At 31.0% G+C, this 143,206-nt stretch overlaps 18 protein-coding genes across 19 annotated transcripts; 11 read left to right on the top strand and 7 right to left on the bottom strand.

Moving 5' to 3' along the window:
- Positions 1 to 1,210: 1,210 nt before the first annotated feature.
- Positions 1,211 to 3,480, bottom strand: LOC137828688 (UDP-glycosyltransferase 84B2). The gene is made up of 2 exons (XM_068635368.2): positions 1,853 to 3,480; positions 1,211 to 1,519 (listed from the first exon to the last, which is right to left on the bottom strand). The coding sequence occupies exon 1, from the start codon at positions 3,301 to 3,303 to the stop codon at positions 1,879 to 1,881; it is 1,425 nt and encodes a 474-aa protein (XP_068491469.1). The 5' UTR covers positions 3,304 to 3,480; the 3' UTR covers positions 1,211 to 1,519; positions 1,853 to 1,878.
- Positions 3,481 to 12,527: 9,047 nt separating this feature from the next.
- Positions 12,528 to 13,105, bottom strand: LOC150025732 (uncharacterized). The gene has a single exon (XM_090305388.1). It carries the CDS (start codon positions 13,013 to 13,015, stop codon positions 12,755 to 12,757), a length of 261 nt encoding a protein of 86 aa, XP_090161514.1. The 5' UTR covers positions 13,016 to 13,105; the 3' UTR covers positions 12,528 to 12,754.
- A 14,526-nt stretch (positions 13,106 to 27,631) lies between these two features.
- Positions 27,632 to 29,535, top strand: LOC137827691 (cinnamyl alcohol dehydrogenase 1). Its single transcript, XM_068633954.2, has 5 exons — positions 27,632 to 27,839; positions 27,932 to 28,045; positions 28,150 to 28,377; positions 28,522 to 28,961; positions 29,081 to 29,535. Exons 1-5 carry the CDS (start codon positions 27,751 to 27,753, stop codon positions 29,281 to 29,283), a joined length of 1,074 nt encoding a protein of 357 aa, XP_068490055.1. The 5' UTR covers positions 27,632 to 27,750; the 3' UTR covers positions 29,284 to 29,535.
- Positions 29,536 to 36,537: 7,002 nt separating this feature from the next.
- On the bottom strand, positions 36,538 to 42,894 carry LOC137828173 (UNC-50 family protein). Its single transcript, XM_068634634.2, has 10 exons — positions 42,493 to 42,894; positions 42,202 to 42,269; positions 41,921 to 41,946; positions 39,723 to 39,813; positions 39,299 to 39,394; positions 39,135 to 39,203; positions 38,873 to 38,931; positions 38,653 to 38,775; positions 36,948 to 37,019; positions 36,538 to 36,870 (listed from the first exon to the last, which is right to left on the bottom strand). The coding sequence occupies exons 1-10, from the start codon at positions 42,589 to 42,591 to the stop codon at positions 36,806 to 36,808; spliced, it is 768 nt and encodes a 255-aa protein (XP_068490735.1). The 5' UTR covers positions 42,592 to 42,894; the 3' UTR covers positions 36,538 to 36,805.
- A 1,186-nt stretch (positions 42,895 to 44,080) lies between these two features.
- On the top strand, positions 44,081 to 46,688 carry LOC137830642 (PRKR-interacting protein). Its single transcript, XM_068638101.2, has 2 exons — positions 44,081 to 44,577; positions 46,262 to 46,688. The coding sequence occupies exons 1-2, from the start codon at positions 44,338 to 44,340 to the stop codon at positions 46,535 to 46,537; spliced, it is 516 nt and encodes a 171-aa protein (XP_068494202.1). The 5' UTR covers positions 44,081 to 44,337; the 3' UTR covers positions 46,538 to 46,688.
- A 743-nt stretch (positions 46,689 to 47,431) lies between these two features.
- Positions 47,432 to 50,544, top strand: LOC137828510 (Reticulon family protein). Of its 2 annotated transcripts, XR_016523506.1 has the most exons (7): positions 47,432 to 47,681; positions 47,814 to 47,994; positions 48,302 to 48,443; positions 48,553 to 48,622; positions 48,725 to 48,901; positions 49,693 to 49,844; positions 50,184 to 50,544. XR_016523506.1 is itself a non-coding variant. In XM_068635115.2 (6 exons), the coding sequence occupies exons 1-5, from the start codon at positions 47,630 to 47,632 to the stop codon at positions 48,892 to 48,894; spliced, it is 615 nt and encodes a 204-aa protein (XP_068491216.2). In that variant the 5' UTR covers positions 47,432 to 47,629; the 3' UTR covers positions 48,895 to 48,901; positions 49,693 to 50,141. The 2 variants fall into 2 exon arrangements, 1 of the variants encoding a protein (XP_068491216.2); XM_068635115.2 differs by lacking the exon at positions 50,184 to 50,544 and having other exon boundaries at positions 49,693 to 50,141.
- A 2,933-nt stretch (positions 50,545 to 53,477) lies between these two features.
- Positions 53,478 to 55,222, top strand: LOC137829567 (SPX domain-containing protein 2). The gene is made up of 3 exons (XM_068636395.2): positions 53,478 to 53,781; positions 54,041 to 54,167; positions 54,419 to 55,222. Exons 1-3 carry the CDS (start codon positions 53,539 to 53,541, stop codon positions 54,802 to 54,804), a joined length of 756 nt encoding a protein of 251 aa, XP_068492496.1. The 5' UTR covers positions 53,478 to 53,538; the 3' UTR covers positions 54,805 to 55,222.
- Positions 55,223 to 56,884: 1,662 nt separating this feature from the next.
- Positions 56,885 to 59,473, bottom strand: TIC21 (translocon at inner membrane of chloroplasts 21). Its single transcript, XM_068638102.1, has 4 exons — positions 59,110 to 59,473; positions 58,766 to 59,023; positions 58,397 to 58,600; positions 56,885 to 57,497 (listed from the first exon to the last, which is right to left on the bottom strand). The coding sequence occupies exons 1-4, from the start codon at positions 59,383 to 59,385 to the stop codon at positions 57,384 to 57,386; spliced, it is 852 nt and encodes a 283-aa protein (XP_068494203.1). The 5' UTR covers positions 59,386 to 59,473; the 3' UTR covers positions 56,885 to 57,383.
- A 6,763-nt stretch (positions 59,474 to 66,236) lies between these two features.
- On the top strand, positions 66,237 to 69,633 carry LOC137827970 (Leucine-rich repeat protein kinase family protein). The gene is made up of 2 exons (XM_068634356.2): positions 66,237 to 68,623; positions 68,810 to 69,633. Exons 1-2 carry the CDS (start codon positions 66,934 to 66,936, stop codon positions 69,475 to 69,477), a joined length of 2,358 nt encoding a protein of 785 aa, XP_068490457.2. The 5' UTR covers positions 66,237 to 66,933; the 3' UTR covers positions 69,478 to 69,633.
- A 4,745-nt stretch (positions 69,634 to 74,378) lies between these two features.
- On the top strand, positions 74,379 to 75,662 carry LOC150025733 (carbohydrate esterase, putative (DUF303)). The gene is made up of 2 exons (XM_090304917.1): positions 74,379 to 75,116; positions 75,231 to 75,662. Exons 1-2 carry the CDS (start codon positions 74,565 to 74,567, stop codon positions 75,450 to 75,452), a joined length of 774 nt encoding a protein of 257 aa, XP_090161043.1. The 5' UTR covers positions 74,379 to 74,564; the 3' UTR covers positions 75,453 to 75,662.
- Positions 75,663 to 80,843: 5,181 nt separating this feature from the next.
- On the top strand, positions 80,844 to 83,918 carry LOC137828042 (D-3-phosphoglycerate dehydrogenase 1, chloroplastic). Its single transcript, XM_068634446.2, has 5 exons — positions 80,844 to 81,551; positions 81,929 to 82,305; positions 82,421 to 82,531; positions 82,615 to 82,710; positions 83,099 to 83,918. Exons 1-5 carry the CDS (start codon positions 81,020 to 81,022, stop codon positions 83,768 to 83,770), a joined length of 1,788 nt encoding a protein of 595 aa, XP_068490547.2. The 5' UTR covers positions 80,844 to 81,019; the 3' UTR covers positions 83,771 to 83,918.
- A 4,412-nt stretch (positions 83,919 to 88,330) lies between these two features.
- LOC137827618 (methylthioribose kinase) lies at positions 88,331 to 92,006 on the top strand. The gene is made up of 6 exons (XM_068633826.2): positions 88,331 to 88,641; positions 88,780 to 89,089; positions 89,597 to 89,771; positions 89,870 to 90,071; positions 90,798 to 91,012; positions 91,686 to 92,006. Exons 1-6 carry the CDS (start codon positions 88,456 to 88,458, stop codon positions 91,849 to 91,851), a joined length of 1,254 nt encoding a protein of 417 aa, XP_068489927.2. The 5' UTR covers positions 88,331 to 88,455; the 3' UTR covers positions 91,852 to 92,006.
- Positions 92,007 to 93,922: 1,916 nt separating this feature from the next.
- LOC137827619 (methylthioribose kinase) lies at positions 93,923 to 97,980 on the top strand. Its single transcript, XM_068633827.2, has 6 exons — positions 93,923 to 94,526; positions 94,665 to 94,974; positions 95,486 to 95,660; positions 95,749 to 95,950; positions 96,833 to 97,047; positions 97,657 to 97,980. The coding sequence occupies exons 1-6, from the start codon at positions 94,341 to 94,343 to the stop codon at positions 97,820 to 97,822; spliced, it is 1,254 nt and encodes a 417-aa protein (XP_068489928.1). The 5' UTR covers positions 93,923 to 94,340; the 3' UTR covers positions 97,823 to 97,980.
- A 4,833-nt stretch (positions 97,981 to 102,813) lies between these two features.
- Positions 102,814 to 103,895, bottom strand: LOC137828650 (uncharacterized). Its single transcript, XM_068635307.2, has one exon. The coding sequence runs from the start codon at positions 103,695 to 103,697 to the stop codon at positions 103,032 to 103,034; it is 666 nt and encodes a 221-aa protein (XP_068491408.1). The 5' UTR covers positions 103,698 to 103,895; the 3' UTR covers positions 102,814 to 103,031.
- Positions 103,896 to 106,582: 2,687 nt separating this feature from the next.
- Positions 106,583 to 107,476, bottom strand: LOC137828651 (uncharacterized). The gene has a single exon (XM_068635309.2). The coding sequence runs from the start codon at positions 107,395 to 107,397 to the stop codon at positions 106,720 to 106,722; it is 678 nt and encodes a 225-aa protein (XP_068491410.2). The 5' UTR covers positions 107,398 to 107,476; the 3' UTR covers positions 106,583 to 106,719.
- A 13,422-nt stretch (positions 107,477 to 120,898) lies between these two features.
- On the bottom strand, positions 120,899 to 122,907 carry LOC137828949 (basic helix-loop-helix (bHLH) DNA-binding superfamily protein). Its single transcript, XM_068635719.2, is given in 6 exon segments — positions 120,899 to 121,081; positions 121,084 to 121,228; positions 121,691 to 121,810; positions 121,908 to 121,970; positions 122,170 to 122,289; positions 122,399 to 122,907. Coding segments are annotated over 6 exon segments (855 nt in total). The 5' UTR covers positions 122,765 to 122,907; the 3' UTR covers positions 120,899 to 121,040.
- A 4,516-nt stretch (positions 122,908 to 127,423) lies between these two features.
- LOC137827815 (uncharacterized) lies at positions 127,424 to 129,480 on the top strand. The gene has a single exon (XM_068634155.2). The coding sequence runs from the start codon at positions 127,726 to 127,728 to the stop codon at positions 129,298 to 129,300; it is 1,575 nt and encodes a 524-aa protein (XP_068490256.1). The 5' UTR covers positions 127,424 to 127,725; the 3' UTR covers positions 129,301 to 129,480.
- Positions 129,481 to 134,189: 4,709 nt separating this feature from the next.
- FUC95A (1,2-alpha-L-fucosidase) lies at positions 134,190 to 140,613 on the top strand. Its single transcript, XM_068634229.2, has 10 exons — positions 134,190 to 134,428; positions 135,273 to 135,418; positions 135,731 to 136,620; positions 136,808 to 136,940; positions 137,148 to 137,306; positions 138,007 to 138,231; positions 138,304 to 138,405; positions 138,566 to 138,701; positions 139,390 to 139,585; positions 140,106 to 140,613. Exons 1-10 carry the CDS (start codon positions 134,209 to 134,211, stop codon positions 140,422 to 140,424), a joined length of 2,526 nt encoding a protein of 841 aa, XP_068490330.2. The 5' UTR covers positions 134,190 to 134,208; the 3' UTR covers positions 140,425 to 140,613.
- Positions 140,614 to 143,206: the final 2,593 nt, after the last annotated feature.

Consider the following 143,206-nt stretch of genomic DNA (forward strand, 5'->3'; position numbering starts at 1 on the left):
TGAAAACCTGAATATTTAATGTTATACATAAATAAAAATAATAAATTATTTAAAAATCTTAAATAAATAAAAATTTAAAATATTTAACGTCCTACCATCACTCTCATCTCAACCATTGGATGAGATCCCTCTCGATCATGATCTCGTCAATTGGAACCCAAAACACCTCATCATTAATGCGCGTCACACATTCAACGCTGCCAACATCACGTCAGACGTAAGCCCAACCGTCATGACAATCTTGGACAAAGATTCTTCATATTAAATATCCCTGAGCCTAAATGCACTTCTAAAAATGACCCAACTCCCTAATTTGGTCCAATAAGAAGGACACATGACAATCATATAAATATGCACAAATTTCAATAATCAGATACATTACATAGTGTTGAAGATACTAAGTGTCGAATAGTAAATTATTTCTTGAGTATCAGAGTGTCTTTTGTAAGTAACATTTAAATTTAAACTTAACAGAAATCGAGAGGTAAAAGAAGGAAAGGAGAATAAAAAGTTCATTTGGAGATGAATGAAGAGTTGACTTACTGAAGTGTTCTCTTCATTTTAACCCTGTATGAGAACTTCTTTTAATTAAATTATTTTATATTATTAAAATGAGATTGTTGAGATGGAGGTGCAAACTATAGTTTTTTAACAAAACTAAGATTTTTTTTTAAGATAGTGTAATTTCTTTACGAATTTTTTAAAATGAGTAATTTTTTTTCGAAAATAGGTAAATTGTAAATGCAAAGTACGCTTTTAAAAAAAACGTATATGTGATATCCCATTTGCATTTTTTTAATTTTATAATATATAATAATGTGTAAAATTAAAAAAAAATCTAAATATAAAATTCTTATATTTCATATACAATTTTTTAGTTAAAATCGTATATGAAATATACATTTTTTATTTTTTAATATATCATAAAAATATTAATAAATTAGATAAGTTTAATTTATTATTTGTAATTGTTTATATATATAATTAAAGAAAAGTATGTTTTATAAAATATCTTTTTAATTGAATAGGGTTTTTGATTTTTTTATTATATTAAATTAAAGAATGATTGAATTTTTAGAAGATATTTTTTTATTCTATATAATTAAAAATTAAATATATCTTTTTGGTTTTTAATACATTAAAATTATTTTAAATTCTTAATAGACCCTAAATAACTCATACAACATTAACGGAAAAGTTAAAAAAAAAATATATAAAAAAAACATTGATCTTAAGGAAAAATACACAAACATGATAATTTAATTTAAAAATTACATAATTTAACAACTTAAACTTAAATATGAACAAACTATCTATAAGATCATCTCTTCAAAGATATTCGTTATCTCACGTCTAAACGAGGATAAGATATCATTATCATTGTTTTCTTTCTCGTTATCGTGAGATGAAATATTGAATCCTATTGAAGACATTTTTGTCTGATGACAATGCATGATAGAAATTGGATGAAATGCGAATAATGGTGTAAATACTGTTGAAGTACCAAATATCTGCAATTCTGCAATGGACGCGAAGAAACAATATTATATATTATAAAATTTAACAATTTAAAAAATGTTATATATATATATATATATATGATTTTTTTTAAGTTTAAACATGACTGACTATTTTAGTATTCAAAAATAGAATTGGGGATTTACTCATTTTTAGAAGATAAAAATATTACCATTTTAAACAATTCTTAAAAGTGTTATGATATTTTCACACTGTATTCCATCTTCCATTTATAATAAAATATTAATATTGAGTTGTAGGATGCAATGTAAAATAACATTTTTGTTTTTAAAAATATTAGCCTACCTTAAAGAAAAACAAAAATGACAGATACCTCGGTTGCAGAGTCTTCTCCAAGATCTAACCATCTAATTTCCCAGAAATAATTTCATCCACAAACGACTGGATATTTCGGTCCGACGAGCCACCGTGAGCCACCGCTTCTCTGGCGGCCCGTTTCAGCTCCGACGGGTTTCTCTTTAACTCCTCCGCCGCAAAAACCTGTTCAAAAGCCCGTTCCACTTCCTCCGTCGCCACAAACCCATCACTCCCCGGCGTAAGCCGAACCCCCACACGAAACACATCGGAAATCAGTTTGGCGTTTGTGGGTTGGTCGGTCCACTGAGGCCAAGCAATCATGGGCGTGCCTGTGGTTATGGCTTCCAACATGGAGTTCCACCCACAGTGCGTTAAGAAACAAGCTATCGCAGGGTGACTCAAGACCTTGGTTTGCGGGCACCATGGGACCACCATTCCTTGTTCTTTGCTCTCTTCAACAAACCCTTCTGGCAGCGGAACCGGTTCCTCTCCTTCTTTATTCTTAATCACCCAAAGAAAAGGTTTGTTGCTGTTCTTCAAAGCTTTGGCTATGCTCTCCAGTTGCTTAGCGGTAAACACAATGAGGCTCCCAAAGGAGACGTATATAACCGAAGAAGGAGGTTGGTGGGTGAGCCACTCCATGCACGAGTCCTGTGGTTTCCACATTTCGATTCCCACATCTTCGTTTTCGTCTTCGCCCAGTAAGGAAGGAGGGACTAGTGGACCAACCGTTGTTATGGGGCATAACTCACCCATGGAATCTATTACTTCTTTCTCCAACTCATAGAAAGAGTTTGCGAGTACCCACTTGAGCTTTTTCATGTGTTGGAGCATCTCCGCCAGCACCTTGGGCATGCTTCCAAAAGGGTTTGATGGGAGAACAAAAGAAGGAAGGTCTTGGGGCTGTAGCAATGGAAGACCGGGTAAGTTGACACTCATGGAAGGGTTTTCGAGAGTGGGGAATTCGTTTAAGCTGTTGTAGAAACGGTAGTATATGGCGTAGAGAGCGCAGGGTTGGATCCACAGACATGCACAAGGGATGTTGTAGCTGGCAGCTACATCTGCAACCCATGGCACAAATGGGTTGTTGATGATGCAAGCGAGTTTTTTGGAAGTGTTAAGGAAGTGGTTTTTTATGATGTTGGAGACGTTAACGGGTCCGAATTTTCCGATGAGTTCCATGTACGTGTCGTAGGTGTCCTTGTTTGGGGATTTTCCAAAGCCATCGGAGAAGAAAATGATTTGGATTCCGTTTGTGGTGATGGAAGTGGGGACGGTGTCGGCGGCGTGTGCGGTGGAGGATTTGAAGATGCGGTGGTAAACTAATTCTGTGGTGGCAAGCGTGACGTGGAGACCTCGGGCTAGTAGGGTTTTGCCTAGCCTGAGCAAAGGGTTGATGTGACCTTGGGCTGATAAAGAGACCATAAGAATGTGAAGGTGTTCCTGGGTTTTGTCTGTGGAAGCCATGGATTGACAGTGACCTTAGCGAGAACGGTGTTGGTGGAGTAAATGAGAGACGTTGAAAGACAACTGCAATAAGTGCCATCTATAATGCCTGACTACCGTACATATCGGATTCCATATCCGTCACAATTAGTTTCCCATGTGTTTTATATGATGTGTGGGGTATAATATTTTGGAAAAAGTTTCTTTAACATCATTAACTAAAAATATATATTTGATAAATATTTATATTAATATAATAATATTATGAATTAAAAAATAAAATAAAAATAAATAAAATATTAATTTATTGAGATGTGAAATATATGTCTCTTCGTCATGAAAATAATGCATATCTTCTTAAGCTTGCTTGGAATTTTGCTTATAGCAACATGCCTTGGTCTTTGCTCTTGAAAGGGAGGGTTCTTAAATCAAAATATGAGTTTAGAATGGTTTATAAATCCTCATCTCTTTGATCTGATATTAAGCGATTTTATTTTACTATACTTTATTATACTTTTTGGACTATTGATACCTGTTCTTTTATTCATTTATGGAATGATAAATGGTGTTTTACTATGACTTTTTTTCTTCGAACCAGGAGTTCCCTGTGATTGGGGTAAATTCATTTGGTATTCATCTATTCCGCCTTCCAAAACTCTAGTACTTTGGAAAGTTTTTCATGGACGACTTCCTAGAGATCAACATATTATGAATAAAGGTTGGCATATATGTTCTATGTGTACGCTTTCTGAAAAGTATGATGAATCTATTCAACATTTATTTTTTGAATCTTCTAATGCTTTGCATATTTGAAGTTAAGTTTGAGAGTTCTTTCTTACTTCTCATTTCTCTAATAAGGATGATCTTCTTTCTTTTATTAAGAGTGATGGTAGTCATTTAGTTAAATTGATTAAGCTTTGTTGTGGTAACTTTTTCTATTTAGATGATATGGCATATGAAGAATTATGCTAGATTTTTCAGGATAAGATTATGGTTTCTAGGACTATTTCGGTATTTAAAGATTTAACTTGTCTAGTGGAAAATCGTCTAAAACTTTGAAGAATGATATATTGGATTTCAACGTGATTAAGTTTTTTGATATTAATACTCGTAGTGGTAAAGTTCTTCGTTATCTTCCTGTTAGATGAGAGTTTCCTTCACCAAGGTTAAAATTAACACAGATGGGGTTGTTAGGGATATCCTGATCTTACTACATGTAGAGGTATTTTTCGTGGGAGTTATGGAAAAATTTATTGGTGTTTTCTCTATGTTTCTTGATGTTCATACTGGAGTTATAAATGCTATGAAGGAAACTCAAAAGATGGAGCTTACTAATATTTGACTTGAATGTAATTATGACTTGATTAGTATTGTGTTTACTTCTAGTACTAACTCAACTGTAAGAAATAAGCAGCTCATAAAATAAGTTTGTAACTACTTATAGAGTATAAAATATCTTTATTTTTAATGAATGTGTGATATTCAACATGTTTCCTTCTAGAATCTGTTGGGAGTAGAGAAAAGTAGGAGTTTGAATCAAACACCATTAGGGAGAGAGTGACAAGGCGTTCACATATTAAGCATTAGAAGAACAAAATTGTTCAAACTGAAATTGAGTGAAAGTGATGAAATATTCAAAAGGATATGAACCTGTTTCACGTTAAGGATGGAGGCTAATGCAGATGCAGTGTATAATGTATACCTTTTGCAGTAACATGAACCACTTCATTAGACAAGCCACCGGTTTGGTGGATAAGCAATCTGCATGTTGCAGGAAGGAAAGTTCACGAATTGTATCTTTCAGAGTACACTAATGGAAAAAGTATTTTGCATTCGTGGCCATTCATCAATATATGGTGCCTCATTACAACTTAGAGTAGTTCTAATCTTGTGAAGGAAAATGGAGCTAAGTTAACACATTCTGTTCAAAATAACATTTTTTTTTTCTAGTTGTAGGTTGCTTTCAAAACTACTATTTCTGGTGGAGTCAACTTTTCCATTTTCCATCCATTTTCTTTTGTCTAGCACAGCAGCCAAAAAAGATAGCCTCAACATACTTACCATAATGGCCAAAGTATAAAAGTGGTGAAAGTTACACAAAAAAGGAAAATAATACTTTTACAAACTTAAGTAAAATACACTAATCTTATAACCCAATATAATAATAATCAAGATTTTAAATTCAAAACTAAAATAAATATTATTATTTTTTGATTTTTTTTTTGAAGAAAACAATATTATAACATAACACCAATAAATCTTAAATATTTAATATACGAAAGTGAAAATAACTATTTTAACACTACCACTACAACAAAATTAGTTTTAATTGCTAATTAGATATCAATTTAGAAACTATTTAATAATAGTAGAAACTAATTTAGAAATCATTTTTTTTTTCTAAAATAGTCTCTAATTTAGTTACTATTGCAACTAATTATTTTGATCTTTAAAAATTAGTTTTTATTTATTATTTTTTTTATAAGCTTTAAGATAATAAGTATAAGAATTTTGTTTTCTATATATTGTTGTTTCTTATACTCATCCTTTTTAATGGATAACAAACTCACACTTAGAATTTTAATAATTATAATTTTTAAATGATGGTATATTATTTGATGTTCAACAAACAAAACTATAGCTTTCTTGTTGGAAAAACTTTGACACTCACCCAAAATATTTACACCCATTTAACAATTATTTCAACTATAATAATATATATTGATATTTTAAGTTAAAAAAAATAAAAGCTTTGGTTTCAGTTCATTTTATTATAGAATATTAATTAAATTTATGTGTTGAACAAATTAAATGATAATTCCAACAATAAATATAGTTAAGTACTAGTTCTTTGCTACAAGTCTCATTTAAAATAAAAATACGTTTTCTATTTCTTATATACTTTAAAAACATCCAAAATTATTTATATCAGGAATTCATAAATACTTTTCATTTTTAGTTTTTTGTAAATTTGAAATAAATAATATTATATTTTAAATATAAAATCAAATCAGAAAAAATAATATGTCTAAATAAAGTTACAAAATAAAATATTGATATAAATAAAATTAATTTTAAAGAAATAAATTCAAATAAATTACATCACAGTATAAATTTAATGAAAAATATTCTTTTTTAAAATAAATTTAGTTTTATAAATCTAAATAAAAAAATAAATTTATAAAATTAAATTATAAATAAAAGAGTAATTATAATCACCCATCCTCGTTAAAAGAAAATTTACGGTTATTGACAATCAATAAAAGTGATTATTCGACACGACTACTACAATAATATAAAAGTGAAATTAAACAACACACAACTTCTAATAATTAAAACCAATATTACCAACAAGATTAAACTTTAAAAAAACGACAGTCTAGCTAATAATGTAATTACATACAAGTAATGTTAACATAGATAAATTCAAATGTGTTTAATGTATATCTCATCTCTTCTATTTTTTTCCCCTCTAATAGCATGTATAAAATTAAAATAAAACAGCACAATTAGTTACCAATCAATTTGTATATTTAATTAAGAGCATCTTATTATTTAATTTAATTTAAACATTCACTAAAGTTGATACTCTTTATTGTTAACTATCCTCGTTATTTATTTCAACTCCGTTCATTTTTCATCTTTTTTCTGAAAATGTTTAGAGAAAAATTATTAAAAGTATATATAAAAAGTAAACTTAAATAATTTTGTGACTTGTAAGTTTTTGAAGCAACCCTACCTCGCAAATATAAACGAAATTTAAGTATTATATATCAATGATATTTTAAATTAGATAACATAAATACTATTCAAATATTAATTTTTAACAACCAGTATAAAAATATTAAATCCTGAATTTATAACTAAAACATTAATGATTTTGATTAAAACAATTTATTACATCCATATTATATTTTTGGTATACATATTTTTGTTGTTGATCTTGACTATATTTTAAAATTAAAAAAAAAAATCTATAGTAATATATAATAGGATTCTTATTTCATATTTTTAATTTTTTTTTCATAAATACATTTTAAAAGTATCAAAAACATAAATATAAATTACTCATGTGTTAAAAGTTATTATATACTATAAGTCATTTATCACTATTCTTTATTTCCTTAAAAAATATAGACACACAGAATGCCTCTTTCTCATTAATAATAATAATAATAAAAAGAAGATTTTCTGTTATATTAAAAGTTATTGTATTTCTTATAGCTATTTGTTTATATAGGAATTTTTGAAAAATAAATATGCATATAGATAAATCACATCACAGTTAATAAAAAGTATATTATAAAAAAATACATTAGTTACTATAAGATTGATGGACTGGTTTGTGTCCTTGATTTTTACTTCTCATATTCAGTGTGTTTTGTTGCTACCATTATTTAGTGTGTTTTGTTGCTACCATTATTTGTTATTGGTCTTCACAGATTCATGTAAGTTGGAAAAATTAAAATTATTATACAGTAGTTATTGCTCTTGTTGAGTTATTATTTTATTGTGTTGAATTTTCCATCAATATACAGTCAAATTTTATTTATTTTTAATTGAAATTCGTGTTGGATTTTGATGCTCAAATTTTATACTCGAATTTTGCTTTTATTTTTCTTTTCTGGCTTATTGGTTCTTGAATAATACTCCAAATTTCTGATGGAATTTTGAAGCTTGAATTTCGCACTCCCTTCTTGTTATTTGAATATTACTATGCGATTTTGATGTTGGAATTTTATGCTTTGTGAAGCAAAAAGTGTTGGATTAAACGATAAACACTTTATTCTTCACAAGTTATAAATCCAGAGGAGGATTAGTTGAGAAAAAAAGTGTTATAGTTTTCTCTTCAATGTGTTAATTGGGAAGTGAAAAGTGTGAAAAGAATAGTCAACAACATTACCTTTTAACGTAAGTATTCGAGTGGAGTTTACATGTGTTGCTCCAAACATTCTCAAACTGTCTCCTCCAGCAGTTGTTATCTAGTAATTCAATATTTTATACCTCTTTTCCCATTCTCTAAAAAAGTGCTACTACATATATATAGCTATTTAATTAAAAAAATCTCACATCAATTAAAAATAAAATAAAAATATTTTAAAATGATTATAAATATCATTTTCTAAGATTAATTTATTACCTGAATCATTTAAAACGTATTATGATGAAAGTCAGCAATTTCAAAATATATGTTTTATGAATGAGTTGTAATCGGACTATGTATAGATAAAAAAAAATGAAGGAAACATATTGATAAAAATAAATGAATAAATTGAAAGAATTTAAAAGAAATACAAATACGAACTATAATGAAACTTTAATATTATAGATAGATAAATCACAGAGAACTTTCATTAATTAATTGTGTGTATATGTGTATATATATATATATATATATATGATCTGATGAGTATCACATATAACAATGACAAAGGAATTCCCTATGTAATTTATAAAGAAAAAGCAGGGACAGTGACAAGGACAGAAAATCATTAGCCACATAAGAGCCAAATACTTCAAATCACACATAAAAACGAAAAGTGTTAGCTGAGATGATGGAAGTTTCTTAGTTTATGAAGCTCTAATTATTAATTATTGTTAGGTTTAGAGTGGGAAGGTAGTGCCTCTTTATGCCCTGGTCCATCGGGGCTTGGACCACTGTTGTCCATTACAATAAGTTTCCGAACCATCTTCTTCTCTCCATCTCCCACATTCAAGCTTCTCAGAACTGTGTTTGACAACTCCACAATGCTTCTCCTTGCTTCTTCATCAGCATCTGCATGCACCACTAGAGTGTTAAGTGGTCGTGCCGTCGCATGTTGGATGTTCAGCCACACCACGATAACAATGAAGGCTAAGGATTGGAGTTTTCCAGCCATGACAGGGAGCTAGATGCAGCAGCAAATGAATGGAATTATTAATCTTTGAAGGTGAATATGATTTTGTTAGTTTTGTTGTGAATAGAGTACCATAGTGCACTTCTTTTTATAGTGTTTCTTCCAATGCACTGTTCACTGATAACATAGTATCATGATGTCCATAAACTATAGTGCCTGACATGACATCTTGCATTACCCTAATATTTCCCCTCCTAGTTTTGAACTCCATAAGAAACGAAGGAGCAAGTAAACTTTTGAACGAATACTTGTAGAAAAATAAAATTAATTAAGTTTTGTTTCATATTTAAAATCAACTTCTCTATATATTTATGTTATATGATACTTTTTATAAATTAATATAAGTAAATTAATCTTAATTTATATTAGAAAGGGAGATTAATCAATTCTAAGGTCAAATTTGTACTCACTTATATATTATATATTATGAATTGACTTTATCTCTCATTGATTGCACCTTCTTACATCGAGATTGTATCGAGATTGTATCGAGATTGTAGTGTGAATGACATAATAGACCTAACAAACTCATGTTATAATAGACTCTGAATGACTTGATGCTATATTGAGAACTGAATTTTAAGTTTCACTTAAACTTACAAAACTGATTTGTAAAACGATATTTTTAACCTTATACCCACTTATATAATATGGATTAATCTTTTCTCTAATCAATTTGAGATGTTCAATAACTTACTGGAAAAATTTTAATTTATTTTGTTTTGTGGATAACAAAACGTATACGAATGGACTTGATTTGTTAGCATAGTTTATGATTGCAGCTTCACTGACAAAGGAGATGAAGTATAGTTTCAAGAAACAACCAAGTTATAATAGGAAATGTAAGGAAAATGTTAGTTCTAGTATCCCAGATTTGGAAAAAAAGTTAATTTTGGAATTACACAGTGGCATTGGAGGGCAATGACTTGTGGAGGAGGAACAAAACTTGTTGAAATGCAAGTAAAATGGACAAACAACGTCTACATTCATGCATGTAAGTCATGATGATGGAGGAGGAGGAATAATGCACTTAACACCTTTTAATTCCAGTAACATGAACTACCTCCTTTTTCTTTTTCTATTATGACCATATAAACCACTACTTTTGGTCCATCACCACCCTCAAACAATTTTTGTATCAATATTTGTTTAACTTATATCTACATGAATTTTAATTTATATATTAGATCATTTTCTTCTCCCCATAAAAAGTAGTAGTGGGGAATTTATGAACTCTATTCGTTGTATCTTCTTTTTACTTTCATATGCTTTGACTACCAATTTCCAACTTCTTCAAACCTTTGGAATTTACGTAGTTTATGGTTCCTTTTGGGTTTAGGTCAACTACAAGTACAACACGCAAGTTCATCCATGAAATTGAGTTTCAGGGGAAACATCTTGTTTTGCTTTCAAGGAAGAGAGTAAATTCCAAACCATTTGATTTTGTCTATAAATCTTTTGTCCTTTTATGCAAATGGAAGTAACCTCACACTTTCTTCTTTTCCCTTTCTTTTGTAACAATTCCATTCAACTTTACTGCATTCATCGTACCTTAAATTCAAACCTTACTCCATTTGCAATTTTGGAGTGCACGTATAAAACACTATTTCCTTCTGTTTTCTTCATTTATTTTGGATTTTGAAGGAAACATAACATTCACCCCCATTCTTAGGGTAACTTAAACCTAGGAAGAAGAAGAAAAACTGATAAACATAATAAGTGATGTAACGAACAAACATGATAAGAATGGAATAAAAAAACAAAAATATACTTTTAACAACCTGTTAGTGACATAACAGTTTTAAATAAATATATATATATATATATATAATTAAAAGTAAAATTATAATTAAATTATTTGAAAAATTATTAAAATAATAATATTAAGAGTTGTATAATGAGAGTAAAAAAAGAGAGTGAATTATGTATTTTTCATACTCCATAAAAAAATATCATCATGCATTCTATTTTTAAATTGAAATAATGTAGTGGAAAGAGAAAAAAAATATACAAAAACATAATGGATAATGTAAAAGGAGTAAAAAGATAAGAAAAAAATAAGATTAAAAAAATATTAGAAGCTGAGTATTTGTTTATAGTAAACCGGTTTTAAATGGGTTGACGTTTTATAACGTATATATTTTTAACCATAATATTAATACGAATTATTTTATAATTTTGACTAAATATATATTAAATTCAGATGCTCACTAATTGAATAACACTGGCTAAGAGTTATGCATGTTTTTCTCCATGCAAAAAGAATCAGACAAAATAATTATAACCCATTTGATGAAGACAGAGAGACAATGGCCCATTAAATATTGGATCGTCAGCACTGGCTCACTAGGTATGTCGCAGGAGAGATAATTACTCTTTGTACCCCTCAATTTGAACCTGCACACCCACATCTCTTGAAAAGACGATTTTACCTTTCTTTAAAATGATTTCTGGATTATCAAATCTTTTCCATAAGAAACCTTCTCTTATTCAAAAATACATTTTTGAAAAGACTTTCTGAAAGGGATTTTGAGAATAAACTTTTAAGGACATATATAGTATCTTTTAAAATACGGTTAAAAACAATTTAATTTTAATATATTTCTTATAATTTGGGAAGCTTGTTTTTAAATAATTTCTTTTTTTAAGTACTGTATGAGTTATTGTTGGAGATCTCATATTAACTAGAGGTTAAAATTTTTTTTAAGTCTAACTCAATCTCGTCAAATCGACTTATAAGATAAGGTTTGCACCTACTTATATATTATGAAATGTCTTAATTTCTAGTCGACGTGAAATCTTCAACCATAACAGTGGTAGGGTGCAGTGGGAGAGGAAGAGACAGGGCAATTTGATAATTTCTTACAAGTGTAGGGTGCAGGAAGTAATTCTTGGCAGGAGAATATTGTTGTCTGTCTTAACCCGTGTCCTGACATTTGTTACCGTGAATTTAAATTTTCTAAGTTTTGTGTGGGATTTGTTCACCTAACTTTGACCTACTTTGTTTTCATTTCTTCTTATAACCCCTCTGCTTTGTAGGAGAACCCGTACATTTTTATCAATTTCAATGCTATTATAAGATCCACATTTTTATAATTTAATTTTAAAACTAATTTAATTATACAATTAATTTTTTTATATTTTAAAATCTACGAAGTTATATATACTCTTATTGAACACATCATTATGTTTTGATGGAGTCTTTTTATTAAATTATGATATCAAATGTAAAATCAAGACTAAAATTCTTGCATTATAAAGATATAAATCGTAAGACAAATGTTAATAAGACTATTCATGATTCCAGTTCTTTTACTCGAAGTTAATATTAGTCAAAGAAACAGAACTCAGAAGTTTCTATTGGAAATGAAAATGATTATTACTGTAACAAACTAAAAACAAAAGGGTTTAATAGAGGGTTAAAGAATCATTAACTAAATATGTCTCTCACTCTAATCAAGATGGGTGATTACAGAAGCATTGACATTGAATCATTGTGCAGCTAATGTTAGATGCAAAACTTGTAGAGTAGGACAAAGAATTAGCACTTAATGAGAGTTGTTGTTGGTGATGTGCTAGTGTCCTTGACCTGGACTAGGACCAGAATTTTTCATCCCTCCAACATTTTCAAGCTTGTTAAGTCTGTGTCCAATACCAGGACTTGGACCAGAGCTCTTCAATGTTCTGAAGACTCCCTTCACCTCTCTGACAGCACCATCTTTCCTTGGTGGATAAATAGGCAGTGGTCGGGATTCTGATACATGAAGCAAAGAGGTACAGAAGAAAGCAAGAAGAACAAGAATGAGGAAGGAAACAGACTTGATTCTTGTGTTCATGTTGAATGAAGTTGAAGGTTTATTTGGTGATATGGTATGATATGATATGATACTCTTAAAAGGGTATCTTAATTTTGATTTGTATTGCTAAAGTGGGAGCATGGAAGGTCCTATATTTATAGGGAAAGAATGTCTGCTATATATGGATATGAATGTGGAGTTCACAATTTAAAACCATGTGAAACTACAGAAATAGTGAGGTGGTGCCGCCAGATGTAGTTCAATCATACCTTCTCCTTAAGGTAGGTTCATTTCAAAGATAGATGGTAGCAAAAAAAAGAAGGTTTGGCCAATTGAAAATGATGTTTGATCAGAGGTTGAAATTTTTACTAATAATTCATATTTATTTTTATTTTTTATTTTTATCGGCAATAAACAATAAATAAATATGAATCATTTTAGGGATAATTCAACCCTTATACAAGAACTCACCTATAATCTTCATCACAAAACTTACTTCAAAGTCTGCCAAAACAGAACTCTCCTAGTTAACCTAGAGGAAGACATCTAAGAGAAACAATCAAACAGCTTGAATGAATACGTCATGAGATCATCCTCATACAAACCAACGGATCTATGCATCAATCAGAAAATGAAAAATTCGCAAACTGTGACTTATATGTAATCTATGACCAAGCCTTTAATTGAACCAAAGCAAAAGTTTTCAGAACATCCACTACTTCCCGTTAAAAATAATCATGTTTCTATGCTTTCAAACCTCGTTGATTACTGCGATCCAAACAATACTCCAAACCTCATTTACCAAATCAGACGCATTGTTCAATCTAAACTAGAAAAAATTTAACAATGATTTAGGGTTAACCCAGAGAATTCATATGCATAACTCAATGTTTGTATGTAGAAATAGTTTTTTTTCTTCATGGGCCTATTTTACAGTAGTGTAACACTTTGAAGTATATGTACATCTTAATTTTCTTATAAAAGAAAGTGACAAGCACAAAGTTCATTTAGAGGAAAAGGGTGAGCAGAAAATGGTTAAATTCATGTAGTTGATGCAAGCAACCCAATTGACCTAGAAATCAAAGGAAGAAGCCATCGGGTCTAGGTGTTCTGTATGCAAGTGACGCTTGACAGATCACAACTTTCAATGATTCAAATTTGGAAATCACTCCAACGTTTATCTTCCTTTTTGTTGTCAGCAACAGTATTGTTATTGTTTTCGTGGAAGATCACACTCCCAATTACTTTCCCTTAATATAAAGCAGTAGAACAATAAGTCAAATAATTTCCAAATTCATCTTTTGCCATAAAAAAAATGTGTATTTGCCAATTCAGAACACTCCCATGCATCGTTTCTCCCCCACACAATCATATTTTCGGAATTTAATCATTCTACAACAGTCTATTTATATTTGATAATTGAGTGATTGAGTTTCGTCAAAAGAAGAATTTAGAGATTAAAGGTGAAAGAATTGCAGAACGTTGAAATAGGTGTGGAAAATGGTACATTTTTTCAGCTACACTTTAAGGAAATGTTCCAACTTGGAAACAAACGTTGTTAATAGAATTTTTGTACATACAAAAAGTGGAGCATTTTCTTAATGAAACACCACACAGATCAACCCAACAAAAATGTGGTAATCAAATAAATGCTACCATAAAAAAAATCTAGACATTTGAATTTTTAACCAGCCTAAAAAACATTAGACAGATCAAAGAGCTATTTATTTTAAAATCAGAAAAAACTGACTCTCAATATTTAAAGAAAATTATTTAAATTAACTTACACCACGTTTCTTTCAGTTTTTTTATTGCTAGATTTGTTAATTGATAAGATTTAGCAAAGATGGTTTTAAGTATCTTATAAGTTTCTAGACACACTGTTCCAATAATATTGTTTAAACCGTTTACTTTTAACTTATATATACATTATACTCTCTTTTTTCAACCTATCAATATTTATTAATTTTTCATCAAACCAATATTTATTAAAAATATGACATCTAGTTAAATGCATGTTAATTGATTTTATTTTAAATTTCATTGAGAATATTTTCAAATATAATATACGGATAATGATAAATGCATAATATATGTATAATTGAAATAATTTATGAAAAAAAAATTAAAATTAATTATCACCTTACAGTATATATTATCAATAAAATAAAAATTTAAATTTATGGATAAAATGTTGGAAAAATCAGAATTAGTGGATGTATATACAAAAGACACTTGCGAATAATAAACCAATAATATAAAATAGAGTAAATAAAATAATAATATCGAAAAAAAATTTAATGTGAGAAGGCTTATCATAGATAGTTGATAATTACTCTTGATCACATTTACAAGAAAGAGAATTACAACTTCAAAAAAACTTTTAATAATTACTAATATTCATTGGTAGGTCTTCAAGTAAATTTAAAAGAAATTTTCATCATAAAATAAAATAAAAGAGAATAATATGCTTAAAAACCCTGGGTGGCCACTCTCATGGGCAAGTGTGGACAGGTGCAGAACAGTTTATTTCACCAACTTTCAATTCAAATCGGAAAATATACTGTTACAAAATAGTTGAAGAGGCTGTAGAATGAAATTCACCACATTCACCAAATAAAATATCATTTTCTTAATGTTTTAAGAACAAAATTATACTGTTTGTAACTTTTCATAAACTGTAATTATTAAAAAAATAAGCTTAAATTTAACTCATTTTTCAAAATTGACACGTAATTTAAATGTAATTATTTATATACTATAAACTGTTCAAAAACTAGAGAGATGCCAATATTTGGTCACATTTTTACCTACAAAACAGGAATGCTGCCCTTTCAACATTTTGCTTTGTTTGGAAGTTGATGTTAGGATTTCCGTGCAGTACAGGTCTAGTTTTAGTTTAATGATAATGTCTTCGGAAAACCTTTGAAAAAAACTTGCCACTCTGTTTTAGCACAAACTTATTAGCTCAAAAGAAACTTAAGTAAGAGAAAAAAATTTAAGAGAATGAAATTAAGAAAAAAAAAAAAAAAGAGTCTCTGCACTTCTCACCTAAAACAACATGCAAAAGCTTAGAAAAACAGGTTAATTTGACAAATGTCTACATTGTTTTTATATTGTTCAAGTTATACACAAGAATAATGGATGAGATGGAAAAATGAAAGTAAAACAGTATAATGGATTGTGCATAATAACCCACGTAATCAATAAAAAAATTTAAAATATTAGTTACATAATGGATGATATTTGTTAGATTTGAATAAATGTTGATTGAATTGAAAAATTATAGCATTTATTCCATGTCGTACCTTATTACCCACCTAATTGACAATATTATCTAAATGATTGATACCATGAATGTCGCATTATTATTTACAAGACAGCTATGACATTTATTACCTTATGTCAACAATAATTAAGAGCAACTAGTAAAAAATATAATGTACAACATCTAAATTATATCTTTCTTTTTTCATAATAGAAAGAAATTGTTAGTCAACACCACTTTTATTGAATTTGGTGAGTGAAAGTAATTGATATTTTTTTGTTTTTTAGTAAAGATTTGGAATATTTTGTAAAAAATGAAGTTATAACGTTAAAGATACGACATCGATTAAAGATTTATATTTCAATGTATATTAAACATGAATTTCACCTCGTTATATATAATGTTTTATAAAGTATATGATTTGGTTTACATATAAATAAAAACGTGTCAGCAAACTCGTTCTTAGCACACAAAGTTGTCCCGTGAATTCCATGTCACTGGTTTTCAATGTGTTGATAAGCCAACCAATAACAATAAGCACCATTTTCACCTCCAAAGTGCATACTTCCCTAACTCAAACTACTCTCTGTGCCGCCATCTCCACTTACACAAATATCAATGTCACATTTCATCTTCTTATCACTACAACTTAGTTTCGAACTCAAACAAATTCTGGTACATAACTAAATCAGGTAAATGGACATTCCTTCTCATCATTTTTTCCTCATGAAGTGACACTTCTATTCTTGCTTCCAAGTTTCATCCATCACTAAAGTTAAGACTAAAAAGTAAACTTGTTCTTTCACTTTCAACAGTAAAATCGAAACTCAATATGGCAGATGAATTGGGGGATTAGAGAAAGTCTGCAACTTACACTACATTACTCCAAAACAAACCAAATTTGATCCAACGTTTATCAGTTGTCCCAGAATAGCTTTCAAAGAAAAGTTGTTCCCAGCCATGTGTTCCTATAAATAGTGTAAGAATCAAGATTTTGATGATTAAATTAATGTTATATAAATATCTTTTGTAGTTATATAAACTGAGAGCGCAAAAAGTATTTTTATTGGGATTACACTTATTGATTGATCTATTGGTGATTTTCTGATTACTTCAAGTCTTTTTCTTCAAATGTTAATGCTCTGTCGGTCGGAAGTCGGAGATTATCTGCAAAAGATACTCCGACGCTCAAGTAAGTGTTCTGGTTTAAGAATGTATTCTAATTAAATGAAAAAAAAACGTATCTTACTCCTCTCCAGAAGGCTCTATTTATAGTATTGGTTTATGGATCTGACTCTGATGATCCGTATATCAGTTATTATTTGACATGCATCGTGATCCTCTATTATCAGGGACGTGCATCTTTTAATTAATATGTTTTAACTGGTTTGTCGGAAATATTCCCATATATTTCGGGATGTACCTTAAAATGCTACTTGTAACTGTTGTTACTTATCGCATTTCTTGTTCTTTGACTCAGGCAGTCGATCATCAAAACGGAGACGTATTCGTCCAGTACTAATCATTACATCTTTCAAGAAAGAAATTTCATGAGGGTTTACCATGAAACCAATTTGAAAGCTAATCTTGACCAGTGGGTGTGTAGATTAGACAGGTAGGAAAAACATATGTCAAGACTCTCGTTTCTGTAACGTGAGGAAGAAGTTAATGCAAACTTTCAGTTAAAAGTTTACAGCACAAGACGCACTATTGAAGCCTGGTTGAACCACACATTCTTAGCTACCTGGTTAAATTTCATACGCTCTATAGATTGTCAAAGTCTAGCACATTCTATCTGATGCTGAAAGCCTTGGATATAATATGCTCAAAAACCCTCACATCTATAGACCTAACTGGCCAAACTAAGCTAGAATTCAGAAAATTTCATGTGCATGAAATTGATCAGTGTTAAGATAACAGTTTGAGTTCCAACATGGCAACATGTCATTTTCAAACCCAAAAGTGGTCATTCTTTGGTAAATCATCCAACTTGTTCAACACCCGGAAGCACACTTTTTTTCTCCTTTCTCCAGTCAATCTCCTCCTATAAAAGGGATTCTCATAGGCCCTCACAAACCAATCTACACATCCTTGGACGATTCAAAATAATATGCAGTGGTCTCTTTAATGGATAGGAAAATGAAGCTTTTCTATGTTACTGCTCTTCTACTTTTATTCCTTCACCTTCAGTTGCTTTCTTGCATTACAGCTCGGCCACTTGAGGTTAGGAAGTTAGATAACACTGCTCAGAAAACCATGGCAATGCTGCATTCAGGGCCAAGCCATGGTGGAAAAGGCCATAAATCTGAGACTCAGCATGCCCCAATTCCAAGACAGCTTAAACAATCTGTTTCAAGTCCTGGCGTTGGACACTAACTAATCCACACCTGATGCTAATCCTTAGCCATTTGGCTTCTTCACTTGGAGTATATACCCTTACTAATAACATGTAAGAAAAATAGCAAGTAGTTTCCTTCCTTTTTCTTGAGATATGATGTTGTATACCTGATATGGAATTTTATGGTAGAATTAATGTTATGGTATTTGGTTTAGTAAAACTCTTTTGAATGTCCTCAGAAAATCAGAGTAAACCATTGAAGTTGACTAGCTCATTAGAAAAGCACAGCTCAGATAATGGACCTACATTATATGCTATATCATGATTTTTTTTTTACCAGCAAAGCAAGGAGTTATATATTATTATTAGGTGCTGGAGTTTACCTTAATTCCAAAAACATCACACATTAAGACTTGGTAAACCTTACCGATTCTATGTCGTGGCATTCCTCATTTTTACAAAATTACTTTTATACCTCTGCTAGATCCAATCTCTCCCCCTACATATATATATATATATATATATATATATATATATATATTATAATTAGGGTTCAAAGGATCTTAAAATATCTTGGTAATTAGTATCGACCAACTCTCATAAGAAAAATATGTTAAAGTTAAAATATATTAACATAAATTAACAGTAAAAAAATTAAGTAATACAAATCTTAATTATGTTATGTATCTTAATCTCGACTCAATATTAAAATGGTATATCAAAACCATATAAACTCACACAACAATCAAAACAAACAAGATACATAATTATTATAACATTTATTACATTCATGAACTAAACACTTAAACGTCGAAATCTTTTGTAGGTGTACTCCTGATTGAGAGTTGTTTAGAGTAGTATTTGGATTGTAGTAGTTAATGAAATCTGGAAGCTCATGAATAAGTATATTTTTCAAGGTGGAGTGATAGACCATTCAAAAATGTTCACCTTGGTTCTGCTTGTTTTATTTATTCTAAGTGGTGTATTGATCATATGGCTTGTATGTTGTCAATTAAGTGAGATTATGCAAAGTTTATCTCTTTGATGATGGTGTTTTTTACTTTAAAGATATAAAGATTAGGTAGGCTGGAAGGGATTTTGTGAAAATGTTGTGTTATGAATATGTATAAGGGTTGAACCACCCATTAAGTAGTTCATATTAATTTATTTTTTTATTGTCGATAAAAAAAAACTCCTTATTGAGAGCCGAACCACAAACTCTAGAACAGGAATCTAGAAAAAAACTAACTCCCTTCACTGTTTTACTTGTAAAAATTTCCATAACACCTTCACCAATTCTGCTTATTTTTCCATATGTCTATATCAATATCCGAAATTAAATAACCCCAAAAATTTGTAATATATACTTTATTTTACATTAATTTTTTAAAAAGAAAAGGACATTCTTGAAGTTAGTCTCATTGATGGTTTTCATTATCTTTGACAACCCCAATATTAATATTCTAGCTCGGCCCCTGCAAAACGTAGAAAAATTAAACTAAGCTGCAAGCTTTTTCATTTTTTGGTTACAAAACTGTAAGATTTTCTTTTGAGTTATAAAACTGCAACTTTTCTTTTTAGTTACCAAACTGCCTTCATCTGATAAAAAAATATCACATCACCTTTAGCTTAACATGCTTTAATTATAATTGTTACATGTATTTATGAATTAATTATTATTATAGCTGCATTTGCAAGCTTGTTAGCACAAATTCTAACACATTTATCAGAGAAGTAACAGAGGAAATATATTGGCAAAAATATGTTGTCTTCACACAAAAAAATGCACTGCGTTGCTTCACACTCTCTTTATGAGTGTGAACTACGTTTTTTTTCTCTACGGATGATCACAATTTGGCAAAGCAAGATATGCCAACGGATTGGCCCGCCAGTTACCATAATGGCAAATGCTCACCGCACCCAACATAATTTCAAAAATTTCGAAAATATCTTTTATTCTGGAAATAAAAATCTGGAATTGAAAATAATGCATTCCAGAAAAATAAATCCGGAAGATATTTTTGTGTTTCGGATGTAAAAATCCAGAAAAAGAAAATCAAAATCCCATTTTGGATAAAAAAATCTGGAACTGAAAATAATACATTTCAGAAAAATTTATCGTGTTCCGGAAAAGAGAGTCCGGAATGTAATTTTATATGTACCCCATTTTTTTAAGGATATTTTTGAGTTTTTTCCTGTAATTGGGTGCAGTGATATGGTGCAGGAAGAAATTGCCTACCATAATTTAAGAGTTGAGTTGGTATTTACGGATTACCCACTAGTTACCAGAATTTAAGATTTGAGTTCTACCCTCAAATATTTTAAAAAATATTAAAATTATTTATTTTAAATTTTACAATTTAAAATACAATTTTTTATTGAAATTCTATAATTCAGAATATAAAATTTACATTTTGAATTGTAAAATTCAAAATTTATATTTTTAATCGTATTCAAAATACAAATTTGCATTTCTAATTTTTAATTGTTGACTATTTCAAACAATTTCTCTAATTTCAAATTTTAAAATTCATAATACATTAAATTCATTAATTTGTATTCTGGATTGTGAAATCCAAAATACAATTTTTTTTCTACTTCGATGGTGAAGATGAGAGTTATTGAATAACGAAGATAAAATTATTATTTCGTTTCTTCTATAGAAATGCAAGATGAAAGCATAAAATAAAATAAAAAATTATCTTTAGATTTTTACTAAATTTGTTGGATACACCTTACCTAACCTAGCTATCCAAAGATGAGAGAATAGTTCATATGCAAAGATGAAATAATATTATAATTTAAATGGTTAATATTATAAATTAAATTTTAATTATTAATAAAGATAAAATAGTTTATCAAGTAAAGTGATAGAAATAATAATTTATTTAATTATATGTTTTAATTAATCAATTAAAAATTAAAAAACTATTTACATAATTAAGTGTTTTTAAATGCAATGTTAACTATTTACATATATATATATATATATATATATATATATATATATAAATTTAAAAAGTGACTGTTTACATCGTTAACCACTGAGCAATGGGTGGGTCAAGATTTCCAGTCATTTTACCTCCTTAGCTGAATTTTCTTTTTGAAAAACATAAAAATCTTACCATTAAAGTAGGATTGCTTTTAATGGAGTTTACATTTAATCGTAAAAAAATACTATAAATATATTTCCCTTGTTATTTAGTTTATTCTCTTTCTTTTCTAAACCAACAACGGAGACAGAAAAATTGAATTTTTAGAAGTCAACTTTTATTAGTTTCCTTTCACTTTCTTTTTAATGTTATGCTTAGTATAATAGGTTTCTCATAAAGTAAACTATTATTGGAACTAATTTTGAAAATAAAATAATATATATATATATAAAAAGTAATCTGAATCTCATATTTACATTATAATAACAAGTTTTTTTTAAAAAAAGAAAATATTAGGACTAAGATTACAAATTGACAAAATAATAAAACAAATTATATATGAAATTCAAGACTTATCAACTACGTTTTATGTTTGATTTTCATCGTTCTTATCAATGTTAAAAGAAGATTTTTTTTTTCAAACCATGAATAATAATAAGGGTGGAGAAAAAAAATCCAAATTATAAAATCCAATCCATTATTATCAAAATCCAATCCATTTAAGTGAATTTATCTCAAATTCAAATCCATATTTTTGGATTTTAAATTCAATCCATTTAATTGGATATGGATTAGATATGGATTGGATACATTTTTGGATTATCCAAATTGTATTTTGGGTTGGATTTTGACTTGACCTGATCCAGGTTGAGGCAAGACAATTCAGACCCAGGTTGAGCAAAGTCGACCCAAGTCCACGTCGAGCTGAGTCGTCCGGGCCCAAGTCGAATTAAGTCGGTATGGACCAAAGTCAAGCCAAGTCATTTCGGACCAAAGTCGAGCCGAGTCATTTCGGGCTAATGTCGAGCCGAGCAGACTCGGGAAAAAGTCAAGCCAAGCAAAGCCGGGTCGATGTCGAGTCATCCGGACCCAGACCGATGTCAAGTCGCCTGGGCCGATATCGAGCCGAGCGGGTCCGGACTGATGCACGAGGTGTTGAATTTGAATTTAGATTGGATTTTTTTGAATTTGAATTTAGATTGGATTTTGAAAAATCCATGCACACCCCTAATAATAACTATGGTTTAAGCTTAATTCACTTGGTCAATATCAAAACCTTAAGAGCATCTTTGCTAAAAAAGAACGGCATGATACCTTCTCACATTGATCTAAATAAATACAGTCACACACTCTTTCCTTTCCTGCATATGCTACCTCCTCATCATCTTCAGCACTCAACTTTATCAACGTTTTCAGAATTAAATGATACCTTGATTTTTAGCCATTTTTGTTGAAAGTTTTGGCATTGAGTTTTCATTCCAAACGCAAATATAACAAAGTAAAAAATAAGCACAGTTTTCTAAGAAATGAACACGCATCCAACTCATATATAAAAATAGGTCCCTTTTTTTATATAAATTGGAATCATTCAAATCCAACTTAAAAACAATTTAATACAAAGGTTATTTAAAGCTGGGTAATTTTACTTACAAAGTTTAAATTGAAGTAAAAGACGTGATAATATTCAAACACTGTTGTTGTTTATGTCGTTAAAAAAAATAGATTTTGAAGGAGAAAAAATAATAATAAAATATTTGAAGTAGAATTTCCCTTATTTTAAAGCAAAAGGAATGATGATTAGTTATGATCGTAAGTGGGTGAGATATGGTGTGGTGGGCCTGAAACAGGTACACCATACACTCCAATTATGTCGTTACGTTGCAATGGCCCACCATTGCCTCATGTTCCATACGCATTCTCGTAATTGTTATTACATATTTTTCCTATTTTCAATTATGAGTAATTTTAATTTCACTTTTATGTTAAAAAAGTATCGTAAAGTTCGTTTATAGAATACTTAAAATTCTCATTTCTCAGTTTTAATTATTTTAAATTTTTGCATCCAAGTCTTTTTTTTTTTATCTCAAATACTAATATTTTATTTTTTTATATTACACTACAAATTAATATAAAATGAGAAAATTATTATACTAGTAAGCACAACTGTTATTTTGATTATATATTTTTAAAAATTAGAAGAAGACTTGCACAACTAAACCAATCCCTTAGAATTTGGAATGTTAGATTGTACTACTAATTTTTATTTATTTTTAAGTTACAAATACGATTATTTTGGAGAAGAATTTTTAAACTATAAATTGAAAACATGAGTTTCGTGAAGCTATTTATACAACTGTGTATGAAGTGTACTTCAAAAAGAAGACTTTCTTTCTTTTATTGAAGTCGGCTTGTAAAGACGTTTTTTAACTTTTTAAAGTTTTTCAATTAAAGTCGTGATCGCAAAGTATTGTTTTTTAATTTTTTTTATGGTTTAATTTTTAAATATACCGAGTTTACTTTAGAGAATAAATAAAAATGAAATTAAAAAATAATAATAATAATAAAACAAATTTATCTTAATTTTTTTCTTCTAATATTGTCCAAAGAATTCATAAAACTAAGTCATGACAACAAAGTTGACTTTACATGATCTACCATTCAGAAATAAATTGAAGAAACACATATATACACATCAATAGTTAAAGCATTAAAAAAAGAGTGGGATTTGCAGGCATGATTTTAATAAAAAAATATATAATTAAAAAATGTTTCTGGAAACATAATTTCATTAAAACTCATCTTACTTCAATAAACAACTAAAAAAATCAAATAAAAGAAATTCAAAAAAATCTTCAAAGTACAACTTTAATATAATTTTAAAATAAAATTGACAATTTCTAATATATAAAAATGGTTAAATCAAAAAATCAAAATCATACTTACAAACATGACCATTTTATTTAAAAATCATTTTTAAGTACGATTAACGTAATTTTCATAAAAATTAACAAAAATTGTATTACTATAAATTTCTTATAAAATGATCTCATAAACTCTTAGTATTTTTTAGTTTACAAAATAGTTAAACTACTCATTACGACATGATTTATTATTTCTTAAGAAGTGGATAGGTCGAGAGTGTTCAAATGGTTGATAAAAAAATTACATTTAATAAAAATATTTCTTTAAGTTTATATATATACTTTTTTTTATTATTTATTTTATTTTTAGTTTTTATGACTTTTAAAAAGATAAAAATAAAATAAACGAACAAAAACATATCAATTATTAATAAAAATATCACAAAATTTATTTTAACTATCAATATTATCAGTATAATAAAAATATCAACAATTATAAATAATAATTATTATTTAATAATAAAAATAAGTACAATAGTTTCTAACATACTAAAAATGTATTGTTAAAAAAAATATACAGATGATGATGAGCCGAGAAAATGTACCTTGGAGATAGAATTTACATTTTTCGTTATCAGGTTTGCAAATATCGAGGAATATTTTACAACAAAAGCACCTTAGGCATGACGCAATTCAGCAACACCTATTCACGTAGTTTTCTGCTTGTAAAAAGTTATCAAACAAATGATTAATTTATTTAAATTTGATAAAAAAAACTATTAAAAAATGTTATTTAACCAAATGTACATGAAATAATTTCATTAAAATAAATAAATTAATTAAAACGTCAAATTGTTTCAATGAAGTAAAAAAAATGAAAATATAATAAATTTGTAAATTGTTAATAATTTTTTATTTTAATATATTTTTTACATAATTAATTATATAAGTTAAACATTGCTAAAATATTTTAAAAAATGATTAATTATAAATAAATAATTAAATTTACTAGAAAAAAATAAAATCTATATTTTTCATACATTTGACTTTAGAGTTTGATGTTTTTTTAACTATCTTAGTAATATAAAGAAGAAAAATATACATAAATTATTTTTATAATTAAATTATAAAAAATATGTTTTTTAACTATACAAGAATATTTCATAAAAGCAACTCATAAAAACTTGTATAATACATATTTGCGTGGTTGAATGTATTGTTTATTTTAAATTTGTGGAGATTACATTACTATATCAATTTTATAAACTTATTAGAAAATTAATATTAAAATTGTTAGAGTAAATATGAATTCTTAACTGAAATCAAATAAAACTATATAAATTAAAAAAATTATTGTTATGAATTAATTATTATAATATTATTTATTAAAACAAATTATTCAAGTAAAACAATGTTACATTATTTATTTCAATTCAAAAATATTAAATCACTTTATTTACTTTTAAACCATGTACTTGGATTTTTTAAGCCCTAGAGAGTTATAACGTTAGACGATAAAAATAGAGACAAAATAAAGCAAAACATAAATAAGCTGAATATTTAATTATCTAGTAAGCTAAAAACAGGTAAATAAATAGAAAAATACATTTAAAAATTATATAATTTAAATTATTTAATAAAAAAGTATAACAAGTTTTACTATTTTTTTTCTCTGTGCATCAAACATATTTAATAGGTGATATTTATGGGTTGCTTTTCTTTGAAGTAATTTTTTCATTAGAGTAGTCTTACATAACACTTTAAAGTTGTTTTGAAGCAACTCTTTTATTCATCTTATGTGACACTCTAAAGTTACTTAAAATTTCTCTGTTTTTTTTTTTATATTAAGTAATTTAAAGCAACTCAAGTTTAAGAATAACCATTATTCCACTTGATGGAATAATAATTATTTTAATGCAATAATGAAATTTAAATTAGAAAATATAATATTGCGAGTTATTTGAAATTAATTAAAGTTTTTTCTAATGAAATAAAATTTATTATATTAATAATAAAGTCTAAACTAAAAAATAGAACGGTTAGTTTTTTAAATTTTGTTTTATTGAAATAAAATAGTATAAACTACTAAATAATAATTCCATATATAGAAAATACAAATCATATTTTCTAATTTATAAAAAAAACTCGTATTGATATTGAAGATGATCATTATATCTTTTATCGAGACAACCTATTTCTATATTATACATCAAACCAAAAACTTTATTTGCTGCAAGAAAGAAAGAAATTGTCTCGGTAAAATTTATTTAAAAAAATTGATTTTCAATAAAGCCGTCACTTATTATAATTTTTAACATATTTCGACAAAGTTATTTAAGAATGAAAATTCTATTATTTTAAAGCAAGTTGAAAGTTATATTTTTTTTTATAAAACGCATATATGATAAAAGAATTCAAAAAATAACAAAAAAAAACCCATGTTTATTTTTATTTATATAAAAAACACTCTGCTGTAATATTTTTCTTAAGCACAAAGAAATACATTCATTGTACCAGCCAATTGCGTAGAAATTAAAACAAAAAAAAAGGAAAAAGAAAGAATACGTATAAGGACAAATTTATATGAATCATAGATAGATCATATGCATTTAATACCTTATATCTGAAATAAGATTATTATGTATCACAGAAATAAACAAATATTTTTCAAAAATGTATATTACTATTAATAATTTAAATAAAATATTAATAAGAGAGAGTTTTATAAGACTTTTGTATTAAAATAAAATTTATAAAAATATCTTAAAAATAATATATACAATAAAACTTAAAAAAAAAGAGAAAATTATGCTCTTTAAAATAACATATTAAAATAGTGAAAAATGTTTTCTTAACATTAGTTAAATAGTTTATGTCTGTTGGTGTCAGATTGAAAGGAAAACAGTGAATTGTAACCTAATTGAAAGAATGAAAGGTGATAAAAATATGTATGACTAATTTTACTATTTGAAATTGAGAGTAATTTGCTCAAACTCTTATGTATTGAACTCTTATATATTGAAGTGATATCTTATATATTAATATTCAGCTTGATTTAAAAAAAAAAATAGTTTATCTCTGTGCTCTTATCTTAATAACTTTGTACAGAATTATATCTTATCTAATTTGATTGAATATTATGATAAAGTGATAAAAAAATTGTCACCTCCAGCCACCTACCGCAGAATGGTCCCACAATCCATGGTGATTGCTGAGTTGTTGGCTACGCCACCTTTATATGCACACTTCTTCCCAAAGTAACTCACCAACAAACTCCATTTCCCACTCTTACATCTTCTTTTCATTCCTTCACCACACTATCATTTGTTTTTCAGTGTTAAAACCCTTTTGAAGAACAAAAGTTAGAACAAAAGATGGGTAGCCTTGAAGAGGAAAGAACAACTGTAGGATGGGCAGCAAGAGACCCTTCAGGGATTCTCTCTCCATACACTTACAATCTAAGGTCATCTTAACTTCCATCTGTTTTTATTATTACACTTCATTTAGTACTTATAATAGTGTTTCTAATTTCATCATTGTTGTTGTTGTTTGCAGAAACAATGGTCCTGATGATGTTTACATCAAAGTTCACTACTGTGGAATTTGCCATTCTGATCTCCACCAGATTAAAAACGATCTTGGCATGTCCAATTATCCCATGGTCCCAGGGTACTTACGTGCACTGTTAACAATCCTGCTAATCATGGTTGTTCTGTGTGTTGTGTTTTTTTGTTTGATATCCGTGTTGTGTTTTTTTGGGTGTTTTGTTCCAGACACGAAGTGGTTGGTGAGGTACTGGAGGTGGGGTCAAATGTTGGCAGGTTCAGAGTTGGTGAAATAGTTGGAGTGGGACTCCTCGTAGGTTGCTGCAAAAACTGCAGGCCGTGCCAGACAGACATTGAGCAGTACTGCAGCAAGAAAATTTGGTCTTACAATGATGTTTACATCGATGGAAAGCCCACTCAAGGTGGCTTTGCAGAAACCATGGTCGTCGAGCAAAAGTAATTTATGAATTGCTGTTTAAAGTTTGAACTTTTTAAGAGTTTGATCTGCAATCTTAGTCTTGGGTATGACCCTTTTAAATTTGTATTACAAAGATTAACATGATGAAGTTAATTTGATTGTTGTGCATTTTTGGGTGTTAGGTTTGTGGTGAAAATTCCAGAGGGTTTGGCGGCGGAGCAAGCTGCGCCATTGCTGTGTGCGGGGGTGACTGTGTACAGTCCACTGGCACATTTTGGGCTGAAAGAGAGAGGGCTGAGGGGTGGAATATTGGGGCTTGGAGGAGTGGGACACATGGGAGTGAAGATAGCAAAGGCATTTGGCCACCATGTGACTGTGATAAGTTCTTCTGATAAGAAAAAACAGGAGGCACTTGAACACGTTGGAGCTGACCAATATCTTGTTAGCTCTGATGAGTCTGCTATGCAGGAAGCTGCTGATTCACTTGACTACATCATCGACACTGTGCCTGTTGGCCACCCTCTTGAGCCTTATCTCTCCTTGCTCAAACTTGATGGCAAGTTGATCTTGATGGGAGTCATCAACACCCCTCTGCAATTTGTTAGCCCCATGGTAATGCTAGGTAATCACGCCACCTCTTTCTTGGTTTTGGAGTCACTTTTTTTTCAAATTTTAGTGAAGAACTCATTAATACGTTTTCTTGATTTTGCAATGTTGGTGATGTGTGGTGGTGTGGTGCAGGGAGGAAATCGATAACAGGAAGTTTCATTGGGAGCGTGAAGGAGACAGAGGAGATGTTGGAGTTCTGGAAAGAGAAGGGACTGAGCTCTATGATTGAAGTGGTGAAGATGGATTACGTGAACAAGGCTTTGGAAAGGTTGGAGAATAACGATGTAAGATACAGGTTTGTTGTGGATGTTAAAGGGAGCAAATTTGAACAGTGAAAGCATCATGAAGAGTCTGGACAGTTAATTAACTGAACTAAAGTTGCCTTTGTTTATTAAGAAGAGTGCTCTGTTTTCTCTGTTTTGGCTTCATGCCTTTCATTAGATACTTTACATGAAATTCTTGTGGAAAGCAAAAGATTCTCCACCTCCTACTACCACTACTACTACTTTGGGTTTTGTTGTGTTAAAATATTGATTCGTTGGTCAATAAAAAAAGAAGAAAAAAGTGGATATGAGTGGGTTACCAAATCTAAGTTGCTTCACCTTTACCTAATTTTTGAGAGAGACATTATCATCTTGCGTCACACATACGTCTCTCAAATATCATCTTATCTTCACATTTTTTCTCTCATGGAAAATGATAGTTTTAATAACCTTTGGAATTTTATAATTTTTTATTTAATAGATTTAGAAATAAATATATAATAAAAAATAAACTTATAATTAAACGATATAAAATATATTGAAATAATAATATTAGAAGTTGAAATATAGTTATATAAAAGTTAGGATTTTCAATGTATTATTATCCTTTTCTAATCTTCTTTGTGTTTTTGCGGTTCTCTGCTCTCTTATGTTGTTGTTGATGGAGGGAAAATCTATACATATAAAATCTATAGATATATGTATTTTTGTGATGATTTCAAACTTGAAGTTTCCTCTTCACCATATAGGAATACTTTGAAGTAAATTCCTAAACATAACTACAAAATAATGTTATATGTAAGTTTTGTCAATTAATAAATAAATTATAAATAAACTACTAAAATATATTATTTTAAAATATTTTAGACTTGACTACAATTTTTCTAATGTGCAGTGTTGGTTTCTTTATTTTAGAAGGGAAATAGTGAGTTTTTTTTATATATTTTAAAGCATTTGTAATTTTGATTATGTTTTGTTTTGCTTTCATTATATTCATTTACCGTGTCATGGTTTAATTAACAAAAATCTAAGCAATACAAGAAGTACATATACAAAACATAAAATTATATCAAAATTTGCATATTTTTTAAAATAGAAAATCAAATATCTCTATTTCAAAAATTAAAACTATAAGTTATATAAAATAAATAAAACAAAAATATATTTAAGTGAATACGTCATTAAAATAAAATAGATAATATTTAGTGTCATTTTACTCTGTGTCATGTCATGACACGTTTTTCTGACTTAATATTTAATGTCTTTTTTAGACAATTTAAAGATCGATGTTACATATTCAAAATGGATTATATATTATGTATCTTTCCTATTTTACGCATTTTAAATAAGTTATGTCATTATACATAATATTTTTTTTATTATACTCTAAATAGTTCTTCCCTTCAGTATCTTCTTTATTAATTTTATACATTATTAATAAATATCACCATTGCACAAGTTTTACTTTTTATTCTATAAATATATATTTTTTATTATATAAACATTTTTTGTTTATAGGACCATTAACATGTCATGCGGGTTGTAGTATATATATCTATATATGAAAAAGTTACATATACCATAACACTTTTTTTTTTTGGAGAAACTCTCAATATTTGGATTCTACGTAATGGTTGTCTCTATTATATTTTTTTCCCTTTTAAGAATTTGCCATATGAATGATTATCAACAACATCCACTTATAAATATTACCTTCTTTGGTTACCAAAACCACCAATGGTTGTGGAATAAAAAGGTGGATTTGTTTAATAAATAAATAGAAAATAGAAAAATTAAAATGTATGCTTGAGAAGGTGAAAATAAAAGAAGAGAGAAAGGGAAAAAGGTTAAAAAGTAAATAAAAAACAACAATCATATTGTCGAGATATTGAAAAGTAAACATCGTCATCTTGACTTTTTTTTTTACATTATTTTTCAATATTCGTAGAAGGTTAATCAATTTAAATATTATTAATAAATAATGGATAATAAATAATTTTTGAAGTTATGATTTGAGTCTTTATACACTAGTAACCTAATCCTTTTGAGTCCAAATTCATCACTATAAATAGATAAACACGACAAGAATAAAACATAATAAAATTCTAATTATTCACTTATATAAGTACTCAATCCTATATTTGGACTCGCATTGACTTAAACGTCAAAGTATAATTGTAGGTACCTTTTTTTTAAAGACCGAGTAATCAAGGAACAAAGATAACATTGATCGAAAGTCTAAGAGACCAAGATATTGAAGATCAAAAGAGTAAACAACTAAATAATCACATTCTCGATCAAGGTTGACTTCATCGAGAATCCCTGCTGAGAATGGCTAAACAATCACATTCTCGGTCAAGGTCAATTTTGCCGAGATTCCTTCTTGACAATGGCCAAATAATCATGCATTCTTGATAGATTGAGAATTCCCAAACATTCACGCATTCTCAGCCATGGTTAATCATACCAAGTGATTTCCTGTCATAATAAAATGGTATCGAAACATTTCCAAACGAAATTTACATTATATCTTAATCAAGAACGTCCAAACTTTCAAATATTTTCAACAAAGAGTCAATTAATCAATTTACGCATCAAGCCAACAATTAGACAACAACAATAAATAAACGAACATGAAATAAAATGTGGAAGAATGCGAACAAAACTTAGAAAACTCAATATTCAATCATATAAGTCGATATAATGTCGACACTGATACAAACCTCCATTCTAGTCAAAAAGTAAAAACGGTTTCGTTTAGTACAAAAAAAACAACATTGAGATTGATAATCTTCAAGAATAGTCAGTCTTGTCAGTCACATCTTTGGCTCCGAGAATAGTGGAACGTGTCAATTCCTCCTGGGCATCTAGAATGTCTTCCATTGGGATCAATTATCCTTTGTAAAAATCTTTCCCGACATCAAAATTTCTCTCATCTAGAGGAATGTTGTAAAAGTGTGCAGCTTGTTGTAAAGCCTTCGAGACCTTTCGCATGACACTCTTGCTCGAGTTTGGTGGGCCAGTGTGACTATTGCCTATGACAACATGTCGGTAGGATGACTAAAGAAAATGGATTTTTCTTTTCAACCAAGTCATCATAAGCACACCTCGACCTACATAATCTAGACTCTTCGCCTTATAACTTGAGTTTGGGGGTCAGTATACTATCAAGATGTCCGGAAACTCACATCATTTTTGGTCTCGGACTCACGACACCCACAGAAGGTTAATCAACCGTCAATTATTCAAATAAGATTAATAAGGGATGAATAGTAAACAACCCCTATAATCATGATTAGAAGCACTTTGGTCGATATGCCCGTAGTTTAATCCTCCCCCAATCTATCACTATAAATTGATAAGCACTTCAAGTACAAAGGATAAAAAACTTCTAACTCTTCACTTATATAAGTACCTAATCCTATACTCAAATTCGTTATTCGTCGAAGTATAATTGCAACTCTTACCTTGAAAACAAAATAACCAAGAAACTGAAACATCATTAACAAAAAAATCAAAAGACCAAAATATTGAATATAAAAAGAAGAAGACAATATTAAAAATTAAAAAAAAGACGTTGAGTATAAAGAATATCCGATTTTGCAGTAACAACTAAATGAAAAATAACATTGTTTTAAACTTTAAAAATGATAGGAAAAAAAAATATTTGAAAAAGTCTTCTATTAGAAAAACGAAACAAGTACATGAACAACTTTATCCGCAACTAATCAAACACATTTTCTTTCTTTATTGAAAAGTTGCTTCCTCTACAAACGTACAACGCTTCATTAAGGAAAATTGTTTTGTTAACGTTAATTGCTTCTTGCAAACATCATTCCTTTTTCCTATCTTGTCTTAAAACATTAAATTATAAAGTAATATGGAAAATTGGTGTATTGCAGATATTCATGGTTAAGAGTTGTTCATATGTAAAATAAGCAAAACTAAATTATGTATCGATGCCAATCCTTTTGAAAGTTGTGGCAATCACAAGTTATATTATATCATGTCTTTTATAATATATTGGATTCTTAGTTATTTTTATTATTAATGTTAAGGAGGATAAAACAAGTGAGATTGATCTGATTTATCATTTATTCATAAAAAATAAGGCATGATGGGCTGTTACGGGGTGGCAACGCGGACAAATCCGCTCTACATAGGCTCATCCGGTATTTAGTTCGTAAAATGTGAGTTATGTTGATTGGTTCCACATAAAGAATGTGGATTTATTTCACTGGTCCGTTCCGCATAAGAGGTAATCTGCGGGTCCGTGGGTAGTTTGTATAAGAAAAATATTTTTTTTCAAAAATTAAAATTTTATTAATTATAAAAAAATTATTTTATTACTGAAAAATTAATTTTTTTTCTTCAATTCATTCAATTAAGATAAAAATATAAATTCAACTATGAGAGTTGTTAGAAGACTTATTAAAAATAATTAAAGTTTTGTTTTGTATGTAACGAGTATCTTATCAAAGTTTTGTTACAAAATATTTGAATGAAGATGACTAATTTTTTAACTATTCTATTGAAATATCTTCTTTATATTATTTTTTATTAACAAATTTTAAATATAAGACTTTACTTAAAATTAAATTCAATGTCACTCTTACTACTAACTCTTTTAGATGATTAAAATAAAACATTATTGTTTTTAGTACATCAAATTCAATTTTTTTTAAAATAAAATAAAATATAGGTCACATTGCAATAATGGATAAATGAGATATAATTTTTTTAAAGAAATCAAATAATTATTTTTTTATTTATGCGGGCCAACCCACCCGTCTCATTGTTGGCCCGCATGGGTTGCTAGTTATGCGAGACAAGCCTAAGCGGGTTAGCGGGCTAGATTAGTTAGTCCACCCCGTAATTTTTGGTAGCGGGCTGTAGGTCAGTCCGCATGACCCACCCTGCATTGCCATCCCTAGGTTGATTCATTGTATAAAACCGATTGAATTTTTTAAATTGTTCTGTCTAAGGTTGAATTGACTGACTGACCGCCAATATTTATAATTTATAATTTATAATTTATAATTTATAATTTATAATTTATAATTTATAATTTATAACTTATAACTTATAATTTATAACTTATAATTTATAACTTATAACTTATAACTTATAACTTATAACTTATAACTTATAACTTATAACTTATAACTTATAACTTATAATTTATAACTTATAACTTATAATTTATAATTTATTAAAATTTATTTTTTATCATATGCATATATATATATATATATGTTAAAAATATATTTAAGTGTATAATTAATTTTTAAATTTTTAATTGATCAATTAATTAAATAAATTTAAACAATAATTATATTTACATGTTAAATTATTTTATTATAATTAATAATTGAAATTTCATTTATCAGTTTTAATAATTTATATTATAATATTATAGTATATATGTATTTTTCAAATAATGTAATAAAAAAAATAATTTTATAAATACATTTTTTTTTTCTAAAAGTGAGCTCGTAGTCCATTTTAATTTAGTTTTGTAATCCATTTTAATTTAGTTTTGGTCCACTAATTTGACAGATTAGGCAAGATAGCTCGAAGTGACAAAATGGATTGAAAACACTAAAGCAAATTCTGGGAGTACCTCCATATCTTCTTCTTGCATTTTCATAATTTTTTTTTAATTCTAACAATACTCTTCTGAGTATGGTGGATGGTGTTATGTTTTCTTTTTTCATTTTAAAGTAGTGGTGATTGCTTGTGGTGACTGATGGTTAAGGTGTTTTTAATGGTGGTGATTGTGTTTTTCTTCACTCATTTTTAAAATTTTCTCAAAGCTACAAAATCCAACAAAAAACCAACAAAGTGCAAAAATGAATTACAAACTAAAAAAATTATCTTCATATCGAGAAATGTCAAATACAATATATCTTCTCACCAACACTCTCTCACACACTCAAGTGATGAAATTCTCATCTCAAATGTTGCGATTAAAGAAAAAAAAAATGTTGCGACTGAAAGATAATAAAATCATATAAATGAAGTTATTCAGGAGGTGAAAGTCGAAGAATGTTCATATGAATGTGTAAGTTGTTTAAAAGATAACTAACTTGACCTGTTATATGAATTAACCTTGTCATACTAAGAGAGATGATATTAAGATTATTTACGCACATAGTTGTGTGGATTTCACAGGTACAGATCAAGTGTCTATTTGGTGTGAATTAGTAGAACTCTAAAATGTGAAAGATGAATTATGAATTTTAATAGATATTTGATGATTTGAGAAATTGTATGAGACTTGATGAATTATATTTATTAATTTAAAATTAAAATTATATAGGATTTTTTTATATAGTTAACTTACCCAATTTTTGTGTGTTTGTTTTCTTTAATATGCGATGATCATATAATTACGCAGGAGCTTATGAAGTTATAGGTAATAGAACTTACAAGTGAGTAATCAGAAGATGTGATGCTTTTAAGATAAATGTTTTGTTTTTTTTTTAAACTTTTGTATATATATATATATATATATAATTCCTATGAAAAAGAATACATACAATTATGAGATAATTGTGTATATTCATATTATTTAAATATTGTTTGTTTATGAATAAAAATTAAGGAAGTTACAATTCCTTTAACCCATTCTTCTTTTTAACGGCTATTTAATGCGGTCCTGGTTCTATCTCACTAAAACCAATATTCGGGGCAAAGGAGTCATCAGAGACTGTCTAAGAACTAGCTATAAGCTATTTGACCTAAACCCACGATATTCCCAATTCCCGATGTAGATGATTAAAAGATCCTTGCTCTTACCCTTACTATTCATGCCTAAAACTAAAATATTTCGTAGTTAGACACTCATGCACTTTCGATAGCACCCTATAACCACGCTCGAGTATCTCTACCCAGATGACTCACTCACATCCAAATCTTACACATGCGTAGACATTAAGGTAAACACATATTTTTCAACCATAATTACCCTACTAATTTAAAAATTGAGTTGCGCATTAAAGTAGTTTTATAAGTAGCCCCTACTCGCCATTGAACCACTAAACTCCTCACAGTGAAGCAATATTCAATCAGATAAAATACATAACGAGCACATATCATACATACAAAATGCCCCCGCCCCGGCTTTGATCAGCTCCTCACGAACTCTTACTGGTACCTGGCTTGAGTGGCTTCTAACAACAAGTTAACAATGACTCCTTATGTGACAGGGACTAATGTAGATGGGAAGACCTTTCATTTGCAGAGTAAGTATCTAACCTCATTAAAGAATATATCAATAGAAATTGTTCTTTGTCTGGAGGAATCGGGAGGAAAGCTACGGGATTGACAAAGAAAATTCATTACAATGAGTATATTCATTTGAACAAATATTCTATCTAATAACTGTAAAAAATACACTGACTACCCTGACTTGCTACAGTCCAACTTTGATTGGTAGTAGTATTAGAAGGCCTAAAACGAGACATTGCTGGGCCATTGCATTCTCCAAACAAACAATCAAACATTCATTAAAAGCCTTCTCATGTTGTAGTTTTCCGAATACTCTATAACCTCAAGGACACCGATAGGTCAAAAGTTCTAGCTGGCATGATCATATTTGTCGACTGAAGTACATGTTCATAAAGTATCTAGAGGGATTGAAACCACTTAAAATCACTGCAAATAAGAAAGTGGGTTCAGATGCAATATTAACCCGTCATGAAAGAACAAAAATGGTACCACTCAATACTTACAAATGGGAGAAAGGACAATTACGATGCCAATGGGGTACAGGAAAAAGGTGGTCCTCTCCAAAAAAGGCAGAACTACAACCAACAAATGTTAATCAAATAAATTCAACGGTATTCACAGTTCCCACAAACTCGAAACAAAAATTTGTAGTTTCAGAGTTATACACACTCAGTAAACAATTTTAATGTACATTTATTCAATATGCTGACCACACATCCAACAGACACACGTCATAAGAATTTGTTCTCTACATCATACAAAAGGGACTTTAGAGTAAAAAAACAAAGAAATGGTACTTAGCTGCAGATATTCAATAACGCACAATAACCGATTTCTATAGTATAATTGGCAAGAATTAAAACATAATCACAGCAAATGAACATATTTATGAAGAGCTTAATAAGAGGATCCAGCCTCTATAGCCCTAAGACACTTTTCACGAAAAATACAGCCATACCCGAAGGAAATTACACTAAAAAAGTATTATGAACTGATCTCAACGAGAAATTAACTTACACCAGTGTAAGTTACTATCGTTCTCACACAATCAATAACTTCGTATAAAATGTGAGTTTCATGATCTAACTACTGAATTGTAGCTACTGCCTCCAGTCCTTTCTATAACAATCTTATAAGGGAAGTTTGTCTTGATTATTTTCAGACTTAAATATGTTTAGTCCCTGTAAAATGAGTAACTTTTTTTTTTATCACTTTAAAATTGAAAATCACTAATTTTTCATCCCTTGAATTATGGTAGGCTTATATGTTGAATAAAAGGACGAATGGTCATTCTGTAATAACGCATAATAGTGTTGTGATATAATGTTAGTATATGACATCCCAAAAAAACTCCTAAATAATCAGTAAAATAAACAATATTTATCCATCTTAAAATGAATGCTAGGAACTAAAAATAGGGACTTGAAATTTTGGAGGGATGAAAACTAAAAAAAATATATTATACGTAACTAATACCATAAAATTGTCACATTTTATAAATACTAAAAAATGGTTATTTTAAACTTTATATGGATGAAAAACGAAGTAAATTTTTATAGGGACCGAAATGAAAAACTCACTAATTTTACAGGGATTAAAAACATATTTAGGCCTTATTTTTATGAGTCCCTCCAAGTTGTTTACTGCATTGATTATCATTTTTACAAAACAATCCCTTAAATGGACATGCATTAACTAGGTAGAAACAGATCAAGAAAATGGAATTCCAATGGTTTTAAGGGTAATTATGGAAAAATTACACAAATTGTTTACAAATTTAATGTCATTAACTAACTTACCTATATTCTTTAATTCTTGTGAAGCAGTTAAAATGATCCTATATATAGGACCAAAGATAGTGCATATTGTGAGATTGTTCATGTAAAATCGTATAAAAATTGAATGAAGATAATTAAATGATTCTTACTTTCATATATTTTAAATGTATATAGTACATTAATTAAAATAATTTTGATGTGCATATTCAAGGTATCAAGTAATTATGAATCAATCTAAAATTTTGTATACAACGGATACTTTTAATCTATTGGTGAGTTCTGGGATAAAATAATCTAACAAAAGGGTGTTGAACAGTGTAAAAGTGTGTGCAACTTATACAGTGAGTTCTGGGATAAATACACACACACACACACACATATATATATATAATATAAGTAAAAAAATAATGAGAGAGAGAGAGAAGGTTACCATCATAACCTAGGAAATTTAGATAATGATAGTATGAAGCTCCCACCATGAACAGAAGATTTGACAACAATACTGGAATGAAACCATGAGCCACCAATAGAGGAGATACAAAATAATGGATCACTGTCAAGGGACCAGACATCAGTATCACTCTAATGCAAGATATTGTAGCTTCCTATATCAGCACAGAGTTCACACTAACCAAGGAGTCAGAAATTACCATAGAGCAAAACAAACAATGGGAAGAAAGAGTTGCAGTGTACATCAAATGCATACATCCTTCCATGAAAAACCAAAACAAATATAATCAGCTATCGAAAAATAATTAACAAAATTCTAAGACAAGGGTTCTCAATTCATTTCATTGCTTATCAATTGATCAAACATTTTAAACAAGCATGGCCAAATATCAGAAAATGTTCTCAAAATTCAAGAAGAAAACTAAATTAATACATGAAACAGGCACAACTTCTTGAACTTACCATTCAACACGTTGTTCAACCACATAGCTATTTGGAGCCTCTTCTCGAAGATAAGAATTAGTCAGGAACCTAGAGAATACACGGATAATATGAACCAGTGTTGGTACCAAGATCATGTGATTAAAAAAAAAGGATGTAATAATCACTACAGGAAGTACCCTTACCAACAAAAGGTTGCCAGAAATACACCAGTCAATATAAAGTGGAAAAACAACACTGAGAAGATAACAAGTAGTGCATGGGCAGAACTATGGTCATACCTGAAAATATATTGGAAAATACAATACAAGAAGTTAGTAGAGGCAGAGTGGGAACAAATATAAACTAAAGTTACATAATGAGTAATCCAATAACAATACAAGCTTGGTTCATGATACATGATTTGATAAAATTCAAATACCAAACTCTAAATCAATAGACTGATTTTAAAAAGGAAGTTTTCAAACTATCATCCTTCAGTCAAATAAATTAAATACAAGGATTTATATTAGCTGCATTTGCATACTCTTTCTGTTTTACAAAAGTAAAGTGAATTTTAGCTGCTTGTGCACAAGGAGCCACAACCATCAAATGCTTTAAAAAACTTACGCGGCACAATAAGCCAAAGTTGCAACTGCCAAAAGAAGACTGCAGATCACAACAAATGCTGGGTCATCACGTGCCCATTGATTCTTGGTTTCTAATATCAAACAGTAAGAAGGAAATCAATTAAACAATTTTTTGAAATCACCAAATGAAATTTCCTAATTTGATAAATCAAAGACATCAATTATACAATTAACCCAACAGTTTTTTTTTTTTTTCTGAAACATTTGCATTGTTATGTATCACTAAAATAAGTTGATTTGCAAGCCTAATAATAAGCCAAAGTTCTTCATGACTCATCCTCAAAAGCAGCTCTCTGTGAAAAGATTTAACTCTTGCATTAAAAGGTAATTTTACATGAAAGAAAGGTGAGCTGTGAAATTCTTAAATTCTATCCCATCATTGGTTGCGTCTGTCAGTTGTTGTAAGGAAACACACTCACACTCACACACACATAACACTTATATGCATGTATAAAGTTTATAAGAAATTTGTGAAAAGGGAATGGAATAGTTTGATTAGACCCAAATTAGTCAATAAACAATATTGTTCTTAACTTCTTTTGTTTGAGAAGAAATATTTTCATCCAAAGTGAAATCAGTTGATCAGTCAAGATAAAAGGAGTTTCAGCATAAGGATCAATGAATGATGTCATTGGCATCATTCATTAGTCATGGTCAAGACAAGACCACGAGTCAGTTTGTAAGCCATACAAGTTTAGTGTTCTGGGCAGGGTAATCAAACAGGCTCAACTTCAAACTCATTTCTTTATAGTCTCAACTGGACTCATTAGATTTCCGTTTCTCAAAACTCAAATAGAATCACAAATTAAGTACGGACTCCATGAGTCTGATGTAAGATGCAAATTATGAGCCCAAATTACTGAAAATAATGACAATACCTTGAACTCCCCCTTCAAAACATTGATTTCACATAAAGGGAAACAAAAGAACAAATCCCTTACCCTAGTACCCAGCAAGCCACACTATAAAAATATTTCAGCAATTCATTCATGAACGAAGAAAATATTTTTTTGAAGTATTTAATATCAACTATATTATTATATCATCATCAACCTATTCATTTATTTTATGTATGGACCTATTATGACTAGTGAATGTCAAAGAGCTTGTCACATTCTATTTCTTTAAAAATAAATCCAGGTCCATTTGTGTTGTATCTCATAATCTATCCATGGATCACAGGTGGTTCAAGTCTATACAAGGAAAAGGAGAGAAAGCAAATTGAGGAAAAGAGACTAATCTGGAAAATGGTAAGGGCGAATGTCAATTTATGGGACAACGAAGTGTTCTCAGTCAGGGATTTATGGTAGAATGATGGGTATAATAACAGGATGGGCAGATGGCAAATTTGGTTCGAAAGGGGGATTATATCATAACTGGAGCAAGGGGAATATGTAGGAGGAGAAGGAGGAGATGGAGGCTGGAAAGGCTTCTGCCTCAGAGAAGGGCCGCTACCTGCAGACTAGGGTGTTTGCCAAGTGCACCTTATTTTATACTGTCTAATAGTCTATTTATTAATACTTCACATTGGTTTCTGATTCTAATGTTGTTTAGTTCCACCCAGTGAGTTTTAATACAATTTGAGGTATTTGAGTTTGTTTTTTAATCCCTATCATCCATTCTATTTGTACTTTCAGTCCAGATTCAATGCACATTCTTCGTGTTCCATTATTCAAATATAACCATTAGTAATTCTTCATAGTAATCTATTATGCCGTGCTATACTGAGATGATAAGCACTAGAGCACTATTCTATTGCCTATTTTCTATTGTCCACTGCTTAAGTTTGAACCTTTCATTTTGCCCCATGACAAACTTTGTACTCTTCCTCATTACTATGAGGAGTTTTACTTACATTTTATATTAGGCCTACAAGTCAAGTTTATGGATTCTCCAAAAGTTTATATATAAACTCTGAGTTTGACAATCTACCACTAAATGCATTTCCAATCTGACACTGCATGTAAGATACTTACACCAATGACAAATATTTATTATCCCTGGGAACATATCACAAGCATCTAGCCTAATGTACTATAAATTATTGCAAACAAATGCTAGCTAAGGAACTTGGCCTAGCAAAACAGAAGCTCAATAAACACTGGTGAACCAATCACTATGAAAAAACATGCACCAATAAATCAAAAGAATAAAAATATTCACAAAACATAGACTTACGTTTGTGATATTTAGTATGCTGATAGCTGCATCCGTTGGACAGTTCCATTCCAAGAACAACATCAAAAAAGCATTCAGAGAACCAGATATAGAAAATTTCAAATACACACAAAGCAGAAGGGTTAATCTCGACCAAGAATCATGAGAATACACAATATTAATGTCCCATAAAATTGAATTCACATTGCTATTGCGTTAGATCATGGTGACAAAACGCGAATTTCATTGCTAACAGCAAGGGGAAGGACAGACAGAAGATTATTTAATGTACATATACTTACACAACTTTCGGTGACGTACATAGATGAAGCATTTGCCAAAAAGTGTATTCAATATCCATTTGTTGCCACTACAAGAATAACAAACGAATCAGCACAGCACAGTTCAACCTATTCCATTTAGAACCGTAACATTGAGAAATTGAGCAACAAATTGGCTTACACGGCGGGTAATTTAAGCAATGGCATTTAGGATGTGAAAACGAAAGGAAGAGATAAAAGCAAGAATTGGATCTTAGAATGGAGCGCGAAGTAAATCTAGGAAATCGGAAAATTAAAGGAAGAGATCGGAACCTTGATGATTCTGCGGAGGTAGGGAAGCAGCATGGGATTATTAGGTCGAGAGGAAGAAGAGGAAGAAGAAGAACGTCCTTTGGAAGCTGTGGGTAACATCTTCGGCTTCGGTGACTCCTTCTCTTCTCGATTCCTTTACCTCTTCTTCTGAAAACGATTCACGATTCAATTATTCTTTGTGGTGCTGTTATGTGTTGTTGATTGCGATCTCTTTCTGTTTTTCTCTCCGGTAGCTACCTCGAACTCTCTCTCACAGATGCGAGATGGGATGGCCAAGGACTGAAAGGTAAAACGACTACACCACCAACCTGGGCCGATTTCAATTTCGGTACTGGGCTCTAATTACTTTCTGACCCACTCTATTTTACGGACAAAAAACCCTTCGCAAATCATATCATATACAGAGATGCATACATATTATTCATTCTTTTATTTCGATTATAGAATGAGTTTGAAGAAAAAAAAACGTGAGGAAAATAAATTTGATTGAATTAAGATAATAGAGTAAAAAATAAAAGTTAAATTATTTAAACATTAAACATTATATGTCAAATAGGTAATAAATGATAAAAAAACAGAAATTATTAAAAGAAAATTAGTATTGTTTAATAAAGTAAAATGACTAAATATAAGTGTCAAGTATAAGCAAAAAAGTGTACATTCTAAACAACATGTACTTTTTTTATAAGTTAACCATATATAATGTAATTTTTTTAATTATTAAATATTTGTAGATTAATTATTTAATATTGTAAAATTATTTACATTTTACATGACCGCGAATTGAAACAGTACATAAGCATTGCACTAAATATTTAAAAGATTTTTTTTATAATTATTTTTACCTAGTTTAAGCGGGAATGTTTCTTGTAAAAATAAAACATTCAAATTTTACCGAACACTTTCAAATTTCACAAATTGTAACTTAGGCATACTTTTAATTAATATAAAATGTCAATAAATTTATTAGAAAATGAGTAAAATAATTAGAAACTATTTTGTTCTGATCTGTTTTTAATAAACAATTCGGTACTCAGTTCTAATTAAATAATCAATACAAATTTAAGTTTTTTTTTTCAATAATAGTTTTGATACAAAATATCTATCGAAAGAATAATTAATACAATTCGCTATAGATATTTTTTTAATATGATTTATTTTATTCATAAACATCACCCAGATTTAAATTGAATCACTTAGTTTAAAAAAATTATCCATCTAGTTATATATAACTATTATAATTAAATTTTGTTTTAATTATATGTAAGAAAATAGATAAATTTTTAAAACTAAATGATGCTTAGAATTTTGGTAATAATTATGGATAGAATAGACTAAGAACGTAACCTTACTTCATTAGTATACATTTTTTTGGTAAGATGTTTGGATTAGGAGTCCAGTAAAATACATACACTTCACATATTAATTAACTAATATTTTCATTATATTTTATTTATTTTTTAATTTAAAATATTATTATAATAGTTTGTTAAGTATATATATATTTTAATTTTTTGGATGTTAAAAAAATCTTTTTCCTTGGATTAGGGAGTAGAACAAAAATTAAGAAACTTAGGAGAAAGATAGTAGAAACAAAATTCCTGAAATTTTGAAAATCATCACTATTTAAAATCCATCTTCGAATGAAATTGTGAAATGCCCCGAATTGAAGAGGGCATTGGGATTTTGAGATTGAGAGAAGAACCGACCCAACCACGTTATTTCCTCTGTCCCGTGCAATTTGAAGGGTTTGAAGAACAACTGTTTGGAATTAGGGTCTGAAGAACAACTAAATTAACATTGACTGCAGAATTAGGGTTCCGGCCTAAAGTGAAAATCCCCAAAATGTCGACGGGCAAACCCAGAGACAGTGATTTTCAGATGGTCCCAGCGCCAGGAACTTCGAAGCCGCCCCTCCCGCCAGCAGCAGCATCGACTGCGATAGTGGAATATACTCCGGTCGTTTTCAAGGAGGAAGAGGAGGACCTAGAAGTCAAGCTCCGACGGATTATCGACAATGTTCCCGTTCGTGTTAGCAACACTTCCGGTAGTTCCGCCGGTTCAGGATCCGGCGACTTCCATCAGGTACAATTGCTTTTCCTTTATCTTAAATAAAATTTCTCTTGTGCTTGAGTTAGCTCCAGACATAAAAATTGCTCGCGATTGATGATGGGTTACGGTATTTTTTCTTTTTTTAATTGAGGATATAGCTTTGCCTGCTTATAAATTATCATTCGTTGGTTTTTGGATTCAAACGAGATAGCGAAAGCAATTTAAGGTGATACCCCGATTGAATGTGATTTTAGTGATGATACCCTTACAACACGTTGCGTTCGGAGAGTGTTTAGGAAAGACTCTGTATTTAGTGGAACTGTAGAAGTTCCATGAGATGGTGCACGCGAGGTGTCTTGTTGGTTAACAAGTGCCAGGTTGAGATGGCAGGATTTAAATTATTTGAAATAAAGCTGGCCTTATGACTATGGAAACTCAAAGAAAACCGTGTTTTTGAGTGTTTAACAATTTGCTAATCTCCTATTTGGTGATTAAACTTAGAAAACTTATTAACCGTTATTATAGAGTAAAATAGTGGTTCGTTTTTAGAAGTTGGATGTGAACTGCTTGGAAAAGCCATCATACTTCAATGTTGTGAGGTTTATTTACTCGTGGACGACTTCTGGATTTACCCACTACAACTGATAATTTGATTTTGAATGTAACAGCCTAATGCATAAACTTACCAGAAATTGGATTATCAAGGGCACACAACTTGCTCATTGTATTTTTTAAAAGCTATCTTGTTATTGAATTTCATTAACATTGTTGTCGAACTCTTTAGAGTTAACTTGTAGACTCACGAGTTTATGGTTCCAGGGAGAGAAAATAGTTAACTTGTTGTTCAACCTTTTTCAGGACAAACACAAGCAAACATGTTAAACTCGTGTAAAATTGCATATAGTTGAGTTGGGAAACTAGTCCATGAATTTAAATCAATTGTAATTTCTGTTCCATGGTGACAGTGTTTTACTAGAGGTAAAATGATTTGAAGGAATTAACTCCTTGAAATGTTTTCTTATAGAAATGTGTGTTTTTATGAAATACTATATGATTTAGTCATTTATATAGTTTGATCGTATATAATGCTAATGTACTACACATTTTACTATTGTTGTTTTCTACATTGTTTTATTATGGGGTTGAGTGTTTGGTAAGTCAAGAATATTATGTTATGCATGGTAATGGATTTTATATACATTTTATGTTAAGTATTTTCTTGCAAGCTTACGAGACAAGCTTACATAAGTTGCACAAGTTTATCTCAACTTGACAACCTTGTCCGTTAATATTAAGGCATCCTTTCATGCACTTGATGTGTCTTGCCCTGAGTTATGTTCTTCGGACTTCTATGTGTGGAATATCTTATAATTTTTTATTTTATAATATAGTCCTGCATTCTGAAGTGCTTACTCACACACTTGGGTTCATCTAACTAGTGATGGCCCAGTTTATATAAGCTGCTAGCATGTGTGTGTGAGCTTTACTAAGATGAAAGTCAAGCTCTGTCGAGTTCACCAGTGCTTTATAGAGAAATTAGACGAGGAAGCTTTTAGAAGGTTGTGGTTCATTTTATTTTCTTCTCCTTTGCTAAGAAGTGCGGATTTAAACTGGCATGATATCTGGGTTTATTCTGTTTGTGTCAATTAATTGGTAAGGTGATGGATATGTTGATCTGATTGTTATTGTTATGTTCTTCATGTTCTGTTTCTGACAGTATCGGCAGATGAGACGCAAGGAGCAAGATCGTCTTGCAAGGATGGAAGTAGATTACCAGAGAAGAAAAGAGTTGGCTGAATTTAGTTTGAGAAGGGAGGAAAGATTAAAAGCAGCCGAGGAAAGGACAGCAAAGAAGCGAGCAAAGCGTCAAAAGAAGAAGCAAAAGAAAAAGGAGAAGAAGATAAAACTAGATGCCGAAGGAGAACAGCAGCGAGAGAAACAAGAGTCTTCGAGTGATGGAGACTCGGACAACAATGAGGAGTCAGCACTTTGAAACAAGCTTTGGTGGTAGGTGGGCATATCTGGCTTAGTTAAAACACCGGCATGACTCCGGGTTCTCATTATTTGTATCCCTAGTGTGATTTTTGTGGTACTTTGTTCGAAAGGGATTTCAAGCAAGAAAAATGATGCAGTTAGAAAACAAATCTTACAAGCTTATTCAAAAATTGCAACTCTTTGAATTTAGTGATGTAGTAAATGGTAACACACGAAATGTTGCACAAATCAACGTAGCGAGAAACAAATGAGTTGCTACAAGGAGAAACAAATGAATTGGTACAAGGAGAAACAACATATAAGAAAAGAAAATCTTTTAACTTTTTTTATTAACAAAAAAAAGTATGAGAATAGGGCTTATTACTCATATTTATACCAAAAACATTTTATAAGTGATTTTTTTTTATAATTCCAATGAGATTTTTTAAAACTTGTTCTAAAATTGTGTTTCTAAATTATAATTTTTAATCGCATTTTTCAAAATTAGTGCTGAACTTAAATATTTGTAACTATCTTCCTTCATAATGGTATAACTAAGTTTTAGAGAATAATTTCTCACCTTACCCTTCAAATTCGATTAGACTAATATTTCAGATTCTAAGTTTCTAGAAATAATTAATTAGTCTCTGATTTTACAAAAGAAAATATATCATTTGCCTCTTTTCATCTTATTTTTTATTATCATTTTACAACAAAAAATAAAGTGCTTGCTTTGTAAATTCATATACTAAGGAAAAAAATACTATACGCATCACAATTTCTTATACCCTATGTTGTAATGTCGACATCACCATTATCACGAAAATAAAGAGTTTTACTGTGTAAGTGTACATAAATTAATATTTATTCTCTAAAATGCATATTTTTCATCGTAAAAAAAGACATCAATGGTATCTATTCCATTTGATGGGCCAGCAGGCCCAGGCCCAGGCCCAGCCCAGTATAGAGGGACATTAGAACTAAGAAGAATGGCGTTTTCGTCTTGTGCAGTAGATGAGCAAAAACGAAAGAAAGAGGCAGCGTAACTGTAATCGCACTGTTACTAGTATCTGTAGTTTTTTACTGGCACCGCACAACTTCCCCAATCACCATGGGAGATTCTCAACGGATTTCCGTTCACCGCCTTCTCGGCGACGGCTTAGGTTCTCTCTCTTTCCGATTTCGTTCAATCTCACCGATCCTTTACACGTAGTTACAATCAACGGTGTAATCTGATAGTAAAGAATATCTGAGTTGATTTTTTCTCTCATTCTATTTGATTATGCGAATGGCAGTTGCTGATGTGGTGTTGTGGAAGAATTGGCGTGGAGCGGCGGCGCTGCTCGTATCTGCTTCCACGTTGTGGTACCTGTTCGAGCGAGCCGGTTACAATTTCTTGTCCTTCGTCGCCAATGTCTTCTTGCTTCTCGTCCTCATTCTCTTTTTCTGGGCCAAAGCTGCTAACCTTCTCAATAGGTATTTTTTTACTTCCTCCAAATCATCTTGCGTTTCCAGGATTAAGGTCTCCGCTAGATTCGTGTGCTTGATTTCTGTTATATAAGTTTTAAACTGTTCATCATTGGATTGAAAATAATTTCGTTTCTAGAAAATGAATTTATTGCATATAAATGCTTCGTTGACTGTTCTGAATATTTATGTACTTGAAAATTGGAATGACGGTGAGAAGAATGCCGAGTCACACTAAATATGTTGTAGTGGAGTGGTGAATTTACTTTCTTTCTTTTTTCATTCGAAGTTGATTTGAGTTTGTTTAATGTCGCAGACCTCTTCCTCCTCTCCCCGATCTGGAGATCTCGGAGGAAACTGTTGCCAGGGTTGCTGATGCAGTGCAAATTTGGATGAACCGGGCTTTGACAGTTGCACATGGCATAGCGATTGAGAGGAATTTGCTGCTTTGCCTCCAGGTATGGTTTTATATTTTCATCTTATCCTTGTTTCATCCCGATTTCTTTGAATATACATTGGGTACAGAGTTTTATGTTGACACTTCTTTATGTGAACTTGCTGAATCAGGTTGTTGGTGGATTGTGGGCAATATCTCTCATTGGTAGTTTTTTCAACTTTTTGACTTTGATCTATATTTGTAAGTTCAATGCTTCTGTGGCTTTTCAATGTTCAGGCTATCTTTTATGAAACTCTCTTGGTTGGCATTCATTTGCTAATATTTCAATAACTTTCTGGACAGGTGTTCTTCTTAGCTTGTCCCTTCCTGTATTGTATGACAAGTACCAGGACCAAGTTGACGACAGATTGTGTGTTATATATGGGAATATTCAGACTCGATATAAAAAAATTCACAGTATTGTTTTAAGCAAGTTTCCAAAACATTCAAACAAAGAAAAGAAGGCGCAGTAGGAACACAGTAAGAGCATTCTATTCCTTGACGTGTATTTGATGCTAGTAGTTACTGAAAAGCGTATCTTAGCTATGTTTTTCAGCAATTTGTCTACTGAATGATTCAATGTCTATGACTCTACTCTCATTATCAATGTAACTTATTACAATTCTGCCTGTGGAAGAGTTTTCAATTTGTGTCTCGGTATGATTCTACTGTTATTATCAATTGTTATTATCTATTTGTGTCTCGGTAACTTTCTTCAGCAGAAAACTTTTTGTTTAGCAGCTCTCTACTTAAGAGAGCAATTTCAGTAGCATCTCTACTTTAAGACAGAAAACTCTTTTGTATGACATCTCTCTATTGTCTGTTCTGGCACCCCCTCAAAGTCAATAAAATACAATTTGCATATATTTCAACACTACTATTTGGTTCTAATGGGTGGTGTTCTCCTGTGTTAGCTTTTGGTGAGTTTCTATGTCAATTAAAGTTGTCATCGGAAAAGTTATATATGCCTTGAAGCTGAAATAACTAGTCATTAGTGATCGCAGAAAGGTGTAAAAGAACTCCAAAAAGGGTATATTTTGCGGAATAAAGTTGTACTGCATAAAATTTGTAATTCGTATTTTCTGGTAGTTATATCATATTTGTGCAAATTCCATTTGTAGTTTTTAAGGAGACACTTTTTTTGTATAACTTATTCAACAAGTAATTTAATTTTTTTTATGAGCAATATACATTATACCTTCACTCTGCAGAAAAAACCTTTAAACAGCTCAGCTGAAATTTTTGGTTAATGTTTTCCGTTTGAAATTCAGGGTGCAAATGGATGAGTGAAGTCTAGTTAGGAGCGTACGATGAAGTGCTTGAGGTTTGAAATTTCTTTTTGCTGGGATGCTATCGCTCTGTTGATTGGTTAGATGGTATGTTTATTCTTCAGAATCAGGATTGACCAATAGCTTTGACGTAGGTGCGTATTCTCTTGTGATTTTCTATGTAGCACTTGGAAGAGGCTTTGTGTGAACTTTTATCAATGGGTATATTGCCCTAGTTAAATTTTACTTGGATAAGATTATGAGAGGGTAAAAGTTAGAAAGAAAGGACATGGAGAATTTGTATGCATTATGGTTTTTTGCCACAAAAAAGATTTGGGTTGGGTGGGTTATATAATGTACTGCTGAATTGTTTACTTAGGACTTGGGGAGTAACGTCATAATTGTTCTTACAAGAGTCGAGATAACCTTAAAAGAATGATGTTTCTCTTCAACTTACTTTCTGTACCTACTCGTGTTTTCGGTTCTCCAAATAGGCCAACGTGTCTTCTTCGGGCTTCCTTGTTCGAGAGGGGGTAAAGTGCATAACAAAGACACTTCGAATCCGACGATGTCAGCAAAGCTTATTGATAGTATAGTAAGTGTGCAATAAATGAACATAGCATATCTCTAAATGTCAACCTATTTATAGTATTTTAATTGGTCTTTTTTATCTAGATGAACTTATATTAACTCAATCCAAAAGCTTTAATGTATTATTAGTGGTCTATTAAGCTTAGTAAAAATACAACACTGGAAAAAATAATGAAAACAAATGTCTCGGAGTGTTCTTGCTAATTATATTTTGTTCATTGAGTACATTTGAATCGAATACATACATCATCAGTGAGTGTGCTATTCCTCTTTTAATGATTCCCAAAAGTAATTCAGTTCTCTTAGCTGGGAATATATTATTGAATCACTTTGAAAGTTTAGTCTCTACTTATAACTAAAATCAAACAAGGAGAAAGCTTTCTAATGGCTCAAACTAGGGAATGATATACGTAGAGTAATGCACAATTTTGGTTTTTTTTTAAAGGAGTATATTTTGGAACCTGGCTTGCTTTTGTTGAATTTCTTGAAACTCAGAAGTTAATGCCACGGCTCAAAGAAAAAAAGGATGGAAAAGGAACAAATTCATTTTGGTTTTATACCCATGCAATGTATGTCACGAGTTACAAGTAATTTTGTACAGCTTTAAAGTTGATGAAAAATACAATCACAAGGAGTAACTTGTGAGTATTTTTTTTAGGTTGATTTAAATGGCATTGTCATTCGTAGTTGGTAATTACACTCCCTAGCAGCGTGGGAAAATAATTTAGTAGATATATAGACTTTGCCAAATTCATCTCGGTCAATTGCTTCGGTACCATGCACCAAATTGCCTTCTGTAGTTTTTAAATAGGTTTGGGGAAAACAACTCAAAATGTATTTGAGTTTCTAAAACACTTTTCCGAATTTTGGAATCTCTTTTCCAAAATATTTTTTGGATTTTATTTTCTGTTTTTTTTAATATAAATTTGTATTTTAAATGGTTTTTTCATAATCAGATTTTGGTTTTTCAATTCTATTATAAAATTTCATTTTTGAAACAAAAAAAATTCTAGATTTTCTTCTAGTGAATGTATTTTTATTTTTAATTCTAGAATAAGGGAAAATTTTAAAAGTTGATTATTGGGTGCAGGAAGCAATTGCTTGCATTTTATGTTACCAGACCCAAACATTTTCTTCACTGCAAAGTGAATGCATTTAAGCCCATATATAGAATTGAGTACTTTTTTTGTTTTTACTTAGAAAGGATTCTGTATGAGCTAATCCAGAACTAGTGATGGTTCAACATCGATAGCTGTTAAATGTGAGGCAATTGCTTCCTGCCCCATATCACTGCATGCACCCAATCACAGGAGAAAAATGGAAAATACCCTTAAAAAAATGGAGTGGATATAAAATTACATTCTGGACTCTTTTTCCAGAACACAATAATCTTTTCCATATAAATTTTTTCGGTATTATTTTCATTCCAGATTTTTTATCCAAATTTTTTCCAGATTTTTATATCCGAAACATAAAAATATCTTCCAGATTTATTTTTTCAGAATGCATTATTTTCAATTTTGGATTTTTATTTCCAGAATACCCTGACTGAAAAACGTTAAATAACCGTTAAACTAATTCTATTACTGATTAAGATGGGTGGTCCAAATAGCTTAGGGGAAGACCGAAGAAGTTCCTCAGCTAAAATACCGAAGGTGGTCAAAAATAAAATTGTATTTACCAAAAGATTATAATTATGTTGAATATTAATTTACAAAAGTAGATATTTTGCATACAATAAAGAGTCATTTCATTTGTCAAACACATAATGCAAGTAGAAAAGTTACTTTCTCAATTGATGATGTACAAATAAAAATATAAGATTTTTTTTTGGTAAATAATAAATAAATAAATATGGAATACTTGAAGGTTTTATTAACCTTATTACAAAATCAATGTTCAATAAAAAAGACTTCCAACCTAACCTACAAGACTTAAGAGAGCTACGTACTTTTGTGTTTCATAACAAACATCATCTAGTAAGTTCTTCTGAATTCCTCGTCAACTAATTAATTACATAAAAAATTCACTGTTAAGAAGTCCTATTTCAAATATACTTAATTGTTCCACAATTAATTGTTCCACAACCTTGTAACTGTCTCAACCTTGTACATCATATATGTATTCCAGAATATAAAAAACATAAACTACAAAATATTATATAATATTCAATTATATTAAAATCTCTAGTTTAATTTCCTAAAAAAACTTTTTCTAAATTTTTTTTCACTTAGTCCATAAGAAGAATGTTTAAACCCAAATTTGTGCATTAGATTGAAATACACAATTTTGCATAACTGCAACACCAAAATTTGTAGCATAAACTCAATCTCATCATCATCCATTGATAGATACCCTTATTCTGACTGTGTATATTAATACATGTTGTCTTAGCACTCTAATCCAGATCACCAAATCACGTTTTTATAGTTATATACTGTATCCTACATTACTAAAAAAAAATAAAAAATTGGACCAACTAAATAATAAAGAAAAATACCTTAAAAAGTCAACCGCAAAACACAATAATCATACATCTTCATTCAAGAGATTTTTAAACATAAAATTGGATACATCAATTAATCAGAAAAAAAAACTATTAATTTGTATTTCAATCAGTGTAAACACATTTAAGAATATAAGATCTTATATCCTACTTAACTAATTAATCTATACAAAATAAAAATATATATTTTTTCATTTGTAACCTAGACTAAAAGATAAAATTCACATATAGAATGGTTGAAAAACAAATATATTTATTTTTTAAACAACCTCAAAACACAATTACAAAATATCAAAGGCACTTAGATTATATTTTTTTTCCTCGTTAAAATAGAGTTCACAAGTTTCTAAAACAAGCAGTGTAAGCATGAAGTGGCTAGATACTTGTAAGTAGAGGAGTTATGATCTCATGATATACAAATAAATATATGGTCATTGGCTACAATGTACAGTAGATTCGGGCATCATGTGATCAATCCTAAGGTAGTAGATTTGGCCAACGTCATTTTCTAACAAGACAACAAAAAGAACAGAATAGAAATGGAACAAATACTGTTATGCCTCCCATTAAGGAAAAAGACGGAGAAAACAATGCATTTGCGTGTCAGTAACATGAAGAATATCCAAAATCCAACATTCCCTCCGCCAGAATATTCGAATCCCCGAACCCAATAAAACCCTGCATTTCATCACTTCAACTCCTCCCACTCAATCAATTACAAGCATCTTCCTGATAAGAGATTTTACCGTAACATGAAGTTTGAGAAGATCCTCAAGAGCCTTATCGAGCAGACCTTGCCCACTTGGCGTGACAAGTTCTTGTGCTACAAAATCTTGAAGAAACAGTTGAACCTTATGTGTTCCGAAGATGGGCAAGCTCCAACCCAAATGGATGCCAACCAACTCAACCACTTCCTTAACCTCTTGCAGCTAGAGATTGACAAGTTTAACACTTTCTTCATTGAAAAGGAAGAAGAATATGTCATCAAAGGGAAGGTAACAAACTAACTATCTACTTACATACATATTCATCTTTTCTTATTATTTATATTCCAAACTTGTCTGGTTAACTTCTCAAATAAACACTTACTAGAAAGATGGTAAAAATAGGGTAAAATGAACAATGTTTCTTTGCAAGTTAAAACAAACCCTTTTTCTTCAGTTAGTTTATGAAAAACATTTAACTCATTTACTATTAAAAGGGTTGTCCAAACAAGATCATGAATATATATATAATCGATGGTTTGTGTTGCAGGAGTTGCAAGACAGAGTTGTCGAAGCCTTGGATTTAAATGTGGACTTGATGTCATTAGGGAGAGAAATAGTAGATTTTCATGGGGAGATGGTCTTGCTAGAAAACTACAGTGCCCTCAACTACACAGGCATGTTATGTTCTAAAAGCTCATACATGAAAGCTAGAATTCACCAACTGGTTTTTAATTGATATATATATATACTTGAAGTGTTAAACTTTTACTATTAGTTAACTAATCAGAACAGATTGAACTTTTAAATATATATAATGATTTGTGAAGGAAGAATAATAAGGTACAACACGTTCACATTAACAGTTCATGTGTCATTTATTTGTGATGGATAGAGAATGAGTTTGATGGTGAGTTTTTGAGAGCAGGTTTGGTGAAGATAATAAAGAAGCACGATAAGAAAACTGGTGCTCTACTTCGCTCACCTTTTATCCAAGATGTGGTGAAGCAGCCCTTCTATGAAATTGATGTAATTAACAAGCTTGTAAAGGAGTGTGAGGTGATACTAAGCATTCTTTTCACCAATGGCCCGTGCTCTTCAATGAGTCAAACTTTTATGGAAAATGGTTTTGCCTCCGTGAGTATCAATGAAAATGAAGAGACTGTAATGCAGGTTCCCGAAGAACTTTCTGACCTAAAAAATATGAAGAACATGTATATCCAACTAACTTTATCAGCACTGCATACCTTGGAACAAATCAGGGGTAGAACCTCAACTGTGAACATCTTCTCATCACCTTCTCAGCATAACTAGGCTTTGCAATTGCAAAAGGGTTGAAATGAAAGATGAATGCACCAGAGATAGCAACCTAGTAGATAAGAATAACATGCTGATAAAAAATTACATATAGAGAATGAGGAGAAAAGAAGATAATGGGAATCTCAGACACATGATGGGTGTTGTTGAGTCTTAGTCTCATGTTTTTCCTCATAGCAAGTTCATAAATGCTCTTTTCTGTGTGGAGATCCAACTCAATAAATTTGAATGGAAAACTAGTTTTACTTAGAAATCAGTATATATAGTGTGTGATGGTAGGTGGGTGTGGCTTCATTGTTTTTTCCTTGTCTGTTTTCCAATGTACAAAATGGTTTCCTCATGCTTTGAGGTGTTATGGCTCAATCTTTAGCCCTCAAAATGGCGTGTAATATCAGTATCAATGTTAGTTGCAATTGTAAATTTTTATATGAAATTGTGAGTTTGAGAAGGATGGAAAAAACATGAATGCATGCCATTGTATGTTACTTTACCTTTTCATCACACTGTTTTTACTCTTTTAGTTATTCCCATTGCCCATTGGTAATCATCTCAGTGATTTTAAATATGGAAAAAACCTTAATTCAACACATCACACAATTTACTTGTAACGAAGGAATGAGAGTTTAGATCTAGTAAAGAAGCCACCTTTCACCTGTTAAGCAACTTCTCTTCATTATTCATAAGTTTTATAATAAAATTTGTAAATATAAACTTAAAAGAAACTTAAAAAGTGAGTCATTTTTGTAAATTTAATTAAATGTCTAGGTAAGCATTTATAGAATAAATGAGTCCTGAACTAAAAGTTAGGTTTATCTTATGAAAATATATATTTTATTTATTTAAGTGAATCAAATTTGAAACTTGAATTTGTCTTTATTAAAAAAATAAAGTCGGTTTACTGTTTGACTAATTTTCCTTATAAAAAATCTTTCTGAATAAAATTGTATTTATTAATTTAGTATTTTTTTATAACAATGGTTTTGAGATATTATTGATCGTCAGATATAATAATACTTTAAAAAAAATTGGTGTGTTATATCGATATTCTTTCACAACAAATATGTTAAAAACTAAAGTAAAGTAAAATGATTATTAAAATATACTTTTTGTATTCATACGAGTAGATTAAAACGTTGCTGAAAAAAACAGTATATCTATTTTGACAATTTATGATCATAATTTTAATATCATTCTTAAAAATTGAAAGCAAAATTGAATTTAAGAGTACTTGTTTATTTAAAATAAACGAGCCGAATAGCATCTTCCTCCCATTTTGTTTCTATTATAGATCCTGAAAAGAAGATGAGGAACAGTGAAGAATGAACTTCTTAAGAACTTTCTTCAACTGCTTCTGCATCGGTACAAAGAAAGTCCAAAGTTATTTAAAAACACTTTTTTGTTCCAATCAAACTACATTTACAATGCACACGAAACAAATTATCTTCCAAACACGCGTTTTGGTTTAGCTATGTATTTTTTTAAAAATAACTGTAGAACTACTCTGATTGCTTCTGCATTTCCACCCGAACTACAAATATTTCTAACGAAGTTATTCCATGTTTGGAAGTGAATACTCTAAAAAGTAATCATCGTGCTCTTAATTTGGAATGCTATTTATTATTAGATCAAAGAAAGTTTTCCTGGTACTAAAAGGAACAAGGTATCCTCGTAAAAGAAGTATCAAACTACATACAAGCGTAGTCTGTATGTATCAAATATCGTCTTCATTAAGATTCATAAGCTTTCCTTAAATTTCTACCCTTTCTTTATGGTTAAAGGTATAGTTAGAACATGAAAAATTATGAATTCGATTCAAGTTCTTGCTACTCCAATTTAACGATCCCTATGTTCATAATCTTTCATACTTTTAACATGAAGTTCCTGTTTTTATTCTTTATTTTCTCTTAATCTGAAGATTCTAATAGGTAACTCAATTTTATAGTAACAGTTAATTTGATCAGAAGTGAAACAAGGAAATAGGATAGTTCCGTACATAGTTCTTAATTCTTAGCTGAGAGTATTTACGTGAATCAGATGCGTAGTAAACCAAAACCTACTTTTATGTGAATCCTGCGCATGAACCAAAACTGTACGAGATTGTGATGCATACATAATAGAGAGTGATACAAGTACAAAATCATGGGCAAAACGTAACTCTATAACAAGGACAAAAACTTAGCACCATACTGTCAAACAAGCTAAAGAATTCCATGACAGATCTAATATACAATAATTTCAGAGTTGAATTTCGAAATGTCTCCTATTGGATCTTACCGTAGACAAGCTATGAACGTAAGTGATGACTCCAAAGCTGTAGAGTGCAGACAATACGATCGACTCCCGCCATTGTAATAATCTGCCCAAGGATCTTCATTTGTTGAGGCATTATCATGCTTATTAGCAACATTTGCACGGGTTCTTTTAAAATCGGAAATACGCAATTTGGGGAATTGCCTAGGAACAGGACTTTAAAATGCTGTATCAGAAAAACTGGAACACAATTTCATTAAGCAAACAACCAGCAGAAATGAGGGACAATTTTGGGTGTGATTTCATAATACTAGTCTCGAGGCACATTATGCAAACTTCGGAAATGGAGTCGCTTCTGAAGGTGGTAACGTGACTGATCGCAACAACTCCAGTGAGAAAACAAGCCCAAGGAAATGTGAAAGAATAGTGTTCGCCGATGCCTGCAAAAAGAAACATGATAATGTTTAAAAGTGTTACTCATTTCTTGATGAGTAGCACCAAAAAGTCAAACATTGAGCTACTGCCGAAGGCCATATGTTGTACACAATACAATAAAAATGTTTCACAATTTTGTTTTGTTTTAATGGAAATATTCACTATGATCAATTATTACAAAAAGTAGCAAGTATACTAGTAAAATCTTGAAAACAGTAAATATTAACATCACATTCTCTTCTCTATTACACTCTTTTCAATAAATCTTCACTACTCCATAAAATTCATATGGGACCCACTAAAAAACAATATTTCCAATTTGTCTCCTCTAAAATAAGGGGTGCAATTAAGAGATGAAAGTGAAGAGCAGTTATAATTTATAAGCATGGACTGGAAATCCGAGGGAGTAAAAAAATTTAACAATTTTATAGTTTGATATGCTTAATGCGTATATTTTATCACAACCTACATAACTCTTGACTGCACTCTCACTTTAGGGGACTCATTCAGTTCATACACTCTTAAATGTGAGGAGGTTTTTTACATAATAAGAGTTCAATTGTTTCTGTTTTCAATTCTACTGAAAGTTAAGCTCCACCAATCCAAACTTCATCCTCGAATAACAGGACTCAAGACATGTCCCCAATTTATTGTTTACATATTTGGTTCATATGACAAAAAAGATGGTCATAACGGGGGCTATAAGAAGATAAAGACCCGGCTTTCATCTGAATGATAGGCTTTTTAATAACATAATTAACAACTATACAGGTCAAACGGGAAACTAGTGAGAATAACGCTGATAAAAACAAGAGCTGGTCTATAATAAAAGAACCTGGCTCCAGCACAAACCTGCGATAAAAAATTAATCTGCAACAGGGAAACTTGTATATTAAGGACATACCTGCACCAAAAATACATCCAATGCGAGAACTGGGCTGTTACCAGGGGAAATTCCCTGATAATACGGGTTTGCCGAGGTAGTGAGAGCCTTAGCAACCAACAAGCCAACCGTGGCTTGCATCCCAAGAATAGCAGCTCCCATCCCCAACAGGTTCATTACTATACCATTTTTCAAGCCTTTCACTACATCAGCACGAGGGGGTGCCTGAAAACACAAGTAAAGGGGAAAGCTAAGCTACCTCATCAAAATTCACTTAATAGATACAAACGATGATTTCACATTAATATAACTAAGTAAATGCAGTTCCAACTTGCAATAGTTAACCTCATTCAGAACCCTAAGCAAATTCAAATGCACACAAACACACACCTTGGTGGGGTCATTTGCAGTTTTTCGAAGCTTCTCCGAGAGGCGAATGTAACCAAAGGACCAAAACACAGAAATGAAGGCAGCCACTATTCCACCCGCCGTGGCATAAAATGTGGCCGGAGATGTCACTTTTCCGGTAATGATAACGGAGAATGAGAGTATGACGGCAGCCACAACGGTGCACACTAGCTGACCCCAAAACCCTAAGTTACCCAAACGCTTGAAATACCTCGCTGTATTCTCCAATCTCTTCGCCACCTGTACCACAACAATTCCACCTTCAGGAACCCTAGAAATGCAATTCGAGTTCGCAATTGAAAAATCCAAAAACCACTGGACAGTACCTGCTCGAGTTTTGCCTTCTCTGATTCGTCATTCGAGGGAGTGAAAGCCTTAGATACTTGAGAAGAAGCGCTTGCGGTGAAGGGAAACTTCCATGGTTGACGAGAGATGGAGGAACCGAAAGAGGAAGAAGAACGAGCCAAATTGAGAGGCAGTGAGGGCAGGGAATTCGGCCGCAGAAATGGTTGAGAGGGACGAGGGGCGGCGACAGCAGAGGTTGACAGTGGAACCGCCGTAAAACTGCCGGCGCGTGTTGCCGGCAGAAGTAGCGTTTGCATTGCTGCTGGTGATGAAGGAAGAGGAGAGTCTCCGTTCGCCTTTTATGATCTTTTCCTTTTCTGTCTTTTTTACTTTTCTTTATTCGGTAATCCCAGGCTTTCGAATTTTGTTATAAGAGGGCCCACATTTTGTTGGGCTTGAGCTTCTTTATTGATCCATTTCCGCTTTCCAATTGGGCCATTTAACTGGATCACTGATCACGGTGTTAGCAAAAGTTTGGCTGTTGCTTTCTGCACCCAATACTTTTTCATCCCACCACATAATTTAACAAAATATTACAGTCTTTCATACTATTTCTGGAAAGATATGTTAAATGAACCTTTTAGATTATGTGATTTAGAAAATAAAATTGTATTCTAGTATATTATTTACAAGCTAGATTCAAATTCATATTAATAATTTTTTTTAATTCATACAATGAGAATATATAGTCATTAAACTTCTATTTAATATTATCATTATTTTTTTTATGATATACGTTTTCATGAATCAACTATCTTAATCTGTTGTATTCTGTCCTCTCTTTTTTAATACATGAACAAAATGAACGTTTAAAATTTCATATAAGAGAAGTGCTACCAAATTTGTTTTAATACAATTCTCTTTGTTTAGTTAAAATGTATTTAAAATTGCAAAAATCACGAATAAGACTTATCAAATAAGAGATGTAATTTTACATTTTTGTTTCTTGCTTTTAATCAATAATAAATAATGTATTTAAACAAATATTCATCCAGGATAAAAGTAGTTTATTCTAATACAGCTTCAGCCATTAGCTGGATGAAAAAATAATGAAAACTAGACATTGAATCAATTTGATGTGGTCCAATAAACGGCCCGATAGCGGGTGACACGATAGGTCCAACAAACACTAAAATAAGATAGAAATGATTCTGATACCATATTACGAAGTGAACTTTAAACTTAATTAAACTCTATAAAGTCAGTTCATAACATTGAGGTTTACATCCACTTATATGTAATGAAATGTTCTCATCTCTAATCGATATCTAGTTGATGTGGGATCTGCAGCAGATGTCACCAGTTGAGTATAGTTTATGATCTTGAAGGCTGAAATTGTATTAGCCTTCAATAGTTTTTACATGAAAAATATTATTAGATAATAATTAAAGGAGGCGAAGACACAGTGGAAGGAATGACGAAGTCGAATTTTGGTCTCTTTTTCTGTTTGCATTTTTGGTTTGGTCATAATTAGGAAAACATGTGATGAGGCAATATTGTCATTATCGACAACCTTGGGTGATAAGAAAAAGTGGTCACATGTGTGTCTGGTAGTTTATTGAGCTCGCAACGGGTAGTGCTGAGAAAACAACAAAAAGAAACAAAATGCATCATAACCACTGAAAGAAAGAGAAAGACAGCCTCGGCTAAAAGGAAAAGTGAAAGAGGAAGTGGATTCAAAGGTGGATACGCTCAGCCATCCTCCCTTCAAACAACTACCAACATACATCATTACAAAACCAAACACTTTAGACAACTTTAACCAAAGCTCGGTTTTCGAATTTTATTGCATCACCATCTCTATCTTATTTTCTTATATCTTATTTTCTTATATCTTATTTTCTTATGTTACAAGTAACTAACAAGAGGACATATTGCTTTAACATTCAAAGATTTAATATAAATTAAAAATAAAAATATTTCATAATATAAACGATAATATAAACGAGTATAAATTTTATTTTACGAATTAATTTTGTAAAATTAAGATATAAAAGTTATTTATAATTTATCTTAATTAAATATAATATTTTTTTCATTTTTCTTGATATAACTTATGATTATATCTAGGATAAATATAAGACTATAGTTTAAATATAATTATATGTAAAAAAAAAATCAAACTTTTCATCGATTAAAAATTAAGCTAAACTTAGTCAACTTTTTAATTTTTAGTGTACAAAATCTATTATAACCAAAATTTATTTTATTTGTTATCTGATGAGATATTTATATTTTTTTAATCAATAAAAAATAAATAAAATAAATTGAGTGCCTCAAATCTTGAGTTTGATCACTGCTGCAAATCAAAATTCAAGACAAATAGTGTAGTGTGTGAATCTTACAAGAAAACAATATATAAGATGAAAAGAAATTGTCCACTTTTTTCCACATAAACACAGTCCACAAGAAGGATTGAAGCTTTTCAGAAACTAATTCCTTTGGAATCTACTCTGGGACCATATATTGTAGGGTCCTGTTATCAGAAGTTTTGGAGCAGGATTCAATTCTTTTGTCTTCCATTGCATGAGTTTTATCAATCACCCTCAAAGAAACTTTTGCAACATATACAAAATAATGTTTGTGAACAAAAAGAAATTTTTTCAAAAGTATCACTGCTTCAGATTTTGTTTCCCAAAGCATATTATTCATATAATTTACTTAAATAGCACTGTTTTATAACTGAATTATAACCTTCATTTTAATACCTCACTAAAAAAATACGTCAGTAAACCAAATCCTGATATAATTCTTCAATTTATAAAAAAGCTGAACTTGTAAAAAAGTTTAAAAAATAATAATTAAAAATATAATAATAAAAATAATTAATATTTTACAACTTTGAAAAACTAATTGAGAATTTGGTTCTTAGAAAATGGAAATATAATCTAACTGAATTCTAAAGAATAAATAATGTTATTTAGATAAATATTATGAATAATAGTTTCTGATTTACTTCTCCTATTTCGAAGTTCCAACAAAAAAGAGTGAAATCAAGCTCCTCATCAACTTTTTATCGTCATAGATTAAAATTTCATAAGAGATAAACTTATTCGGAAAGGACAAAGGCATTTTCATTTTACAAGTTGGAAAGGACCAATGGATAACTACATAAAGTAATATTTAATTAACCATTTAAATAGTTAATTAGTTCCTACTTGTAATTAATTATTATTCATTATAAAGAGGTGTTCTTAAATTTTGTCATTATATAGCTCAGACTCATTTCTTTACTTGTGACCCTGATAATTTTATACTCAATACATTTTTACATCCACGTTACATTCCCTATTTTATCTTTTATCTTTTGTTTCCTTTTCCAAATACAAAATTCATTTTTAATGATCATATTATTTCTAAAAATGGGTTGTCAAAGTGGTTGATAGAGTGTGCAAATATTATTTATCTTGCTACTTGTTTGCAAAATTCTTTAGATGAGTTATTCATTTATCTTGAAAAGATAAACTATCTAATTTAAATAATGTTTCTAAAAATTGTTGAGTCAAACCAATTTCACATTTTTCTGAAATACTACACTCCTCTTAAAGTAAGATTGGAGGAGGGATCATGTATCCTTCCCTCTCAATGAGGCTCACCAGGAAACCGCAAAAAAGATTATCGTCTCTCATAGACCGAGAACCTCACCCCAATATAGTGACCCGAGCTTAGGAGTTAGAAAGTTCCACGATCGGGTCTCAACTAAACACTTCAACCAATACATCAATGATCATATGAGACATAAGAAGACACTCATTTATTGATGGTATAATGGACGTTGTGCTTCCACTCAGCTTAAAAGGATTGACAATCAATTGATCTGATGGATAGAAAGATTTGGATCAACACATCATTGTCTACATCAGATAGATGAGCTTGTATACCACATATGACATTGTTCTGTGTCGCATCGTTCCTACATCGTTGAAAGAGGGAGCATTAGGTTGGTTCACATGGCTTTTGCCCCTCTCGATTAATTGATTTGACACGATGGAGACCAAAATTGGCACACAATTTGCAACAAGCAAACCACACCATTTAATATCCATCGTGTTACTAAACATTAAACGAGAGAAGGAAAAGTCATTCCAGAAATTGTAAATCTTCAAGATAGAATTCCAACCATATGATGACGAAATTGCGGGGTTCTTGGGGGGAAAGGGTGAAAACTATAGAGGTTGCATAAACTTGTATACGAACTTCGACAAAGGAAGCCTTAAAAGTAGGACCATCAAGATTCGATATCTACTTGTCAACGTCAATACTTCCTATAACATCCTCTTAGGAGTGATAGTGTTCATGCCTCACTTGGTGATGAAGTTCTCATCAACATCATGGAACATCATGATCGTTCATGTAGATCAAAGAATAGCAAGAGAATGTTGTGTGACAAGCCTAAGGATTGAGCTCATGACCTCGTACCAAAAGCAACCACAATTGTGAAGGGACAACATGGTTATCATGACCGACCTTAATCCGTGAATAAACAATATTCTAGTAGACTCGAACAAAGACACCACACATTTGCAAATTCATGACAATGCACCAAAATTGAAACTTCCTTGACTAGCTCTGAAGCTGAGGAGATATCTCGAGTACTCATCAATAATGTAGATTTATTTGCATGGACCATAACAAGATCTTGGGCTTTTCCCGAAGCATAACTTGACATACCCTTGTTTTGGAGGTTGAACTCATCAAATCCTCTGTTAAGTACCCATCCAAAGAAGTTGACACACTTGAGGAGGAGAACATCACTAACCTCAGAAAATAAACTTTTTTGCACCTAGCTACTTCTCGGATTGATTATAAGAATGGATGGTCCCAACAAAAGGATACACTCTATTATAGAAATTAAAAGGCAGGCAACCCATAAGACGATTCTCTCCCCAACCATTAGATCTTTCCACATCCAACAATCACAAGGATTCTAAACACATATCACAAGTGATGACGTTTCAATATCCATCTGGTCCATACCAAGATTCTTGTAGACTTTTCGGGACACATCCCTCGAGCCTATGGGACTAGTGAGTAGTATTTAGTTCAGTTTATCTCAACCAAGCGGCAAAACACTTATCAATGAAATAAGTAAAAAAATTTACAAATAAAACTCTCCAAAACAGTTCTCGAGTCTAGGGTCAAATGTACCATATATGGTTGAAACTACATGAATGAAACTAGACAATTGAGATCACTCCAACACATCTAGCCGATGATAATAGAGTTAACTAAAATAGCCTTGAAAGTAACACAAAAAAACACCTAAGAAAACCAAAAAGACAAAATAATTAATAACAACACTAACCGATCATACTGTCAAAACTAATGCAAGGATAATTATAATATTCGTAATTATAATATTCATATTGATAAAGACTCATTCATATAAAGATCCAATACAAATTTATACAAATTTATAAATAGATTGGCTTAAGAAATATAAAATATCGCTCCCAACTACCAAAACTAAGTTGATTATTGAAAAATCTTTTACAATTACTACCTCCTTCGTTCCAAACCTCAGAAAACAATTGTGGAATGAAGCGACGAGATGATCCTCTGGACTCATTTTGTATTATTTAAAACCGCTTGCTCGTAATCTTGGACTGTGTTAATCTCAAATGGACGTGAAGTCTCACGTGAAAGTTTTGCCCCTTTCCACAAACTACTGACATACTCATGAATAAAGTATATACATAATTACATAAATTCAGACTTTACATACATAAAAAATGTAAATATGTGCGTTGTGTTAAAATATAACCTCGTGACTTAGATTAAAATAAGGATACTTGGGGATTTGGATTTTCTATATGCTTCCCTGATGAAAAAAAAAAAAAACAGCATTCTTAACAAGTGGTTATAGACTGCAATAATTAATGACTTTTAAGGTTGGAATTAGGATTAAACACGACATGCTTTTTGAGGCCTTCTGTGTCCATTATTTAAGAAAATGATGGTGACACGGGCAGTTGCAATGAGTTTGATTGGTATTGAAATTGCAACTTGTGAAGTCACAGAAACACCTTCCCAATTACTATTGCTATGAATGACCCTTAATTGCACAATGAATGGCGATTGGTAATATCAGAAACTTAAAATAATTTTTCTCTCTGTTGGTATCATGAATCAGATGTTGTCTGATGAGTCAAATGTTGCTTCCTGTGATGGCTTGTCTGATGAATCAAATAATGTTTCATCTCATGGCTTCTTTTGTGGATCGTGTTGCTGTTTCTTTTTCTGATTCAGTAATTGTTTTTAGTTTTGCTCTTTCCTTCTTGTATACAAGCCATAACTAAGAGATAGTGATCAATCATATAATTTCCTTAGTTTTCTCTTATTCATGCCTTTACTCGATTATTGCTGGATGTGGAAATAAATCTTAAGATGTTTTGCGCTCCAAATAGTTTATGCCCGTGACTCCTTGTTCTGTTACTAAACAGTACGTATCAAATCAAAAAGCACAAGTGTCCAAATTGTTACCAGTGACTTCAATAGATAATGAACATATAAAAATGATTTGTAATCACTAACTACCACTGATAATTTGACACCACTTCACCATCAGTGTCCCAATCCTTCAATTGTTTTTGACCATGATAGAAACCAATCGTAGGTGGTACCTAACCCAACGTAGATAGGCCAAAAACCAACCCAAAAAGGAAGAGCATCCCGGCCCTTAAGGTCCCATGGCCTCAACATATTGTCTCATTGCATTTTCATAAGGAATTCCAGTAAAAACTATATGCTACCATCTCAAGTCTCTATTTTTGTTCTTATTTAAGAATTTTTAGTTTAAACTGTCATCATTATTAATTTTATTAACAAAGATGAAAAGATATTTCAAGTAAAAAATACTTAAAAGTAAGGAGCAACAATAGACATCTTGGAGTGAAACTAGACATACCCGAAATTCCTCTGTGATGTCCATGTTGCCATGAATTGCATTCTGCTTGTCATTGAAACACCATAACTGTTTTAACTCTTGTCTGTCAGCAATTTATTGTAGAAATGAGAGATAGAACTACCTCCTGCTGTCTTTTTATTTAAGTATCAATGGAATTCCTAAATATTGGTTTATATTATTCCTACAGGCTGTAAAATCCATGTCAAAACAATTTGCATATATGTCAAAACAAAAGATGGTGTAAAAAAATGCACTACAGTCACCATTCCAGAAATTTCATTTTTTTGACCCATATCCACAGAACACTGAATTCACGGGGGTGGTGGTGGAATATACAGATACTCTGCTACATGTTATGGCGTCCAACTCACCCCAGTGTCCTGTAGCAACAGTTAGATTCCTTTCACTTCTATTTGCCAATTATGTGTAAAGAAATTTTTGTTTTTTCATTTTTTTGTTTTGACAGAGAGAGCAGGCACAGCAGTCCCATATAACTCACTTTTATTATATTTCCTTCAGTTTGGTTTAGTTCACTTCTTCTTTATCAACTGCATAAAGAAGGAGAATTATCTTTTCTTTCTGCTACCACTTTCTCTCTACAACTCAACCCAATTCTTCCTTGCTTTTCTCAGTACCCTCGTTTAATCATTTTTCGTCCTCTCACTTACAGCCTGTTTGTCTGCCACGCTCTAACACACTTCCTAGCTACTCCCCAAACTTCTTCCACCAATACTCCAACCCCCCAAGCACCAAACCGATCAAAAGATTTGGTGAACAAAACAAACAAGTTGTAGTTGGTAACCATATCCTTTCACTGTTTGTCTCTTCCCTTCATCCTAGCCCTTTTTCTACTCCATGAACTTGTAGTTCCGAATATGTTACGTCACTCAAGGGAATCATGAGCCTTAATTCTCAGAATCTCCATTTGTGGTGGAGACTCTCATCCTTTCTTCTTCTACTTCTTCAATCTGTTACATCTCAGTCAGTTACATCTCTCAGCTCTGACGGGATCCTCTTGCTAAAATTCAAATACTCCATCCTCAGCGACCCTTTGTCGGTCTTAGAGAGCTGGAGCTACGATGATGCAACACCATGTTCATGGTATGGTGTTACATGCGACGAAATTGGAGCCCCCGGTACCCCTTATTTGTTCAGAGTAACCAGTTTGAGACTTCCCAATAGCCAACTTTTGGGTTCCATCTCTGAAGACTTGGGCTTGATTCAATACCTTCGCCACATCGATCTCTCCAACAATTTCCTTAATGGCTCTCTACCCAACACTATCTTCAACTCTTCCCTGCTTCAAGTACTTTCCCTCTCAAACAATGTTATCTCGGGTGAACTACCTGAGCTGGTTGGTAAACTGACAAACCTTAAACTTCTTAATCTCTCTGACAATGCCTTTGTCGGGTCGATCCCAGAAAACCTGACTACTCTACCAAACTTAACCGTTGTTTCTCTGAAGAGTAACTACTTTTCTGGTAGTGTCCCAACCGGGTTCAAATACGTGGAGATTCTGGATCTGTCCTCCAATTTGTTCAACGGTTCTTTGCCAGAAGACTTTGGCGGCGAAAGCTTACGCTACTTGAACCTCTCTTACAACAAGATTTCGGGAACAATTCCTCCATCATTCGCGAAACAGATTCCTGGAAACACCACAGTGGACCTCTCATTCAACAATCTGACAGGGCCAATACCAGAGTCTTTGGCTTTGCTCCACCAGAAGACAGAGTTTCTATCGGGAAATGCTGATCTTTGCGGTAAGCCTCTGAAGATTCTGTGCACCGTTCCCTCTACTGAGTCCATGGCTCCGCCCAACGTCACCACATCTTCACCAGCCATTGCTGCCATACCGAAAATTGACTCAAACCCTTCAACAAACACAACGGGAACCACCGCCAGTTCTCGTAGTGTATCACCGAGTGGCCTAAAACCTGCCACCATAGCAGCAATTGTGGTAGGAGACTTGGCTGGCATGGCCCTTTTGGCCCTCGTCATTCTCTTCGTCTACCAACAGAAAAAGAAAAGATATTCGGATCCACATCCAAATTCAAAAGACACCAATGCTGCTTCTGGTAGCAACTCAGAAAAGAAAGACGAAACTGTTTCAAGACAAGATGCAGAAGCAAGAACAGTTACTCCTTCGCTTCCTTGTTCCTGCTTAAAAATCAAAGAAGAAGAAACTTCAGAAGCAACTAGCTCCGACAGTGACCGGGAGAGCAACACCGCAGTGGACATCATGGCAGCACAAAACGGGAGCCTTCCGAAACAAGGCACTCTTGTAACCGTTGACGGGGAAACAAATCTGGAGCTCGAGACTCTGCTCAAGGCTTCAGCGTATATTCTGGGAAACAGCCTCGTCAGCATTGTCTACAAGGCAGTGCTAGAGGACGGGAGAGCCTTTGCTGTTAGAAGGATCGGTGAGTGTGGGATTGAGAGAAGGAAGGACTTTGAGAACCAAGTGCGTGCCATTGCAAAGCTTCGCCATCCCAATTTGGTTAAGGTTCGCGCCTTCTGCTGGGGTCGAGATGACAAACTCCTAATATGTGACTATCTCCCCAATGGCAGCCTCGCCACCACTGATCACAGTAAGTTCACTCTCCACCTTAATCACTATCACATCAAATATCATTCATCTTCATCTCTTAAACAGTTCATTAGGTGAAACTGATTACAAATTAAAGTGAGAGTTTGACTTTATGAACATACATGTTTAATGATGTCGAATTATGTTGTTTGGTTTTGTCATTGAAGAGAGTGTCATTATGGTTTAGGAAAAGCAGGTTCGTCCCCTTTGAACTTGTCCTTGGAGATTCGGTTTAAGATAGCGAAAGGGGTGGCACGAGGTTTGGTCTTCCTTCACGAGAAGAAACACGTGCATGGCAATGTTAAACCGAGCAACATCCTGCTAAACTCAGAAATGGAAGCCATCATCAGCGATTTTGGGCTGGACCGGCTCCTCCTGAACGATGTGACCCACAGAGGAAACGGTTCGGGTAGACAATTAATGGCGAGCCAGAGAAGCCAGCAAGAGGTGGCATTTGGGTCAAGTCCCTTCGCAGCAATGGGATCATCGTCGAGTGGTGCGGGCCACATAATGCCGTATCAAGCCCCAGAGGCAATTGAGAACATAAAACCCAGTCAGAAATGGGACGTGTACTCTTTTGGAATGGTGGTGCTGGAGCTTCTAACAGGGAGGGTTTTCCAGGAGCGGGAGTTGGAGCAGTGGAACGAACCGGGTTCGGTGGAGGAGGAAAAAAACCGGGTGTTGAGAATGGTTGACGTAGCAGTAAAATCTGAAATAGAAGGGAGGGAGAATGTGGTAGTGGCATGGTTGAAGTTGGGGCTTAGCTGTGTTTCTCATGCCCCACAAAAGAGACCCTCCATGAAAGAGGCACTACAAATCTTAGACAAGATCCCTGCACCTGCTCCACTCAATTAATCCCACACCTAGATCAAGGTGTTTCTTTTTCCTTTTCCATCTTTTCTTCACTTCAATTCGCTTCAACAGAGGAAAATATTAGAAACAAGTGTTTGTTTATGCAAGGTGACAATCATTGTAACTTTCACTAATCACCACTCAAACCAATTCTTGTCTCATGCTGCATTTTTGCTCACGGGCATGGCCATGCATGTGCACTAGTTTTTCCTTTTCAGTCTTCACGCGCGGCTGTACGATAAAACAACATTAAAAAACAAGTTACATTATATTGTGATTAAGATACTAAGACAAAGATGTTTCCTTGTCTCACTCCATATTTTCATATAAATTTATTTTTTATTATATATATTTATTTTTAAACATGTCACATAATATAACTTCAAGAATTGTCTAAGCATATTTTTTTTTCAAGATAAAAAATAGTAGGTGTGAATGAGCTCATACCAACTCTTCGGATTAAACTAAAATAAAAGTTTGGTGAATATTACTATATTGAGAAAAGTTCAAAAAAATATTAAATTGAATTGAATTATAAATTATCGAAACAGGTCTAAGTTACTGACTCACCTATACATATAAAAAAACATTTTGTTAAAGAAAATGACGGTAAGGAATATTTGTTTTTATAAATTTAATTTGACTAAACGCATGTTAAAGGGCACAGGTGGAGCACGTGCTTACTGGTTTTAATTTGTCAGTAGTTTAACGACAATGCATGTGAAGGATGTGATTTGGTGTGTAGGATAAGAAAAAAAAAAGTAGTGTGAGTTCAGTCGAAATTGGTGTAGTTCTATTTTTGTTTCTAGATGAAACCTAAAATGGTGTAGCTCTATTTTTCACACCATGGCCAACTCTTTGGTCTCATATTCCAGCAATTTAATTCTTGAAGAATTTGAAAATTTGAAAAAAATTAATTATCCATCTTTTTCATATTTTTTATATAAAAAAAACTGGTGAGAAAGAGAAAATAAGTCTCAGAAAAATACAGAAAAAATAAATATATATTCAAAGTGTGATATTAGAAATCCTAATGAAAGATTAGAGAAACATTGTATTTATCATTGTTATCTGAAATTGGTGTTATCCACATAGAGTAAGAAAAACAAATATTGTAATCATATTTCTATAATAGAAACATTTTATTTTACTAAGTTTTACTTCTAAAGTTAAGAGGTTTTTCATATTAAAAATTCTTGTTCTATTTTACTCTATTTTTTATATTACTGACTATTTTCTATCTACACCAAAAGTTTAATATATTAATTAAACTCTTGTATTGAACTCTTTCATATATAATTAAAAATTAAAAAGCCAATATTTTGTTAATAGTTAACACGGGGACAACCAATTCTTTTATTTGGCAACAAAATAACACAAATCTAAACCCAGGTCTATTACCGACAGAACCAAACTCCCTCCATAATATGTATTCCATCATTGCTATCTAGGTGTGGCCCCTTTATAAATTTATTCATAAATAAAAACATATATGTATGCATAAATATGGTTATACATTTATTACCTTTTCTATATACACGAGTGTCTTTAAAATTCACTCGATAACACAAACTAAGATATTGAACCATATTTCTCTTATCTTCTATAAAAAAAATACATAACTTTAGTGAAACTCTCCATAAATATTAAATCATATTCCTATAAAAGATCATTCAATCCTCTAACTTGTATTTGCTAAATACCTAAAATAGTCATCAGTTCAAAATATAAAGATTATGATATTTCATTATAAATTGGAAAAGCCCTATGGAAAATACCAATACAATTTTTTTTCTAATAATGTAATTTAGTTTTGAATTTCAAGAAATGAACAAATTAAAATTTTATTATGGGACAAATTTACGTGAAGAATACGATTTAATTTTGAAGAAATTGTATTAGATATGGGTGATTTTGAAAAAAATTCAAAGATCTTGAAATACGATTTCTATGTAAATTTTCTTGCCATCATATTTGAAAAAGAAAATCATACATAAAAAATGATTTTAATTAGTATGAAAAATATAAATTAAGTGAAATCCTAAACTTGTATATACGATTTTAATAAGTATAAAAAATATTAAAGTATGTTGAAATCTTTTAGTTGCAATACCATTTTAATACTTATAAAAAATGATTTCTTAAGTCAGTGGTTTTTTTTTATTTTTTTAAGAAAAAAAACTTGTTATTTTTTTAATTTATTTTTGAATGATAGAATAATTTAAGAAATATTTAGTTATGTTATTTTGATGGAAAAAAATGCAAGAAGATTAATAGCTGCGGTCAAACCATATATTGAATATGTTAAAAATAAAATGGAAACCTTTAAAAAAAATCTAAAACTGAAAATGTTAAAGAGTAAGTTCTGAGATTATAACGTAAAGTGTAAACCATGAAAATCTAAAATTAAGAATAATAAGGAGTAAACCTTGAAATTTGAAATCAAATATAGAATTTCATCATTTTAAAAAATTATATTAAATGTGATTTTATAAGGTAGAATTAGATTATATATATATATATATATATATATATATATATAAACTGTTATAAATGTTTAGCAACTACCTATTTAAATTATAGAAGAACGAGTATCAATTAATTGAGATTGAAGTTATCAAATTTATACCAACCATATAGGTAGTTGAGGGAAAAAAAAAACAACTCATAGTAAAAAAATTCCACATGCCCTAAAATGTGGATTTTTTTTTAACATAAAACTTGCTATGATTAAAATGTGGATTTTTTTTTAACATAAAACTTGCTATGATTTAGAGTGTTTGTATTGAGCCTATCGTGTCACTTGTTATCGGGCCGTTATCGGATCATCCATAATATATAGTCTCACACACAAGTTGTCGGTCTCGACGTGAGGGGTGTGTTGAAGATCTCACATCGACTAGAGATTAGAGATTTTATGGAGTTGAGTTAGGTTTAAAATTCCCTTGTAATAGTGATTGTGCTTATTAAATTTTATCTAAAATTGAACTATAATAATATTTTAAATGTTTATTTTGGTTGTAATATGATTATAAAATCATATTAGTGAAAAATTACTCTTAAATCATAATTATTTTTTAGTTCAGTTCCAAAATATGATTTGATTTTAATTTATAACTTCTTAGAAAATCGTCTACATTTTACTTAATAAATCCAACCAAGATAACTACTCAATAATTTACATTATTAACCAAAGATATAATAGTTATAAATAAAAATTATGTCTTGTGAGCAACAACTACAATTTTTTTTTAAGTTTTCAACAACATATCATCCAAGAATGAGAAGCATCACAAATAACTAACTAACTTATCACGAAAATAAAACTTTGAAAACTTAATATGATTAAAATTATTTTAAAGTATACCTCACTTTTAAAAAAACGGTTAAAAGTCCAAAATATAAACAGTGCAGTTTTGATAATATTCTTCTACGTAATCATTATTTTTTATGATTGCAATGTATTTGAATTCTTTTCATTTAGAATCCAACTTTTATTAGGTAAGCTCGTTTGAATGAATTATCAAATAATTTGGTTAAGAATTGAACTACCTGGCCACTAATTTTGAGTTAAGTAATATTATTTTTTGAAAATTCTCTTAGCTTATCCCAACTACCTGTTCTATTAAATTTATCTTGTTCTTTATTTTTTATTTTTTATTTTTACATGCAAAGAGATTTTAATTAATATAACCCTAATTTTTCTCTCCTAGTAGATGCAAAGTTTTCAATATCCCAATGATAAAAATGGTGAATATACTCTATTGTTTTCAAATTCGTCATATACAACAAATCTGCAAAAAAAAAAAATCCTAATTTTCATTTTCTGGATTCCTGAAAATTTATTTTTCTTCTATTTTTTCTTAATGTTGAACATATATATTAGTTTCAAAATGTAAAATATAGAAATTAATTTTCAGAAAATTTTAAAAAAAAAAGATGCTAACATCTCCTGATCTTTGGTGTTTTATTTTTAGGCAAATTCTTCCTACACCTAATACTTTTGAACATGCACCCATCATAATTTTAAAATTCCAAAAATAATATTTATTCCGAAAATAAAAATCCAAAATTAAAATTAATGCATTATGGAAAAGTAAATATGGAATAGTTTTTTTGTGTTTCCGGAAATAATAATCAAAGTACATTCCAGATAAGAAAATTCAATACAAGAAAAACATGTTTAAGGGTATTTTCGTTTTTTTCACTGGAATGTAGTAATATGGTGCAGGAAGCAATTCCTTATTTTTACTTTTCAAATTTGTTAGATTTCTTAACATCTAAGGCCCAACAATCTTGTAACGTGTTCAGAACATATAAGCCCAATAGAAAAAACAAAGGTGGTTTCAAATCCACAATAACGCTTGTCGATAAAAAAAATTACAATATGGCCTCGGAGAAAAAATAGAAATAAGTGTTACAAAAATAGCCACGATTCATTGTCGCGAAGAAAATCTGTTTTAATTTTCTATTTTTATTTTTTATCGACAAAATATTCGTTTTGTTTTATAATTAAAAAAATGTCGTATTATTTTCAATCTATTTTTTTAAAATTCTATAGAAAATCTATTTCTTATTTTATTTTCTATCCAAATCTTTGAAAGCGTAAAAGAGATTAAAAATTATGAAAAAGTATATCTATCATGTACGATATACGTTTTTTTAAATTAATTTGTTTACATGCATAAATATAAATTAAATATTTCATTTATATTTAACGTCTGTAATAAGAAAATATATTCGTGTATGGATATTTTGAAATTAGCACTGAAAGATAAATAATTAGAAATTAAATTATAAGCAATGAAGGAATAAAGTATTGTAAAATTAAGAATAATAAATTTACAGTCTCTTACGATTGAAAAGTACACAGCAATTTAAAGTGTTTTGAAATGTGTGACAGTGTCACGTTTATCGTACTCTATGACATGTGCGGTAGTTATAGCATTGGGTGAAAGGTGAACCGGTAGATACCTGATTTCATTAATAATTCAGAAAAGGAAAAGATCTTGTTTCCTTCAGAAAAACAACCTCAGCACTCACCAAAGTGTTCCTTTCTCTTCGTCTTGATCCAGTAGAAGAAGAAGTCAATGGAAACCAACACAATACTCCCAAAACCCAAAAGGCAGATCTTCATTCTGTCAGGACAAAGCAACATGGCCGGTCGCGGCGGAGTCGTCAGGGCCGCCGATCGCAATTACTGGAACGGCCTCCTTCCGCCGGAGTGCAGCCCCCACCCGTCCATCCTCCGCCTCTCCGCCAACCTGCAATGGGAACCGGCAAACGAGCCCCTCCACGTCGACATTGACACAGCCAAAGTCTGCGGCGTGGGCCCCGGCATGGCCTTCATCAATGCGCTGCGGCCGCGCGTGGGCGACGAGGTGGGGCTGGTTCCCTGCGCCGTGGGCGCCACCGCCATAAGAGAGTGGGCGCGTGGGGAGAAACTGTACGAGGATATGGTGAAGAGAGCGAAAGAAAGCGTGAAAGAGCAGGAGAATTGCGAGATGAAAGCGTTGTTGTGGTACCAAGGAGAAAGCGACACAGACACTGAGGAAGCAGCTGCAGCTTACAAGGTTAACATGGAGACCTTCATCCACAATGTTCGACAAGACCTCAATTTACCATCACTTCCCATTATTCAGGTTTCCAACATATTCTTCTTCTTTTGGAATTATAAAAAATGAAGTTACGAATAACATATTCAATTAGGGCTTAGGTCTAAATGCAATGATGATGATGATGATATGAGTGTGTAGGTTGCGTTAGGATCAGGATTTGAGTTCATTGAGAAAGTGAGAGAAGCACAAAAAGCGGTGGATCTTCCAAATGTGACTTACGTGGACGCAAAAGGATTGCAATTGAAGGAAGATAATCTTCACTTAACCACCGAGTCTCAAGTTCAGTTGGGTCGCTTGCTTGCTGAGGCTTATCTTACACATTTTCATGCCTCACCTGTTGGAAATGAAACCCAAATTTAACGCCTTTTTTCTAGCTTCAGTGATCAATTATGGTTTCTGTATGTACTATCACTCGTTCTGTGTGTGAGATTGTGTCCAATAACTTGGGTTAAACATATATTGTTCAAGTGACCGTGTGTTATCTTTTGTTGTACGGATCAAAAGTCCATGAGTTTATGATAAGACTCGTTCAACTACTAAGTTTCGATATTAGTATTCGGCACTTCTTAATTCTGAGCACCAACATCTTTATTTAGATTTCATATCCATAATAAATGAACTTCTCCTTGTATAGATTAAAATGACTTAGATAGTATATAAAACTAGATAGTATATAAAACTCAGATAGTAACAATTTTCTTTTATTTCTTGATTATTTTTTTTATTCTTTTCGTATTTGTTTCTTTATTTAGATAAAAGTATCTTTTATTTTTTTTAAAAGACTTATTTATAGTGTGTGGTAAAAGACTATTTGATTCAAGATTCTTATCTGACGCATATTTTCAATGAATCAATGCTAGCTGATTTTTCAGAGTGTCATCCGGATTTGATAAGTTGTGACCTGAATTTGTAGAGAAGTTATCCTGATTTATAAAATGTTTTTTTACTAATCATTCATTTGTCAATTTGTTCTTTATGTGATTGATCACTCGATCAATCAATAATATCAAGTAACATAGCTCATTCGATCTGGAATGTGGTTATCATCAACCAATCAATAATAATGTCAAATGATGTAGATTATTCGATTTCGACCAATACAAAAATATATAAATTTATTTCACTATCTTAAAGGTAAATAAGTATCCTAATGTAATTAAGTCTCCTAATGTAATTTTAAATCAAGAAAAATCTACCTCACAAAGATATATATAGATATGGGTGGAGTCACTTCAAGAGTTGAAAGGGAATATAACATATGAAAGAAACAAAAAGTACAAAGTAAAAAATATTTAAAATTTTGAAAACAATTTATGGAAGGTATGGATTTGTTGATAGATAATTAGATAGGTTTTATATTAAATAAATTGTAAACAAATGTCAAATACTTTGATTCTATCTATTATAATATAAAATAAAGACCATATTTTCAGTGCATTTCACAAGTGTAGATGGTTCCGAAGTCTCTTTCTTGTTGAACAATTCCCTGTTTTTCCATAATCCAGAGTCTAGGTTTCCCTCCTCCAGTTTTAATAATGTACCTGTCTTTGCTTGGTTTTGTTTTGGCCTGTTTGAGTTTGACCATGAACATGCCAATGCCTTGGACCAACTTCAAGCTGGGATTCATGGAATGGAAGTGAATTAGTTAATACCTTCCACTTCCTCTTTTCACATTGTTTTCTTACCATCTTTTGAAAGTTAAAACATGAATAAAGGTAAATCATAGAATAATGTTCTCATACAAATTTTATCATCATTATTTTTACATATATCCATACAATTAAGAAAAAATAGACACTTACCTTGATCCATGAGTGATCCTAGAACAATTATTTTATTTCTTTTGTCCCAATCTATCTCTTAACAATTTCGTTCTAATCACAAACTTTCGTGATGATTATCAGTGAGACAACTATTATTTGCAGAGACAAAACCTTATAACCTTTATCTCCCAATCTCCATCAAATGTAGGTTTTTATTAGGTATATCATTATATATATATTTCTCACTTTAATCAATGGATCATTTATTCTATTATTATTATTAAATCATATTTAAACTCAAACTCTAAATAATATGAATCACTTTATAGAAATTAATTTACATAATTTCTTAATAATTTCTTAATTTTTTACCATGCAACAACTTTAAACCCGTGTACGACAAATTTTATAGTTTTAGTATGGTCCACACCTACCACCATAATCCATAGAAATGAATAAGCAAAAGTTTAAAACTTTTTTGCAACAAATAAACAGATAACAAAGCACACTTCACCAACCATTGTTTACTTTAAAAGTAAAATAAAATTACACCAGTTGAATGGATCTCACATAGATGTTTGGTCTCACGCGACAAGAAGAGCGTGGCATCGTCTTCTCCGCCAGTGTTTTTCATTTTTTTTTATGTAAATAACACAGTTCCACCAACCATGCTGCTGCACGATGTGATGGTTGTAGGTGGCGGTATCTAGTTTACTATAATGGGGCAAATTTATTATTATGAAAATTTATATATATAATAAAAGATAAATTTATATTTATATTGAGTGAAAATGATAAAAAAATATAATAAACTCTATTAAACAAATATTCAGTAATGAATTAATAAATAAATCTATACATACCAAATTTAATAACAAATATTTGTTGACATTTTTTTAGAACATTCACATTAAACATGTTTTGTAGTATTAATATTCGATTAATTCTAAAACATCACGTAAGTAAAACTCTACTTTATAAATTAAGTTTTAAGTTTTTAATATCTGAACACACAAATGTGTTTTAAATGTTTAATAAACTTTTAAATTCTTTATTATCCATTGTATGAATTTATAGGTACTAAAAAAATTAAAATTAGTGGATCAAACTAAGTTACATAGAAATTATTTACGATTTAAAATTCATAACTTACTGTTATTATGAACTTTAGAAATTCTATACTATCTACGAATTTCTGTAATAGATAATTACAATTTTTCTTTAGAAGTGCTCTAATAATATTCAACCATGAGGCGTTTGAATAAGAGTTTTAACAATTTATGATCGTCCCAAAATAAAGTATTAAAAATATTTTATATTAATTAATATTCTAATTTATAATTTATTTCATATTAATTAGTTTTTCGAGTGAAGTAACATGGTTACTATAGTAAAATCATTTGTAAAAAAGTGTATATTTAATGTTGTTATAATGTGATTAGGTTATATTTATTATTATGGGAGTATTTTAATTATTTTATTTCTATTTTAAAAAAAATATTTATACTTTATCTATGAAAATAAAGTACCCATGCGTATGGATAATAATATTTGGATTTAAAGTGTAATATGCTTCTCTTTTGAATTAAGGTCAAACCCTACCAAATACTAAAAAACTAAGCAGTTGTTGAAATTGGTAAAGACTTATATAATAACAAAAATTATTAGTGAAATTGGTATTTGTTATTATGCTAATAAGCAAAGACTTGAAATTGGTGAATACATTATTTTCTGACATTCCTAATACTAACTATATTATTATTATTAGGGTTATATTATTTTTATTGGTAATAATCAAAATTATATTACGTAAACCATATTTTATAATATATTTCTTCTTATCACGTATTATTTTTTTATATATTTTAAAAAGAAATAACTAGTATAGTTTTTAAAAGGAATATTTTTGTTTGTTTGTTTCTACTATATTTTTTAATTATAGTGCATGTTATTAGTAATAAAAAGTATATAAGAATATAAAAAATAGAAAAAAGTTGAAATTAAGAAAAGTAAAAGGATTAACAATGATTTTTTTTATAGTGTATGAGCTAAATAAATAAATAAGCGAACTTTATTGAAAAATATACCTTCAAACACGGTAAAACACTGAAAAGTAATTAATGATTTAATAAGTACCTTATTGGGAGTTAGCTTATGAATTAATAGTTACCTGAACTAATTTTAGAAACTAAGTATAATTAATTATTATATTAATTAAATTATTAATTTCTTTTTATTAATATTTAAAGTAATTTATATTATTAATAAATAATTTATAAATAATATTTAAAGTAATTAGATAGTAATTTAAAAATGATTCATTAATAATATAAACTAGTTTAAATATAAATAATTTTTTAATACTTAAAATAATATTTAATTTACTTAACATATTAATTTTTTATTTTTTATCTTTTAAAATTAATTTTTATTAATGATTTTTTACCGTGATATTTGCTCGTTTTCCGATTAATTAGTTTTTGTTATCGGTTAGTTAATTTTGTTGACGAGACAATGTTCTTTTTATAGTTTTAGGTTTTGTTTGCTCAAGTTTTATTATCATAGAACAGTTTTTTTAAAATCACTTATTAATTCAGTATATGTTTCTCACAGCTTTTAAAATTTTCAGAAGATAAAAAGAAGTCGGATAAAAGCGTAAATAATTGTCTTTTATTTTTTCTCTTCACTTTGTTAGAAACTAAATATAAAAAACATAAAAAAAATGTGTAATGAAAATATTTGATGGATTTCTAACAATTGTAATATAATTTTAACATAATTTTTTTTAAAAATATATTAATTTTTAAAAAATTTAAATTTATTGTATAAATTTTTATTATGATTATTTTTAAAAAATCCGCATTTTTTTTATTTTTATAATTTATATATAATTATTTTTAATATTAAAATTGAATAAATGATATCATTATTTACACACTTATATTGTTAGTATAAATTTATAGTTAATTGTTATCAAAAAATAAAAACATAGTATGAACCATAATAACAAATATGAAATTATAAGTAACTATTCAAGTGAAAAAATAATAATATATTTTATTCAAATTGTTTCATAAATAAATTAACAGTTTTGCTGATTCAAATTATTTAGTAAATAAAATGAAAAATCGTTCTGATTCAAAAAGAAAAGTAACAAATAGAAAATTAAATTCAAAACTGTCTACAAAATAAAAAAAAAACGGTTATTTAGAAGAATTATCTTTATATTTAACTGTTATTTAAAAAAAATTATATATAAAAAAAATAGTTACAAAATAATAAAAAAAAAAAAATATAAATAAAGTAAAATATTAATAAAATGTAGAATCGTTCTGATTCAGAAAGAAAAGTAACAAATAGAAAATTAAATTCAAAACTGTCTACAAAATAACCAAAAACGGTTACGGTTATTTAGGAGAATTTTCTTTATATTTAACTGTTATTTTAAAAAAATTATATATAAAAAAATAGTTACAAAATAATAAAAATAAGAAAAAAATATAAATAAAATGTAACTGATTTTGAAAATAAACGTTCCTCCATCTCTCTCTCAATTTATAACTGTTCCTCCACATCTCTTTCCATTCAAAACCACCATTCCACTTCTCTTTCAATTCAAAACTAGTCTTCCACTTTTCTTTCAATTCAAAACCGTTTCGTATACAAAATATTATAAAAAAAATAAAAAATGACACAATGATCATAATACAATAATAAAATTAAATATTAATATAAGGATAAAATGAAAAAAAAATGAAGAATAGTTAAGAGGGGAATCCCTTTATATATAAATATAAATAAAAATAAAAAATAAATATTTGTAACCCGTATTCTACATTTTAAACAAATTATAAATATGTCTTTGTCTTTGTGGTATACCTATCCGTGTAGGTTTTACACCAAACCAATGGATATGCACATTCAATTATTATGGATATTAATATTAATTAGAGTATTAAATTAGATGACAGTAACAATTATAACAATTAAGTAAGAGGCAAATTGATAATAACAATAAGTAGAAGGAAGAGAGAAAAAGGAAACATTGACAAACATAACATAAACCCTATCGCGTTATAAAACCCTTCCGTCTCAAACATTCACATAAACCAAACTTTTCTCACTCTCTCATTTTTCATTTCATCGCAATTTCTTCATAATTTGATGGCCACCGCCACACCCCGAACCCTTCGCTTCCCATCACCGTCGCTTTCTCTCTCTTCGAGGCTTCCTCTGTCCTCCTCCTTCTCCGTCTCGCTCCGCCCGCGCCGTGGGGCTGCTCGTCCGATAGTGGTGCTTGTCTCGGCGGGACTCGGCGGGAAGCCCACGGTGCTCGTCGCGGAGAAGCTCGGTGACGCGGGGCTGAAGCTGCTCAAGGACTTTGCCAATGTCGATTGCTCGTACAATCTCAGCACAGAGGAGCTCTGCTCCAAGATTTCGCTCTGCGACGCGCTAATCGTGCGCAGCGGCACCAAGGTCTCGCGCGAGGTTTTCGAGTCATCCGGCGGCAGGCTCAAGGTAGTCGGCAGAGCTGGCGTCGGAATCGACAATGTGGATCTGGCCGCCGCCACCGAGCATGGCTGCCTCGTTGTCAATGCGCCCACCGCCAACACCGTCGCCGCCGCCGAGCACGGGATTGCTCTTCTTGCCGCCATGGCCAGGAACGTCGCTCAGGCCGATGCGTCCGTCAAAGGCGGTGAGTTTTCTTTGCATGGCGCTTCGTCGAGTTGGAGATTGTTTAGATTTTAATTCTGCTATTCAACTATGCTTTATATGAAATGTTTTATAGAGTTTAAGTATTACTTCATATTTTTCATTGTATTTTTAATTGTTTCACATGTTTTACTTGAAGAGAATATATGGAACCAACCTTTTATATTGAGTATTTTTCATCTTAAAAAGGGGGAAATTTCTTTACCTGACGAATACATTTGTCTGTGACCGATTATTTTTTTCTGTGATGAAGTAATGGTTTGTTCATTGAATACCGTATTTCTTGTAATGCTTATTATTATTCGTGTTGTGGATTTTGTTATTGGCTGCTTTTGTAACATGTTATCCTGTGCAATCTAGGGAAATGGCAGAGGAATAAGTATGTTGGAGTTTCCTTGGTTGGGAAGACACTTGCGGTGCTGGGATTTGGGAAGGTTGGTTCTGAAGTTGCTCGCCGAGCCAAGGGGCTTGGTATGACTGTCATTGCCCATGACCCATATGCTCCTGCGGACCGTGCTAGGGCCATTGGTGTGGAGCTAGTGAGCTTTGATGAGGCCATTTCCTCTGCGGATTTCATCTCTCTACATATGCCTCTCACAGCTGCTACATCAAAGATTCTCAACGATGAGACTTTTGCAAAGATGAAGTCAGGAGTTCGGATAGTCAATGTTGCTCGTGGAGGGGTCATTGATGAGGATGCTCTTGTTAGGGCACTAGATTCTGGGATTGTGGCTCAGGTTTCTGCAATTTCCGTTTTGAATCCCTAATAGACCACTTTAATGAAATAGAAAAGTATATAATTGGAACCCTGCTTACTAAAGAGATAATGATTGTGCCATATCTTTGTTTCAGGCGGCTCTTGATGTTTTCACTGAGGAGCCACCACCGAAAGACAGCAAATTGATTCTGCATGAGCACGTTACCGCAACACCTCATCTTGGTGCCAGTACTGCGGAAGCTCAGGTATGTTACATCTGGATATGATGACAAACATTTCCTTTAATTCCATTGTCGCTATTTATAAAGCTCTTGAAAATGATTACCAGGAAGGTGTGGCTATTGAAATAGCAGAAGCTGTGGTTGGGGCCCTGAGAGGGGAGCTCGCTGCTACTGCAGTCAATGCACCAATGGTTCCCTCTGAGGTAGGTATCAGGAAAAATGTTAATACTCTTCCTATTCTTTATACATTATTTGATGATATTTCCATTGCTACTCTCCCTTGCCATGAGAAAGTCGTTGTAAATTCATTTATTGAAGTGTGTACAACTAGTTTCAGATATTGATTTCGACAATGGTACCTATTTCCTTTAATTATTGCTAACTTTAGCTGTTATTTGCTCCTATGGTTTAAACTAAATGCTTAAAGTAATGTCAAAGTTTGATTTGATTAATCTGATTAGAGTGATTGGGAAATGGGAATACAGGGAAAGTACACCATGAGGGATATAATGTCAGTCATGAAATAAACTTGCTTTATGCAAGGAATGGCCTAGTCTGACATCTGTTTCTTTCTTTCTTTTTTGTGTGCAGGTATTATCAGAATTGAAACCATTCGTTGATCTTGCTGAGAAACTGGGTAGGTTGGCTGTCCAGCTTGTAGCAGGAGGAAGTGGTGTGAAAGCAGTGAAGATTACTTATGCCACCGCGAGGGCTCCTGATGATCTGGACACTCGTCTTCTTCGTGCCATGATAACCAAGGGTCTGATTGAGCCCATATCTAGTATTTTTGTAAACTTGGTTAATGCTGATTTCAGTGCTAAGCAAAGAGGTATCAGGATAACCGAGGAGAAAATTCTTCTTGATGGCTCACCCGAGAATCCACTGGAATTCATTCAGGTTCAGATTGCTAATGTGGAATCCCGATTTGCAAGTGCCATATCAGATTCGGGGGAGATTACGGTTGAGGGTCGGGTGAAAGATGGTCTTCCCCATCTGACAAAGCTTGGGTCTTTTGATGTCGACGTGAGTTTGGAAGGTAGCATTATACTGTGTAGGCAGGTGGATCAACCAGGCATGATCGGAAAGGTTGGGAGCGTTTTGGGTGACGAGAATGTGAATGTCAGCTTCATGAGTGTAGGAAGGATTGCTCCACGAAAGCATGCTGTTATGGCAATTGGAGTGGACGAACAACCTACCAAGGAATCTTTGAAGAGGATTGGAGATATCCCCGCTGTTGAAGAGCTCGTTTTCCTCAAGTTGTAAGATTATCTGCTTCCTCTATTATTTTTTCCTTTTTGTTTAGTAATTTGGATTGGGCGTGGATACTGAATGTGCCCGGTTTTGATGTATAATCATCAAACTAGTAGTAGCCTTAATTTGAAGGGGAGAGAAGGAATAATTTTGCCGTGCATTTCATCGTCTGGTTTAGTGAGTTATTACTTCTTCATTTACGCCCTTTTATTTGCAAAGAACCCACCTGCTAAAAATATTTTAAAATTCGTGCGATGAAAGCCTAGTTGTGAAAAATGTCAGTGCAGGAGTGAAAGCCTGTTCTTGCCTTGTGCATACATAAACGTGACTTTTCAACGATTAAACTTAACTTGATAGATCGCACCAAATTCAGATAGAAGTCTTTCTGGATGTTTGGATTTGCGTTGGAATATTTGTAATTGCTCCCATGATTCGATACACCGCTTAGACTTCCAGGGAATACTGCAGTTCTTATGCCTTCTGCATATTTCATTGATTGAACGTCAAAAAAACTCCAATAGCTGTGTTTTTAATGCGTAAACAAATACACTATATTCAAATATCTGTTTAACACGATTTTATGAATGTTGAAACGCAAGTCTTAACTAAACTAATTTGAATTACGTCAGTTTAAACACTCCACTTATCTTTTTAATGCATAACCAAACAATGTTTATGTTAAAATATTAGCTAATGTAATTTTTGCGCCAATGTTTGGTTGCTTGATTTTATCACGTGTTGTTTGGAACACCACTTATTTTTTCCTTTAGGCTTTGTTTGGATTAGAGGGTGTGGGAGAGTGGAAAGTTGAAGGTGTGGGGGAGTGGAAGTGTGAAGATTTGTGAAGAAAGTTGAGGATGTTTGGATTGAGGTATGTTAGAGTGGATGTGTGAAGAAAGTTTATTGAAATATGTGAGTGATGTGATGGTTGTAAGAATATTTTGAATTATTTTTAATTGTGTAAATTGTAAGATTACAAATTTACCCTTCTATATAAAAAGAAGAAGAAATAAATGATAATTAATTTTTTACACATTATATTTAATTAAAAGAAATTCAAGTTTTAATTATAAATAAATAAATAATTTAAAATTCAAAGAAATTAATTAATAATTTTTTATATTTAAATATATTTTTATTATTTTCCATTTTATTAATTTTAAATTAATTTTTTTAATTAAGTTAATTTATTTAGATAATTTTAATATTATTTATGTTTCTTGTATATAAAATAAGAATAAATAATTATTAATTTTGTGCATATTTTAGTTAATTAAAATAATTTAAAGTTTTATTTATAAATAAAATAAAATAAATGTAAAATTTAAAGAAATAATTAAATATAATTTTAAATATAAGTATAATTTTATCATTTTCTATTTTATTAATTTAAATTAATTTTGTTATTTAAGTTAATTTATTTAGATAGTTTTAATATTATTTATAATTCTTTAAATTATGTTATATATATATATATACAAAATTATTATTAATAATAATTTTCATTATTATTATTAACAAAATTAATATATTTTAAAAAATAGTTGTCAAAATATATAATATAAAATTAATTTTTAAATTATAAGGATGATATAAGAATATAAAGGGGTGCAGAAAGAAACAAAGTAATGTTTTTTTAAAAGTTGAAACCCGTAGTGGAAAAAAATGAAGCCCAAGTTAATATGAAAACCTAAATCTGAAGCACAGTGCAAGAGAAGAGACACTGAGAAGAGAAGCCGCAGAGGAAGAAGAAGTATGGGGTGCGATGGTAATGGCAGTTTACACTGTGGAAGATGAAAAAAATAAGGGCACAATAGTATTTCACTAATCTGACGTGGCTTTCCTCTCTAACCACTCTACTTTCTCTTCATATTTGGAAGGATCCGAAAATCACCCATGTTTCCACTCAATCTCACCCTCACCTTCACTCTCTCACGGAACCAAACGGGGGTGGCACTCTTAAATCCGTCTGCGCTACAGTGCCACCCCTGATCCAAACAGGCTTCTTACTCTTTTTTTCTTCTTCTCTTCTACAAGGTTTTTTCCATCTTCTCGTGGTAACTTGTTCCGCACCTTCTTTCACTTTTTGTTATTTTCCTTCTCTTTTTGCTGATTCCTCTATCTCTACATACGTTTCCTTAAGTTTTCTACTTTTTTTCTGTCATCTTAAGTTTGTACTCATGTTCCAACACATGCTTCTAACATCAGTCTTGCACAAGGCATTATCGTTTAGCATTTAAATATGATTTCAGCGTAAACCTGTCCGTTAGAGAGAAAGTTGGCAATAATATAACAAATAAAAAGTAGTTGATTGTGAAATTTTTTCACCGAATTCTTTACCGGTTTTCTAAAGATTAATCTCTCTCAATCATTCAACCGAGTTAAAGCCAATTGAAAATGTGTCAATCTAATTCAACTGAAACTCACAAGCAAAATCAGAGTTGACTGGTTTAATCAATACTCACTTTGTTTCATGCATATAGAAAAAAATTAAGAAAAATATTGTGGTTTTATATTTGTTAACGATTTCCAACTTTTCAGAATTCTTGTATTTTGTAGAAAATTTGCTTCCGATTTTGTTTCTGAGATATTGCAGATTTTATTTTCTCTCTTTTTTCCTCATAATTTGTTTTCTGTTTTGATTCAATAAGCAACTTGAACTTTTACAAATTTAACTCATTTACAAAGGTAGACGTTTCCTTCACTCTAAAAACACAAAATTAAATAAAAATAATAGTTAAAATCAAAATAAATCCAATTATATGAATATTAATTAAAATAATAAATTTATTTATTATTATAGTTTAATAATTTATGATTAAAATTATTAAGTGTAAATAAATATATGCTAATGATTAGCCAATATTATTAGTGCATGATTGGACATTCTCTTTCAATCCAGTGTGGGATTTAAAACATTAATTTATGTAGCATATTTATCTCGTTTATGGTTGAATCATGGGTTTGGGTACATGTCACATGCTAAACACCAAAACTCATGTGTAATCGTGTCCAATCTTTTATAAGCCAATATATGTGCACCATGTTTTCTCCAAATTTGCTCGAGTTGATGCTGCACGAGAAATTTTTTTCCGTTTCTTAGAAGGGAAGAAATACTGAAATAGGAAGAGTGCATAGACTCGTATAGTAATGGTTTATCTGTTTTTTTATGCAGTTGGGAGGGTATGATATAACTTAAGAGATACTAAGTTTCCTAATCTCTTAAAAACTTTATATCTTTACGTTGACGTACATGGCTTGAAATTTTCCTCAGATGTAAAAAAGTAAACAAAACGTAAGAACTCAATTAAAGAAGGAATTCGACAAAACTGATCTGTATAATTTTTTTAATGATCTGAACTGCATTTTATTATTATTTGATTAAGTTGAAGCTAATTAAACTACTCTAACTTTATCCACTTTCGTCAAAACAATGTTTTTCAATGTTACGAGTTCTTCTCACTTCGATACTAAATTTATTCACTTTCATCAAAATCATATTTTTCAATATTCTGACATTCGATGAAATAATATTATTTAATATTTTTCTAATTTTAATGATTTGAATATCAAATAATCTTTTACATATGAATTTTCAGTTTTTATCAATATTTCGACGATCAACAATCAGTTTTGGAAATGTATATTTGACTTCTTAGAAAAACTATTCTTTACTCTGTACGTTTTGAGAGAATCACACTCTTTTTCACACAAGTTATAATTTAATTTATTTTAATTTAAAATTTGTTCTTATGAGGATGAATTGTTCTTCTTTCGAGGTGTCCGGATGAGTACTGTAAGCTCTCTGAGTTGTTCTATTGAGTGGTGAGGCATCTGTAAGATTATTCGACGTTCAAATCAATAAGAATACAAGTGATTTTGTAAATGTGAAGGATCTTCTTCCTAAAAGAATGTATTTATTTATAGACAATTAGGCCTAGATAAAGGTTCAATGAAATGTCTATTTTATAACGGTTTAGTTCACATTCTTTCTTATGCATATCTTATTTATGGGAAATCATTTTCAACTTGGTAAGTTGTGCAAATTTAGGAGTTTAACTTATATTTTTAACAGCTATAAAAATAAAAATGAAAATAAAACAATAAAAAAATAACAATGATGTGTATAAATGAGGGGGTCCACTGCTTATATACAATTAGATTCGGAATATGAAAATTAACGAGGTCCACTGCTTTAATACCCTTAACTATATCAAAATCCTATCTTTGACAAAAAAAAAAAATATTAAAACTGTGACCAAGTTCATTGCATGCCATTTTTCTTTTCTATAACAAAAGTCTTTTTCAATGACTTTTACCTTTCTCTTTATTTCACTCTCCCAATTCCAAAGAAGAAGAAAAAATGCATTTGGATAATTACTAAAAGTTAATTAATTTATAATTTATTGCAAAATTATATTCTTTTAATGACAGTATTCTAAGATTCTTAAAGTAAAAAAGACTACTAAGTTGTTTTTTTTATTAAAAAAATATGATAGTTAAATTTCTCAAAAAAAATAAAAATGAGTGGATATCGTCTTAGGAGAATAAAATGAAATTGATATGAAAAAAATATCGGTTTCTAGCGTGTTTTCCTCCAAACAAAGAATAGTAAGACGCTCTTCAAATATTCCACCATTTGGGAGTTGAGAGAGTACCATTGCTCCACTCCCTTCTTGCAACCATCGCCGACCACCATGACTTTCTCGGAGTTCCGACCGCTCGACGAGAAGTTTCTCATCGAATACATAAAGTCCGTTCCTGCTCTCTCCTCCAAACTCGCCAACAATTTTGATGACTTATCAGTTAAAGAAGTTGGAGATGGCAACCTTAACTTCGTCTTCATTGTTTCCAACTCTGCAGGTTCTTTTGTCATCAAACAGGTAACAGACACTTTCACGATCAAAAACCCAAAAGGTGTTATGTTCCAAAAAATCATGGGCAATAGCCAATATCGTTTCTTTTCGTCTCGCTGTTTCAAAGTTCAAACTTTTGTCTTTGGGGTTTTGGAATTGTTGTAGGCTCTGCCGTACGTTCGTTTAATTGGGGAATCGTGGCCTATGACGAAGGAGAGGGCTTATTTTGAGTCGCTGACACTGAAAGAAGAGGGTCGTTTGTGCCCTGAGCATGTCCCTGAAGTGTATCACTTTGATCGTACCATGTCTTTGATCGCCATGCGTTACTTAGAGCCCCCGCATATAATCCTTAGAAAAGGGTTGATTGCAGGAACTGAATACCCTCTTTTAGCTAAGCATATGGCTGATTTCATGGCAAAGACACTCTTCTTCACGTCTCTGCTTTTCCGTTCCACCACTAAGCACAAACGAGACGGTATAACCTTACCCTTGTCGATTTATTGAGAAGCTAGACAAGGGAACTTCTAAAAATGTTAGGGTTTACAAATTTATCTAACTGCCTCTCTTAATTCATTTTATGTAATCTATTGCATGGTCTCCATAACTGTTTCCATTTTAAGGTTTAGTCCCTGTCTGAGAAAAATATTATTTTTATTTATACAGTTTTTGTGAAAGCTTATATGTGTCAGAAAATTTGTAGGTTTTACACCACCAAAATGACCAAAGCTAACTTTTATACTCGAATAGGGAGATCTAACCTATGCTGTTTTCTAATTTAGGAACTAAAACTTTAAACAAAGACAATAGGGACCAAGTAAATAGCTCAACCTTCATTTCATTTTCTTGTACTATCAGTGTATCATTGTGAAATTTATCTAAATTTGCTCCGAATGATATCCTTTTTTTGTGACTATAAGGAAGGTCTTACACATGATTATCTACGGATGTTGCCTTTAATTGAATTCATATTTGCTTCGTGCAGTTGCCGAATATTGTGGGAATGTGGAGCTATGCAGGCTTACTGAGCAGGTCGTTTTCTCTGACCCTTACAAAATTTCTGAACATAATCGTTGGACTGCGCCCTATCTTGATCGTGATGCCGAGGCGGTTCGGGAAGACAACCTGCTTAAGCTTGAAGTTGCTGAGCTGAAATCTATGTATTGTGACACGCTTTTCGTACCTATTTCGTACCTATTATATACAGTAGTTTGTTGTTATATTTTTGTTATAAGAATAAGAATTTATGTTCCTAAAGGTTCATTGAGAGGGCCCAGGCACTATTACATGCTGATTTACACACTTCTTCTGTGATGGTTACTCGTGAATCAACTCAAGTTATTGATCCAGAATTTTCATTTTATGGACCAATGGGTTATGATGTTGGAGCATTCTTGGGAAACTTGATTTTGGCCTTCTTTTCTCAAGACGGGCACGCTGATCAAACAAATGATCGAAAAGTAGGTCATGTCTTCTGTGATCCTTACTTGTCCCCTTCTTTGTATGCTATAGTTGTTATTTAGTCACGTATTTCTTGTTATTGTCTATAATCGAAGTAAAACTTAGACTCTTTCTTTTTTAGTGTCGTGTTTTTTATTTCACTCTGGTAGTTTTGTTTCATGGCAGAGGCTGGCTTTCTTTAGAGTCCTACATATCAAGGTGTTTGTACCAGATATTTCTGATTTTTGCTGTCTGCGCTTATTTGTAGTTCTGAATTTTCTGTATTGTTCTTTTGTTTTGTCTGTGAGTTGCCAATGCTGGCGCCTTGTTATCCTAAGAGTAGGATTCCTGTGTACTTTTAATGAGTAATCAATCAGAAATATACCATTTACTTGTTTTAGTCCAACACTAGTAACAAGTGAAGACTTGGTTTTGGGATAGAATTGTTTCATTTTTGTGTTCAGCACATGATCATACACTGAGTACTTTTTAGGGGTTCCTTTCTATGTTTCTTTTCTTTCTCCTATTTTTTGGACTTTGTTAAAATTTCTTATCCTGCAACCTTGTACTTCTATTGGTGTGTTTGGATTTCCATTCAAAAGCAGGAAATGGACATGCAATCCATGACACCCTGCATCGTGATGCAGGGGGCATAAGATAATGAGCATTGGCATGTAAACTGTAATCCTATATGATTGTAGCGGAAAATGATTGTTATGCCTTATGTAAAATTCTTTGTTGTGCAGGCCTATAAGGAGTGGATTCTTAAGACAATCGAAGACACTTGGAACCTTTTCCAGCACAAATTTACTTCACTTTGGGACGAGCACAGGAATGGTACTGGTGAAGCGTATCTTCCAGCAATCTATAACAATCCTGAGGTTCAACTCCTTGTACAGAAGAAATACATGACAAATTTGTTTCACGATAGTCTTGGATTTGGTGCTGCTAAAATGATAAGGTGAGACTTTTTCTCTAATTTTTTTCCTCTTTCCACAAAAGATAATGTGAGATTGCAGATAATATTTTTACTAGAGAATGATATATGGATATGGATTTCTTAGCTATTGTATATAGTCATTATTGGTCATATAATTAATAGTTTTGGCATTTGAAATGGTCATTGATATAGTATTATTTAAAGTAAACTTTAAGTCTAATTCAATTTTATAAAAATGGTTTTTAAGGTGAACTTTGCATCACGTACTATGAAATGTTCTTATCTCTAGTCGATATAGGATCTCCGACACATCCTCCTCATGCTGAGATTGTCAACTCGTGCATGAGATTATATATTTATGAATAGTCTGATAGCGGGTAGTCTAATAAACCTAACAAACTCTCGGTACGATAGACCCTAAATGAGTATGATACCATATTAAGAAGTGAACTTTAGTCTAACTAAACCTTATAAGATGAGTTTACACTCTTTTATATACTATGAAATGTTTTTATCTTTAGTCGATGTGAAATCTCCAACAAGTATAGTATAGTATTGTGGTTCCTTTGTTGTTGTATTACTGATAAGGTCCTTTGGTTAAGAGTTGACTTGAGTCGAAGCTGCATCCATCATTTAGGTAAAAAGTGAGCTTCTGGCTATCAATTGCATTGCATGATATTGATTTGATTGACAGGAGAATTGTTGGTGTGGCGCATGTTGAGGATTTCGAATCCATTGCTGATGCTGCTAAAAGGGCAACTTGTGAACGACGAGCTCTTAATTTAGCTAAGATGCTTCTCAAAGAAAGAAGAAAATTTGATGGCATTGCTGAAATTATTTCAGCAATTCGGCAATACTAGTACACAACCCAATACCAGCTTTTGCTACATCAGTAATACTTCCTAAACGGATCGTGTTTTCCAACTTTTTTGTTGTTGTGTACCACTATATATGTGTTTCCATAAACATTATGTATGAAAAATTATATAGATATTTTAGGAGAGGTTTTGTCTGAGATTTTTTTTATTTTATTTTCTATTTCAGGTTTATTTAGAATAAGAGAAAACAGTAAATTAAAACAAAATAATAAAAAATCATTTTCACTGCTTATATAAATCATTTTTGAAAATATAAAACAAAGGAATGAATGAGATGTTCATACCCTTAAATTTTGGTTAAATATGTTTTTTTATTATAATATGAAAATGAATTTTGTCTTTAATCCAAACATTAGACTATTTGAGTGTTTTTAATATGAAGATGATTGAAATAAATCATGTGTAATTGATTCAATTTGAATGATTGAAATAAATTTTTTGTATGTGGAATAGAACTAATTTGAAGTTTTATTTTATCAGTTTATTGGGAATAGTTATAGTGTGTATCAGTCTACAATCAAAATAATATCTAAAAAAAATAACAATTTTAAAGAAACTAACCATCATTTCACATACTAAATGACTCATTAAAAATCATTTGTTCTAATTATACATTTTTATAAGATTGAAATTTATATTGTATATGATATAAATAATAAAAAATTTGATGTTTACATTTGTTACAATTATATCCTTTTGCAATTTCCCTCATAATTTTCAAAGATAACAGTACGATGCTAACACTGAAATTAAAACTTGTGTGTATAAGTTTAAATATTTTTTACAACATTTAAATTAAATATAAACATTACTTTATCAAAATGAAAGTATATTTTAACCTTTTCTAGGATCTAATGAAAGTATATGAACGAAAAGGTTTAGGTCTTCAAATACATTTTTATTAGAGAAATGTTTTGTCTAAGGGGAATTTGTCAAAAGTTTAAATGAATAATGATATCTTGTATTTTAATGTGATTAAGTTTTTTTAGTATTAATATTCGTAGTGGTAAAGTTTTTCGTCCTCTTTTGGTTAGATGAGAATTTCCTTCATCAGACTCGGTTAAAATTAACACGGATGGGGCTGTTAGGGGTATTCTAGTCTTGTTACGTGTGAAAGTATTTTCCGTATGAAGGAGTTTATTGAGTTTTATGGAGTTATACATGCTATGAGGAAGCTCAAAAGATGAGGCTTAATAATGTCAGACTTAAATGTGATTCTGTATAGGTTTGTGTTTGTTTACTGTTAGGACTAATGTTGGATGTGTATGCTGATAAGTTGACTAATTTAGAATTTATTCATAAAGAATCATTTTATTGGTATAATAGATTTTAATCTATTAAGTTCTTAGAATTCATTATGTATAAGCATACTATACCTATGTATAATTTTTGTTAACATATGAGTTTTGGTCTAGTATCGTCCTCCCATATTTTTAGTATATATTTTTTTAATAATATTTTTTTCAATGATAGATGATTATTTTACTTTTTACTTGAAGTGTTATCCTAACTGAGATGTTTTATATATTGATGCATAATATAAAAGCTTTTATATAAGCAAGGAAAAATTCTATGCCAAAGTTCCAACTATGACACAATTAAATTTAAACTAAAATAAAATCTAAACTAAATTTAAAAATAAAGAATGTAAATATTTTATTATATCAAATTTTTATTTAACTGTACTAATTCAATAACATTATTTTATCTTATGAGTGAAAATAAAAAATAAAATAACTATTTTATTTTAAAAAAATAAAATTAGGATTGCACAATAAACAAGTAAAATTCAAAATAAACTGAAATCTATAAAAAAAATTTAATGGAAAAGTTCATAAAGCTCACAAATTGAAATTTTATTGAAAGAATAGACTAGATTACAATTAGAAGAAAATTTCATTGTACTTTTAGAAATTAGATATTTCATATGATTTTCTTAACTTTATACATCCTATCACAACATCTTAAACACTTAAAATGAAAGTCATGTCTTTGACAAAAAAAAAAATATTAAAACTCTGTCCAGGTTCATTGCATGCCATTTTCCTTTTCTATAACAAAAGTCTTTCAATCACTCCTTACCTTTTTCTTTATTTCACTCGTCCAATTCCAAAGAAGAAAAAAAATGTATTCGAATAATTACTAAAAGTTAAATAATTTATAATTTATTGTAAATTATATTCTTTTAATGACATTCAATCAATGTTTTGAATAAGTATTTGAAGAGTAAAAATGATTACAACACATTTTTTGATTAAAATATATGATAGTTAAATTTCTCAAAAAAAGATGACAGTGGATATAGTCTCAGGAGAATCAAATGAAATTGGTGTGAAAAAAATCTCAGTTTCAGTTTCTAGCGTGCTTCCTCCAAACAAAGAATAGTAAGACGCACTTCAAAGATTCCATCCATTTGGGAGTTGAGAGAGTACCATTGCTCCACTCCCTCCTTCCCACCATCGCCGGCCACCATGGCTTTCTCCGAGTTCCGACCGCTCAACGAGAAGTCCCTCATCGAATACATAAAGTCCGTTCCTGCTCTCTCCTCCAAACTCGCCAACAATTTTGATGACTTATCAGTTAAAGAAGTTGGAGATGGTAACCTTAACTTCGTCTACATTGTTTCCAACTCTGCAGGTTCTTTTGTCATCAAACAGGTAACAGGCACTTTCACGATCCAAAACCCAAAGGGTCTTATGCTCCAAAAAATCATGGGCAATAGCCAATTTCGTTTCTTTTCGTCTCGCTGCTTCAAAGCTCAAACTTTTGTCTCTGGGGTTTTGGAATTGTTGTAGGCTCTGCCGTACGTTCGTTGCATTGGGGAGTCGTGGCCTATGACGAAGGAGAGGGCTTATTTTGAGTCGCTGACACTGAAAGAAGAGGGTCGTTTGTGCCCTGAGCATGTCCCTGAAGTGTATCACTTTGATCGTACCATGTCTTTGATCGCCATGCGTTACTTAGAACCCCCGCATATAATCCTTAGAAAAGGGTTGATTGCAGGAACTGAATACCCTCTTTTAGCTGAGCATATGGCTGATTTCATGGCAAAGACCCTCTTCTTCACGTCTCTGCTTTTCCGTTCCACCACTGACCACAAACGAGACGGTATAACCTTACCCTTGTGGATTTATTGAGAAGCTAGACAAGGGAACTTCTAAAAATGTTAGGGTTTACAAATTTATCTAACTGCCTCTCTTAATTCATTTGATGTAATCAATTGCATGGTCTCGATAACTGTTTCCATTTTAAGGTTTAGTCCGTGTATGAGAAAAATACTATTTTTATTTATACAGTTTTTGTGAAAACTTATAAGTTATGTGTCAGAAAATTTGTATGGTTTTACACCACCAAAATGACCAGAAGCTAACTTTTATACTCGAAATGGATCTAACCTATACTGTTTTCTAATTTGGGAACTAAAACTTTAAACAAAGACAATAGCGACCATGTAAATAGCTCAACCTTCATTTCATTTTCTTGTACTATCAGTGTATCATTGTGAAATTTATCTAAATTTGCTCCAAATGATATCCTCTTTTTGTGACTATAAGGAAGGTCTTACACATGATTATCTACGGATGTTACCTTTAATTGAATTCATATTTGCTTCGTGCAGTTGCCGAATTTTGTGGGAATGTGGAGCTATGCAGGCTTACTGAGCAGGTCGTTTTCTCTGACCCTTACAAAATTTCTGAATATAATCGTTGGACTGCGCCCTATCTTGATCGTGATGCAGAGGCTGTTCGGGAAGACAACCTGCTGAAGCTTGAAGTTGCTGAGCTGAAATCTGTGTATTGTGACACACTTTTCGTACCCATTATAGACAATAGTTTTGTTGTTATATTTTTGTTATAAGAATAAGAATTTATGTTCCTATAGGTTCATTGAGAGGGCCCAGGCACTATTACATGGTGATCTACACACTGGTTCTGTGATGGTTACTCGTGAATCAACTCAAGTTATTGATCCAGAATTTTCATTTTATGGACCAATGGGTTTTGATGTTGGAGCATTCTTGGGAAACTTGATTTTGGCTTTCTTTGCTCAAGACGGGCACGCTGATCAAACAAATGATCGAAAAGTAGGTCATGTCTTCTGTGATCCTTACTTGTGCTCTTCTTTGTATGCTATAGTTGTTATTTAGTCACATATTTCTTGTTATTGTCCATAATCTACGTAAAACTTAGACTCTTTCTTTTCTAGTGCTGTATTTTTTATTTCACTCTGTAGTTTTGTTTCATGGCAGAGGCTGGTTTTCTTTAGAGTCCTACGTATTTTTAGATATATCAAGCGTTTGTACCAGATATTTCTGATTTTGCTGTCTCTGCTTATTTGTAGTTCTGAATTTCCTGTACTGTTCTTTTGTTTTGTCTGTGAGTTGCCAATGACTGGCGCCTTGTTATCCTAAGAGTAGGATTCCTGTGTAGTTTTAGTAAGTAATCAATCAGAAATATACCAGGTACTTGTTTTAGTCCAACACTAGTAACAAGTGAAGACTTGGTTTTGGGATAGAATTGTTTCATTTTTGTGTTCAGCACATGATCTTAAACTGAGTACTTTTTAGGGGTTCCTTTCTATGTTTCTTTTCTTTCTCCTGTTGTTTGGACTTTGTTGAAATTTCTTATCCTCCAACCTTGTACTTCTATTGGTGTGTTTGGATTTCCATTCAAAAGCAGGAAATGGACATTCAATCCATGACACCATGCCCATGCCTTGACTTGAATATGCTTTGAAATTTGTGCTAATTATAATTCAAACACTCATTGTTAGCTGAAGTAGCATTGTTTTGTTTATCAACTGTTGTATCTTCATCTCATTTGGCTGGCCTTTTATATTCCATCGAGTTACTGCATCACGATGCAGGGTGCATAAAATAATGAGCTTTGGCATTTAAACTGTAATTCTAAATAGTTGCCGAAGACCATTGATTGTTATTCCTTACGTAAAATTCTATGTTGTGCAGGCCTATAAGGAGTGGATTCTTAAGACAATCGAAGACACTTGGAACCTTTTCCAGCACAAATTCACTTCACTTTGGGATGAGCACAGGAATGGCGCTGGTGAAGCGTATCTTCCAGCAATCTATAACAATCCCGAGGTTCAACTCCTTGTACAGAAGAAATACATGACAAATTTGTTTCACGATAGTCTTGGATTTGGTGCTGCTAAAATGATAAGGTGAGACTTTTTCTCTAATTTTTTTGCTCTTTCCATAAAAGATAATGTGAGACTGCAGATAATATTTTTACTAGAGAATGATATATGTATCTGGATTTCTTGTTTATGTTAGCTATTGTGTACAGCCATTATTGGTCACATAATTAATAACTTCAGCATTTGAAATGGTTATTGATATAGTATTATTAAGATGTGAACTTTAAACCTAATTTACCCTTATAAAAGGTTTACACCCACTTAGTCTTTATCTCTAGTACAACACATCCTTCTCACTTTAGGATAGACTCTAAATGACTCTCTGATATCATGTTGTGAAGTAAACTTTAAATCTAATTCATCCTTATAAAATCGGTTTATAAGGTGAGGTTTGCACTCACTTATATTCTATAAAATGTTCTTATCTCTAATTGACGTGGAATTTCCAAAAAATATAGCATTGTGGTTACAGTTTTATGGTTTTAGTGACCCCACCAAATGAATAAGGTTGTTGTATTACTGATAAGGTCCTTTGGTTAAGAGTTCATTTGAGTCGAAGCTGCATCCATCACTTAGGTAAAAAGTGAGCTTATGGCTAACAAGGGCATTGCATGATATTGATTTGATTGACAGGAGAATTGTTGGTGTGGCGCATGTTGAGGATTTCGAATCCATTGCTGATGCTGCTAAAAGGGCAACTTGTGAACGGCGAGCTCTTGATTTAGCTAAGATGCTTCTCAAAGAAAGAAGAAAATTTGAAGGCATTGCTGAAATTATTTCAGCAATTCGGGAATACTAATACACAACCCAATACCAGCTTTTGCTACCTCAATAATACTTCCTTAATGGATCGTGTTTTCCAACGTTTTTTTTTTGGTTGTGTACCACTATATACGTGTTTCCAAAAACATTATGTACGAAAAATTATATAAATTTTTAAGGAGAGGTTTTGTCTGATATTTTTTATTTCAGGTTTATATAGAATAAGAGAAAACAGTAAATTACAAAATAATAAAAAATCATTTTCACTGCTTATATAAATCATTTTTGAAAATATAAAATAAAGGAAAGAATGAGATGTCCATACCCTTAACTTAATTTTCGATTTTGCTCCAGTTGTACATTTTTATAAGATTGAAATTGATACTGTATACGATTTAAATAAAAAAAATTGATGTTTATATCCTTTTGTCATTTTCCTCTTAATTTTCAAGGACAACAGTATGATACTAACTCTGAAATTAAAACTCGTGTATATAAGTTTAAATGGTTTTTACAACATTTAAATTAAATATAAACATTACTTTGTTAACCTTTTTCAGGATTTGCGTGTCTTGATATGAACGAAAAGGTTTAGGTCTTCGAAGACATTGTTATTAGAGAAATGTTTGTAATATATTTAAGTAAGGAAGAATCATTGTTTCTTCACATTTGGTGTTTGCATCAATTTCAGCCTATGCTCAGGTTCCAGCTAAGACACTATTAAAATTAAATAAATAAAACCCAAATTAAATTTTAAGAATAAAGATAATAAATATTTCATTCTATCAAAATTTTATTTAACTGTGTTAATTACTAATTCAATAACATTTATTTTATTTCATGAGTGAAAATAAAAATAAAATAACTATTTTATTTTTAAAAATAAATAAATTAAGATTGCACGATAAATAGGTAAAATTCAAAATAAACTGAAATCTATAAAAAAAAATTAATGGGAAAGTTCATAAAGCTATATTACAATTAGAAGAAAACTTTATTGTATTTTTAGAAATTAGATATTTCAATGATTTTCTTAAATTTATTCATATATACATCACAACATTTATATATATTCATTATTTACACTTATTATTTAACAAATTTATTATTTACAAAATATCACACATATCTCATGTTATTTAATATATAACATCCTTAAACATTTTTATTTAATTATATGTACAGATACATGGTATTTTTCAATGGTTAAACACCTTAGTTATATAATAAATAAGATTTTAAAACACAAACAAAATTAATTTTTTTTGAGTGAGTCCATAAAGACTTATTTGTGACATATTACGCAAGTTCTTAGAACAGGAAATTCTCGAGAATTTTCAAGGATGAGAATTAACAAGTTACTCTAAAAAGAGTAAGATGAAAATGTAAGAGAAAGTGTGAGCGTGAGATGCGAAAGATGAAGAGAAAGTGAAGATGTGTGAGTGAAGTGGATGAAACCTCTCTTTATACAGAGAGAGGAACCAGACAATTTGTCGTTGCATCTTCACAACCAATTTGACATTTTCTTCGGCCAAAAAGATTCCGCAAGACCAACTTCACAACTGGAGCAACAAAAGCGAATTCCAGCGGACCAATCTCCACTACACTTCCAAAATCTCCTCCAACAAACACCGAAAAAAGCTAGAATTTTTCTTCTCACACTCTATTTTTATTTTGCAATATTTATTCATATCTTCATACTAATTTTACAAGTTATACAACAAAATTTACTTGCATCAACTTCAAACGTTATTTATATTTTTTGTTCATATTTATATCAGTCAAATAATATAACACAAATTATAATCCTTTAAATTATATTCTTTTTATTTTTATTTTACTGAATCAATTTAATATTTTACATCATGATATAAAATTAAAAAATATCAAGAGGTCAGTATCACTAAGCTAATTGGCAAATTAATAAATTGAAAAACTCAACTCAACCTACTAAATTGACCACGAAGCAACTTGCTTTATAAAAAAAAGTATAATTTCATAAATTTAAAATTTCATCGTAACAGTATAATTCATATATAATTTTTTTTATTAACAATACAAATTTATAAATAAAAATAAACCACAAAACTTATATATATATATATATATTTATTTATGGTGAACATAAATCAATCCAATTTATTCATCCTTTTGATCGGATTGGCCCATTTGGTTTGAATTCCACAACTATTCACAATTAAAACAAATTTATCAAATCCACCTGTGTGTATATATATAAATATAAATTTATCAAATCGAAAAATAAATTTAAAATTAAAGCACGATTATGTTATGCTTAAAAACATAAAATGAAAGATCCATTATCTTATATTAAGTAAGCACCTAAAAATATATTATTATTTGGTTATCATTAATCTAATTAGCCAGAATTTTTATAATAAATTTCGAGTTTAACTATGTTTTTAATTCTTTTTAATTCGGATTTTTTTGCTTCTTCTAAATTTAAAAGTGTTTTCTCTCTCTTTGATTTCAAAAAATGTTGTTTTAATCTCTTGTTATTATCATTAGAGGTATTATTAATGTAGCTAATGAAGCTTGCATGTTAAGTGTAATTAATTTAGTAATGATTACTTATTTTTTTTTATCTACATATTGTGTCAAATATTTTCTCTCTCCAAAATTTGAAAGTATTTTTTTTCAGTTTCTAAATTTAAAGAAAAAATAATCCTTAAAATAATTCATTTTGGTGATCAGGGATAAATTGTAGAGAGGTTAAATGAATTATTACAATGACTTTATGAATTAAAGAGTGAAAATAAGTTAGTTTGAGTTAACTTGACCATCTTTTATATATTATATAAGGTCGAAATCATTTGTACCACCAAAATTATATAAGTATAAAATATTGACTTGATCTTAAATTTACATGGCTGAAGCGATCTGGTAAATATTATCGAAAACATGTTAAAAATTTGAAGCAATAAATTATTAAATATGAGATTAACTACTAATAAAACATGTTACATCATGAGATTTAAAAGTTATGTTTATATTAATTACGATTCTATAAATAAATTTACATTAAAAAAAACTCAGTTAGTATTACAAATTGAACTTTAAGCCTAATTCAATTCCATAAAACCAGTTAATGAGATGAGGTTTGCACGCATTTATATACAATGAAATATTCTCATCTCTAGTCGATGTGGAATCTCCAACACACCACCTCATGCCGAGAGTAACAGTTCGTGCGTGGGACAACATATTATGGGTGATCCGATAACGGTTCGATAGCGGGTGGCACAATAAGCCCAACAAACACTCGCTAGAATAGACTTTAAATGACTTTGATACCATATTACAAAGTGAACTTTAAGCCTAACTCAACCCCATAAAACTGGCTCATGAGGTGATATTTGCACCCACAATAAAATATTTTTATCTCTAGTCGAGATCTCCAACATTTAGATTAATAATAATGATAAAAAAGAAAAATAGAAAATATAGCAATGGTGTTTGTAGATATGAAACGCGTGGTTGACGTGTGTAGACTGTGAATAGGAAGTCTTCTCTTAGTGGTCTTGGTCTTTGCAGTATTGAAAAGTATTATAATGCAAAAGAGAAAACTTGCATTGCAAAATTCTACAATATAGGATCCCTTCCCATTCCTTCACGCAAAACCTTATTTTTATGTGAGTAAAACAATTGATGACTCACAAAATAAAACTATTTTTTATTTTTTTTTCTCTTCCTTTCGTCTCTTATTCACTTCTCATTCTAAACAAAAGTTGGCGTGTATAAATTGACTTTATATATAGATAAAAAATGCCAATTTATTTCATTCTTTTATTTATTATAAACATTGCTGAAAAAAAAGCTCAACATATAATCTTGTAAAGGAAATGCTTTGTTTTCAACAGGTGAGATATATGTTAAAAGAAAATTTAGTTATAAACTACGGAATAAATTAAAAGTATATATCATCAATTAAAAAATAAGCTAAAAAACGATTACAAGTTATAATTTTAATTAAGAATTGTACATTTTTTTATCAATAAATATAAGTTTTAAGAAGCAAAGGACATGCATGGTCTTGGTGGTTGGTTTGAGTGAAAAGTATAGAGAAGCTACTGGTCGTTCACGCCATTGACTTCTTTTTAAATGCATGTTTGTTTCCTTAACCACATTTTGAATATTCCAAGTAATTGTCGTATGATCTATAGTCCAATCTAGTGAGAAGTGTCAAAGACAGAAAACATCTTCCATAAATAGTTTAAAATGTAACTAGAACAATGAAAGTTTATATATATTTTTCTTGTTTAATCTACTATAAAGAAAAATATGAAATAAAAATCAATTTTAAAAACCAACAAAAATTAGTTGTTATAATAACTAAATTACAGAACATTTTAAAAACTAAAAAAAAAAAAATTAAATTAGTTTCTATTATTGTCAAATGGTTTCTAAATTAGTATCTAATTTGGTAGCAAAAATCTTGGTTGCTAATTAGATACCAATTTAGAAACCATTTAATAATGATAGAAACTAATTTAGAAACCAATTTTTTTTTAATCTCTAAAATGTTCTTTAATTTAGTCACTATAGCAACTAATTATTTTTTGTTACTAAAAATTAATTTATATTTCATGATTTTCTTGTAGTGAATCCGTCTTTTAAAGCACAAAACTATAACGGGGTACTGAGTTTCGAGTTTAAAAAAAAAAATATTGGATACGGTAATTGATCTTAGTGATACTATCTTCAAAGATTTGAAGTCCAAAATATTTATGAAAATAAATAAACAATTATTAGGAGGATTTAACATTTTTTTTAGATTATAATATCTAAGTAATTAAGATTAAGGATGAAAAAAAATTGAAGTAACAAAATATATATTCGTTAAACCTTTCATTAAGAATTTTGCATCTTCAAAAAAAGAAACTCGAGCATAGATAAATTGGTCCAGCTACGTCTTTCCATATAAGAAAATCAATCTGGTGTATTATGGCTTTGTATTATCTTATATATTTTCTACATGCCTCTGCTAATAAAAATCATCAATAAAAATATAGAATAGCTCGTAATTATTTATATCTTCTAAACGTATCTTCTCTTTAACTTGTCTGTGATCTGCATAATCATTTTAAACATTTGACCAATCAGAATCAGTCACAACAACATAACTCACAACAGATGAAACATAACTCACGACAAGTAATACAAACCGACAAAGAGGTTGCGACATAGTCGCTTATTTTTGAATGACCAAGTTCTTAACCATTGTTCTAGGGTATATTCCCATACTTAGCCTTGTATTCTTGCCAAAGCTGATCCACTGTCTTCCCCAATAGCTGAACAAATAATTCATCACTATAACCACTTCTCATCTGCTGGTTCAGTTGTGCCACAAACCCACTCTTCAGACTATCACAGTAATCAAGAAAATGAGCTGTAACATCATAGCCCTGGTCCCATTTTTGTCCCTCCCCTGGTTTTTTCCAGTGGCTAGGTGCATAGTTTGCCTTCAGCCTTACATAGTCTGCAATTCCTTCAATTACTCCAGTAGGACCACTCCACTGCCAAACATGGACCATTTCATGGTACAGCACCCCTGTGATCTCTATTCTCACATCCCCGCTATAGCCATTAACGTATCTTGCACTCACATGAATCTCATCGTTGCTGGTATATGCAACCCCGTCCATGTCATCCACGAATAAACTCACCTTCTCCACGCTTTTTCTATCAGCAGGAGAGTTTTGCTGGAAGATCCCCCATATGAATTGGGTGGCTGAGTCCAGTGTTTGCTTGGTGTATTCTTCTCCTATTTCGTCACGGAAACGCACGCCACCAGGGGTTGAGAGGGCGTTGTTGGTGAAACTGTATTCCACTGCTTCTGTTCCTTGCATTGCAGCTAGGAACAATAAGAAGCAGACAACATACATTGTCATGGTTGGTTTTAGAGACACTTTTGGTTTCTCTTGGAGAATCAGTGTGGGTTGGTTATTGCAAAACCATAGTGTTGGATGATTTATATAGCAAAAAGCCAAGGGAAAAGTGGTCGTTCCACGCCATTGACGTTGTTTTTAGTGTTTGTATCGTTTGACGTAATCCAATAAGAAGGAGCATGGAGAGGCGACATAATCTATACAATACTTTCTTTCTTCTTTCCTTTTGGAATGTAAATAGTGTTTCAATAATAAAAGTAGGAGGAGGAAGTTTCCTCTGCATTAATTAATGATTTATGATTAATCAACTGTTTTTTTATACTTTGGTGGACTCTTTATTTTAATCGTTATACCTCAAAAGTACCAGAATGTAAAAATATGAAGACTAAAATATAAAAACTAAAATGTAATAAATGCAAGTATAAAAATTAAATGATTAGTTATAAATCTAACAAAAATCAAGGCTATGTTTGCTCACAAAACAAAATTATTTTATTTTTTGTTTATGTTCAAATATAAAAATATTATATTATTTTCTTTTCTAAAATTTATATGTTAGAAAAAATTATCACCATAAGTTGCAAGATTTGTGATTGTAGTGATCACCGGTTTTTAAAATAACTATAAAAAAAAATGTATGCTTTATTTGTTTTTCTATTGAACATTTTTTAAGAAAAGAGAAAACATTTTTTTAAAAGTATTTTCTAAAGTCTATTCATTTATATATATATATATATATATATATATATATTATATTTAAGTTATATTTTAAAATACTAAATAATTTATATAATATGTTGGATTACTACCTAAAAGTTGATAGAGAAAATTATGTCAATATATCACTTTCGCCTCCATCAACGCTGCAATCCTGATTCAAACACAAACAGTGTTATAAAAAAAAAAGTTAGATACTAACTTTAAAATTAAGTTATTAATAATAAAAACTACTTTAAATAATAATAATTTTTAATTTATAATATTTAATTTAGTTTCTAAATTTAGTTATTTAATGATTTTTTTTTTAATTTTTAGGTAAAATTTTATTTGTTTAAAAAATTTTATTTTTTTATTTTTATGGAAATTTTAATTTTTCATATAAAAAATTAAAATAATATATATAATAAAATCATGCATAAATATATATAGCAATTATTTAATTAATATCTACTAATACAATTTAATTTTAGTCTGTACCTTACAAAATCAATGTGTAAAATATTGATATTATGGTTTGGGGTGTTTATAAGTGTTGGTCAAATGTAATAACTTGAATTTGAGTTATTTGAGAAATTTAGATGCCATTTGGAACCACATGATATTTTGTTTTGGAGTTTAGGGGTTCAGAGTTTGTGTGCCATTTGGCACAGTAACTTGTGGTCAGAAAACATAGATCTTGCTGGTTTCCATAAATAGGGAAGACAAACCTAATAGATAAGATCTTATGATAAATATTTTAGAAGATGGTTGATACGTTCACAATTTTATAGCAACTGTTTTTTTTATTAAGATGAAATAATTTTAAAATTACATTTTTTTATTTTTTATTTTTTTAATCAGCAATAAAGATTTAATAAATAGAAGTACTAGGGGTACTCCAACCCATGTACAAAATTTCTTATGCTAGAGAAATGAGGTTTCCAGATAACATGCCTAAACATAGACATATTCTACACATATATCTGCTAATCTTAATTAACCTCTTAAAAACAACAAGATGTCAATACATAAACCAAATTAGCTATCAAGGAATCCTGTAACTTAGTCCAGTTCCAGACTATAAGCGTATCAGCTCAAAAGAAAGACTTTGCCTCCTTGCTATCTACTGCATTTTCCAAGCATCCATTATGATTATAGTTGTACCCCAAGGGTATTCCTCTCCTGCAAATCAAGAATCCAACCAAAAGCAAAGAAATGACGTTAATCATCAATGTAGTGATTTTAAACATTCATATACATTAATACACCAATCAAAATAAGAAAAATTTGACTTTGAAAATTTATAACTTATCATGTCCAATTTTAAAATTACATTAACCATATCACAATTTTAAACTCAATAATTGTCAAATTAATATTATATATATAAGAAACCTCACAAATTTTATTTTTCTTTCCATCTGGCTCTCTCTCATTTCATCAGTGAGGTCAAGAATGGGAATTGATATAAGTGAGGTGAAGCTTTTTTCTGGAAATAATAATTAATTATTTGAAAATTTCAATGCTCAATAATAAATTTCAATACATCAAATAAAAAAAATTATTTATAAAATAAGCATATCTTAAACTCTTCCAACTTTAATCTAAACATACACGCATTTATTAAACTTGCAGGCATGCCTCACAGTGACTTAGAGGTATTAGGATTTATAGTATGCTTTTATACTAAATTTAGGTTTTTGTCAGACTTTTTATTATTAAAGAACTATCATATCTCCCCACATTTTATTTTATATTTAATTTCCACATTTTAGTTGGAGTGTATTAGCAACCTACCTTTAAAATTTAAGAAAAAAAATTTCATTATTAGATCATTATATATAATATCTTATCACAGATTATACATAACTTGTGCGAATTTTTAAAAAAAATCTATTACGAAGTGAACTTTAAGTCTAACTCAATCCCATAAAACCGACTCATGAGATTGAGATTTGCACCCACTTATATACAATGAAAGGCTTTAATCTTTAGTCGATGTGAGATCTCCAACAGAATCCAATAATTTTATATCTAAGTTTATTATACCTTTTATTCTGCTTTTAGTATTAACTTATTTTATTTTTTACCTTTCATCATCTATGTTTTCATTTTTTATTTTAACACCATAGTTTCTTGGATTGAAAATCAATTAAGCATGGTGGAATGAAGATTCAACAACCCAAAGATTTAATAACTTGTTCTAGCTTGGATAAAAGTTTCCATTTATTCAATAGCAGAATCTAAGAGCTGATACAATTTTATTGAAAAACATAGTGATTAGTCTTTTATTCTTTAAATTGAAAAGCTCTTAGCTATAGGTCTCTTAGGCAATATTGCCATACTTGGCCTTATAGTCTCGCCACAGCTGATCCACTGGTTTTCCCAGTAACTGAACAAAGTATTGATCACTGTAACCACTCCTCGACAACTTATTCAATTGTGCCACAAACCCACTTCTGAGACTTTCACAATAGTCCAAAAAACGAGCAGTAACATCATAACCCTGGTCCCATTTCTGACCTTGCCCCGGTTTGACCCAGTGGCTAGGTGCATAGTTTGCCTTCAGCCTCACGTAATCTGCTATGCCTTCAATTAGCCCCCCAGGAACACGACCATTTCCATTCCACTGCCAAACGTGGACCATTTCATGATACAGCACCCCTGAAATCTCTTTCTTCACATCCCCATTGTACTTTCCAACATATCTTGCACTCAAATGGATCTGATCTCCGCTAGTGTATGCAACTCCATCCATGTCATCTACGAATAAACTTACCCTCTGCACGTTTTTTCTGTCGGCGGGGTTGCTTTGCTGAAGGATCCTCCATATGAACTGGGTGGCAGAGTCAAGTGTTTGCTTCGCGTATTGTTCTCCTATTTTGTCACGGAAAGCTACACCACCAGAAGTTGTCAGTGCCCTGTTAGTCACAGCGTACTGAACTGCATGTGTTTGATGAAATGCATGTAAGAATACTAAAAAGCAAAGAGCCTGTTTGATCATGGTTGCGTTTTCAGCCTTATGGGTTCCTTTGGTGAACAAGTTTATGGTTTATCACTGCACAAGGATTCAGTTTGGTGCTTGCTTTTTATAGAAAACAAGAGCTCCCTCACTTCCATGCTTTTCATTTTTTATTTTTTATTTTCAAAGTACGCAACCTAACTTTGAATTTTCAAATGGGTGTGTCATCATATTCAAGTCAATTTTTCTTTTCTTAAATACTCAATAGGTAGAGTGGGCCAAACTTGTCAGTATGGGTCACTTACACTAATTTTTAGTGTAAAATAAGTTTTTACTGCAACACATAGAAGTTTGTTTTTTTATTTTTTAAAAATATTTGTATTTAAGTGTTTTGACATAAGATTTGTTGAAATAACATGGTTAAAATTAATTATTATATTTTAAATATTGTTTGTTTTGAAGATTGACGAAATTTGTAATAAATTTAATTTTAATAAATTATTTTTAACTACAAGTTTTAAGATAGGTGTGACTATTAAAAAATAAAATTACAATCTTTTAATATCATAAATAGATTTAAAATAAGATAAAATCAAATGAAAAAATGGATTATTTTTACAAAATTGAGACAAATTTTTGTCCACAATTACAATGGATCGTTTTTGTAAAAAAAGTTGTTCGAATATTACATAATTTTAGTTCACAGTAACTAAACAAAAATTGTGTTACGTCATTTCTTAACTTTAGAAAGTGATCTCATTTTAATAATAAGGAACAAGTTTTGGTCAAAAACCCGAAAAAGTGGATTGCAATAAATAGTGCTGATGTATTTTTAATTTTTTCAGCAAAGTTAGTCTTCTTGGAAATGAAATTCGGTGAGAATTGGATATTGAAAATAGTCTGGAGTATAATTCGGTGAGAATTGCATATTTTTTTTTAGAGTAAATACTCTGGTCTCTTTTTAATGTAAAAGAAGAGGTTCATCTGAGAAAGACTCTTCAATACTTAAGTTAATAGGAGAACAAAAATAATAAGTTCTTATCAATATGAAAATTAAAAATATGAAATTAGATAGATTGTACTTTCTTGAGAGTCATCTATAAGCGAATGGTATCACTACAAGAAAACTATGAAATAAAAACAATTTTTTAAAAAAAAAAATAATTAGTTGTTATAATAACTAAATTAAAAACTATTTTAAAGATTAAAAAAAATTTGGTTTCTAAATTAGTTTCTATTATTGTTAAATAATTTTAAAATTGATATTTAATTAATAATTAAGGTTTTTCTACCAAATTATTTAGATTATATATTTGATTTTGTTTGTTGAACAAGTTGACGGTTGATCAGTGCAAGGATTCAGTTAGGTGTTTCCTTTTTATACAAAACAAGACCTCCCTTACTTCCATGCTATTCATATTTATTAATCTTGTGATAATGAAACATTGATTAAATCAAATTTATTGAAAGAGAGAAAAAATAACACTGATTCTATTCATAATTTTTAATCTAATGCGATAATGAAACATTGATTAAATTAAATTTATTGAAAAAGAGAAAAAATAACACTGATTTTAAGATTTTGACATCAAAAAAACTTAATTAAGTTAATAATAAAAAAAATAGAGAATGGTAGCAGTGGTCTTATAGATAAGTGGTTGACGTGTGTAGACTGTGAACAGTAAGTCTTCTTTTAATGGTCTTGGTCTTCGCAGTACTGGAAAGTAGTATTATAAAGTATTTGTTTTTAATTTTTATTTCTAAAAATTTGAAATCAATATTTTTAATATTTATTTTAAAATAGATAAAAATAAAATTATAGTATAAATCTTACACATTCTAACAAGTAAAATTATTAACTAAAGATTCAAAAGCAAAACTCATTTATTTTAAATGAATTAAAATATATTTAAGTAATTTTTTTTGACAAAAATTCACATTTATGGTAATGAGGTCAATGTTCCCCTTTCCTAATCATTTTATTTTTAAAAAATAATATGTATGTATAATTATAATTTATTCTCATAACTTATAATGTAAAAAGAGAAATTACACTCTTCTCATTTCCCACCTAAATATTCGTAACATTTTATCTCTTCTTTTGCTTGAAAGTGCACTTATTTAACATCTCTACGGAATAAATTCTCTCTATTGTTTCATTCAATCTAACTTTGGTTTATCTTAGTACATTAATTTTATCTTTTTATCTGTTAATTGATATCTTTAAATATGTCTTTAGTTTCTACAAGAAATTAATTTACATTAATATAACTTACACCAATATACTTATAGATAAAATAATATTTTCTAAAAAGAGCTTAATTTAATCAAGAAAAAAGAAGACCAATTTATATGTGTAATTTATCATTAAGAATATATTAATGTGAATCAAATAAAGAATGATATATTTAATTGTTCCGGTACTGTCAATAATCGAGGTCAATAATATTTTATATACTCCTTCCTTCAATTCATTAAGGTGTCTTTTGAGGATAAAATCGTAATACTTCAAATACGATGATTGATCCTAACATACTTCTCGTTTCACATTATTTAAGAACCGAGACCAAAGATAATTGATATACTCTTTTTCTCCCTTAATCATTCGTGGTTTTATGATATCCAAAAAAAAAATCATATTAGTAAATGTTCCTACAGATCTAGAACTTTGTAGAACACTTCTTCCAGTTGCAATCTCCTCGTCTTTTCGATCTCTCGGGTAGGCTTCTTTCGGTTGAATTTCCTCTAATTTGAACACGATGGAGGATGTGCCTGAGAAGACACTCCGATGATAAATTAAGTTCAAGAATTAGGTATCAGGAGAGTAGGGAGTGAACAGTTACCTCGAGTGTTGTGCCTCTCCCTTTATTTATACTGTTATGGATGGATTCTGGCTGTTATGGATCTGCTTTGAGTCCAGTTGGAAGCCCAATTACACCTTAACCATGTTTTGCATTTAATCTGGTTTATTCTTGTCTAATTACGTATTTGACTGTAATCTTGTTGGCTAGTCCGTCAATCGTAATACAGTAAAGAATAAATGAAATTTATGTCCAATTTCATGAAACAATTTTGAGAAACATGTAAAAAAGATTAAAAAAAAAAAAAAAGGAATCCGATTCATTCCTCCACTACTTAGTGCAGGAGGAACAAGAAAGAATTGGGGGAGAAAAACAATAGATTAGACTATATGGGTTGAAAATGGGCACTTCAATTTTTTCTTACTTTGTTGTCATTCGTCAACAAAGTATTACAACTAATAGCAGTTAGGTTTCATTGCATAATAATAGTTGTTTGCACTCACATACAAAGTAATGGTAACAATCATTGTTTGCAGTCGAGTTTAATATTATTTTTAAGTTTTTAAGATTATTTTATTCTTAAATATACTTTTAAGGGTAAATTTACCACTTAATTAGATAATATTTATCATTAAATTATAGTATGGAAATTGAATTGAATATTTAGCATTGAGAAACTATTTTTTTAACAACTAAATAGGCAACATGTTGAATATCCTGCTCCCAAAATCGAAATATCCGATATTGAAAATACTAAGATTAATTATCTCAAAATTGGAAACCTCCTAAATGAAAAATTCATTAAAACAAATAAAAGACATTTAATCAACACAAATCTAATCAAGAAAAAATTACTTAATTTTATAAAAGTCATATTAATCTTATAAAAATGTTCATATTTACTATATGCTGAGTTGAATTGTTTTTAAATAATGATACGCGTGTGAAAAAAAATATGATTTTTTTTTTTAATAATATTGACTAATAAGATCTAAAGTTTCTTAGAAATGTTTGAAGAAGTCAAAACAACCTCCAACTTACATCTCTACATCATAAATATAAATAAATATTGGCAAATGTTTCTTGTAACATATCAATTTCAACATAACCCAACCTATTATTAAAAATGACAAAAATGTCCTTCTAAAATAACGAAAATAATATTAAGAAAAGAAGGGTGTAAATAAAAATTAATTTTGAACCCTTTTATTCAGACAAATTCTAATTTAGATATCTCACTATAAGAAAATCATGAAATAAAAATCAATTTTTAGACACCAAAATAATGAGTTGCAATAGAGACCATTTTAGAAACTAAAAAAAAATGGTTTCTAAATTAGTTTTTATTATTGTTAAATAGTTTCTAAATTGGTATCTAATTAGCAACCAAAGTTTTAGAGAGCAAATTTAGAAACTAAATAATTGGTAGTTAAAACCTTGGTCGCTAATTAGATACCAATTTAGAAACTATTTAACAGTAATAGAAACTAATTTAGAAACCAATTTTTTATTTAGTTTTAGTTTCTAAAATGGTTTCTAATTTAGTTACTATTGAAATTAATTATTTTGGTATCTAAAAATTGGTTTCTATTTCATGATTTTTATTGTAATGTCTATAACACATTTTTAAATTTCAAAAATTTTTATCCAAAATGCATTTTTAATTTTGTGTTCCGGATTTTTTTTATCTAGAATGTATATTTTTTATTTTGAATTATATTTACTATTCCAGATTTTTAAATCTGGAATAAGGTAATTTTGGAAATTTCAAAAAGTGATAGGTGCAGATTAGAATTGATACGGTGCAAGAAGAAATTGTGATAAATATTCTATGTAAGCCCATTGATCCATTAACAAAACAAACTCTTTAGTAGGCTTTTAGTGGGCTCAATTGGCCATGAGGAGGCCCGAGTAGAACAGAGAACCCTGTTTTTGTACATCAGAAAAACTTAAGAATAGAACAGGAAACAAAACAAAAGACGCTGCCTATGGAAAAGTGACCATAAATCCTAGCAATGGCAAACCACTTCGGTTACTTTAATTACAACTCCAACTAAAAGATTCAGTGGTAAAACACTAGAAGAGACAGTGACAAGTATGTTGCTTGGAGATCTCACATTCAATTAGAATATTTTATAAATCGGTGTAAATTTCATCTTATAAGTCAATTTTATAAAGTTGAATTAGACTTAAAGTTTATTTTTATATAATGTTCTAGTCAACTTAAGGTCGGTCGGAATCTGGATGAGCAAGACCTTCTAGAAATGAGAGGGACTCTTCCTGCGATGACACTCCGACGCTCAAGTCAGTAAGAGCATAAATATGATGAGTACAATATGAAATAGGAGTTGAGAGTACTCCTTGTGTTGTTTATTAGATGATGATGATTAGATCATATATTAGATGATCTTTGTTGTATAGCGTAATATGGTATATATAAATCGAATTGTAACATCTCCACCTTTAGTCATGATTATACCTTAATTGAGTAATTAAAGTTAATTGATTGAGATCCCTTGAATTGTGCTCCCTCATAATGTTAGATACATAGGTCGGGAAACAACCCATAAATGACCAAACATCAGACTACACCCATGACCTAATAATATAGTATGAGAGTCAATCTAAATATACCTTAGAAAAATTTGTTAAACTTATTCGAACTCGTGTTATCAAATCATTATTATTATCAGACCATCAACAATATAACATTCTCGTATATAACAACGATTTCAAAAACATGTCTCGAGTCAATAAATTTATGTACTATATAATTTCATGTGTATGTGCTTTTACACAATCAAACATATCTATCTTTGGATCTCCAATCTTATAAACACAAAATTGTGACTGAAAAAAGAGATTTCTTTAAAAATAATTAGTCAATTTTTTACAAGAATAATTATTAATAAAATCAATTGATATTTCCTAACATATTATGGCCGCACAAGAGGCCTAAGACTCTATATATATTTGCTCGAGCTTGAAACAAAAAAGTGTTGAACTAATAATGTCAGCTCTTCATTTGATCTAGGGACTTTTCTTAGTTATTACCATGCAAATCATACGGAAAAAAAAATATCAAACAGAGGAAATAAATTGGTAATAAAAGTTTTTTATTAATTATACACTTGGAGCAGCTTTCAAACCCACAAAAACATTACAGTATTTCACAGAATTTGAAAAAAAAAGAACGTTAAAGACTTCAATGACCTCGCCCTCTGTGACTAGGTCCAGAATAAGCCCGATTGATGAATAAAGCAATGAAGGAAGGTGAAGAATATTGATCTTTGAGAGATTTTCTGGCCTCAACATAGTTGGAGTATGAGAGCAAGAGCACGAAGAGGGTGAAAAATGCCACTACAAGAGAGTAACCCTTCATTTTTGTAGCTGCTAACTACCCTCTTAATCTGCACAGATATACCAAAAAATGACAAGTACTGATCCAAGATTAATGTCATATTTATATATTGGATGTGTGCGTGTGAAGGTTGAAAACAAAGACATTTTTGTGTCTTACTTCGGTTTTGTGGGGACCTAGGTATGGTAGCAGAATTTGAAGGTTATCAGTATTTGCAGTGAATTGAATTAGATATAAGACTGAAGATAAAATAATTTATAGTCTTCAAATAAGACTCGGTAAAAGGTGTGGAAAACAAAAGTTGTCCATGTTTTTCAAAAACCAAGTTAACATAGTTTACAATATCACGTGTCTTCTTCTTTTAGGTTTAAATACATACATAAAAAACAATATAACTCACGTTACCATGAAGTCATGCATTAATCTTATCTTGGGACAATGCCTTTATAAATACTTATCATGTAGCCACACACTGTTTTCTTCTTCCACTTCCTCCATAAAGAATAAGAATGCTAAAACTAGTCCTGCAAAGAATATATATCTATTTTTTGTTGTTGTTACATAGTCCAAAATGAGAAGTGAAGTGAATTCTTAATTGGTATTGGAAAAGACTGGGAATTGAGTTTGAATTGGTCTGTTGTTTACTCTCAGCATTTTCATAGATTGATCAACATCCCCAGTCATTGGTCTAACACCATCTCAGCAGTCTATATAGGCTTCAGACTCAGAATCCATTCTCATATCTATACATTGCCATTATTCATATATGTATATAAGTCAAACATGACAGACAATATTGACATAATGACATTCAAAACAATTCTTTTAAGCAAACTACTTTTAGGTCAATTCAGTATTCACATCTGCATTTACACTCAATCAATGAATTGGTTAAAACCAATCCAAATTGACTTAGTGGCTGCTGACTCCTGAGGATCAAATTTCTTGGCTTCACGTTGCTACGTATCAGTTTCTGATGTCATGCAGGAGAAATGTGTAAGAATGGTTATTATTGAAAACTGCAGCAGACATCTCAGCAAGAAAGCCACTTTTGAAGTATGTCTGTGCATTTAATTTTTAATTTGACTCAAATTTGTATTTATGGTCCCAACATCACTGCCTTTCACTTATTGAATTAATCTTCTTTCTTTTGTATGACTAAACCGAGTTCATCTTGCATTGAGTAATATCTACCAAATTTCATATCATCTGCAAAATTCCATGTCATGGAATATAAATTGAAGAGCAGCATGCAGCATGAAGCATGAATCCAAATATTTTGTATCCTATAACTTTTTGAATGATCGACAGAAGTTTTTTAAAAATCTTGTGATCATATTATAATTGATTTAAATTTGTATTACTCTATTGATCACCTTACCTACTACTTTTAAAAAGTTTTCCTTAATTAAATTAAATTCATTGCATTGTTAAGGTATCAAAGAAAAAAGTTGTCTAAAAAACAAGACAATTTGGCGTTAATGAAGGCTAACTTTGTAATCAAACTAAAGTACTAAAGTACTTGTTAAACTGTTATGAAATTCATAATAAATAAATAAATATTTTAATCATATCAGACAAGAAAATCATAAAATAAAAACCAATTTTTAAAGACTAAAATAATTAGTTAAAATAGTAACTAAATTAGAGACAATTTTAGAAACTAAATAAAAAATTGGTTTCTAAATTAGTTTCTATTATTGTTAAATAATTTTTAAATTGGTATCTAATTAGCAATCAAGCTTTTAACTACCAATTATTTAGTTTCTAAATTTGGTTTCTAAAATCTTGATTGCTAATTAGATACCAATTTAAAAACTATTTAACAAATAATAAAAACTAATTTAGAAATCAATTTTTTTGTTTGTTTTTAAAATGGTTTTTAAATTAGTTACTATTGCAACTAATTATTTTAGTCTCTAAAAATTAGTTTCTATTTCATAATTTTTTTATAATGTACATTAATTATTTTTAATTTACAATAAATAATTTAAAGTGTGATAATGATCATTTTAATTGTATTTAATTTTAATTTAGAAGTAAAGATAAAGTATTGTAGATTAAATAATTTAGATAAAGAAAAAAATGGAGTGGATATCTAGGTGAGAGTGTAGGAAGGAAGAACTTAACGCTTTTTTCACGCAACTTTTACATTTTCGAAAATATAAAAATGAAATTTATATTTCTCTGTTTATCAGAAGATTATAAAAATCATGTATATTTTTGGATATGTTTTGTTCTCAATAAACTACATCTCTTTATCTGTATAATTTTTATTGTTGTGTTAAGGAATGAGTAAATGATATTTTTATGGGTGACTTTATAACCTCCAGTACAATTTTTATTTATTTTATATTTTAATTAGTTTAAAATTTAGAAAGTATTCTTGGAAATATAAAAAAAAAAACTAACCAAAAATATTTTTAGACATGCCTAGGAATAAATTTTCAATTATAATATTTCTATCCATTACATTATCAAGAATATAAAATCTTGAAACAAACATTTTAACCATAAGAAAAGAACTGAAGGTTTTTCATTATAATTTACGTGCTTTAATTCATAATATAAAAGTATATGAAACATATTTTGGGTTTACACGGACTTAAAAATGGAATAGGACTGTTCCTTCTTGCAATTCCATAAGTTTTCAAATTTCCAAAAGTGTCTCTTTATAATATTTCGGATTACGTAATTCGGAAGTCATTTTTTAAATTTGTAATTAGCTACCGGATTACATAATCCAAAAGTCATTTTTTAGATGCATGATTATTCTTTGGATTACATAATCCGGAAACTACTCTATGGGAGTGACACAAGAAGGACAAAAATGTATTTTCATGTTGTGTATGGAGGTGGCAGAAGAAGATATGGAGGTGCAGGAAGAAACAGTCATGGAATAGATATATAATTAAGACGAAAGATGGGCTCAGTCTCGTCATGAAAGATGGGTTTATCTGCACATTAGGCCCATATCATTAGAGAAAGCCTAATAACTTTTTTAATTGATTTTACAAGTAATGGGCTTTCGGTGTGTTGTCTTTTTCTGAGCTTTTTCTTTCTGCACCCAACCAATTCTAACCTGAACCTATCAATTTTTGAAATTCTATAATTCTCCTGGAATTGAAAATTCAAAACTGAAAAATATATTCTGGAAAATATATTCTTTTTCATTCAGAAAATGAAATTTTAGAACAAAATTGAAAACCCAGAAAAGTCAAATCTAAAATACAAATAATACATTCTGAAAAAAAAATCTAGAAACATATCTGCAAAAAATATTCTAGAAAATAAAAATCTAGAAGCATATTCTGGAGAAATTATTCTAGAAAATTGTTTTATAAATCCAAATCCACGATTGTATTCTGGAATACCAAATTATTAATATATTTATCATTTCCCCTCACTAATAGAGTGCATGTTCAAATTTTTGGGTGCAGGAATCAAAACTGTTATTTTCAGTTCAGTAAGTCGATTGTTATAAGGCAATTTTTAAAGCTTGTTACCAATTATTTTCAACTATGTATAATTCATATTAATATCATGATTAAAAAATTATTTAAAGCTGAGTACTCTTTTGCAGAAAAAAAAAAGTTAGTATGAGAGTGTCATGATTTTTTTTTACAAAAAATTTAATAACTATTTTTTTATTTATATGGGTCAGCAAGTAAATTTGTTCCTGCTATTAACCCGCGTGGGTTGCGGGTTATATAGAGCGGATCAAAACGGATTAACGGATTAGATTATTAAGCTCGCTTTGCATTTTTTGGTAGCGGCTCACGGACCCACCCGCATGACCAACTCCGTATTATCACCCTTAATTCGCACTAATTAACCTAATTCAGCTATAAAAAAAAACTTACTAAAGGTGTTAACATGTATTGAAAACTCTAATATTCCTATTAAAACATGTTAATTTGTTGATCAATTTACACCATCAACGAATTTTTACATAATATGATTTTTCAATCTAATAATTTTTTCTATGTTTACTGCTTGTGAGAATTTTTTTATCAAATTTTGGAAAATATAAATACAAAACTACAGAATTTTAGTTTTATATATTTAGAAAGTGTGTAATACATCAATTGTGTAAAAAAAGAAGAAGGAAGTATCAAACTATATAATGAGTTCGTATGGAATTTGTAAATAAGATCTATATGATGAGAACTCTCAAATTCAATCCAACTGAAATATTTTGATAAATTTATTCAATAAAAAAATTTAGAGAAAAACTACAAAAATCTCAATGCAAAATACGATATCAAGGTAATTATAAATACTTAGCTCATTGTTCTACAAGAAAAGTAAATGATAGATTTATAAATATATAATCAAGAATGAAATTTGGAGCAAGGAACATGATCAACTATTTATATATAGTTGTGGAGAAATAACATTTCACCAAAGGTTAAGGTATGGAAAGTAATGTTTATCAGAGAATCTTATACCTTGACATTCAACTCTTTTACTAAGTCCACTAAACGACCAATAATAATATTATTTTAATCATTTTTATATCATTTAATTATAAATTTTGTTTTTTTATTTAAAATTTACCCTTTTTTTTCTAAAACTAACAAATCAAAAGTCGTTAAACTCTAAGACATGTGAAAGTATAGTTTTCCTTAAGGAAAATACTAACCAAGAACATTTTGTTTAAAAGAAAAGTGTTGCAAATCCACTATGAAAATTGACTCACGGGTGTCTTGTTCACTTGTTCTAAACCTTACAATATATGGGAAGTGTTGCACGTGGATAAACATGAATGTTGTACTACATAGTATTCCAAAAATTTATTATAACCAAAACTATGTTTCCTGGTTCATGTTTAAGAAAATAGAATGGGATATCCTCTTATTTGTTGTTGTCTATAGTTTATATGGAGGTAGAAAAAATTATTTGTTGTTAAGAAGTGGACTTTAGGCCTAACTCAACCCCATAAAATCGGCCTATAAAACCAGTTCATAGGATTGAGGATTACACCTACTTATATACAATGAATTGTCCTCATCTTTAGTTGATGTGGGATCTCCATCACACCCCCCTCACGCCGAGAGTGATAGATAGAAGCTCGTGCGTGGGATAACATATTATGGGTGGTGGTCTGATAAACCCAACAAACACTCTCGGCATGAGGGGGTGTGTTGGAGATCCCACATCGACTATATAAGTGGGTGCAAACCTCAACCTTATGAGTCGGTTTTATGGGGTTGAGTTAGGCTTAAAGTTCACTTTGTAATATGGTATCAGAGTCATTTCGAGCCTATCCTAGCAAGTATTTGTTGGGTTTATCAGGCCACCATCCATAATATGTTATCCCACGCACGAGCTTCTATCTATCACTCTCAGCGTGAGGGGGTGTGTTTGAGATCTCACATCTCATAGAGATAAGAACATTTCATTGTATATAAGTGGGTGTAAACCTCAATCTTATAAATCGGTTTTATGGGATTGAGTTAGGCTTAAAGTCCACTATGTAATATTTGTGTTCCAAGATAAGGGATTTTATGAAGGTAATCCACCAAGTCAAGTTCCTTAGTATGGACAATGAGATGAATCTCACCAACTCTCCACGGGAAAAAAAACTCATAACTTTGTTTTCTTATATAATTTTTCTCAATGACTCAGAAACTTAAGGCTACGTTATTGAAGGTGGGAGAAGATGACGTATATTATCTGAATATTCACTAATGGTCCCACGATAAATAAGTGTATTTTAGTTTTCTAATTTTGTGTGTGTGAATGAAACCTTTGTTTTGAGTGTTTATTTTTACACGGTAAACAAGTAGAGTATAACCAATCTTTTTCAGAACGACCTTCACTTTTATGTTCCCAAGTTGTATACATTAATTGATAACTCTTGCACCAATTTTAGTACATGTTTCTATTGCTTGAGTTAAAAAAAAACATTAAATGTATTATTTACTAGATCAAATACTAAAGAGAGAGAAAAGATAGTTATAAATGAGAATGCATTGTTCTATAGTTGCAATGAGTTGTTGTAGTACAAAAAACACGCGCACCCAGGTCAAAAAAGCAAGGTAATTAATAACTCCAACAGTATGCTTAGTTTAAAACAAATTCTGCATAGATTCATAAATAAAAACATACACAATTAATTTCCCCAAAGTTACAACTTACCACCATCTCTTCAATTCATCGTTTTCATCTTCTCCACTCTTTTTCTTCGAACACCGTGTCCATCTTTAAACATCGAATATCTTTCAAATTCCATTCTTCTTCACCAACTTTCCACAGTCCTAATATTAACGATTTTATGTACAAATGTAGCAATTTTATCACTTCTTGCTTACTCTCAGTTTTGAAAATAATAGTTAAAGAGAAATATCTTTTTTAAAATCAAACAATCAAAATGAAACTGAGAAACAATAATCCTTTCTTCCGATTCTAGGAGATGAATCGGCACGGTTTCTTCCGGTTCTAGGAGATGAATCGGCACGGTGGAAGTCATTGTTCCGACCTCAAGTCGGTTGGACAACCACATTGTTAGGGTTAATCACCGCATTCGAGGTATTTCACTTTGGAGGTAAGTGTTTCGTCACGGTTTTATCCTGAAAATACGCATTAAGGGAATAGAAAGTATATAAACTCTCAATTCTTAAGGGAAGTGAAACTATTTTGCCATTTGGATTCTTCTCCTTTTAGAACTGCATTTCATGTTAACCTTTCTTTCAATCATCTAAAATTTCCATTCATTTGTTTTTGCGTGAATATAAATTAATACAATGCAAAACGTTAAAGTGAAAAATCTAGAAGAAACGAAGGCTAACTAACTACTTATTAACGAAAGAAGAAAGTGCGTGAGTGTATAGATAATAAGAAACAAAGTAAAAGATGCAAAAATCACAAATGGTGATTTGGCCTATATTAACTCCGATATCACACTCATACCAATGAAGTCACGATCACGCGTATTGCACCAACAGTGACGATTTTGCACCACCATTATTTTGTACAAGACTCCAAACACAACCACAAAAAACCCCGTCACATATGACGACACCTACAATAAAATACGCTAATACGATTGTTTCAATGATGTTGTTTATGTAAACAGAGGTGAAATTTTAAGGAAACCAAAGAGTAGATTATTGTGTGTTATGGAATATATAATTTGATTAGCGAAATTTACAGAGAAAATATATAATAAGGAATCCTAGAGTCCTAGTTGAGGGTTGAAGGCCACACATCCCTAAATCCTAGATAAAATATTTGGTTGGTTCCTTGTATAGAATAATGATAATATATAGATATAGATGTCCTGAGAAAAGGACCCCCAAAAGAGATGTTACATATTTAAGGACAAAATCATGACCTCTGATTTGTACCCCATGTGTGAACTTTGAACCACTCTTGTTAATTGTTATCACTCTTTTCCATTTCCTGCAGTTTACCTCCTTAACCATCCATCTCCATATAAGCTGTCATATTGAGTACAACTCCAATTTGGGCAGACATAGGAACCCATTTCCCAAAAGGCTACAAATTTTGAAAAGGATTCATTCATCTTCGTTTCTTTTCACTGCTTGCTTGATGATGGTGAAACCTTCTTCCCTATTGCACCAGGTGACCAGAAATCAGCACCGTTGCTACTCGCCACGTGTACGGTGCATCCCACAGGGATCAAGCACAGACCCCTACTCCTCAACTCCTTCTTCACTTCCTCTTCATTGTTTTCTCCGTCCCCCTGAAATAACGCACACACAACAAATATCTTCAGTCATCAAGAGTTACCTTAAATGGCAAAGTGTCACAGTGTTGACTCTGTTCAGTCACCCAAAACCAGCCTCAGCATTTTCAAGTAAGGTGATATATGTGCGCTATTGTCCCCATCAAGCGGGCCCTGCACTCACACCTTTTCTAGATTTTGTTTCCCAGTAATAAATCATAGGATCAAGGTTTTTAAAACACGCAATTGCATCCACAGTATCGGGGTTTTGCTTTTGCAACCACAATTGTCACTGCATTTGTCTACCGTTTTTCATAATGTAAAAGATTGTGACAAAAATTTGGCTGTAATTGTGACATCAGTTGCATTTACCAACAGTTTTTCACAAAGTCAAAGATGGAGACAGAACCATGAATTGAATTAAAACCTTTGCAAAATAAAGAAGAATGTGAGAATGATGAGAGATGGGATGGGACTCACGTGCTGGTGTTGGTCTGAGGAAGACAAAGTTTGCAAGTAAGGAGAGCACAGGACCTGAACTTGGTCATGAAGAAATCTTATATAGCCCATGGCCTCGTGAAGCACTGATGCTGTATCTGTCTGCACATGCAGTTGTGATCAACATTCAAAAATGTCAATTCATCATACACATTGAGCACACAAATTTACAAAATTCAAACTTTAACATGTTGGCTACCTTGCCGAAGGGAGAAACAAGCTGTTGTAACGCTGCGATTCGTTCCCCGAGCTTCTCCTTCCTCTGATATTCCAAATAATTTCGTCAAACTACATGAAACTATATATGATACAAGACAATGATATAAAACTTTTTAAAAAGCACACGACATTTTTTATCAGAAAACGACAGGCCGTGGGTCTGTGCGTTGGAAAAGTTTAAGTTCAAAGTGAAGACAGAAAAGAAAACGACATGCAAGCAATCCATGGTTGATTTTCCTCACCTTTGCATGTCCGGTTGAGGTGGGGTTCTCTGCTTTGGTCTTCTTAGTTTGTCTTTGGCCTCCAACACCAACCTTGGTCACTGGCTCTTGTCCCAACCCATTCCGCTTTTTCTGCAAACTCTTCAACAAAAGACAAAATGAAAAAAAAAAATAGTATTGGAACAACACCACCATGACTATTCCCCAGCCCAGTTGCCAACCAAGAAAACAGAGACAAAGTGCGACATACAGTGGACTTGGGTAGGGAATTGAAGCCGGTGTTGGTGTAGTTGGAGGAGGAAGCAGAAGAGGAATCGCTGGAAGTGATGACAGATTTCTGAGGGGTGACGGTGGTGGGAGGAAGCGAAAGGTGGGGTTGGTTTTGATGGTTTCCAAAGCATAGCATTTTGGGTGGCTTGTGAAAGGAGAAAAGTGGCGACCGGGAAAGGTTGTTGTGATTGTAAGAGGAGTGGTCCTGAGGAAGAGGCAATGCAGTGGCATCGTGGTGGTCATGGTGATGGTGATGGTCATGGTCATCTCCGAATAGTAACTGAGAAAAAGTGGTCCCTGTGGGTGCAGTGAAATGGTGGAGTTCAAATTCGTCCTTGGGCTCCATGGAAAAGGAGTTGGAAATGAAATGAATGGGAAAGAGAAGGCGAAAGAGAAAAGAGAGGGTTATGGGAGAAAGAGAGGAACAAGTGTCAAGTGTGAAAGAGGGTGGGAAGACATATGTAAATGTTTATGTGGTTACAGTAGAAATTGGTAAAGAAAAATGTTAGAGAGAAAGCAAAATGAAAATGAAAATGAGAGAGAGCCATGGGATGGGATGGGCTGGGTGGGGTGTGGGGAAGTGGGTTCTTTCCGAGAACGGCTTCGGTTTTCGGCAACCAATGGTCAAAGCCACCTGGCCCGAGAAAACCGTGTTTGAGCCCTCCAACGCCTTTTTTCCTCTCACCGCTTCCACTTTCCTCCAACCTCTTCTTTCTTACCTCACCAACTTACCATTTTACTCTTTCAATTTTTGTATCAATTCATTTGTCATCATTTTCCTTTAGAATTTCTTTCCTACAAAAAAATAAATAAATGGAAAAACTTTCTAGTTTTACAGATTTTTTTTTGCCAATAACTAATTTTTCAATTATTTTATAAAATAGTTTTAAAAATGTACCGGAAGACCTGTTGCTTGATTTTAGAGACGGATCGCGTCAAAATACATTTAAAACACACTTAATAAATGACAACAATGACAATTATGATTATGTCTCATCCAATTTAAATGAATCTCTAAGAGATCAGCTAACATTGATTTTATGGAAGATATTTTATTAAAGATATTCTTCAAATATACCAATATATGTCTCTGTAAATTAGGGATTCGATTATAAATCAATTAGCAACTAATATTTGATAGATTTGGTTCATCACAATAAGAAAAAAGGTCCATGACTAAAACACTACAAACAAATTATTCTAGGTGTAAGATATGTTTTAATCAGTTTTTACTATATACTCTTAGCATATTTTACTTATTTGATTCTCAAAGTATCTTTTTATATCAATCTCAACCGAACATCAACAATTAAAAAATTAAAAATTAAAAAAACAACAAACATATTAACAATTGTATGATAGAGTTACATGTATTATTTCTCTATACAAATAAAAAATATATATTTATAACAGAGAAAAGTGATTTTGATTTTTACTTTTAATTACAAATTTTGAATCATGGTCATATATAAAAGACCAATTTATTTATACCAGTACCACTTCACCACCATTATCTCACAGTAATATATTTCACATGCAGTACTTGTGGGACACCACTACAATTTATCTAACATAATATATTGAAGAAGGTTTATCAAGCAAAACAAAATAGTTATGTCTCTATGTATATAAAAGTATAAATTATTGTTACTATTTCCTAATAATGAAAAATAGTGAATTTTGGATGTATTAATTAGTATATTCATTGTTATTACGCCTACACGTAATTTTGATTATTTATGGACTAGAATGAAAACCAATTCATCAAGTTTTGATGGGCCTTTGATCCTGTTATTATTACTAAGCTTGAGACTGAACTTTTGGAAACATTGTTATCCCCTCAATGAACCTAACTAAAAGAATAGTATTTATTATCACAAATTATTTTGTATTTTTTAAAGATTAATATTAATTAAAAAAGTAAGAAAATTTCAGCCAATAATATAAGTTATTATATCAAAAATAGATAAGTATATACGGCATCCATAAATGTTCATCTTGTCACATAACAAGAAAATGAGAAAAAGTTATAAATAAAAATAATTTAGAAAAATTAAGACATAAAGATCTTTTTTTTTTTTAAACTACTGTATTATTATCACTCTATATGATCATTTTATTTTAAAAAATAACAATTGAATTTAAAAATATTTTTAAAAATATAACAATTAAATCATTTAAAAATAAAATTATTTTTTAATTTAACACGCACGTTATATTATTATTAAATTTGAGTTGTAAATTAAAAATTTATAATTTTAAATTTTTTATTAAATTTAATAAATCATGGCTGGTTAGTAAAAAGTAACTATTTGGTTATAGATTATTATAAAAATAAATTGGTTATGATAATTATAATATTTGATAATAAATCATAGCTAGATAATAATTTTTGTATTCAGACTTATATATATATTTTTTATTCACTTTATTTTAGATTTTTTTATTTATTTTTTTATTTTTATATGTTATATAGCTAGAGACTTATGAGTCCATATATTTAATACTTTAAAAATATATTATATTATTTTAATATAAAATTATTTTCACCGTTATTTCTTTAAACATACGGATTTTGGTGTATTAAATTTTTTATTATAGTGTTAATAAAAAAATATTTACATTAGTTTATATACTACGATATATTTTTTTATATAATCAATCTGGAATCTCCAACTATCTATTTTCATATATTTAGTCAACAAATATTATATTAAGTATGTGTCTAATTTTCTCCTAAAATATAGTAATAATGTTAATTTTTCAAATCTTAGAATCACACTTTAAATTATATATTAATACACTCTTTCTTATTCACTTTTCCCCTTTTTTTTAAGTATATATTGTGCTTTATAAAAATATTGTTATGTTAAATACTATTATTTTACACAGTGAGACTGAAACAAGATCGATGCTACCGTATTAAATACTCATCCTTATTTAGATGAATAATATGACGAGGATCTAATAAAACATATATCATGATAAAAGAATAAAGTGATATTCAAAATATCGTAGTTACGAAAAAAAAAATAGTTGAGTGTGGTGAAATGTATAATGAAGTTGGCAAAAGATTAGAAGAGTATAAATGTGTCTTTTTTTTGTCTGCAACTATTTAATTGAAAGTTTCTTCCTTATAATGAGTATGAGAATACATTATTAATAGAGTATATTAAAGTTGAGTGTACGATGAATCTAAACTTTTTAGGTGTATTTTTCTTAAATTAGTCATTTTTAAACATTTGCATATGTACTACTTTCAAACGTTGCCAATGAAATTGATGGCAACTTGTTTTAAGCTTGGCGATGCATTAATGAGTATTTAATTGTTATTATTTACCATGCACAATATTATAGCTATTAATGAGTAATTGCTCTTCTTCTAGTGCATTCTTTGCCTCTAAAATAATAGTTTTAGACCTGATGTATTTTGTTTTATTCTCTAATAAATGTCCTCTTTCTTATTTATTTTGTTTACTTTCTTTAAGAGTAGGAAAGCAAGTGATTTGAAATCCATAGTTTAATATATTTTTTCAATGTAATTAAATTTAATCAGGTTAAGTTAAATTCAGTTTATTCTTTTCTAATCAGATTTTAATGGGTAAGGTTTAGGTTGAGACATTTTAAAAAATAATCATTTATTTAAAGAAATCTCTTAAAGTATTTTTTTTAATAATTATAATAAAATGGCCATACTTCATAAATAAATGATAAAAAAAATAAAAAGTCATTATAAAATTATTAGAAAAGTACAATTTTTATCATATATATTATGTGGTCAGGTTATAGCTCATATTCATTAGGTTTAAAAATTGTAAACTTATTTCAAACACAATTTTATTAAAAAATTGGATGATTTGGATAATTTTAGAAACTAAAAAAATTGGTTTATAAATTAGTTTTTATTATTGTTAAATTATTTTTAAATTAGTATCTAATTAGTAATCAATGTTTCAACTACTGATTATTTAGTTTATAAATTTGGTCTCTAAAACCTTAGTTGCTAATTAACTATTTAACAATAATAGAAACTAATTTAGAAACCAATTTTTTGTAGTTTCTAAAATATCTCTAATTTAGTTACCATTACAACTAATTATTTTGGTCTTTAAAAATTGTTCCTACTAGGGAGATGTGACTTACAGAACTATTGAAGTCTTCTTCTCCTTCCTTCGGTCGGGCAGGTGACTGGGTGATGAACTGTGATTCTTCTCGTCTTCTTGCTTATCCTTCGGTACTCGGCACTCGGTCGTCGGGCGAATCACCGGATGGTGGGGGTACCTACGAAGACACTCCGACGCTCAAGTCAATAAAGCGGGTGGTCAGCTCTTAGGTAGGTGAACGGTAATAAATGACATACCTTACTCCTTGGAATGCGTGCTATTTATATTATTCTAATGGGCCTACCTTGTTGGGCCCGCTTAGGGTTGCATTACCTAATTCTTGATGATAGATTAACTTCACTGATCTTGGTTTGAGCGTTAGCTGTAGTAGGGATCAGCCGTCGGCCAAGTTCCCATGGTGTGGGTCGGCCATCGGCCAAATTCCACTGGCCTTGGTCGAGTCATATAAGGTCTCGGCCAAGTCTTATAAGGTTTCGGCCTTTCGACCAAGTCTTTTAAGGTCTCGGCCTCTCGGCCAAGTCTTCTAAGGTCTCGGTCTCTCGGCCTTTTGGCCAAGTCTTCTCATGGCCTCTTAGTCGTTTCGGCCAAGTCTTCTAAGGTCTCGGCCTCGCCCATACCGGTAAAAAATGAATTTCTATTTCATGATTTTCTTGTAGTGATATAAGCATTACAAAGATGAAAAAAATGGAAGAAAAAATAATTAAAATTTGTTTATGTTTTTAATTTTTTTTTCATTATTAAAATGCTTACTAAGATGACTGGAGGGTTGTAGAAAAGACAATAAAAAATAACTTGTTTTATATATTGATTTGTCTGATTGATAAAGAAACTTGACTGGGGCACACGTGTAAGGCGCAAGACCCCATAATGTAACCGTGACAAAACATGAGTCTACGTATGCAGTTATCACATGGCCATGAAGAATTTGAACTGAATTCTACAGCCATAGAAGTAGCAGAAGATGAAGACAGAGAAAATGAAATCAAAGTGGCGCCATTAATGAATCCAAACTAAACCTCAAATACGACACAAAGCGACCCTTACAACCACCAGTTCCTCATCCCTGCGTGGCTCAAACTGCTTCCAAGTTGGCAACTCCGTTATCATTCGTTCGCTCCTTAAAACCCCGTTCACCCTCTTCACATAACCTAAGCTTTCCCCATACACTCCACAACCAAACACCATGGATATTTGGTCCTGGATATGCGAGCTCCCCAACTCGGTGGAGTGGACCGAGTCTGACTCGCCACTCGTCTTCGAACTGGCGAGTGAAGAGAAGGACAACTCAGCTCGTTCCATCCACCTGAAAGCTGAGAGAACCTCCGGCTCTGACTCAGAAGCGGTGGTCACCTTCACCGTATGCTTGCAAGGCTTTCACCCACACAACGCCCACAAGCCTCTCTGGGTCTCCGAAAAGTGCCACCTTTCATCACAAAACCCCTTCCTCCCTCTCCTCCTCCAACTGCTCCAAGAAATCATATCCCACTCACCCAATGCGCACGATAGCACCTGCCCCCGCTCCCAGCTCCAGAAACTCAAGCCCGACCCCATCGCATGGATCATGGACTCCCACACACCGGAGTCCCTCTCCACCTTCTTCAACCTCGTCTTCACCATGCGCCTCTTCTGGCTCTGCGCCTTCCACGCGCCCCCGGAAGCCGGCTCCCTCTACTTCCACTCCCTCCTCACTCCCACCCTCGAAACGGCCTCGTCCAAACTCGCCTCCATCCTCCGCACCTTCTTCATCACCGTCGGCGTCGACACCGAACTTTGCTTCATGCGCACCCTCGGTTACATCATAACAAAACTTCACATGATAAAAGAACTGAGCACCGGGCTAGGTTTAAAAACGCTTTTGCCTTCTCCCAGATTCTCCTACGCGACGGAGGCTCACGGTCTCTGGATTCTGAAGGGTTACTCCCCGGTGATGAGCATGAAACTAGCGCGAAGCAACGCTAAAAAAAGTCAATTCTGCGGCATCGACGCCAAGGAGTCAATTCTCCGTTACGCTCTGGCGCACCACCAACTTGAGGCACACGTGCAGATAGAGTACAGCGTTGGATTCCGCGACGGGTTCATCCACGTTCGTGCACGTGTGGACAACATACGCCTCCAGGTGGCGAGGTTAGGTTTCAACCAGAACGACGAGGTGGATTTCGTCGAGGAGAAGCACTTTCCGTCGCGGGTCCGGGTGTGGGTTGGCCCGGAGATCGGAGCTACTTACTGTGCTGGGCTGAGCCTGGGGCGGTCGACGGAGAACAAAGAGAGCGAAGTGGAAGTCCAGAAGGTTGTGAAAGGTAGTTTGGAGAAGTCGCAGGGCTCTAACGTGGTAGCGTCGGCGAGGTCGTCGAGGAGGACGCGGAGTAGGAGTTGGAGAATGGACCAAGAGGCGGAAGGCAACGCAGCCATATTCGACGTGGTTTTGCATGATAGTGGTACGGGTGTGGAAGTGGGGGCGTGGAAGGGCACAAGTGAAACGGGTGATGCGCATGTTAATGGACTGAGAGGGCGATATGTGAGGGGAAATAGAGCGTTTACTAAAAGCGGAGCGGTGGTTATCGGCGGCGATGAATATGGAGAAGAAGTTGGGTGGAGGCTGAGCAAAGAGATGGAAGGGAGTGTGTTGAAGTGGAGAATTGGCGGCGAGTTTTGGCTTACTTATTTGCCGAACCAAACACAGGCTTCTTATTTTGAAACTAGGTATATTGAGTGGTGTGATGAAGTTGACTTGCCTCTTATTCCTGGGAAAACAACTTAGCTGCTGAGAAGTTTCTGTACAATTAGCTTTGAAATTAGTGTGTTGGTTGTGCTTAAGTTCTATATGTATTTCTAACAGATGTTTTATCTGTCTTTTTATACTTCCGTATACAACTACAATGTAAGAAAAATAAAGTTTAATGTTGATATACTAATAAACTTTTAAATGTTTTTCACTAAACTTGTTTCTTTTTTTTTAAATCTATCTCTTATATTGAATTTTAATACATCTTCTTCAACATCGATAAAATATGATAACATGTATAAATGATGAACATTTTATTTGGAAATTTAATTTCTATATTTTCCCGTTGCAATTTGGTCGGGGCTTCACCTAGGTATATAAATAAAATAAATTAAATGCAATCCCATTTTTTATATTATAACTTGGTTTTAATTACTTTTTATCTATATACTTGTACAATCTTTATGTTTAATACTTGAATCCTAAAACTATTTATTTTAATTTTTACAGGGATAGTTGTAAGTAATATAAAAGATAAAAAAAAACTTTTTTTATAAAGTTAAGTTATATTTAAAGTTTATTTTTTATTATTATGATATCGAAATCATTTAAAGCCTATGAAAAATTTATTTGATTAAACATATCACTTTCAATCATTCATTCATATATGAGTTTGTGAGTCTTGGCGTTAGAAAGTGTCGGAAATCACCACATCAATCATAAAATGCTGATAAAAAAAAATAAATTAAAATTTATCTTATAAATCAATTTTATAAAATTAAATTAAACTTAAAGTTCTCTTAATATTTATATGTATACTTAGAAGATATTATTAAATAATAATAATATGATAATCATCTTATTTCAATCTCATGAACACAAAAACTAGCTATAATTCTTTTTGGAATATTTTCTTTTAGTTTATTATATTTTCATAAAAGTTTATATCGTCTCTTAATATTTTGCTAGTTAGTTTTAGTCTCTTAATAACTTTTTTAGTTAGTTTTTTTACTGATGTTTTTTTACCAATTTTAATTCATTAATATTGTTTTATTAGAGTTGTAAAAAAACCAAAAGTACTATAGACAATCTAAATCAATTAAGGATTTGGGCCAAATCGAGTTTAAAACTTAAATCTTTTTTATTGTGAGAGAATATCTTATCCACTGATCACATATTCATTCAAGCTAAATTTGTAGTTTTTCAGATCCACCAACCCAAAATGACGTCCCCTATAAACCTAAGAAAATAATTTCTTAAAAAATAATTGAAAGTGAGTAAACTAGTGGTATATGAGTAATTAAGTTTATAATAATTATTTAATTTTATTTATACATTTTAACTTTATAATATAACTATAAAATAATTAGTTTTCATGTATTATTTTTAAATTATTAAAACGAATTAACATTTAATGTCTAAATTTAAGAGTTAATGGCTTTTAATACTTATTGTTAGATTTTTTTTATATGGGTGATTAAGTTCACATGAGGTATTGTGATGTTGTTAGTTGAACAAAATTTATATACCGAGAAATTGAATACAACATTTAATCAATTTTAAGAATTATAAAATTATATTTTTAAAATAATTAAGATGTCCATATAATATGAGATTATGTTAAATTTTTTTAAATATGTTGAAATAGTTTCTTTTATTCATATTTATATCGATTTATTTAATTATATTTAAATAAATCAAAAGCAATGTATATATTTGTATGATAATAAAGATATCCAAGGAACAAAAGTCAAAGATTAAAATAACTGTATACATAAATATAGAAATATATATATATATATATATATTATTTTTTATTTTTTTAAAATACAAAAATTACTTAAGATACTCTCTCGTTGAAATACATTATTAAATGTTCCATGTTTTTTTTTATAAGATTAATACCTTATCCATTACCCATAATTAAACCTACCCCGGTTAAGACCTTTAATTATGAATGATTATTACTAATTATAATTTCCATTATTACATTAATGCTCCCACAATCGATTCCACCTGCACGTTAATTCAAGATCATTGTTAAACCTAAATTTTATACAGTACATGACAATTAATTTATGTTGACCTTGGTCTAGGCCCTTTTTTTTTTTTTTTATCTTTGCCTATATTAGAAGTTACTTCTAAATATTCGTGTCTTGCACATTCATGAAGGCAAAAAAAATAAAAAAATAAAGATTGTGTAATAAAATAAATAATATAGCTGGAAAAAATTTAATATTACATTTTAAAAAATATTATATAAACAATACTAACTTTATTTGTAATTAAAAAAAAAAATATAAAAGTGGTATAATTAAAACGACACTTTAATATTTTATTATTAAAGTGAAAAAATTATATATAAATACAAAATTGGTTGTTATTTTTTATTTTAATATAATTACCCTTCATTTTAGATTTTTTTATTATAGTAAGTTCAATTGTGTTTTATTTATTTATTTAGTTTTAAGTTTTTATGTTTAACTTATTAGATTCTTTTGTATTTAATATCTAGAGATTGAAGAGTTCCAGTGATATATTTGGATGATGGACTTTGGGTGAAAGTTAAATTGTCCTTATTTTATTTATGAGTTGAAATTATTTGTGAGTATTTTTACTTCTATTTCGATAAAGGAAACTATTTTTATTTTTCAATAGAACCATAAGTTATGAGATAGTTATAAAATATGGATGTGAAGATAATGTGGTTATCAATTTTAAGTTTTCTTGTAGGGTTGTTTTGAGTAAATGAGTGTGTTAATTGAGAATGAATGTAAATAACTATTAATTTTTGAAAAGATAATTGAATGAGTTGTTCAAATTGTATTATGAATAATTTGAAGTATAAAGATTTATGAGTATTGATGGTTTGATTTTAAAAGAAATTGATTTGAAAATTATAAATTCACATTATTACATAGGAGCTTAATTAGAATACCTCTACAACTTTCACCGAACAAGTCAATATCAATTTTGTTTTGATATTTTTGTAAAAATATAGTTTTTTATGAGACTCTACTAGTATTTATTTTGAGTATTTCGGAATCATATAAATTAAAAGTTTCAGTGATGAAAAAAGAAATTCATTATATTTAAAATTGGAATGTTACGTTGTTAAATGATTTGACAAATTCACATATTGCTAATGCAAAACTTTTCAGTAATTTGTATACACATATTCTTTTTTCCTTTTAGAATTTATAATACGGACAAACATTTACAAAATGAAAATTACTCAGGCATAAAAAGTATTGAATTATATATCTTAGTCTGTCTGTAAGAAATAAATTATTTTGTGAATTCATTATAGACAAAATTATTCAGTATTTTTTCAATCAATTATATGAAATACATTTTACATAAAGTGATAAGTGTTTTGAAAATAATTTATTTAATTTTACATTCAAAATTCTTAAACAATAAGAAAACACTTGACATTATCTTAAGAACATGTGATGAAGTATCTCTAAAAAAGACACGAGAGTGAACATTGGATAGCTGTCATCCCTCTCCACACCTCTCACCACAATCACATCACATGCAACATATTTCCAATTTTTTTACCCAAAAACACCATTTTTCGAGGTTGATGTCATATTATAACCAGTGTATCAAACTAACTAATTTTTTATTATGCACTTTAGTCCCTGTGTTGGACTCTAAAAAGTTGGAGGTAAATCACTTATCATTATTCCTGTTATTAAATTTAAAATTTAAAATTCAAAATACTGTTTTCTCTAGTTGTTTTAATCCTTTTATAAGACTAGTACTTTATTTTTTTATAAACTATTAATTTATTAAATAAAAACATTTCATATAAAATATAAGTTATTAGTAAGATTTGGTATGTTGGGTAGTTGCATTGTCGGGTGGGTTCCTAAGAAAAACAGCGTCTGTGTGGGCCTGCAAACGCGTGTCCAATTTAAAGCAGTCTCTGTTACTTCTCTTCATTCACAGCTAATTCTGATTACTTGCTTTATCGTTTCATGTCACATTATTAGCAATTCGTGTAACATGAATTATGAAACAAAGCAATTAAAGGAAATAAATTATATTTTAAATATGAAAAAAAAGTAATGAAAAGGGAATTCCACATTGTATATTTTTAATTATGAATAATCTTTTAATAAAACACATCAATAAAAGAAAGAAGCTATAATTTTTTTTTTATCTTTAATAATATTTATGAATGGTGTGATAGTGACTCAATAATGGGATCTAATAAACTTAACAAAGTCGAAAATAACACTAACCCTAAATCCTAAATCCTAAACCCTAAACCTGATATTATATATTTATGAATAGTTCTATAACGACTCTTTATAACGACTCCGATAATAAGTGACCTCATAAATAATTCTGATAACATATTAAAAAATGAATTTTAAGTCTAACTTAACCTTTGACTTTAAAGATGAAATTTACACTCACTTATATGCTATAAAATGTCATAATTTTTACGTCTATCTAATATATATATATATATATAATATAATTTAATATCATGAGATATTTTTTGAATTAAATTATAAGTCTTCGGACAAAATTCCTTATTTATATTAATAAATAATATAATACTTAGAAAAACATAATATTATTTATTAAATTACATTATTCTAATGATCTATATAATAAAAAACAAAACTTTTATTAGTCCACAAAACGCGTAATATTATGATAATAGATATGAAAATATAAATAAAATTAGTAATTTTAGTTCCTAGACATATGCAGCATTCTGTGATTATAATGTTTAAAATAGTGAGAAAGCAGAAGAAGTAACTGAGAAGGCACAATAATTTGTGGTATAAAATAGTATGTGGAAACTGAGTCTAATGAGATGCACCGAGAGTAGAGATAACAACAACTATGAGGCACAGTGATGAGCTTCTTCTGCACCGACCTCTTCTTTACTTTGTCTTCTCTTGCTCACTATGCTGGGCAATGCAAGAGGGAGAAGGGGTTACGGTGCGCAACACCCCACAGAGTAGCTGGTGGAAGCCAAGTTCAAGCAATGCAGGGGATGATGAGTCTCCTCCAAGGCCCTTGAAGGTTACTTTCGCAGGGCCTGCAACGCACTGGACAGATGCCATCCCCATTGGCAATGGCCGTCTCGGTGCCATGGTTTGGGGTGGCGTACCCTCCGAACTTCTCCAGCTCAATGGTATTCTTGCTTTCAAACTCTAATCTCAAAAGCTTTCAGCTTTAATTGCTGTTACTTCGATCCAAAGGCCAATGAAAGTGATGTTTTTCTTATATGCTTGTCATAAAGCGTTATGAAGTATATGTTTCATTCCCCCTTAGTCAAAGTTAAGCATTTTTTATACCCTTTGTCACTAACTGACCCTCTGTAAGTTGCATTCTTAAAATTCACTCAGTTTGTGATTGATGATGAGAACAACACAACACACCTACATATTGTCCTTAATTTCTTCAAGATCTTTGTTGGGATCCAATTGTACGTATGGGACTTGAGTCCCGATTAGAAGTATGGCATTCTAGTGTGGGGTTTACTCTCCACCTAGAAAGGCTTGTTTTTCTGGTGTGGTTTTACTAAGGTTCTTTTGTTTTGATGATTTTTTTTGTTAGAGACTTGTAAGAATAAAAAGTAATAAAGAAAAGCGAATTAAGCTTCTTCCATGAGCTCAAACTAGCTATCAATAAGTTAATTTATAAAAACTTTCTCATTGGATTTCTAGAAGTTTTAATTAGGCGTAAACTAAAATTAGCTTATCAGAGGAACTTAGTTTTCTTCTTCTTATTTTCTTCATCTATAAGTATTCATGGAAAAGTTTATTCGATAAAGATCTAGGAGAAATTTTCGCTCTGAAAGTTTTTTTTTTGTCTAATGGGTGACACTATTGGCATTTCTATTTGTGAAGTTATATAATTGTGATGAATGTCAAGGACATGGTCATGGTTTACTATTTTATGCAAGGTGAAACCAATCTACTATGTGTTTCTCTTTCGTTAAGCATTCTAATGTGAAGATTTAAATTTTCTTGTAGAGGACACACTTTGGACTGGGATCCCTGGAGACTACACCAACAAAAGTGCTCCACAAGCACTGGCTGAAGTCAGAAAGCTTGTTGATGATAGAAAATTCCCTGAAGCTACAGCAGCAGCTGTCAAGTTGTCAGGAGAGCCTTCCAATGTATGTAATATATCACAATTCATATAACCATCCTTTCTCTAAGTTTTGAGGAACTATACTATTTGCTAAACTGATGTTTGGGGTTGACATCCAGCAATATGATATATAAACAGAGGAATCTGATTAGGTGCTACTTTTCTACCATACAAATCTCATAATTTTATTATTCAACTAGTATTCATGCCCCCAGGCCCCCCTTTTAAATGTGTGCTTATTGGTGCTCTCATTTGGGATATGGATTGGTGCATGAGAAGGAAGCTTTATACAATCATATGACACTCATTTTCCTAACTGTTATTTCTTACTATGAAGGTATACCAACTTCTCGGTGATATCAAGATAGAGTTTCATGATTCTCATCTTAAATACTCGAAGGAGTCATATCACAGGGAGCTGGATTTGGATACTGCAAGGGCTAAAATAAAATACTCTGTGGGTGATGTAGAATTTACGAGAGAACATTTTGTTTCTAATCCAGACCAAGTAATAGTAACAAGGTTGTCTGCAAGCAAACCCGGCTCATTATCATTTACAGTGTATTTTGATAGCAAAATGCATCACGATTCAAGGGTAAGTGGCCAAAATCAGATAATAATCGAAGGGAGATGTCCGGGTAGTAGGATTCAACCAAGAGTGAATTCAATTGACAATCCAAAGGGAATTCAGTTTTCTGCAGTTTTTGATATGCGGATTGGTAACGGGGTTATACAAGTTTTGGATGAAAGGAAGCTAAAAGTTGAAGGTTCAGATTGGGCTGTTTTGCTTTTGACAGCTTCTTCTTCCTTTGATGGCCCATTTACTATGCCTGAAGACTCTAAGAAGGACCCTACTTCTGAGTCCCTTAGTAAAATGAAGTCTGTGAAAAAATTTTCATATGATGATCTTTATGCACGACACTTGAATGACTATCAAAATCTATTTCATCGCGTCTCATTGCAACTCTCTAAAAGCTCCAAGACTTTAGGAAAATCTGTTTTTTACAAAAGGCAATCGGTTTCCTCCCAAACAAACATCTCTCAAAAGGAAACTGACACAATTCCAACTTCAGCAAGAGTCAAATCTTTTCAAACTGACGAGGATCCTTCCTTTGTTGAGCTTTTGTTTCAATATGGTCGATATCTGCTAATCTCTTGTTCACGTCCTGGAACTCAGGTGGCAAACCTACAGGGTATCTGGAACAAAGATGTTGAGCCTGCATGGGAGTATGTCTTCCCTTCTCTTTTCATCTCTCTTCTAGCAATAAAAAATAAATTGTATACTGCAGTTTCTTGTTTATAAGGCGGCTTAGAGTTTTCACATGGATATTGAGTATTAAATATAATATGTAGAAGTAATTTCATGACGAATTTCTTAAAGTTTGTAATTTTTCTCCTTTTGTACGTCATCCAGTGGGGCTCCTCACTTGAACATTAATCTTCAAATGAATTATTGGCCAGCCCTTTCTAGCAACCTACATGAGTGTCAAGAGCCCTTATTTGATTTCATTTCGTCTTTGTCAGCCAATGGTAAAAAAACTGCAAAGGTATTTTGTTATTTTCCCTCTTTCTTTCATATTATTCTTGGCATTATATTTAAGAAAGAGATCCATCCTTTCTGCTATCAGTAACTTTTTATCCTGTATAACAAAGCAAAAAGACAAGAACATATAGTCTACCGTATTACCATTTGCACACCATGTCATGAATTTTATATGCTCTAGCCTTATTGTCCTCTGATCTTTTGCATACAGGTGAACTATGAAACAAATGGTTGGGTTGCACATCAAGTTTCTGACATATGGGGTAAAACATCAGCAGATAGAGGTGAGGCTGTTTGGGCTTTATGGCCTATGGGTGGAGCTTGGCTTTCTGTCCATTTATGGGAGCATTATACTTATACAATGGACAAAGTAAGTTCTGATTTTTCAGAAAATTATCTAATCCTTGATTTAAAGTATTAACTAAAAACTGATCTTGTGAAAAGTTGTTTGACCGACCAGTTGTTTTAGGGGGACTAATTTTAGATAGTTATTGAAATTATTGATGATGAACTGCTATACTTGTATAGTTGCCTGTTTCATGCATGCAATTATCTGTGTCTATTTTCATGGCTTAATGATGTCTTGGACCTGAAATGTTGGAAGATGTTATTCATCTTCATGTTATGATAGGGTTCTATATGACCAGTTGACCTATTTTTGGTTATTATGTTTTATGAACTCAATATAGTTTCAAAATTGATATCAATCCAAATAATGCCTTGATCAGCTATGATGATTAATAATTCCAGGGAGCAACATACTGTTTTCAAATGGATTTTCAAACCACAACCAAAAACTTTAATTATAGATTTCAAGTTTCATTTAAGGATGACACTTGTTTACAGCCATTGTTACCAAAATACCTTCGAGGTTATAAATATAGACTAGTATTAGAGTATTAGATACGCATACCAAAGGGATGGGGAATCTAATATTTTATCATGGCACATATAGCTATATTTTTATTTGTAAATGCTATATTCATACATTGTATCTGTTTTGTGAGTATCTTGTGTGTGTATCGATTACTAGGTAAGTGATGGTTGAATTTTCTTTTTTTTTATATTAGGATTTTCTTAAAAATAAAGCGTACCCTTTGTTGGAAGAATGTACATCATTTTTGTTGGATTGGTTGATTGAAGGCCGTGGTGGATTATTACAAACTAACCCATCAACTTCACCAGAGCACATGTTCACTGCCCCAGACCGAAAGCCTGCTAGTGTGAGCTACTCATCAACCATGGACATTTCAATCATAAAAGAAGTTTTCTCTATAATCATTGCTGCTTCTGAGGTGAGCATGATCTTAATATTCAAACCAATACTAGTTTCATATTGTCTTGGTCACTAAATATCTGAAAAACAGGTTCTGGGAAGACATAATGATGCAATCATCAAAAGAGTCACCGAGTATCAGTCTAAGCTTCCTCCGACAAAAGTTTCTAAAGATGGTACGATTATGGAATGGGTAAGCAATTATATTTATGATCTGTATTCCTTCCCTCCATCCATTTAATGTCCATTTGGCCAGTTCTTGTCATCGGATATTTTATTCTGATTTGCAACGAACAAGTTTGACTGTTTGCCAGCAATTCCATGTTGACTATAGCGCCTTACTTATTTTGCAGGCAGAAGATTTTGAGGACCCAGATGTACATCATCGACATGTTTCACATCTGTTTGGACTATTTCCGGGGCACACGATTAGTCTTGAGAAAACTCCAGGCCTCTGTAAAGCTGTGGAATTTAGTCTAATTAAAAGAGGTCTTTTATGAGAACTTTAAGAGCTAAAATCTTTCAAGGGATAATATTTTTTCCATGCAATATGTATGGAACTTATTTATTTTGTTGAAATTTCATATTCTTAGGTAAGTTGGAACAACCATATATAATTATTAATAGGTTTAATTACTCATTTCTTCCATGTAGTTACAACTTTTAGTCTCTATACTAAACAATGTTTCCGTTTAGTTACTATAGATATCCTTTTTAATCCATTTTAGTCTCTATAGGTATCATTTTAGTTCTTTTTAGTCTCTAAGACTAATACGGATTAAAACTGGTTGTACAGAAATTAAAAAAAAGTTTTTGTACTTATAAAGTTCAAATGAATAATTTTAACCTTATTAATATCCCATTTGAAAAAACTTGTAAAAAATACTCTCTAATGGTGCTGTGTTTTTTTTTGCATATGAATAGCTGAAGTGCTTTTGTGTGTTGAGACTAGAGAGAGTACTTTCAACTATGTACCGTCTTAAGGCCTCTAGTTAGTTTAGTCGACTACTATAATGGTTCTCCAGGAATTATGTTTACTTCTACCAAATCATGGATTAGTATGTTAATTTCAACCTTATATATATAAGTACATAATGTAAATCTGTATTAATTTTCTTCTTCAATACTAAAACAGCAATTCAACAGTAGTTGTTAACATTCTTATTCTGTATTACAGGAGATGATGGTCCAGGATGGTCGACAACTTGGAAAGCTTCATTGTGGGCACATCTTCAGAATAGTGAGCATGCATATCGTATGATAAAACACTTGATTGTGTTGGTAGACCCTGACCATGAAAGTGATTACGAAGGAGGACTTTATAGCAATCTGTTCACAGCACATCCCCCTTTCCAGATTGATGCTAACTTTGGGTAAGGCTCAATTTTTGTAAGGACTGTAAGGTATCTTGTCAATTTCACTTTCATCGCTTAAAAAAGTTTGGGCTGTATATTTATTCTCTCTCATATCTGGGGAAGGAAGGGATAACAGTTGAGTTTCAATACCAAGAAACTCAGTAGAATTTCAATTTCTATACGTCATGTTAAGGCTTCAACTTTTGTTTCATGAGTTCACTGTTATCTGATAAATCGTACTGATGCAAGAAGGTTTTTCCCCTGTTTTTAAACATTTGTGCAATTATCATATCTTGTTGAATCTATTCCATTGCATCTTATCAACATTATAATCCTAGACTCTGGCTCTTAATTTCTTCTGTAACATCTTAAACAGAATAACTGAGCATTTCCGTGAGTGTGAAAACTTCATTACATTCTAAATCTTTAAGTTGACCCACAGGCATAGTAGTATGTTTTAGTTGACCCATATTCTTGGTAACAACTTGGTGAGCTACTGATAATTCTGTGGCTGAGAAAAAGCACTTTTTGGTGGCAGTTTTTCAGGAGCAATAGCAGAAATGCTTGTTCAAAGCACTATGAAGGACCTCTACTTGCTGCCGGCATTGCCACGCGATAAATGGGCCAATGGTTGTGTGAAAGGATTGAAAGGTCGTGGTGGGGTGACAGTGAACATTTGCTGGAAAGAAGGAGATCTGAGTGAAGTTGGGCTTTGGTCAGAAAGGCAGAAATCCCAAGTAAGACTACATTATAGAGGAACCGTGGTGTTAACAAGTTTGTCACCTGGCAGAGTTTATTCATATAATAACCTACTGAAGTGTGTGAACACATACTCCCTCACAAAACTTAATCCTTGAATCTTCCCATAATACTTCTAAATAACAGCCATTGCTATGTAGTTTGCCGGATCAAGATACAATTATCTTGCTTCCTAAGATTATTCTTTTCATGTAACAGCAGAGGATGTAATTTAACCAATAATTTTGTTGTCATTGATGCATTTGTTTTACGGTTTAATGTGTAAAATCTGTGTAATGTTATTGTCATTCAAGTATTCAACCTCACACGGCTTCCAGAAAAATAAAAATTTTTATAAGCAAATAAAAACACAGTCAACATCTTAAAATTTATTTCTAACTACTCGAAAATAAGAAAATATCACACTCTTCACCATATTCAAAAATATATTTTTACATATAGATTCTTCACCATATTCAAAAATATATTTTTACATATAGATGCAGGAGAATAAGTTGAACAGTGTGACTTCACCATATTCAAAAATATATTTTTACATATAGATGCAGTATAAGAAAATGATAAAAAAATGGTAAGAAGAAAATATGTTTCTTATTCTCTTATGTGTATATTACATCAGTCATGTATAGGAAATATATAGGGAGTTTCTCTCTCCCAAATTACAATCTAATTAGGTAGGATACTAATCATGAGATTCTATAATTATTAAATTAATTGCATATAATTGGTACAATATCGTCAAATATTGCATACAATAATTGCATATAATTTTATAATTATTATTTCCTTAATACTCCCCCTCAAGTTGGTAGGTGAAGATCAAGAACCCCCAACTTGTGTCGTAGCGTCAAAAATCGTTCCTTGCCCAATGCCTTCGTAAAAATATCTGCGAGCTGATACTGTGTCGGTACATATGAAGGACTGATTATCCCAGCTTGTAATTTTTCTCGCACAATGTGGCAGTCTATCTCAATGTGTTTTGTGCGTTCATGAAATACTGGGTTTGCTGCTATATGTAATGCCGCTTGATTGTCACAGAAAAGTTGAACTGGCAAGTTACATGACACCTTTAAATCCTGCAACAGATATCGCAACCAAACTATCTCCAAACAAGTATTGGCCATTGCGCGGTATTCTGCTTCCGCTGATGATCTTGATACGTTTGTCTGTTTTTTTGACTTCCATGAGATAATAGATGAACCAAGAAAAATGCAATATCCAGATACTGATCTCCGAGTTGTCTGACAACCTCCCCAGTCTGAGTCGCAATAAGCTGTCAATGTCAGATTGTTTTCGGATGGCAATAACAATCCTTGTCCTGGTGATCCTTTGATGTACTTTAGGACTCGAATTGCGGCATCCCAATGAGGTTTCCGTGGATCCTGTATATATTGACTTAGGGTCCGAACCGAAAATGCTATGTCAGGCCGAGTAACCGTGAGGTATATCAGTCGTCCCACGAGTCGCCTGTATTTGACTGGATCCTTTAATAACTCTCCATCGTCTGGTGTGAGTTTTAGGTATTGTTCCATTGGAAATTTGTCTGGACGAGCACCTGTGAGTCCCGTATCCTGCAAAATATCAAGCGCATATTTTCTTTGGGACATGTAAATACCAGCTTTGGAACGGGAAAATTCAATCCCTAGAAAATATTTTAGGTCTCCAAGATCTTTAATGCGAAATTGTTGTAATAAACAATCTTTAACACGCTGAATTTCTGTCAAATCATTTCCTGTCAGAAGAATATCATCCACATAAATCAAAAGGGCAGTAAATGATGAGTTATTTTGTCTTGTGAATAGAGAGTAATCTGTCTTGGACTGTTGAAATCCTACAGATTTAATCACATGAGAAAATGTTGAAAACCATGTTCGAGATGCTTGTTTGAGACCATAAAGGGATTTGTTGAGTCGACATACAATGTTCTCCCCCTGTCGATGATGTCCGGGTGGCAAGTCCATGTAAATAATTTCATGCAATGTGCCATGTAAGAAGGCATTTTGCACATCTAGCTGGTGAGTAAACCAATTTCTGGCTGCTGCAATGGTGAGGAGACACCTCAAAGTTGTTAATTTTGCTGTTGGTGAAAAAGTTTCAGAATAGTCGACACCTTCAATCTGAGTGTACCCCTTTGCGACAAGGCGCGCCTTATATCTGTCCACGCTACCATCTGAGTTGTACTTTATTTTATAAACCCATTTGCATCCGATGGGTTTCTGTCCAGCGGGTAACGATGTCAAGGTCCACGTGTGATTTAGCTGCAAGGCGGAAAGCTCTTCGTCCATTGCTTTTTGCCAATTTGGATCAAGGATAGCTTGAGCATAAGTGTGAGGTTCTTTGGTGACTGTGATGTTAGCAAGATATGCACTATGTGTAGAAGAAAATCGTGAATTAGAAAGAAAATGATGCATAGGATACCTGGTTCCATTCTGTCGGTCTTGGGCAGTGGTCGAATGATTGGCTTGGGATCCCGTTACGTAGTCTTGAAGCCAGGAAGGTTGGGTTGATGTGCGACTGGATCGTCGATTGGAGAAGGTTTGGTAATGGGTGTTAAACTTCTTGGCATGGGAGAAGAAGGTTGGTCTACTGGAGGTTCAGGTGTATTATGACGAGTAGGAGAAGAAGGTTGGTTTGATGGAGGTTCAGGTGCATTGTGACGAGTAGGAGAAGAGGGTTGGTTTGATGGAGGTTCAGGTGTATTGTGACGAGTAGGAGAAAAAGGTTGGTTTGATGGAGGTTCAGGTGTATTGTGATGAGTAGGAGAAAAAGGTTGGTTTGATGGAGGTTCATGTGCATTGTGATGAGTAAGAGAAGAAGGTTGATCGAGTGAATGTTGGACAGGAGTGGGTAAGTCAATGTCAATGGGCAAAATACCTTGTA

Source organism: Phaseolus vulgaris, chromosome 7 (assembly GCF_051622355.1).
Source record: "Phaseolus vulgaris cultivar YP4 chromosome 7, ASM5162235v1, whole genome shotgun sequence".
In the NCBI taxonomy this organism is placed as follows: Eukaryota; Viridiplantae; Streptophyta; class Magnoliopsida; order Fabales; family Fabaceae; genus Phaseolus; species Phaseolus vulgaris.

Bases quoted from the DNA above. Each gene is read 5' to 3' on its own strand.
- LOC137828688 (XM_068635368.2), bottom strand. From the start codon at position 3,303: ATGGCTTCCACAGACAAAACCCAGGAACACCTTCACATTCTTATGGTC.
- LOC150025732 (XM_090305388.1), bottom strand. From the start codon at position 13,015: ATGAACACAAGAATCAAGTCTGTTTCCTTCCTCATTCTTGTTCTTCTT.
- LOC137827691 (XM_068633954.2), top strand. From the start codon at position 27,751: ATGGGTAGCCTTGAAGAGGAAAGAACAACTGTAGGATGGGCAGCAAGA. The intron at 28,046-28,149 runs GTACTTACGTGC...GTTTTGTTCCAG, and splicing joins AATTATCCCATGGTCCCAGG to ACACGAAGTGGTTGGTGAGG. The intron at 28,378-28,521 runs GTAATTTATGAA...TTTGGGTGTTAG, and splicing joins ACCATGGTCGTCGAGCAAAA to GTTTGTGGTGAAAATTCCAG.
- LOC137828173 (XM_068634634.2), bottom strand. From the start codon at position 42,591: ATGTTACCCACAGCTTCCAAAGGACGTTCTTCTTCTTCCTCTTCTTCC. The intron at 41,947-42,201 runs GTAAGTATATGT...CAACGGATGCAG, and splicing joins TGTACGTCACCGAAAGTTGT to CTATCAGCATACTAAATATC. The intron at 39,814-41,920 runs GTAAGTCTATGT...GTTTGATATTAG, and splicing joins GCATACTAAATATCACAAAC to AAACCAAGAATCAATGGGCA.
- LOC137830642 (XM_068638101.2), top strand. From the start codon at position 44,338: ATGTCGACGGGCAAACCCAGAGACAGTGATTTTCAGATGGTCCCAGCG. The intron at 44,578-46,261 runs GTACAATTGCTT...TGTTTCTGACAG, and splicing joins GATCCGGCGACTTCCATCAG to TATCGGCAGATGAGACGCAA.
- LOC137828510 (XM_068635115.2), top strand. From the start codon at position 47,630: ATGGGAGATTCTCAACGGATTTCCGTTCACCGCCTTCTCGGCGACGGC. The intron at 47,995-48,301 runs GTATTTTTTTAC...TTAATGTCGCAG, and splicing joins GCTGCTAACCTTCTCAATAG to ACCTCTTCCTCCTCTCCCCG. The intron at 48,623-48,724 runs GTAAGTTCAATG...CTTTCTGGACAG, and splicing joins TTTGACTTTGATCTATATTT to GTGTTCTTCTTAGCTTGTCC.
- LOC137829567 (XM_068636395.2), top strand. From the start codon at position 53,539: ATGAAGTTTGAGAAGATCCTCAAGAGCCTTATCGAGCAGACCTTGCCC. The intron at 53,782-54,040 runs GTAACAAACTAA...TTTGTGTTGCAG, and splicing joins AATATGTCATCAAAGGGAAG to GAGTTGCAAGACAGAGTTGT. The intron at 54,168-54,418 runs GCATGTTATGTT...TTTTGAGAGCAG, and splicing joins CAGTGCCCTCAACTACACAG to GTTTGGTGAAGATAATAAAG.
- TIC21 (XM_068638102.1), bottom strand. From the start codon at position 59,385: ATGCAAACGCTACTTCTGCCGGCAACACGCGCCGGCAGTTTTACGGCG. The intron at 59,024-59,109 runs GTACTGTCCAGT...GTTGTGGTACAG, and splicing joins AGAAGGCAAAACTCGAGCAG to GTGGCGAAGAGATTGGAGAA. The intron at 57,498-58,396 runs GTATGTCCTTAA...TTCTTTTTGCAG, and splicing joins TGGATGTATTTTTGGTGCAG to GCATCGGCGAACACTATTCT.
- LOC137827970 (XM_068634356.2), top strand. From the start codon at position 66,934: ATGAGCCTTAATTCTCAGAATCTCCATTTGTGGTGGAGACTCTCATCC. The intron at 68,624-68,809 runs GTAAGTTCACTC...ATTATGGTTTAG, and splicing joins CCTCGCCACCACTGATCACA to GAAAAGCAGGTTCGTCCCCT.
- LOC150025733 (XM_090304917.1), top strand. From the start codon at position 74,565: ATGGAAACCAACACAATACTCCCAAAACCCAAAAGGCAGATCTTCATT. The intron at 75,117-75,230 runs GTTTCCAACATA...ATGAGTGTGTAG, and splicing joins CATCACTTCCCATTATTCAG to GTTGCGTTAGGATCAGGATT.
- LOC137828042 (XM_068634446.2), top strand. From the start codon at position 81,020: ATGGCCACCGCCACACCCCGAACCCTTCGCTTCCCATCACCGTCGCTT. The intron at 81,552-81,928 runs GTGAGTTTTCTT...TGTGCAATCTAG, and splicing joins CGATGCGTCCGTCAAAGGCG to GGAAATGGCAGAGGAATAAG. The intron at 82,532-82,614 runs GTATGTTACATC...AATGATTACCAG, and splicing joins CCAGTACTGCGGAAGCTCAG to GAAGGTGTGGCTATTGAAAT.
- LOC137827618 (XM_068633826.2), top strand. From the start codon at position 88,456: ATGACTTTCTCGGAGTTCCGACCGCTCGACGAGAAGTTTCTCATCGAA. The intron at 89,090-89,596 runs GTATAACCTTAC...TGCTTCGTGCAG, and splicing joins CACTAAGCACAAACGAGACG to TTGCCGAATATTGTGGGAAT. The intron at 91,013-91,685 runs GTGAGACTTTTT...TTTGATTGACAG, and splicing joins GGTGCTGCTAAAATGATAAG to GAGAATTGTTGGTGTGGCGC.
- LOC137827619 (XM_068633827.2), top strand. From the start codon at position 94,341: ATGGCTTTCTCCGAGTTCCGACCGCTCAACGAGAAGTCCCTCATCGAA. The intron at 94,975-95,485 runs GTATAACCTTAC...TGCTTCGTGCAG, and splicing joins CACTGACCACAAACGAGACG to TTGCCGAATTTTGTGGGAAT. The intron at 97,048-97,656 runs GTGAGACTTTTT...TTTGATTGACAG, and splicing joins GGTGCTGCTAAAATGATAAG to GAGAATTGTTGGTGTGGCGC.
- LOC137828650 (XM_068635307.2), bottom strand. From the start codon at position 103,697: ATGACAATGTATGTTGTCTGCTTCTTATTGTTCCTAGCTGCAATGCAA.
- LOC137828651 (XM_068635309.2), bottom strand. From the start codon at position 107,397: ATGATCAAACAGGCTCTTTGCTTTTTAGTATTCTTACATGCATTTCAT.
- LOC137827815 (XM_068634155.2), top strand. From the start codon at position 127,726: ATGGATATTTGGTCCTGGATATGCGAGCTCCCCAACTCGGTGGAGTGG.
- FUC95A (XM_068634229.2), top strand. From the start codon at position 134,209: ATGCAAGAGGGAGAAGGGGTTACGGTGCGCAACACCCCACAGAGTAGC. The intron at 136,941-137,147 runs GTATTTTGTTAT...TTTTGCATACAG, and splicing joins ATGGTAAAAAAACTGCAAAG to GTGAACTATGAAACAAATGG. The intron at 138,702-139,389 runs GTCTTTTATGAG...TCTGTATTACAG, and splicing joins ATTTAGTCTAATTAAAAGAG to GAGATGATGGTCCAGGATGG.